Source organism: Peromyscus eremicus, chromosome 23 (genome assembly GCF_949786415.1).
Source record: "Peromyscus eremicus chromosome 23, PerEre_H2_v1, whole genome shotgun sequence".
In the NCBI taxonomy this organism is placed as follows: Eukaryota; Metazoa; Chordata; class Mammalia; order Rodentia; family Cricetidae; genus Peromyscus; species Peromyscus eremicus.
The window spans coordinates 26,660,704-26,781,464 of record NC_081438.1 but is presented as its reverse complement, the minus strand read 5'-3'; the positions used below and the strand labels follow the sequence as shown (position 1 = coordinate 26,781,464).

Below are 120,761 nucleotides of genomic sequence, written 5' to 3'. Positions count from 1 at the left end.
CAGCCTTGAGTACTTCTTCTGTGAGCAAGCGTGAGGACACCTGAAGTAACCGGAAATCGGGCATCTCCTTCATTATCCCCATTTTCACTGTTGTTAATTACTGAGACAGGTTCTCACATGTCCCAGGCTGGACTCAAACTTTCAGTGTAGGTGAGGATAACTCTAAACGCCCAATCCTCTGGTCTCGACCTCCCCACAGCTCTGTATAAAAGAATTTGTATAAAAATTTGTGTAAAAGGCCAGGCGGTGGTGGCGCACGCCTTTAATCCCAGCACTCGGGAGGCAGAGGCAGGCGGATCTCTGTGAGTTCGAGGCCATTCTGGGCTACAGAGTGAGTTCCAGAAAAAGCGCAAAGCTACACAGAGAAACCCTGTCTCGAAGAAAAGAAAAAAGAAAAAAAAATTTGTGTAAAAGAATTTGGTAGGGCTGGGTATGGTAGTGCATACCTTTCATACCAGCACCTGAGAGGCAGACTCAGGCAGATTTCTGTGAATTCAAGTCCAGCCTGGTCTTCATGATGAATTCCAGGGCTATGTAAAGAGACTCTGTCTCAAAAAAACAAAAACAGGTCGGCAGGTGGTGGTACATTCCTTTAATCCCAGCACTCTGGAGGCAGAGGCAGGTGGATCTCTGTGAGTTTCAAGGCCTGCAGAGTGAATTCCAGGACATCCAGGGCTACACAGAGAAATCCTGTCTCTAAAAACAAACACCAAACACAGAATTTGGTAGAAGTATTGACATTGCTGAAATGAGTCATAAAGCTCAAAGGATTTTCCCCCTTTTTGAAACAGAGTCTTGATATGTAGCCTGGGCAGATCTTGAACTCATGAACTCATGATTCTCTAGTCTATACATCCAACATGCAGCACCATGCCCATTCAAATACTTTTTAAAAACATTTATTTGTTTTAGTATAACGTATGTGTACACACACACACACACACACACACACACACACACGCACACGCACACGCACACGCACACGCCATGGAAAATATGAAGCTCAGAAGTGACTTGCAAGAGTTGGTTCTCAGGGCTGCAAAGATGGCTCCGTGGTTAAGAGCAACTGTTGCTCTTGCAAAGGACCTGGGTTCAAGCCCCAGCACTCACCTGGTAGCTCAAAACCATCCTTAAACTACAGTTTCAGGGATCCTACTCCCTTTTCTGTGTGTGCCTCTGATGCACACACACACACAGGCAGGCAAAACACTCACACACGTAAAAATAAAATAAAAAGACTTGGTTCTCTCCTTCCACCATGTGCGTCCCAAGGACCAAACTCAGGTCGGCATGCTCGGTGGCTAAGCCATCTCAGTGGCTCTTTTTGTTTGTTTGAGACAAGGTCTCTTGTAGCCCTGCCTGCCTGGCCTCAAACGCTTAATTCTCCTGCTTCAACCTCCCAGGTGCTAGAATTATAAGCTATGGGCTACCACACCCAGTAAAAAGTACACATCTAACAGGAAAAAAAAAAAAAGAGTAGGAAGTGGAAGCATCAGTATCCCGCAGACAGCGGGCAACGGTCTCAGTCAGTTAGTAAGAGCTGATGACGGTTCAGTAGGAGGTCAAAGGCCTAGCAGACACAGTGCAGAGTCCTATTCCCAGCACAACCAATAACAAAACACACAAACAAAAACCAGGAAAGCATCTCAGAGAGATCCGTGAGGAACGTTTACAACAAACACTGCTTTTCTAGATAGTCTAATACGTGTGCCACTGGGCATCACGTGGACCTTTACAGGGGCTGGAGAGACAGCTCTGTTGTTACAAACTCTTGTGGCTCTTGGCAAGGACCAGAGGTTGGTTTCCTGCACCCGCATCGGGCCCAGCTCACAATGGCCTGTAACTCTAGCTCCAGGATATCCCATGGCCTCTTCTGGCCTCTTCAGGCAGGTGCACACACATGGGAATGCATACACACGTATAACACAAAAGTAACATTTTAATTAAAAATCATTTGTGGGGCTGGAGAAATGGCAGAGCGGTGAAGAGCACTGGCTGCTCTTCCAGAGGACCCAGGCTCGATTCCCAGCACCCACATGGCAGCTCACACCTTTCTATAACTCCAGTTCCAGGGGATCCAATACCCTTGCATGGAAATACATGTACGTAGAATGCCAATGTACATAAAATAAAAATAAATAAATCATAGTGTGGTATATCGGGTGTGGGTTCACGTGGGTCGGTGGAAAGAAGACCCAGAGGCACTCTAAGGATGGAATTTAGCCTTTCCAGCTGCAGGGGGCTTTTTTATTCTCCAATTTACACCTTTAGCAAGTTAATTTCAGTATCCCACAACCTCTTATCTAAGCTCCCCAAAGGGACAAAGCCAACTGCAAATTCTCAAGTTTGCATAGGCTTTGCACCTTTAGCGAACTCTCAGAGGAGATACACAGAGAAGGTACTGGGGACAAAAGGTAGCAATCCCAAAAGGCCGAGGAAAGCTTGATGCTAGCTCCAGAATCAAACCAGCTGCAGCTCTGCAGGAATTCCCCCAACATCATAGAAAATGAAAAGATGGGAAATCAGCTCACAAAGGGTTCCAGTGCCAGGTGCAGCTGTGGAGCCCTAGGTAGAAACCTCAGCACCCCATAAGCCAGCACCCCATAAGCCAGCCTGAGATACTTGAGACTCTCAAGATCAACAGGAAAGACTGAAGCCAAGAGTGGTGGTTCAAGTCTTTAATGCCAGCACTTGGGAGGCTGAGGCAGGAGGATTGTCAAGAGTTCAAGGCCAGCCTAGCTAAAAAGTGAAACCCTGTCTCAATAAGCAAACAAATAAATTAAATAACAGACTCCCCGCACTTGGGAGGTGGAGGCAGGAAGGATCAAGTTCAAGATCACCCTGTGTATATATCGAGTTCAAGGGCAGTCTGTGCTCCAGGAGACCCCAGGCCAGAGCATGAAATAAACACAGAAGGTAAGAGAGGGCTTGAAGACGGCTCAGTCGATAAAGTGCTCACCACACAAGTGTGAGGACCTGAGTTCAAATCCCCAGAACCCATGTAGAAAGTTAGACGTGCTAGCACACATCTGTAATCACCGCTTCTGGCGCTCTACTGTGAGATGGAGACAGAAAACACCCTGGAAGCCTGTGGACCAGTGATCCTGGTGTGTGCCGCGGTGAACGATAAGAGAGACCCTGTCTCCACCAAGGTAGACGGTGAGGACAAATACACAGAGTTGCCCTCTTACCTCCACGTGAGCACTCCACGTGAGTGCCCACACATCATCATTCATGCACACAAACACGCATGTACATGTGAACACACACACACACACACACACTAAAATAAAATAAAATAAAAATAAAAAAAGGCCTGGTGGCGGTGGCACAAGCCTTTAATCCCAGCACTTGGGAGGCAGAGGCAGGCAGATCTCTGTGAGTTCAAGGCCAGCCTGGTCTACAGAGTGAGTTCTAGGAAAGGTGCAAAGCTACACAGAGAAACCCTGTCTCGAAAAACAAAAAACAAAAAACAAAAAACAAACAAACAAAAAAAAAGAGTCCTGCCCAACTTGAGGATGCCATTCTTTTGCTGAGGCAACGTCTTTGTCTTTTCTTTTCTATTTTTCTTTTTGAGACAGGCACTCAGGTAGCCCAGGTTGGCCTGCAACTCCTATGTATTTGAGGATGAACTCTGGATTCTCTCGCCTCTGCCTCAGTGCTGGGATTCCAGGCGTCACCACCACACTGGCTTATGCAGCGATAGGGAAAGCATCCCACCAACCGAGCCACATTCCCAGCCCTAAGCTAATACTCTCCACTCACTATTAAAAGGGGCTGGTTAGCCTGGCAGTGGCGGTGCACGCCTTTAATCCCAGCACTCGGGAGGCAGAGGCAGGTGGATCTCTGTGAGTTCGAGACTAGCCTGGGCTACAGAGTGAGTTCCAGGACAGCTAAGGCTACACAGAGAAACCCTGTCTCCAAATAAATAAATAAATAAATAAATATAAATAAAATAAAAAGGGGGTGTCGTTCACCCCTTACCACACTGCAGGGAAGCCTGTCCACCTTGCCTTCAGCCTTGCCAAGGAGAGGGAGGGACCTGGACTGCTGTTGGGCTATCAGGGAGTATAGAGAAACGCACCAGTTGGGACCCAGTGGAGAAGAAGGTGGGGTAGAGCTTGCTGGCTGGGGGAGGGGGCCTAGAGTGCAAGAGGAGAGAAGCTGAGGGACTGGGGAGTTTAAGGTGGGGTGGGGTTGGAAAGGTGGAGCGACGGGAGGGTGGAGGAGTTAGTGGGAGGCTCATTGTCCCCGTAGGGGGAAGTCTTTTGTTTCCTCTCTTCCCTTGGCAGCCTGACAGGATATGAGGCCAAGCCCCCAACCTCCCATGCCAATATCTCCGGCCCGACCATTAGACGGCTCTTTCCCTTACCATTGTGTTCCCGATGGGAAAGGGGGCGGGGGCCGGGACAGTGGCCGGGACAGGCAGGAGACTACCTCTAGGAGGGACTATGAAAACTATCAGTGGTGAGGGCCCAGGTTACCAGAGTTCTAGACCGACCCAAAGAACCAGAGCTGGCTAGGTCAGCTTGGCAGGGTAAGATCTGTGCTGGGGAGGAGCAGGAAGCCAGGCCCCGGGTGGGGCCACCACGGAGGGTAGCAGGTCGGGCCAGGGGGAGGTAGGCTGGGTCCCAGAGGAGATGACGCAGGGCTTTAGGCGTCTCCCAGCCCCCACTGTTCTCGCCTGGGAGCCAAACAGCGCACCTGAACCCCAAGATTGCCCGCACCCCCTCCATTCCCTAAGGTTGACATCACCCCACCAAGGCAGCTTGCAAATCCAGGTGTCCCCGGGCCCTGTCAGTCCGGGTCTCCTGATGCTCTCCTTCCTTCCCAGGACCTCGAAGGGTCCCTGGAGGAACCCTGGAATGTCATCTCTCTTGGACTTTTTTTTTTTTTGCTCCATCAGCTGTCCTGCAGGAAGGGCGCCCCGCTCAGCTTCGCCTCCCTTCCCGAGCCCTTTTGTTTGCTGGGTTTTCAGGAAATTGGAGGGGTGGTGGCCAAGGGCTCATCTGCTCTAGGGACCTGGACATGGTCGTGGTGGTGGTGGTGGGGGGGGCGGAGGGACAGAATCATCAGACTCTGGGGAGCCCACGGTGGAAGGGAGGAGGGCTGGGGGTATCGCCCGGAAATTGTTATTTGAGGTCTCGTTCGTTCGCAGTCCCCGGGTTGATTGGACTTCCTGATCGGCAAGGAAAGAACAGATTATGTGTGTGTGTGTGTGTTTGGGAGGGAGAGGCTGGGCTGACACTGAGGTCACTTAAGAAGTTGGCAAGGTGTTGACACAAAGGGTTTGGGGAAAAAAAAGAGTTATCGAATGCCACAAGTTCATCCTCCTGCCTCGGATCCTGGGGCTCTCAAGGAGTGGGGAGACCGCAGGTAGGTCAGATCGTGCTGTCTCTGGGGTTCAGGTGTTTTGTTTTTCTCTCTTTTAAAAACCGGGAGGAGGTCCCGCGCGTAGAACCCAGAATTCCCGCCTTCCCAGCATACAACCGCAGAAACGACGCCGGTGTGGACGCTCTGGTGCGTCAGCGTCCTCTCGTTGACTGCCCTCTCTCTGAAGCCACCCCGGGCGCCGCCATATTCCCTTCCCTGTGGTGGGCGGGGCCTATGCAGTCACGTGAAGTGTAAGACTTTGGCGTCAGAGGGTTTCCACTGCTGCAGTCTGCAGGAATGGCTTTTATTTATTTATTTGAGCCAGGTCTGGCTACGTAGCCCGGGCTGTCCTTGAACTTGAAGTCCACCCGCCTCTGCCTTGTCAGCGCTGAGACGAGCCACCGTGCCCGGTTTGATTGTGAAAAGCTTAATTCTGAAAGGGGAAGAGAGAGACTAAGTAACTGGATTTACCCCGTGTTGCAACCTTTGGACAAAGCATTTCTCTCTTTTCTTTTTTTTTTTAAAGTTCTTTTTCGATTTATTTATTTACTCTATGTGTATGAGTGTTTTGCCTGCATGTATGTATGTGCACCGCGTGCATGCCTGGTGCCCAAAGAGGTCAGGAGAAGGCATCAGGTCCCCTGGAACTGGAGTTACAGATGTTTTTGAGCCACCCTGTGGGTGCTGGGAACCGAACCTGGGTTCTCAACAAAAGCTACAAGTGTCCTTATCTATCTGCTGCGCTCTCTCTCCAGTGCTGGACAAAACATTCCTCAACCCACTTGTCCACATGCGAACTGGGGCAGAACGTGGCCCAAAGGTTGAGGCAGCAGAGGCGACAGAAGCCGGCAGACAAGCACAGCTGCTGTGACCGCTCATCCTCGTTGTCAGCTTAAGAGGAGCTAGGGTCACCACAGAGACACCTCTGGGGAGGTGTGTGAGGGCTTCGGTGGGGAGACACACCCTCAGTGTAGCCCGCATCAGGCTGGGGACCAGCACGCATCGCAACCCGCTTCCCGACCGTGGATGCCACGCCACCCAGCCGCCTCGCCTCTTCGCTCCGGCTGCGAGCCAGAACAAACTCTTCCTTCTTAGGTCGCCCTTGTTACAGGGGTGTGAAAAGAAACTGAATACAGAGGCCAAGACTTCTCATCCCTAAGACCCCACCTTGGGACATCTGATAGCCCGAGAGACGCGTCTCCGTCTGGACCCACAGCAGCCCCTAACGTCCCTGCAAAGCCTCCTCCCACGTAACCCACCAAGTGTTATCTCCAGCAAAGCTACTGGGAGTCTAATCAGATCGCCCGTTGTGGGCTTCCAAGAGAGGCTCTGACTGTTAAGTCAATTTAAGTGAAGCTAAGCCGGATGTGGTGGCGCAGGCCTGCAGAGGCAAGTAGATCTCCACGAGTTCAAGGACAGCCTGGTCTACATAGTGAGTTCCAGGACAGCCAAGGGCTACATAAAAAAAAAAAAAAAAAACAAAAAAACCACTCAAAACAAGAAGCTAGAAGGTGGAGGCTCTTCCATCCTCTCCTCCTCCTCCTTGATGCTTTGCGAGAGGATCTAATATAGACGAGGCTGGCCTCGAACTCACTATGTACACAGGGATGACCTTGAACTCTCACTCCTCCTGTCCCAGCCTTTCAAAGGAAAGGCGGGATAACAGGCATGCACCACCATGCCCACTACAATTTATTTAGTTTTCCCCCCTCTCTTCCAGGGAGAGAGGCTCGTTATGAAAGGATGGGATTCTGCCCTGATAGGCTGTCTGACACTGGAGTTGATGCTGGGTGGCTTACTGAAGACATTTCACTGGGTGAGGTTTTCCCGTTAATGGTTGGACATACAGTCTGAGGTTAAACGTAGAGGTCCAGGCTGAGGATGCACCCTAGTGCTATTATACATGTGGTATTTATTCCTCTGAGATTGAGTGGAGTGCAGGTGGGAGTGTCAGGAGTTCAAGACTGGCCTGGGCTACATGAAACCCAGTCTCAAAAACAAACAAAACCACACTTGAAACATCAACAAGAGTGGCGCACACCTTTAATCCAAGCAATCCTAGCAATCCCAGCAATCCAGCACTCGGGAGGCAGAGGCAGGCAGATCTCTGTGAGTTTGAGGCCAGCCTGGTCTACAGAGTGAGTTCCAGGAAAGGCACCAAAGCTACACTGAGAAACCCTGTCAGGAAAAAAACAAAAAACAAAAACAAAAACAAAAACAAAACAAAACAAAACAAAAAACAAAAACAAAAAAAAGAGCATTTGGGGTGATGTCTTGTGCCCATCGTTCATCCCAGCACTTGGGAGGCAAAGGCAGGCAGAACTCTGGACTCAAGGCCACTCTGGTCTACAAAGTAAGTTCCAGGACAGCCAGGGCAACCTTGTCTTGAAGCAAAACAAAAACAAAAGCCATAATCAAGAAACAACACGGAAGCCATGGTGGTGAAATACCTTTAATTCCAGCACTTGGGACGTGGAGGCAGGAAGGTCAGGAGTTCAAGGTCAGCCTGGGTCACTTGAGAGCCTGTCTCAAACAATCATAAAAATGGTGTGTCTGTGTGTGTGTCTCGAGCACAATTTTTATTGGAGTACATGTGCAAGTGGAGGTAGCCACATCCCAGCTTTTAGAAATTACATAAAATCTTTTTTTGTTTGTTTGTTCTTCGAGACAGGGTTTCTCTGTGTAGCTTTGCGCCTTTCCTGGGACTCACTTGGTAGCCCAGGCTGGCCTCGAACTCACAGAGATCCACCTGGCTCTGCCTCCCGAGTGCTGGGATTAAAGCCGTGCGCCGCCACCACCACCAGGCAAATTACACAAAATCTTACCAAAAATTGTGACTGAAACATGGGTAGCAGAGATGACTCTGGAGATGCCAAATTTGTCCCTGGTCCAGCCACACTGTGTGTGCGAGTTTGTGTCCACGTATGTTCATGTGCATGTGGGATGCCAGAGGTTATTGTTAGGGTCTCCTCAGTCACTTTCCACTTTCTTAAGATAGGTCTCTCACAGAACCTGGGCCTCACCAGAGCAGCTAAGCTGAACCCCAGGAATCCCCCCCACACCTTGTCTGCTTCTTCAGTGCCTGGCTTTTCTACACGGGTTCTGGGGGTCAGAACTCAGGTCCCCATGCTTGCACGAGGTCCTCATGCTTGCACGGCCAGCAATTTCGGCAGGCGTGAGCCCCAGCCTCTCCTATGGGAACATCAGACTCCGTCTTCATTTCTGGAGGTCCGAATAGCAGGGTGACCATAAAGCTGTACATAAAGGTTCAGAATGTGTTGCTAACGGTCTCCAAGGGGCCGCCGGTGAGATGACTCAGTGGGTCCTTGCTGCCAACCCAGTTCCATCCCTGGGGCCCACGGGGTGGAAGGAGATAACTCATTCCTTCAAGTTGTCCTCTGACTTGCACACGTGGTGATCCTTACCCACAAGTGAGTAGGTAAATAAATAAATGTAATTTAAAAGATTTGGGGTGTGTGTGTGTGTCTGTGTGTGTGTGTGTAGGTGGTTCAGTGGCTAAGACCACTTGCTGCTCTTGCAGAGGACTCTGATTCAGTTCCTAGTGCCCTACATTGGTAGTTCACAAACACCGGTAACTCCAGTCCCAGGGGATCCAGTGCCCTCTTCTGACCTCCAGGGGCACCAGGCACACACATAGTGCACATACATACATGCAGACAAAACTCTCACAACATTAAAAAAAAAAATCTGGGCTGGAGAGATGGCTCAGTGGCTGGGAACACTGGCTGCTCTGCCAGAGGACTTGGGGTTCAACTCCCAGCAACCACAGGGCACCTCACAACTGTCTGTAACTCCAGTTCCCGGGGATCTGGCACCCTCACACAGACATGCATGCAGGCAAAACACCAATGCACATAAATAAATAATTTTTTGTTTTTGTTTTTTTGAGACAGGGTTTCTCTATGTAGCTTTGCGCCTTTCCTGGAACTCACTCTGTAGACCAGGCTGGCCTCGAACTCACAGAGATCCGCCTGCCTCTGCCTCCCGAGTGCTGGGATTAAAGGCGTGCACCACCGCCGCCCCGCAAAATAAATAAATTATTTAAAAAAATCTAAAAGAATTTTTTTCTAATCTTCAGTTCCCTAATCTAATAAAACAGCAGTAGCCGCAGCCTCCATTCACAGAACAGTTATGTACATTTAATACAATACTCTGTGGGGGGAAAATAAATCACTGAACACGTACGCATTGGACTGAAGAGTCAGTAGTTATTGTGTGGTTTAGTGGTCTAGCCTGTGCCTGAGGCGGTGTGTTTAATCTGGGGGCGGTGCCCTTTCAGGAAAATAAACTATTAGCATCAGTCTGTGTTAAATCCCAACACAGGGGAGGTGGAGGCAGGATGATCACATGCATAAAGACCTAGTGAGCTATGTAGCGAATTGAGAGGGCTAGCCCGGCCTACATAAGGACCCTCACCCCACTCCCCCGCTCGCCCCACACACAAAGGATCAGCTCGTCTCTCAACTGCTCTTTTAGGAGGGATGTTCAGGCTAAGTCCCGTTTGGTAGATGAGGAGACGCCGTTAGTGAGACACCAGTTTGAGAGTTGGGTTCACAGTTTTCCAGATCTTCTCCGACAGGCACAAAAGCAGGCAGGGTCTCCAGCTTAGCCACCAGGACCTGCGCCTGATGGGGGCTCACGGCTCCCTCCGGTGGCCGGAAAGAAGAGCGCAGCCCGCGGGCTGGAACTGGCGAGGAGAGGGTTTTCTCGGGGCTGAAAGGGACCAGGCTGGAACCCCGAGGACATTCCAGGTCTCTATTGAGACTGGAAGAATCGCACGACTCCGGAAGACGCTGACAGACGTCGCCCGCAGTGCTCGGCCACACACCTGAGACAGGTGCCGCGGTGCCGCCCACTCCAGGCCACTTTTCCGCAGTCGCCACACGCCCCTTTCGGGTACTCCTGGGAGTTCCTCGGAGCTCGAACTGGAGTCGGATCCGCACCTTGGGCTCCTCTTAGCATCGTGGTAACGGGGAGGCCCTGGGGATCGCGTCCCACTGCCTTGCAGATGACACCCGGGACCCAAGTGGAGCCGTGTGGCTGGCACAGGCAGTTTGGGAGAATGTGGGCGGAGCTTGCGTGCGGACCACGCCTTGGGGGCGGGGCTTGACCCGGGACCAATGGGACGCCTTGCTGGGGAGGGCAGGCTCCGGGCCTGACATCCCGGTAGCCCGCTTGCTTTTTCCGGCCCCCTCGCCCCCTCCGCGCGTAGCGGAGCCCCCCAGGCGCGCGGGGATCACCCCGGAGCAGCTGCGTCCCTAGGGTGGTGAGTGAGCAACCTGCCGCACCCAGCTGCGGGGTGCGCTTGGCCGGCCGCAGCCCGATCCCTGGCCCCCAGGCATCCAGTTGCTGGAGCAAGTGGACAAGAACGGGTGGGTGGGGGAGGAGGACCCTGGGGACCCCCGTGATGCCAGGCGGCCTGCATGTGTGTTTGGACAATCGATGGCTCTGTTTGGACTGATAGAGTTTTGGGGGGCGGTGGTTCCTAGTAGAGATTAGAAAAATCTGGTTAGGATTGAGATGGGTTGAGAGACAGAGGTGATGGAGGGTGGAGCTTTGAGAGATTTGAAAGTTTCTTACTGCCCATGTGTGAGATGCTGTATTGGGGGTACTCGAGAGGGGCAGCTCAGGACTCGGGAGGAGGTGCTTTCTACCAGTCGCTAACTTCCCTCTGGGGAGATCTCCTTCCTCTCTGGTTTCCAGTTAAGAAGAGACCCGGTTTGACAGGGGGATCTGTGTTCCTTTTGCAGAGCCGCTGCTGTTACCCCTAGTTTTAGAGGCATAAAGGAAGGCACGGTCCCCAAGAGCTGAAAGGGGCCCCGGTTCCTTATACCCCGGGTCCGAGAGTGTGGGGAAAGTTGCTGGGACAGTTTTGAGTTTCTACACCGTGTGTGTGTGTGTGTGTGTGTGTGTGTGTGTGTCCTTTGCAACTCTCCTTTTGAGTAAGCTCTGAGTGTTTGATGAGGGTTTTGTTTCGGAGGAACAGCTCTGTGAAATTGCTTCTCAGCCCCTAAAAATCCTCTTTTACAGGTCACCTAAGCCCTTCTGTGGCTTCCTCTGCCCACGCTCAGCTATGGCCAGCGAGAGCTCCCCTCTGCTGGCCTACAGGCTTCTGGGGGAAGAGGGGGGTGCCTTCCCTCCCAATGGAGCCGGAGGATCTGGAGTGCCATCAGCCCGAAAGCTCTCCACCTTCCTGGGTGTGGTGGTACCCACCGTCCTGTCCATGTTTAGTATAGTCGTGTTTCTGAGGATTGGTGAGTAGAGCACGGATTTCCTGGGGAGGGGACAGGCCAGGCTGCAGCTAGGGATGGGCCCTAGTAGATGTGGACAGATGGAGGGTAGAAGGAAAAGACCCCCTGTGGCCTCGCGTGTGCCTCTGCTGTGGGACTCTGCTACCCAGTGGGATGGGGGTAGGGGAAGAGGATGTGACGGTCCCTTGTGACCTGCTTTTCTCCCGTTCAGGCTTCGTGGTGGGCCACGCTGGGCTGCTGCAGGCCCTGGCCATGCTCCTGGTTGCCTACATCATTCTGGCACTCACGGTCCTCTCTGTCTGTGCCATTGCCACCAATGGAGCGGTGAGAGGGGGCGGAGCCTATTGTATCCTCCAACCTAGGTGGCCTGGGTCTGGGTTGGTCTGTCTTCCAGGGTTCAGGGCGGGGAAGGGGCCACTATCTCGTATCTGAAAACAGGCCAAAGGTTTATGAATGGTGAGCAGCAGGATGAGATGGTAAAGGTGACCAGCACTCTGTCTTCATGGTAGTACCACTATCTGGTCTCCGAACAATGTTATCAGTTGGCATTTTAAGGGCAGAGGTTGTAGCTCAGTGGTAGGGTGCTTGCCTAGCACGCTTGAGGTCTGGGGTGATCCCCAGTCCTGCTCCTCTCTCACAACAAAAAAGCTTGGTGATAGTCATTTTACAGATGAGGAAAGTGGGTACCAGGTGTGGAAATGCAGGCCTGTCACCCTGGATACCTGGGAGATGGAGGCAGGAGGATGAAAAGTCCATGACCATCCTGGGCTACAGAGCAAATTTAAGTCCAGCCTGGGCAACTAATGGAGACCTTGTCTCAAAATAAAAAGAGTGGGGCACAGTGACACCTGCCTCCAATCCTAGCACTGGGGAGGTGGAGGCAGGAGGATGAGAGTTTGAAGTTATCCTACGCTACAAAGTGAGTTGGAAGCCAACCTGGGCTACTTGAGACCATCTCAAAAAAAAAAAAGAGTGAAAAGAGAGCAGGGTAATAGCTCAGGGTCGAGAGCTTGCCTGGCGGCGGGAGTGGGAAAATGGAGACGATTGTGCATTCTTATGATTCATGCAAAGATACAAGACAAGGGTGCCCTGCTGCTGAGAAGTGAGCTGATACTTACAGGAAACCTGGAAGTGAAGCTGCGGAAAGATGGGCTTACGGCCCCTTCCTCCATCTCAGTTTCTTTTCCCTTAACGCTCAACCCCTGCTTCCACTTTTAGTCATGATCAGCAGGACCCTGGGGCCGGAGGTTGGCGGCAGCATCGGCCTCATGTTCTACCTGGCCAACGTCTGTGGCTGTGCCGTGTCCCTGCTGGGACTGGTGGAGTCCGTGCTGGATGTCTTCGGGGCTGGTCTGTACTCTCCCCGACCTGGTCTTGGGGGTGCTGAGTTTTTCGGGGTCAGGGATTCTGGGGTCGTGTTTCCCAAGTGCACATGGCCTGCCTTCTGCAGAACATGTGGGCAACCCAGTGCTTCTCTCCGTCCCCTGGGAACTTACCATCTCCAGGCATGTCCAACCAGCAGCCCTCTGGCCACATGTGGCTGCGTGTGGCCAAGGATAGTTATAAATGCTCCCAACACCAAATTTTAAGCTCCCTAAAAACATTAGATTCCTGGCCGGGTGGCGCACGCCTTTAATCCCAGCACTCGGGAGGCAGAGCCAGGCGGATCTCTGTGAGTTCCAGGCCAGCCTGGTCTACAGAGCAAGATTCAGGACAGGCTCCAAAGCTACACAGAGAAACCCTGTCTTGAAAAACAACAATAACAACAAAAAAATTCCATTTTAGATATGCATTTTTTTTCTTTTTTTTTTTTTGAGGGGGGAGTGGCGAGTGCGAGGTGTGCATGTGTGATGTGTAAATATGCACGTGTGGATGACCCTACTTGAGCATGCCTATGTGGAGGCCAAAGGTCAATGTTAGTTATCTTCCTCTATGGCTCTTCGCCTTATTTACTTATTTGTAAATATTCACTATTTTTTTTTTTTTTATTATTGTGTGGAGGATAGCGGGACACACACCTGCTATGGCTTGAGTGTGGAGGTTACAGGACAAGTTTGTGAAATCAGTTCTCTCCTTCCGCCTTTATGCTGTTTGAGGGGACCAAACTCAGATCTCCAGGCTTGCTTAGCAATATTGTTTACCCACTGAGCCATCTTGCCAGTCCTCTTTATTTTTGTGTGTGTACAGTGAAGGTGGATTTATTAAGGCAAAGTAAGCAATAACTCCAAAAACCGGGCATAGTGGCGCACACCTTTAATCCCAGCACTCGGGCGGCAGAGAGGCAGGTGGATTTCTGAGTTCGAGGCCAGCCTGGTCTATGGAAAGAGTTCTAGGACAGCCAGGGCTACACAGAGAAACCTTGTCTTGAAAAGCCTAAAAGAAAAATAAGACAGACAGACAGACAGGAAGAAAGAACTCCTGAGAGTGGGAGGAGGCTCCAAGGAAGGAGACCCTTAATCCTTATTTTTTTATTATTTATTTATGTGTATGTGCCAGCATGAGTTTATGTGCACTGTGTGCATGGAGGTAAACTCAAAAGTCAGAAGATGGCCTTAAATCCCCTGGAACTAGAGTTTCCGGTGGCTTTAACAGTGTGTGTTCCGGGCACTGAACAGGTGCTCTGCAAGGGCGGGAAGCATTCTTTTTCTATTATTATTATTATTATCATTATCATTATCATTATTATTATTGACAGCGTCTCTCTACATAGCCCTGGCTGTTCTCAAACTCACTGTGTGGATCAGGTTAGCTTTGAACTCAGAGATCTGTCTGCCTCCGTTTCCCAAGGGCTGGGATCAAAGGCTCGCTCAGCAGAGCAAACTGTTTTCACTGCCAACCCTTCATCTAATGTTTTTTTTTTGAGACAGAGTCATTGCCATTGAACCCGGCTTTTGCGTGGATGTTAGGGATCCAGATTCAGGGTTCCACTCTTGCATGGTGTCTTAGCTAGGGTGACTATTGCCGTGATGAAACCCCATGACCAAAGCAACGTGGGGAGGGAAGGCTTTATTTGGTTTACACTTCCACATTGTGGTCTGTCACTGAAGGAAGTCGGACAGGAACTCAAAGAGGGCAGGAACCTGGGCCGGAGCTGATGCAGAGGCCGTGGAGGACTGCTGCTCCCTGGCTCGCTTTAGAACCACTTCTGGTACCCAAATCTGTGTTCGTCAGGTTCTAGAGTAACAGAACTTATAGAACGAGCCTCTCTCTCTCTTTCCTTCTCTCTGTCTCTCTACACACACACACACACACACACACACACACACACACACACACACACACACACATTATATATACTCTCTCTACATGGGGATTTATTAGATTGACTTACAGATGTGGTTCTGCCAATCCAACAATGGCTGCCTATGAATGGAAGGTCCAAGAATCTGGTAGTTGTTCAGTCTGTGAGGCTGGATGTCTCCGCTGGTCTTCAGTAAACACCAGAATCCTGAAGAAGTAGGCGCTAATGCCAGTGAAGGACTGGACTTGCTAGCGAGGGCGAGAACAAGCAGGCAAAGAGAAAGCTTCCTTCTTTCGGGTCCTTTAGGTGTGGTCCAGATTAAATCTAATCTAATCTCTATGGTTAGAAGGGGATCTTCCTCCTAATAATTTAATTAAAAAAAAATCCCTCACAGGTGTGCCCAGTCATTGGCGTTTTAGTCAATTCCAGGTATAGTCAAGTTGACAACCGAGAACAGCCACACACGGCAAGCAGTTTACCAACTGAGCCCTCTCACTCCCTCTTTTATTTATTTATTTAAAAGAAAAAGTCTCACGAATCCCAGATTGTCCTGGAGATAACCTTGAACTCCAGACTCCCCTGCCCCCACCTCCCCTGTGGTTACAGTACAGGTATGTACCACCATGCCTGGTTTTATGTGGGGCTGGGAATGAAACCCAGGCCTGTGTATGTATGTTAAGCGAGCACTCTGCCAACTGAGTTACAGATCCAGCTCTGTGTGTGTGTGTGTGTGTGTGTGTGTGTGTGTGGTGTGTGTGTGTGTGTGTAACATGGCCTTCCGGCGGAGGTCAGAAGACAACTTGTGGGAATTGTTTTTCTTCTAGCATGTGGGTCCCAGGGATTGAACTCAGTTTGTCTGACTTGGCAGTGGGTATATTTTAACTCCTGAGCCACCTTATTGTGTGTGTGTGTGGGTGGGGGGCAGTTCTTGAGAAGGATTTGTTAGTGACAGTGTCATGTTGCAAAGTCAAAAGATCGGACATGCCTGGTTCTAGTCAGAGAGCCTGGCCTGATGTTCTGGAAATTGCCGTAGCAAGATGGGTACCCACCAGGGAGAGCGAAGACGCTGGGGTTACCCTGAAAAGGGATGTAGGATAAAGGCGGTCTCTAGTAGCAGGTGGGTAGCAGGGGTCATAGTTAGGGCTGGGCGTCTTCTTGGGGGTCAGATCTTTTATGTCAATCCTGCTTCTTTTCAGACGTCACAGGCTCCAGTGGGATCCGGGTTCTACCCCAGGGTTACGGCTGGAATCTGCTCTACGGCTCCCTGCTGCTCGGCCTCGTGGGTGGCGTGTGCACACTGGGAGCTGGACTCTACGCCCGTGCCTCCTTCCTTACATTCCTGCTGGTTTCTGGCTCCCTGGCCTCCGTTCTGGTCAGCTTTGTGGCCGTGGAACCCAGGAACATCCAGTTGGCACCCCGACCAGGCACCAACGGTTCCTCTGTGCCACCCCGCTTTGGCCACTTCACTGGTTTCAACGGCAGCACCCTGAAGGACAACTTGGGTGGTGAGCTGAACACTGTAGTGCCGGGATGGAGATTTGTGTGTGTGTGTGTGGGTGAGGCCTTAGAATCCCCGGAGAGGGGCTGGAGAGATGCTTCCGTGGTTAGGAGTGCCCAGCACCCAGTATCAGGCAGCTCACAGTTCCAGCTTCAAGAGATATGCCACCATGCTCTGGCCTCTTTGGGCACCTGCACATGCATGGCATAAACCCCCTCCCCCATACTTATAGCAAAATATACAAATAAGTCTTAAAAACAAGAATCCCAGGAAAAGCTGTGGATGTAGCTCAGTTGGTAGGACACTTGGCTAGCTCGCACAATCGACCACTCATGGCGGTGCGTGCCTGCAATGCCAGCACTCGGGAAGTAGAGGCAGGAGGATCAGAAATTCAGTGTCATCTGTGGCCGCACAGTGAGGCCAGCCTGTAATGAGATCCCATCATGGAAGGAGGGAGGAACAGACTAAGTAAGGGTGGGTTAAGCAGAGAAGGGGGAACCTCACCTCGATTTGGGGCTGGGGAACCCACGAGCAAGCCCTGCAGGTACTTTGAGCTGGGCGGGTGAATTCAGATGGGAGCTGGGGTAGAAGAGGCCCAGGAGAGAGTACAGAGGGGAATGGGGAGGAGGCGACACACGACCCCCACACGGGTCGGGCTGGAGTCTAAGTCAGGGCTGTGGAGGGGTGGGGTAAGCCCTTGGGGAGCGTGAGAGTGGGGTGGCCGGGCCGGGATGTGTGAGGGGAACACCGATGCACTTTTCTGCATCAGCTGGTTATGCTGAGGACTACACCACAGGGGCCATGATGACCTTCGCTAGTGTCTTTGCGGTCCTCTTCAATGGCTGCACCGGCATCATGGCTGGGGCCAACATGTCAGGTGAGAGTCCGTCCTTGGTGATGCGTGCGGGTGCGTGCGTGTGTGTGTGTGTGTGTGTGTGTGTGTGTGTGTGTGTGTGTGGTGTGTATATGTGTGTATGTGGTGTGTGTGTATGTGTGTGTGTGGTGTGTGTGTGTGTATGTGTGTGTGTGTATGGCGCGTGCGTGCATGTGTGTGTGTGTGTGGTGTGTGTGGTGTGTGTGTGTGTGGCGCGTGCGTGCATGCGTGTGTGTGTGTGTGTGTGTGTGTGTGTGGTGTGTGTGTGCATGTATGTGTGTGTGTGTGTGGTGTGTGTGCATGTATGTGTGTGTGCATGTATGTGTGTGTGTGTGGCGCGTGTGTGCATGTGTGTGTGTGTGTGTGTGTGTGTGTGGTGTGTGGTATGTGTGTGTGTGGCGCGTGCGTGCATGCGTGTGTGTGTGTGGTGTGTGTGTGTGTGTATATGTGTGTATGTGTGTGTGTGTGTGGTGTGTGTGTGTATGTATGTGTGTGTGTGTGTGTGTGTGGTGTGTGTGTGTGTGTGGTGTGTGTGTGTGTGGTGTGTGCATGTATGTGTGTGTGTGTGTGTGTGTGTGTGTGGTGTGTGCATGTATGTGTGTGTGTGTGTGTGTGGTGTGTGTGCATGTATGTGTGTGTGTGTGTGTGTGTGTGTGTGTGGTGTGACTGTCACCATGACAGAGACAGGTATGCTAGAGCGGCTGGCCCCCCCTCTCTGCCCTGTCCCTCCAGGGGAGCTGAAGGACCCCAGCCGGGCGATTCCACTGGGCACCATCATCGCTGTCGCCTACACCTTCTTCATCTACATCCTCCTCTTCTTCCTCTCTAGCTTCACTTGTGACAGGTACGTGGTGGAGGGAGATGGCAGACTCTCCCTGAGGCTGAGTGTTAGAATAAGATGGTATCCTGGACCTGGGCAGGTAGGGCACGCCTTTAATCCCAGCACTCGGGAGGCAGAGGCAGGCGGATCTCTGGGAGTTCGAGGACAGCCAGGGCTACAGAGAGAAACCCTGTCTTGAAAAAACCGCCCCCCCCCCCCGCAAAAAAGGTGGTACCCTGGGTCACCAGAGGTCATCCAACAGGTACCCAGGTTGTTGGGTTGGAGGGACAGCTGGAGGTAGTTTCTCCCATTGGGAGAGAGATGGTGCCACCACGGAGGAGGGCTGGCTCCATGGCTATAGTCATCCTGTCACCAGTAGCTGCTCGTGTGAACTGTAAGCACCTTGAAGTGTGTGTGGGGGGAGGCAGGGCCTTTCTAGTAATGGAGGGTTTTTGTTGTTGTTTGTGTTCTCTTTGTGGGGGGATAGAGTAGGTTATTATGTAGCCCAGGCTGGTCTTGAACTTTCTATGTAGCAAAGGCTGGCCCTGAACATGTAATCTTCCCACCATTCTCCCAGAGTAGTGTGATTATAGGCACCCACAAGCACCTTTCTAGTAATTTACATTTGTACAAATATTTTGTCTCTTGGTCACGCACTGTTGGGAATGACAGAATCCAAGTAGGTCAAAGATAACCAGGGAATGCCATGAACACATCTGGGCACTTTTGATACATAGATCAGGCTTGCCCAGACACCAGGGCTGCAGTCACTGAGGAGGACTTTATTTTGTATTAAATTTTTAAAAAGTGTATGTGTGTGTGTGTGTGTGTGTGTGTGTGTGTGTGTGTGTGATATGTGTACATTCCTCTCCAAGGCCAAAGGGAGGCATCAGGTGTCCTCTAGTACTCTCTCTCTTATTCTTTTTTGAGGCAGGGTCTCTCACTTTGTAGCCCTGGCTGTCCTGGAACTTGCTCTGTAGACCAGGCTGGCCTCAAACTCACAGAGATCACCTGCCTCTGCCTCCCCAGCACTGTAATCGAAGGTGTACGCTGCCTCTTCCTTCTCTTTATTTTGAGGCAGAGTCTCTCACTGAACCCGGAGAACCTGTTGTCTCCTCTGGGGCTACAACCATGCTTGGCTTGTTACATGGGTGCTAGGATGCAAACTCAGGTCTTCCTGGTTACTAGGAAGTTCTCTGAACCACTGAGCCATCTCTCCAGTCCTTTGTTATATATATATATATATATATAATTTATTTATTCATTATGCATACAGTGGTCTGCCTGCATGTATGTCTGCAGCCAGAAGAGGGCACCAGATCTCATTACAGATGGTTGTGAGCCACCACGTGGGTGCTGGGAGTTGAACTCAGGTCCTCTGGGAGAACAGCCAGTGCTCTTTATCTCTGAGCCATCTCTCCAGCCCCCTTTGTTATGTTTTTAAGGCAGGATCTTGCTCCGTACCTCAGGCTGGCCTTGAACCAGAGATTCTCTCGTCCCCCCGGTAGATGTGCACCGTCATGCCTGGCCTAAACTGGTTCTTTCTTTTCTTTTCTGTTTTGACACAGGGTCTTATCCTGTGGCCTTACACTCATGGCAATCCTCCAGCCTCAGCCTCCCAAGTTCTGAGATTACAGGTGTGAGTCATCCAGTCAGGCTCTAGGACCTGGCTCCTTTTGCTTTTGAGACAGGGTCTCACATAGCCCAGGCTGGCCTCAAACTCCCTATATATAGCTGAGGCTGGTCTTGAACTCCAGACCCTCCTGACTCTGCCTCCTGAGTGCTGGCATGACAAGGCCCCCTCTAGGACATAGCTCTGGAAACAGTGTCCGCGTACCTTTTCTCACGAGGCCCTTATGATGGCTCACTGATGGACCCTTCCTCTGCCTTTTCCTCCTGGCTAGGACCCTGCTTCAGGAAGACTACGGGTTCTTCCGTGGCATCAGCTTGTGGCCCCCACTCGTGTTGATCGGCATCTACGCCACGGCACTCTCGGCCTCCATGAGCTCTCTCATCGGTGCTTCCCGAATCCTGCATGCCCTGGCCCAGGATGACCTCTTCGGTGTGGTGCCCTCTGGGTCTGCCGCGCTGCTCTGGGCTTGCCCTCCTGGGTCTGGCTCTGCCCCCTCTAGGCCGGGACTCATTTGTCTAGTGATTCTGTTTTTTTTTTTTACAGGAGTCATCTTGGCGCCGGCCAAGGTAGTCTCTGGAGGGGGTAACCCCTGGGGTGCTGTCCTGTACTCCTGGGGCCTGGTGCAGGTAAGTCTTCATTTCAGCCGCCCTGGCTAGTCTAGCTAGCAGACTGAGAACCTATCTTAGGTCTAGATAAGAGGTGTAAATGAAAATGAGGATATTGGCCAGTGATTGTTTTAAACTTGTAATCTGAATTTGGAAGTGAAGGTAGGGGAATGGATTGAAACTGAAGCCAGCCTGAGCCGCACAAGAAGACCCTGCCTGAAAATAAATAAATAAAGTGGGTAGTTCAAGCATAGAATCCTAACAGTCAGTAGACAGAGGTATAAGGATTGCAACAAGTGTAAGGCCAGGCTAGCCAGTTAGAGCCTAACACACACACACACACACACACACACACACACACACACAAGTGTGAGGCCAGGCTAGCCAGTTAGAGCCTAACACACACAGACACACACATTAGCACTCTTTGGGGTGCATTGGTATTTATTTTTATTTATTTATTTATATTGAGACAGTCTCAATATGTAGCCCTGGCTGCCCTGGAACTTGATATGTGCTCCAGAATGGCCTAGAACTCATAAATATCCGCCTGCCTCTGCCTCCTGAGTGCTGGGATTAAAGATGCGCACCAGCGTGCCTGGCCACACTTAATTTCTTAACTTTATTTTGCACTCCTAGGGATGGTACCTGGTATCTAACACATACTGAGTCATCTGCCACTGACTTCTTCCCCCCACCCCTCATCTATTTGTTTTTCTTCTGAGACAGAGTCTTTCTGTGTAGCCCAGGCTGGCCTAGAACTCTTGCCTCCCCTCCTGAGTTCTGGGGCTACTTTGGCATTCTGAAGTGTGCATTGATCTTTCTTGGGGGACACTGGCATTCTGTGGAACTTTGTGTGGGTAAACTGGCTTTATGTAGGGTTCCTTGGCACCTCCTTGGGCACACAAATATTGCAGAGAGGTGCATTGACATTCTGGTTTTGTCTATTTTTGGATTTGGGGCATTGGCATGGTCTCCCATGGTCTCTCAGACTGACCTGAAGCTTCTGGTCCTCTGTCTCTACCTCCTGAGTGCTGGGTTACAGTTGTGCACTACCATGCCTGATTTATGGGGTGCTGGGGAATAGAACCCAGGGCTTCATGAATGCCAGGCAAGCGATCTGCCGGATGAACAATGTCCCCAGCCTTGCACTGACACTTTTTTTTTTTTTTTTTTTTTTTTTAAACAAGGTCTTGCTATGTAGCCCTTACTGGCCTGGAACTCCTTATGTAGGCTGGCCTGGAACTCACAGAGAACTACATGACTTGGGGACCCCTGAGATTGGTCTAATCCCTTCCATTTCTCTGTGTGTGTACACACAGTTGCCCAAACTTGAGCGTGCATATGTGCATGCATGTGCGTGGAGGTCTGAGGACAGCTGAGGAGAACTGAGTCTCCAGTATGTGAACCGCAGGGATTGAATTCGGGTCATTAGGCTGAGCAGCAAACGTCTTTATCCACTGAGCCATCTGGCCGGTCCTTGGCATTGGCACTTTTGGCTAATGCTTACCTCTTGGCCCTTTCCCAGCTGGTGTTGCTGGCTGGGAAGCTGAACACGCTGGCTGGCGTGGTCACTGTCTTCTACTTGGTGGCCTATGCCGCCGTGGACCTGTCTTGCCTGAGTCTAGAGTGGGCTTCAGCCCCCAACTTCCGGTGAGAAACAAAGCCGCCTTGGAGAACAAACAAGGAGGAATGGGAAGGATGGGGCATTGGGGGGTGTGGGGGGCCTGGGGACTAGAGCAAGTGACTGGCAGGTGTCCAGGGCCAGCCCTGAGTGCGCTCCCTTCCTTCCTTCCGTCTGTCCGTCACAGCCCCACCTTCAATCTGTTCTCCTGGCACACCTGCCTGCTTGGGGTGGCTTCCTGCCTGCTGATGATGTTCCTCATCAGTCCCGGGGCCGCCGGTGGGTCCCTTCTTCTCATGGGCCTGCTTTCCGCTCTTCTCACCGCACGAGGAGGACCCAGCAGTTGGGGCTACGTCAGCCAAGCCTTGCTTTTCCACCAGGTTGGGGACCCAGAAGGAAGGGTGGGAGGTAGTCTTGGGAAGCTCCTTGCTTTCACCCCAGGTTTGTGTTCCCCCCTCCCACCTCCTCCTCCTTCCCAGGTGCGGAAGTACTTGCTCCGCCTGGACGTCCGCAAGGAGCATGTGAAGTTCTGGAGGCCCCAGCTGCTGCTCCTGGTGGGAAACCCTCGGGGTGCCCTGCCTCTGCTACGGCTGGCCAACCAGCTAAAGAAGGGGGGACTCTATGTACTGGGCCATGTCACTCTGGGGGACCTTGGTGAGTGACTTTCTCGCTCTTGTCCTTCCTCTCTTCTGTCTCAGAGGCTCATGTTTCTGTCCAGACTCATGCAGGCTTTGAACTCTAGGAAGGAGTAAATGGTTTAAACAACCCAGGGTGTTGCTGAGCCACACTCCAGCCCCTCACTGGGGGATTCTAGGCAGGTGCTCTACCACTGAGCCACATCCTAGCCCCTCACTGGGGGATTCTAGGCAGGTGCTCTACCACTGAGCCACACCCCAGCCCCTCACTGGGGGATTCTAGGCAGGTGCTCTACCACTGAGCCACACCCCAGCCCCTCACTGGGGGATTCTAGGCAGGTGCTCTACCACTGAGCCACACCCCAGCCCCTCACTGGGGGATTCTAGGCAGGTGCTCTACCACTGAGCCACACCCCAGCCCCTCACTGGGGGATTCTAGGCAGGTGCTCTACCACTGAGCCACACCCCAGCCCCTCACTGGGGGATTCTAGGCAGGGGCTCTACCACCCAGTTCTAGTAAATACAGCCCCAGCTCTAGTAAAGATTAATTGAGCTTGGTCAATAGCTGCTCCTTCCCCCACCCCTGTCTCTCTGTCTCTGTCTCTGTCTCTATCTCTGTGTCTCTCCTGTTTTTGAACTGCTGAGGATTGAACCCAGTCCCTTGCTCAAGCTGGGCAAACACTTCACTACTGAGCTATATTGCCAGCCCTTGTTTTTGTGAGGCAGGTTCTCCCGACATAGTCCAGCAGGCCTTGAATTTGTCATCTTCCTGCCCTAGTCCCCTGAGTATGGGGTCAGGTGTCACTGCCTGACCCCACCTTCTCTCTACTTTCTCTGCAGACTCTCTACCCTCAGACCCTGTACAGCCGCAGTATGGCGCGTGGCTGAGCCTGGTGGACCTTGCCCAAGTGAAGGCCTTTGTGGATCTCACCCTGTCACCCTCTGTGCGCCAGGGTGCCCAGCATCTACTGCGGATTTCTGGCCTCGGTGAGCTGCCCCCCCCCGCCCCCCCGCCAGTCGATGTCTTCAGGCCCCCTCAGTGGCCCCTTTCCATCTCTGCCCCCTTCGTCCAGGGAATCGACTAGACCGTAGTTCGCAAAAGGAACTCACCATACAGAGCAGATAAGACCGTAGCCAAAGATAACAGAACAGAAGCAGTCTGTCTAACAGTGACCACAGTGTCTAATTGGAGACGTGTCATAGACAGGGCATGGTGTCTGTGGTTGGCTTAAAAAAAAGTTACATTTAGCCAAGCAGTGGTGGCGCACACCTTTAGTTCCATCACTCAGGAGGCAGAGGCAGGTGGATCTCTATGAGTTCGGAGCCAGCCTGGTCTACAGAGCAAGTTCCAGGACAGCCAGAGCTACACAGAGAAACCCAGTCTTGAAAAACCAAAACAAAAAACCAAAATTACATTTAATCATTTGTGTGTGTGTGTGTGTGTGTGTGTGTGTGTGTGTGTATGGGTGTGCAAGCATGCCATGGTGCATGTGCGGAGGTCAGAAGACAGCTTTCAGGAGTCAGTTCTCTCCATCTACCATGTGAGTCCCAGGGATTTATCACAGATCATCAGAATTGACCACAAACACCCCAACTCACTGATCCATCTCGCTGGCCCTGATTTTTTTAAAGACAGGGTCCGGTGGAGCTCAGGCTGGCTGGGAACTCACTCTGTAGCTGAGGATGACCTTGACCTACTGATCCACTTGCTCGGGATCACAGGCATGCAGCACCATGTCCACTTTATGAGGTGCTGGGGATGGAACTCAGGGCTTTTTGTACGTGCGAGATAAGACCTCTATAAACTGAGCCACATCCTCGGCTCTTTCTTTTTTCTTAGGCAAACGTTAAAGAGTATTTGGGCTCTGGAGAGTATTTACAAAGAGAGTTGAAAAAATGTTTTGAGTTTTAGATGGCACCATTAAAACAGAGTTTCTTCCATCCAAATACTCACTGGGGTTAATCCTGCTTAGTGTCTGAGATCCAGTGAGGCTGGGGTGGTGTTGCCACAGATAAAGCAGATGGTTGTTAGCCACCAGAATCCAGAGAAAGCGAGACCACCGAAAACTGATGTGGTCAGCAAAGGTTTCGTGGCTAGATGCTACCTGAGCCTGGCCTGGAAAGGCTCTGTAACAGGGAAGCCAGGGTGATGGCTCACGCCTGCAGCCCTAGTGCTTGGGAGTCTGAGGCAAGAGTTCTAGGTCAGACTTCACTTTACAGCAGACCCTACCACCAACAAACGAGCAATCAAGGTGGCAGGAAGGAGCAGAATGGGGTCTCTAGGTCACAAAGGATACTAGAGGGTGATGGGAGTGATGCTTTTAGATAAAATAGAATATTGCTAGCTCTGTGACTCTTTCTGTCCATCACACACACACACACACACACACACACACACACACACACACACACACACACACACTGGTTTGAAGTTAGGGCTTTGCTTAAGTTAGGCAAGTGGTCTACTGATAAACCATGTCTCCAGCCCCTCACTGGGGGATTCTAGGCAGGGGCTCTACCACTGAGTCACACCCCAGCCCCTCACTGGGGAATTCTAGGCAGGGGCTCTACCACTGAGTCACACCCCAGCCCCTCACTGGGGATTCTAGGCAGGTGCTCTACCACTGAGCCACACCCCAGCCCCTCACTGGGGGATTCTAGGCAGGTGCTCTACCACTGAGCCACACCCCAGCCCCTCACTGGGGGATTCTAGGTGGTGCTCTACCACTGAGCCACACCCCAGCCCCTCACTGGGGGATTCTAGGCAGGTGCTCTACCACTGAGCCACACCCCAGCCCCTCACTGGGGGATTCTAGGCAGGTGCTCTACCACTGAACCAGGTCCTCAGCTCCACACTGGGGATTCTAGTGATACTTTACAGCTAAGCTACATCTCAGCCATTTTTATTTTTATTTTTTATTTTTGTGGAGATAGAGTCTCACTAAGTTGCCCAAGAGGACCTTGAATTTGAGATCCTCTTGCCTCAGCCTCCTACGCACCTAGGATTACAGGCCTGCACCCCCAGGCAGCTCCAGCTCTGTGAATCATATTGAGAGGCCTGCAGCCTTGCACTCCGGGCACCTCCATGCTCAGCCTCCTCAATCCCAAGACTAGTTAGTGTCTGTCATCTGAGTAAGCACCTCCTTCTCCACCTGCCGTCAGTCAGGCTAAAGGTCAATAGCACTGAACTTCGCACTGCTTGGTGTAAAGCAGGGTTCTGGTAATAGTCCAGGGTGGTGGGTGACCGGTTTGGCTGGTGGGTCAGCTGCTGTGCCCTCCTGCTAACAGGTTTGGGGTATCACTGAGTAGCATTTACCCCGGAGCACTTTACGAGCGACACTTACCCTGAGGAAAACGACTCCAGCAGAAATGGGCTGGGGAGTTGGCATAGCGGGTATAGCTGTCACAGTGTAAATGAAAGGACCCGAGTTCAGATCCCCAGTACCACGTAAAGGCCAGGCACCTCTGTGCGCATCTAATTCCAGCACTGGGAAGGTGGAGACAGGAAGGCCCATGGGGCCAGCCGGGGTGGCCCAGGCAGTGAGCTCTAGATTTTTTAAGACTCTGTCTCAAAAAATAAGGCTGAGGGTTGGGTGGTGGTGGCATGCAACTTTAATTCTAGCATCCGGGAGGCAGAGGCAGGTGGATTTCTGTGAGTTCTAGGCCAGCCTAGTTTACAGAGTGAGTTCCAGGACTGCCAGAGTTACATAGAGAAACCCTGTCTTGAAAAAACAAAAAACTAAAAAACAAAACCAACTCCAGCAGCTATGGCCAGGAAATTGAGAGGCCCGTGCTTTTTCTACTGCATCATTGGGACGTCTTGGACAAGAGATTTGGGTCGTTGAGGTTGGTCCAAGCTCAGCTAGGTAGGTCAGGGAATGGTCTCTTGTGTGAACAGAGATAGTCACCTCCGTGCCCAGGCCCTTTCAGGCCTGAGGCTTTCTTTAGTCCAGTGACTCCATTGCGTGGGGCCTGAGGGTGGTTCCTTATCTGTGAAAGGGGCGAATAAACAGTACTTATCTCACAGCGTTGGCACAAGGTTCAAATGAGGTGAGTGCTTTCTCCAGGATGTGGCCTCTGATAAACAACCAGATGCTCTCTGCTTCCTCATGGGTACCAGACTGCAGATCACTGTCCTGAGACCTTTGCAGTGGAAGGAAGCTGCAGCCCCATCTGCCTGGGTTGTGGCTTCTCTGGTGACTGAGGTCATGAGCTTGAACGATCAGGCTATCTGATTGTATTTTACTCAAGGCCTGGTGATGCATGCTGTAACCTCAGCTACTCTGGAGGCTGAGGCAAGGAGGGTTGTAAGTTCAAAGCTAGCTGGAGCTACCTAAGAAATCTCATTTCCTCAGTAGAGTTCAGTTTCAGTCTCTGGGTTTTCGTTGATTTGTTTGTTTTCTGGTTTAGAGAGGTTCTCACTCTGTTGCTCTGTAGCCTATGCTGCCTGAAACTGTAGCAATCTCCCTGCCTCAGCCTGGTCGTTGCTGGGATTATAGGCGGGGGGGCCATCCTGCCTGGTTGAAATGGCCTCTCTTAATGTGAAAAAGATGAGCTGTTTAAAGCCTGTGGTGGGTAACAACCAACCCTAACGCTAAAAGAACCCAGAGCCTGGGCTGTAGCTCAGTGGTAGAGCTCTTACCTAGCATGCATGAAGCCCTGAGGTCCATATCACTCCATGGACTTCATGGGATGGCGGTGATGAACACCTACAATCCTAGCATTTGGGAGGAGGATGCGGGAAGATCAGGAGTTTGAGGTCATCTTCTGCCACAGAGAGTTCCAAGCAAGCCTAGGCTGTCCTAGGCTTGTCTCAAAAAAACAAAAACCTTAAGCACATGCCTTTACTCTCAGTACTCAGGAGACAGAGGGAAGTGGATTTCTGAGTCTGTGCCTAGCCTGGTCTATAGACTGAGTTGCAGCCCAGTCAGGGCTGCATAGTGAAACTCTGTCTCAGACGATAAATGCAAGAGAGCAAGCGAGCAAAAACCCAAAACAAAACCTGAAGCAAGCTAAAACGAGGCTGGGAATGTAGCTCAGTGTTGATTGCCTAGCATGGGTAAAACACTAGATTTAATCTCCAGGACCACTCCCCCCAAAAGAAAAAAAAAATTCCTAATGCGAAATTTACATGTTTAAAGTGGAGGAGATTATTCCTAGAGATAGTCAAATAAATGCATGTGAAAGTGTTTGAGAAAGCCAAATCATTGTGCAAACGTGTGTATAATATGCTGCTGCTGTAAGGGCCCCAGCCAAGTAGGATGCCATACCTCATGGCTGACCTAAGTGTGAGTGGGCGCGTTTTATGTGGTGTAAATTCAGCCCTCAGCCTGATTTCTGTTCCTTCCTGCCTCCCTTCTTTTTGCCCCTAGGCGGCATGAAGCCCAACACGTTGGTGCTCGGTTTCTATGATGACGCCCCACCCCAGGACCATTTCCTAACAGACCCTGCCTTCTCTGAGCCTGCAGAGGGCACCCGAGAGGGCGGGTCGCCGGCCCTGAGCACGCTGTTCCCCCCACCTCGGGCTCCTGGGAGCCCCCGGGCTCTCAGCCCCCAGGACTACGTGGCCACGGTGGCAGATGCTCTCAAGATGAACAAGAATGTGGTTCTCGCCCGGGCTTGTGGGGCTCTGCCCCCGGAGCGGCTAAGCCGGGGGTCCGGGAGCAGCGCTCAGCTCCATCACGTGGACGTGTGGCCCTTGAACCTGCTGCGGCCCCGGGGTGGGCCCGGCTACGTGGACGTCTGCGGCCTTTTCCTGCTGCAGATGGCTACCATCTTAAGCATGGTGCCCGCCTGGCACAGCGCCCGGCTCCGGATCTTCCTGTGCTTGGGGCCTAGGGAGGCCCCTGGGGCAGCGGAGGGAAGACTCCGGGCTCTGTTGAGTCAACTCAGGATCCGGGCAGAGGTGCAAGAGGTGGTGTGGGGTGAAGGAGCCGAGACCGGGGAGCCCGAGGAGGAGGAAGGGGACTTTGTGAATGGTGGTCGAGGAGATGAAGAGGCCGAGGCTCTGGCTGGCAGTGCCAACGCCCTGGTGCGTGCCCAGCAGGGGCGAGGCACAGGAGGAGGAGGCCCTGGGGGGCCTGAAGGAAGGGATGGGGAGGAGGGACCCACCACAGCCCTTACCTTCCTCTACCTGCCTCGACCGCCTGCCGACCCTGCCCGCTACCCCAGATACCTGGCGCTGCTGGAAATCCTGAGCCGGGACCTGGGTCCCACCCTTCTTGTTCATGGCGTCACTCCGGTCACCTGTACGGACCTCTGATGCCTGTTCTCACAGCGTTGGATGGAGAGGGCCCAGGCCCATTCTGAACAATGGACCCCCTCCCCCAGGGACCCCGCCCTTCGGATGATGTTTTGAGGGGACCATGGTCTCCTTTGGATGGGGGGGGGGACACAGTACACTAATTCCGGGTGGCTGTCCCCACTGTACAGGGGAGGACATCGCGGCCCTGTCCCTGGCCTGCCTCCGCTTCCTTCACTGGTGCCTTGACCAGAGGGGCTGGTCTCTTCTGTGACTCTAGGCTACCTCAGTGTCCCCATCCTGGCCACAGACGCACCGCCTCCCTCTCCCCGACGTCCTTGGGTGGTGATGTTTGTGTTTTGTTTTATTTTTCTAACTACTGACCATTAATAAAAGACCGAAACACTACGGGCTTGGCTGGTGGAGCACTTCTGGTGGGGGAGGCCGGAGGGAGGCGGGTGGGAAGGGAGAGATCTGGAAGGGGGGTTGGGGACCAGAAGCCTTCAGGGTCGGTCGGTTGGTCCCGGCCGAGAGGCTGCCACGTGCAGAGCTGGGGCAGGGATCACAGAGGAGTTGCTGGGCCGCAGCGGTTTGCAGCGGTTTGCAGCCCACCCTGTGGTTTGGCTCCGGGGGAGGGCGGTCCTTTCTTAACGGGAGGGGGAGGGGGAGAGAGGAGGGTTTGCAGATTAGGGCTTAGGGGACCACGTGACCCTCCCCTAGGAATGCGGTGACGTCAGGGGGCGTGGCCGTCCCCAAAATTGGGGAGGAAGGGGAAAAAAAAAAAAAGGCAAGAAAAAGTTTCTTTGCGGGAGTCCCAAGCGGGGCGTGGGACGGGAAGGGGAAGGAAGGGACTCGAAGCTCCGGGCTCCGGGCTCGTGGGGGCCCTGACCTCTGTCTGGAGTGGAGTAACCATCCCAGACCATGTCTGGGCCCACCTGGCTCCCCCCGAAGCAGCCAGAGCCCTCCAGAGCCCCCCAGGGAAGAGCGCTTCCCCGAGGCGCCCTGGGGCCGCCACCGGCCCACGGAGCAGGTAAGTGTCCCTCTCTCTCACACCCCGGAGTGGCGGAAGAGCCGCGGCCGCTCGCCTTCACCTCTTCCCCCAGCCAGGGGCCCTCACCCTTGCTCCAGCCTTCCCTGACTCCTGTCCGCTCCCAGACGCCCCAGGCACGCGAGGGCCTCGGAGAGGCGCCCCGAGAAGGGCAGCCTTCACGAGGTACCCTTCTCCGTTCCCACCTCTCTCCTCTCCCTTTTTTTAGCACTCCAGCCCCACCCCAGGGTCAACTTTTGCCCCCTCCCACCCGAACAATGTTACCAGCCTCCGGGGGTACCAGACGATCGGGGGCCTGCCTGGGTGGGATCCCACGGAGCACCCCAGCGTCTGCAGGTGAGTGCTGGAGGTGAGGGCAGGATGTGTGGGTCTCCTCCTCAGGGTTGTGCTCTCTATTTCTTCTCCCTGCTCTGGCTCTGTCTCCAGGGGCTCCCGCCAGACAGGGGCGTCATCCGCCCTGGAAGCCTGGATGCTGAGATAGACTCGCTTACCAGCATGTTGGCCGATCTGGACGGGGGTCGCAGTCATCCTCCTCGGCGACCAGACCGACAGGTCTGTGCCCTGTGTCCTGTTTCTGCTTCCCCACTCCCCAGCCAGCCAGTTCCCTTCCGTGGATTCTCAGCCTCAAGCCACCCATTCCACTCCCCGACCTAACCTACCCCTCTTTGCAGCTGATGAACACCTAGCTCGTGCAGGCCTTGCCCGTGGGAACTTGTCAGAGATCATTGCTTCCCTGGGGTTCCCGCCTGGCGCGCATAGATGTCGTCGGATCTGGTCCTACTCACGGTTTCTGCACTGCTTGTCTCCCCAGGCTTTTGAGGCCCCTCCACCCCATGCTTACCGCGCAGGCTCCCTGAAGCCCACTGGAGGTGCTGTTCCAACCCCTATGCTCCCCGCATCCCCTTATGGCGGACCTACCCCAGCCTCCTACGCTACGGCCAGCACGCCCGCTGGTCCTGCCTTCCCTGTACAAGTGAAGGTGGCTCAACCCGTGAGGGGCTGCGGGCTGCCGAGGCGGGGAGCCTCTCAGGCCTCGGGGCCGCCTCCAGGCCCTCACTTCCCTTTGCCGGGCCGTGGTGAAGTCTGGGGGTCTGGCTATAGGAGCCACCGTGAGCCAGGAGCAGGGGTTAAGGAGGATGCCGCCGGGATACATGGCCCAGCAGGAGGAGGAAGAGGAGGCGGGCATGGGCCCCAGGTAAGTCTGGGTTGTGGGGTGGGAGCACCGTGGGTTGTGGTCGTTGTAGGTAACTGGACATTGGGTGGCACGGAGGCTGGGTGGGTGGTACTTACAATACTGGGTTTTAGGGCTGGGGATGTAGTTCAGTTGGAAGACTGCTTGCGTGGTATTGAGGAGTCCCAAGGTTCTGTCCACAGCACCACATAAACCAAGCAGGGTGGGAGGTAGAGACAGGAGGATCAGTGGATTAAGGTCCTCTTTGGCTATATAATGAGTTCCAGGCCAGCCTAGGGTATATGAGACAGTGTCTCAAAAAATAAATAAATGAATACATCAGTCCCGGGTTTTTAAAGTACTCAGAGGTCAAGGGTCAAGATGGCCAAAGAGAGGGGGCTAGGATTCTTCCACCACCCCACCCCACCCCATCGCCTTCTGAGAGATGTTCTCAGATGAGATTCCAGGGTTCCTGACCTTGCGGATTATTTATGGTATCTATCAGTCAGAGACTAGGCAGGACCACAAACCCCGATTCTCACTGCAGGTCCCCTTAAGCCAACCTCCCGAAGAGGAGCTAGAGAGACTGACCAAGAAACTGGTGCATGACATGAGCCACCCGCCCAGCGGGGAGTACTTTGGTGAGCTGGCCTGGTGGGTAGGCTGGGAGGAGGGAGGAGGAGACGGTGGGTCCGTGTTGTGGATCCGTGCAAACTGATTATCTCGTTGCTCTCAATCCTCAGGTCGGTGCGGTGGCTGTGGAGAAGACGTGGTTGGCGATGGGGCTGGGGTGGTGGCCCTGGACCGTGTCTTCCATATTGGTTGTTTTGTGTGTTCTACCTGTCGGGCCCAGCTCCGGGGCCAGCATTTCTATGCTGTGGAGAGGAGGGCGTATTGTGAGAGCTGCTATGTGGTGAGTGGTTGGGCTGGGGGAGAGCAGGGTAAACCGTGCATCAGGGCGGGTTCCCATCCCAGAGAGGGCCAGATACTCAGTCAGATGGGGCAGAAGACAGGGGGCTTGAAGCTGGGCACTCGAGCTGAGTTACAAGAAGGGAAGGAGCCTGGACGGGTTGGTGGCCCTGGCCTATCTGGAGGAGAGATGATCAGGAGTTTGAGGCCAGCCTCAGCTACAAAGCGGGTTTGAAGCCAGCCTGGCGCACATGTTTCCAAAGATCAGTTGGTCCATTAACCAAAAGAAGATTTGGGGTTTTGTTTCTTTGATTGCTTGTTAGTTGTTTGGGGGCAGTATGTATCCCAGGCTGGCCTGCAACTCTTATGTATAGCTAAGGAAGACTTTGCATTTCCTGCCTCTATCCGTGGGGTATGGAGATTCCCAGTGTGTCCCACCAGATCTGTTCTTTGTGGTGTTCGAATGGAACCCAGGGCTTCGTGCATGCTAAGCAAACACCTTACCAACTGAGCTACAGCCCCCAGACCAAGGAGTTAAATGTGGAACTAGCTGAAGGGGGGAGGGGAGGCAGAGAACAGCTGTTCCTTTCAAATGGGAGGCCGGCCTGCCTGCCTTCCTGCCTTCCTTCCTTCCTTCTTTCCTTCCTTCCAGGCCAAGTCTCACTATGTAGCCCAGGCTGGCCCTGAAGTCATGGGCCTCCTGCCTCAGCCTCCCAAGAGCTAGGAAAACAGATGTGTGCCAGTCACCACCATGCCCAGCTAGAAGGCATTTTAGAGTTGAGGTAATTTGTGAAAGTCTGACAACATTCCTCAGAGGCAGGCATTACTGTTGACTCATCTTACCGGAAAAGGAAGTGTGTGGAGGCTAAATTCCTTGTCTAGAAGCTGCAATGCTGACGTGCCGAGACCACCTCCCCCTGACTCCTGTGCGGGGAACTACGCACTCCAGATGTGTGGGAGGCCAGTGTGCCTTCCTGGCTGCTGCGACTTCCCTCACTGACCCTCCTTCCTCTCTCTCCCATGAGGCCACCTTAGAGAAGTGTTCCACGTGCTCTGAACCCATCCTAGACCGAATCCTGAGGGCTATGGGGAAGGCTTACCACCCTGGATGCTTCACCTGTGTGGTGTGTCACCGTGGCCTCGATGGCATCCCTTTCACCGTGGATGCCACCAGCCAGATCCACTGCATCGAGGATTTCCACAGGTCTTGCCTTAACTCAGAATATTGGACCTAGCCTGTGTCTTCACGTCTCTCTAACTTCTGGTCCTCCCTTGCTTTGACATCACTTTCTTCCCCAAGACCCAAAAGCCATCTCTCCAATCCTTCTCATTTCCCTCCCCCTTTCCACCTTCACTGGGCTCCATTGTGAGCCTCCTGTGGGGAGGGAGGGACCTGAGAGCCCCCTTGGTTCCCTTCCGCCTCAGGAAATTTGCCCCACGATGCTCAGTGTGTGGTGGGGCCATCATGCCAGAACCAGGTCAGGAGGAGACAGTGAGAATCGTTGCTCTGGATCGAAGTTTCCACATTGGCTGTTACAAGTGTGAGGTGAGGGGGTCCCTGGCCCAGGAGTGAGGGCTTTGCGGAGCCGGGAGGCTGCGGGAGAGCAGTAAGGGAAAAGACCCGAGCGCGTAGGCTGACGGGAAGGCGTGGTTTCTCTCCACAGGAGTGCGGGCTGCTGCTGTCCTCTGAGGGTGAGTGCCAAGGCTGCTACCCGCTGGATGGGCACATCCTGTGCAAGGCTTGCAGTGCCTGGCGCATCCAAGAGCTCTCGGCCACTGTCACCACTGACTGTTGACTCTTCCTGGAAGTACCTGCTGGGATCTCAGCCCCCATCCATCACCTCCCCACCCCCTGCCCCCGACATCTGCCTTTACTGTTGGTCGACAAACGCCGTTGCTTTTTCATGAAATAATAATCCCTGAAGAGTTTAAAAGCACTTTAAGTCTGCTGTTTCATTGGAATCTTTTTTTTTTAATTTTTTAGATTTATGTATTTATTATGTATACAGCATATGTGACTGCAGGCCAGAAGAGGGCACCAGATTTCATTACAGATGGCTGTGAGCCACCATGTGGTTGCTGGGAATTGAACTCAGGTCCCCTGGAAGAGCAGTCAGTGCTCTTAACCTCTGAGCCATCTCTCCAGCACCTCATTGGAATCTTACAGGGTGACGCCGTGTAAACTTCAAATCCCAGCACTTGGGAGGCAGAGGCCGGCGGATCTCTGAGTTCAAGGCCAGCCTGGACTGCATAGTAAGTTCCAGGCCAGCAAGGGCTACATAGTGAGATCGTGCCTAAAACGAACGATGTCCTGTGCCTAAAACGAAGGATGTCCTATACTTTATTTATGTATTTATTTGGTTTTTCTAGATAGTGTTTCTCTGTGTAACTCTGTCTGTCTTGGAACTCTCTTTGTAGCCCAGGTTGGCCTCGAACTCATGGAGATCTGACTGCCTCTGCCTCCCGAGTGCTGGGATTAAAGGTGTGGGCCACCATGCCCGGCTGCTAACCTATGCTTTTGTTGTTGTTACATCATAAATTAACCCATTTATTGTAGGCTAGGGATTTCTCAAATGATTCCATTTCTATTGGTCTTTCGATTCCTTTAGTCTTCCGATGGCCGACTTGACTGACCTCGACGAGGTGTTGCAGGTCCAGGCCCCACCAGCCACGGTTCTAATGCAGGAACCACAGTGCCAGATGCTAATGGCCTGTTTCTTCATCTTGGTCTTGCCCCAGAAGGAGCCGATGTACTTGACATGCTAGCTGATTTCAGTTTTCTTTGCCACTTTCCAGAGGGCATCATTAGAGTAGGTCCTATGTTTACCAGTGATCCTGACCTTCTTGGTGCATTTAACCATGATGCCATGAGATAGTCTAAAGCCAGATGAGGTACTTTTTAAAACAAAACAAAACTTTTTATTTATTTTACATACCAAGCAGTTTCTCCTCCCTCCTCTCCTCTCGTTCCCTCCCCCACCTCCTTCCTTACCCCCCCCCCCTTCCCCATCTACTTGTCCTCTGTCTCCATTCAGAAAGGTTAAGGCCTCCCATGGGAGTCAACAAAGTGTGACATATCAAGTTGAGGCAGGACCAAGCTCCTCTCCCCTGCATCAAGGCCGAGCGAGGCATCCCACCATAGGGAACAGGTTCCAAAAAGCCAGTTCATGAGCCAGGCACAGGTCCTGGTCCCACTGCTAGGGGTCGCACGAACAGACCAAGTTGCACAACTGTCACCCACATGCAGAGGGTCTAGGTCCGTCCCATGCAGGCTCCCTGGTTGCCGGTCCAGAGTCCGTGAGCTCCCACGAGTGAGGTCAGCTTTCTCTGTGGGTTTCCCCGCCATGATCCTGCCCCTCCTTGCTCATGTTATCCCTCCTCCCTCTCTTCAACTGGACTCCCAGAGCTCAGCCCAGTGCTTGGCTGTGGATCTCTGCAGCTGCTTCTGTCAGTTACGGGATGAAGGTTCTATGATGACAATGAGAGTATTCACAGGGAAAACCAGATCAGGCACTGTTGCTGGGAGTCTTTTTGTTTGTTTTTGAGACAGGGTTTCTCTGTGTAGCCCTGGCTGTCCTGGAACTCACTCTGTAGACCAGGCTGGACTCAAACTCAGAGATTCGCCTGCCTCTGCCTCCCAGAGTGCTGGGATTAAAGGTGTGTGTGCCACCACGGCCCGGCTCCTTAGGACTCTTAGCTGGGGTCAATTGTGGATTCCTGGGAGTTCCACTGGCACCAGGTTTTTCCCTAACCCCATAATGGCTCCCTCTATGAAGATAATCTCTTTCATTGCTCTCCCTCTCCATCTCTCCCCTAACTTAACCATCCTGATTCCTCATGTTCTCATCCCTCATCCCCTCCTCTCTACCCCCCCCCCCCCCAGTTTACCCAGAAGATCTTATCTATTTCCCCTTCCCAGGGTGATCCCTCTGTCCCTCTTAGGGTCTGACAAGTACCTTTATAAAGGATAGATTCTAATGCATCCCAGGCTACCCTTGAATTTGATACATAGCTGAGGCTGGTCTTGAACTCTGGATCCTTTGACCTTCACTTCCCAAGTGCTGGGATTACAGGCGTGTGCCACTGTGTCTGCCTACATTTTTTGTAGGTGGGGGGCAGGAGGATGCTGGGGTGGACCAGGGACACATACATGCTAAACAAATGCCCTACTACTGAACTGTACCCCCCAGCCTCCTTCTCTCCTTGGTTTCTCACATCCTAAACCCAGGTCTTTTCATTTGGTAGGCAAGCATTCTATCTTTGAGCTGTATATACCACTGTTTCTCTTTTCTTTTTCTTTTTTTTGGTTTTTCAAGATAGGGTTTTTCTGTGTAGCTTTGTGCCTTTCCTGGATCTTGCTCTGTAGCCCAGGCTGGCCTCGAACTCACAGAGATCTGCCTGGCTCTGCCTCTGAGTGCTGGGATTAAAGGCGTGTGCCACCACCGCCCAGCTGCTTCCCTTTTCTTAAATTATGTGTGGATGAGCTGGGTGGGGTGGCACATGCCTTTAATCCCAGCACTCGGGAGGCAGAGTTCTTCAGAGGGAGTTCCAGGATAGCCAGGGCTACACACACACACAAAAAAAACTATGTGTGTGTGTGTGTGTGTGTGTGTATGTATGGGTATATGTACATTTGAGCATAGTGCCCTTGTAGTCCAGAAGAGGTCATCAGATCCCCAGGAACTGGAGTTAACAGCCCGAGAGCCACCAGACATAGTGGATGCTGTGAATCAAACTCTGGTTCACTGCAAGAGCAGGAAGTGCTCTTAACCACTGAACCATCTTTCCAGACCTTTTTGGAAAGTGCTTTTGAGACTGGGTTTCACTAAATTGTCCAGGCTGGCTTTGAACTCATTCTCCTGCTTCAACTTCCTGAGTAGCTGGGATCGCAGGGCTGTGCCAACATGACTGTACTAAATTTTTCAATGCCCCTTGTTGTAAAGACACTTTTTTTTTGAGGGCCTGAACTCACAGACAACCACCTGGCTCTGCCTCCGGAGTGCTGGGATTAAAGGCGTGCGCCACCACCGGCCGGCGTAAACGTAAAGACACCATTTTACATGTTGGGATTTTCTTGCTGGGAGCAAGGCTGTTGCGTGCTCCATTCTTTTTTCTTTCTTTTTGGTTTTTCGAGACAGGGTTTCTCTGTGTAGCTTTGCGCCTTTCCTGGGACTCACTTGGTAGTCCAGGCTGGCCTCGAACTCACAGAGATCCGCCTGGCTCTGCCTCCCGAGTGCTGGGATTAAAGGTGTGCGCCACCACCGCCCGGTCGTGCTCCATTCTTTAGCTTGGTATTTTATTCACTGAGAAGGGCTTAGTGTTATCTTGGGGAATTATGCGTTTAAACTGGGAGCTACTGGATCCCGGTGGTTGTTCCCAGACTGCTACGTACTGCTTCCCATTAAAGTATTGGGCATTAAAACTGAGATTTGCACGGTTTGCACTATTAGGCGCCTCTGTCCAAGAAAAGCAGGAAGGATGCGTTTTGCAGGTAGCACGTTCTGTGGATTTCTGCGGAAGAAGAAAATGGTGGGAGGCGATGCCTTTAAAATGGTTGCTTCTATGCATTATTCCCTAGACATCCACAGTCCTCAAACCCATCCACATCGCGAGGAGAGGGCAAATCCACCCCTGAAGAGGTCAAAAAGTGTCCCAACCCAGGGCGCTTGCAACGCAACCTCTGGATGCAAACTAGCTCCGACCCAGGAGACGTTAGGGGGGAGCGAAACTCTCCATCTCCATCCCCCTCGTGTTCAAAAGGAACGAACCACGTTCAGGCGGCCTGGCTTGGTCCCGCTCAGCTTCCGTAGCTCCTGGCGCTTTGAGCGATTTTTGTCGTAAAACCGCGCGAGATTTCCGCGTCTCCACCCTTTTCCCGTCATTCCCTTGTTCTCCTCTCTCTGAGTTTTAGTTTGGTCGGGGGGCTTGTTTTAGTTGGAAGCCGAGCTCCGGGGGTGGCGCACGGCACGCGCGGGACCCCCCCTCCCCTCCGCGGTCTCCCTCTCATCTCTCCTCGGCCTCCGGGCCCGAGAACCCCCGCGTCTCCTTCCAGCCTTCCTTGCGACCCCGTCGTCGCGCGTTCCGGTCCGCCCGGAAAACAAGCCCGCCGGCGCGCGCTTCCAACGGCCCCGACCGCTGCCAGGTGGGGGAGGGGAAGGAAAGGCCCGGGTGGCGGGATCGGCAGGCGAGGACTGTGCCCGGGGGCGTCGGGGGTGGACCAGGGGGAAGCCCTGGGGACAGTGAAACTGTCGGAGCGATCGCCCTGCCCGGGATGGCAGGCCGGCCTCGGCGGGAGGGAGGCGGGCGTGCTGCCCCCGGGGGACTGTCCCTCCTCTGGCCCTTGTTCATCATCACCTTGTCCACCCGCCGCCGGGCCCCAGGCCTCCTCTGACAGCACTATGGGTGACAGTGATGACGAATACGATCGAAGACGCAGGGACAAATTTCGAAGGGAGCGCAGCGACTATGACCGATCCCGGGAAAGAGATGAAAGACGGCGAGGGGACGATTGGAGTGACCGGTGAGACAGTCTTAACGTACCCCGCCCCCCATGCACAGCCTTTCCACTCCGAGGCATTATTCCGGTCCTCCTTGTATTTGCATCTTTTTCCCTTATACAATGTTGTTAGGATGTAATCCACCATTGGACCGTTCTTTTCTGTGATTCAGTCTATTCACCATTGTCTTAGATTTTGAGAGGCCTTTTAGATCAAAGCGACAGCCAGAAGTAGGGGTGGACAGGAGCCCAACCCAGCTGGTTGGATGGACCACTGCATCTTTCATGCAGGCCTAAGGCCACAGACCCCCATCTTAAACCGGAACAATAAGGACGAATAAACAGATGGAAGCGTTAGGAAAAAAAGTTTCAGTGGGAAAATCAGTCTTTGTACGGGCATCAGGAGTTTGCATTTCTTTCCTTTCCCTCCCTTCTTTCCATTGGAAAGATGGAGTTTCCTATAGCCCTGTTGGCCTGGAACTTTTTGGGTAGATGGGGATGACATTAAGCTTCTGTCTGCCTTCCCCAGTGCTGAGATTCCAGGCATGCACCACCACATCCTTGTTTAAGCTGTGCCTGGGATGGGACCCAGGGCTTTGTACTTAGGCATTTTATTACTTGTAAATTGCATCATTTATTTATTTATTTGTTTTGTCGTTTTGTTTTGTTTTTTTCGAGACAGGGTTTCTCTGTGTAGTTTTGGTGTCCTGGAACTGGCTCTGTAGCCCAGGCTGGCCTCGAACTCACAGAGATCCGCCTAGCTCTGCCTTCTGAGTGCTGAGATTAAAGGCGTGCAGCTGCCTCTGCTTTCCCAGTGCTGGGATTAAAAGGCATGTGCCACCACCACCAAAAAGAATTTCTTTTTTAATGTTTGTGTGTTTTATCTTACCTGTATTTATGCTGTGCCTGATGCCTGTAAGAAGCTAGAACAGAGTGGTATACTTGGAACTGGAGTTGACATGGTTGTGCGCTACCATTTGATTCCTAGGCCTCAGCCTCTTGAGTGCTGGAGTTACAAGTGAGTCACTATACCCAGCTCTCCTTCGTGTTTCTTCAAGAAAGAAGAAGCTCAAAGTTGCTTTTCTGAGTCTGACACTAGATGAGGTCCTTCAGAGGTTAGTAGTGTGAGGTCAGAGTGACTTTGGGTACATGCCACAAATAGACATGAGTGGTGGGTCATTGCGGAGGAACCAGGTTCTAAGGAGCAGATAGTGTTCAAGGTGTAAGTGTAGTGTTGGGGAGAGCCATGGGAAGGGGTCACTTAGCTGGATATCTAGGGAATTCCCTTAGCACAGGTGATGTGAACAGCTTGAGGTCAGTAGGCACGACACAGTTCAGACACATGCTTGGTGTAGTGGTTCCCCAACTGTCTGGACACATTGCTGCCTTTGTTAGTGGTGCTGCAGGAATGCTGGTTAAAGCCTCAGGTGCCTTGGCACAAAGCTCAGGACAAGGACACCAGCTTGAAGAGAGCACATCAGTTAGTGTCCCCATAGACGTTGAGTCTTTGTTTCTGGTTTGGTGATGATGAGAAGGATGAGTGAGGGATGGGAAGTGTGCATAACAGAGCACTGTGCTGTGTGTGCTGTGTGTGCTGTGTGTGCTGTGTGGGGCGGCAGTCACTGCCTGCGGCCAGAGCAGTTGTGTGGTTGCCAGGGAGCCTGAAGGTGCTGTTCTACGTAGGTGTCAACACGGGGGCTTCACCCTTACTTAGCGTTAAGCAGACTTGTGAGGGAGAGTAAGTGAAGAGAAGTTGTTACTTAGAAGAAAGCTGTTAATATTTGTTGCTAATGGAACTTGGGGATAGAAACAGAATTTGGAAAACTTGTATCTATCAGTATGAGCTTGACAGAGTCCTAGTGTCAGACTGTTCTGAGATGAGCGGTCTTTTATGAAATATATCTTGTTTGTTTTTTGAGACAGGGTTTCTCTGTAGCCCTGGCTGTCCTGGAACTCACTTTGTAGACCAGGCTGGCCTTGGAACTCAGAGATCCACCTGCCTCTGCCTCTGCCTCCCAAGTGCTGAGATTGAAGGCGTGTGTCCCCCATACCCTGTGAAATGCATCTTATACTATATAGTGAGAACCACCAGGAACTGCCCGAAGAGCTGGTAGCACAATGAACAGAAGGGCATTGAACATTCTAGGCAAGTGTTTTACCACTGAGCTACAGCCCTGGCCTGCTGGTGTGGTTCTGGTAAAACAGTCCAACTAACATTGTTTGAGATAGCGTGTTATGTAGCCCAGTTTGCTCTCATATTTACTAGATAGCTGCCTGCATTTTCCAAGTGTTAGAATTATACCTTGCTTGCCTCAATTCACTCTTAAACTACCTCTTTCAAGGAGAGAGCTCATACCTGTAATCACACTCCTGAGGCAAATGCAGGAGGATTTGTGCAAGTTGGAGACAATCCTGGTCTAAGTAGAGAGTTCTGGCCAGCCGTGACTACAGATTTTGAGATTCTGTCTCAAAAAACAAAAAGAGAACTGGGCAAGGTGCCTCACACCTTTAATTAATCCCAGGAGTCAGGCACTGGAGGATGTCTGAGTTTGAGGCCAGCCTGATCTACATAGTGAGTTCTTGGACAGCCAGGACTACATAGAAAGACCCTGTCTAAAAGATAAATAAATACCCCCCCCCCAAAAAAAAACCTCCCTGGCCCAGCTGCTTGAGAGGTTGAGACAGGAGGATTGCTTGAGTTTAATTGTTTGAAAGCTCTGCCAGCATAGCATGATTCTGTTAACTTTGTGCAGAAGCCAGAAAGCATAACCCACATTATCTGAAACAGCCATTGAAGTAGTTCCTTACATGATAATACATGCGTGTGTGGGGACGGTTGTCTTCCTCCCATCTTATCACTGTAGAAGTTCTTCTAAGCCAGACCTTGATGAGGACAGTGCTCCTCCCCAAGTACCTTTGTGATAGAAGCTTATAATCTCATCTCTTGAAACGGAGGCAGAAGGATCTCCATTTCAGGTGCGGCCTAGTGTACAGTGTGAGTTCACTATGCAATTTAGGGACGCCGCCTCAAGTTATCGGACAGGGCAGCAGGCCTGAGGCCATGGCCCGGCTCCGTGTGGAGCGAACTCAGGAAGCACTAGCTATAGAGAAATAGGTATTAACGGGTCGTTTTGAGGTAGGTGGGTGTGGTGATGTGTGCCTGTGATTGTGCACTCGGGAAATGGAAGCAGGAGATGGGTTCAGAAGGATCAGCTTGCTCACCTAGGGAGGGCCAGGCCAGCTTGTGTGTGAGCCACCACAGCTGACAAGCTACTGGGTTTTTTGTTTGCTCGTGTGCAGTGGTAGGGAAGGGAACCCAGGCCTGTGCTTTCTTTCTTTCTTCCTTTTTTTTTTTTGAGACGGTTTGTCTGTGTAGCCCTGGCTGTCCTGGAATTTCCTTTTGTAGACCAGGCTGGCCTCAAACTCACTGAGATTGGCCTGTCCGTGCCTCCTGATCGCTGGGATCAAGGGCATGCACCACCACTGCGCAGCTAGGCCTGTGTGTTCTAGACAGGCCTTCCACCAGTGCATCCACATCTCCATCTTTTACCGTCTTTACTGTTGTGATTTGTTCTTACTTCCAGAGAGTGGGACCGTGGTCGCGAGCGCCGCAGTCGGGGTGAATATCGAGACTATGACCGGAACCGAAGGGAGCGTTTCTCTCCCCCTCGCCACGAGCTTAGCCCTCCACAGAAGCGCATGCGGAGAGACTGGTGAGGTGGCATCCCTTTTCTCAGCCCTCCTCTCTTGCTGCTGAGAGCTGGTTGCTTCCTTGTCTCAGTCATCCCACGCACCAGCCTTCTTTGTCCCTTTATCCCTTGGGTGAGAGACTCCGTCCTACGTGTGCCCTCTTCTTCCCTGTCCATGTTCTGGAGAGATGGCCTGGTTCTTTCTGTGTCTGACTTTTGTGTCCCCACCCTCAGGGATGAGCACAGCTCTGACCCATACCACAGTGGCTATGACATGCCCTATGCTGGGGGGGGTGGGGGACCAACCTACGGCCCCCCCCAGCCCTGGGGCCACCCAGACGTCCACATCATGCAGCACCACGTCCTGCCTATCCAGGCCAGGTAAAGCTGGGGGTTCTGGGGAGAAGGGAATTTCCAGGTTTCGGGGAGTGTCTGGGACTGCAGAGAGGGCTGGCTAGGTTGTGGGTGCCTGTGAGGTGTAGCACTTACTGCTTGGGGTGGTGGGTGTGTGGGCAAAGGACGGGTGTCTGACTCCCTAGGCTCCACCCCCTCCCCCCCAGGCTGGGCAGCATTGCAGAGATTGACCTGGGTGTGCCGCCACCCATAATGAAGTCCTTCAAAGAGTTCCTCCTGTCCCTCGATGACTCTGTGGACGAGACTGAGGCAGTCAAACGCTACAATGACTACAAGCTCGACTTCAGAAGGCAGCAGATGCAGGACTTCTTCCTGGCTCATAAAGACGAGGAGTGGTGAGTGCCCCTGCTTGTCTGCCCCCCCTCCCCGCCCCGGCCCCTTTCTCTGGTCTGGCCGGAGGAGCTGCAGCCCTGTCCTCCTCCAGCCTCCCCAACATGGCACTTCCTGGGAGTGGGGAGGGGAGGGAGAGAGTGTTGGTGGTGGGACCCCACCACCTCCCTTCTCCGCTGGGACACTTCCAGGCGGCTGACCAGAGCTCCTTAGCCTCTTGGGGCAGCGCAAAGACTGCGGCCCTCGTGTTGGTGTGGGTCATTGTCGTCCCCAGTCACCAGGACCCAGTGTGGCGACCAGTGAAGCCAGACAAGAAGAGCCGAGATCTCAGGGTCGTTTGACAGAAAAAAGAATTTGAGTTTTTTTCCTTATGTGGATGTTTTAATTTTAATCAACCATCTTTTCCCCTCTCCTGCTCCTCCTCCTCATCCTCTTTCTGCTCCTCCTCCTTGAAAAGAGCCAGAACTGGGAACTACACCCGCTCATCGACGGAGCTCGGAGCAAACCCACCTCCACCCCCACCATACCCAGCCCATACATGAGCCCCTGGGCAGAGCGGCGGGGCCCGGCCAGGCAGACAGGCAGGGCACCGCTGTGCACAATGCAGTGGTCTAGCTGAACGTATTGCTTAGGCAGCTAGTCAGTCAGGGCCCCCACCGCGGAGGCCCGCGGGGGCGGGGCATCTAGGCCGGTCACCCCAGCCAGGAGCCAGCGGGCAGCCCGCCAGCCAGCATGGGCCCTGGGCGCCACTAGTTAAATCTTGAGCTCTGTTTGACCAAGCAGCCAAGGTAAAGATCCTGGAGGTGACGCCCGCGGCTTTCCTCTCTGCTCAGCCTGTCCTGTCCTGTCCTTGTGTGCCCCTCTGACTGCCCTGTGTGTCTTTGGACCACTCATGAGCCTCTCATCTTTCTCTGTCCATGTCCTTGCTCTCTGCTGAGCACTTCCTGTTTTGTCTTCTTAACTCGTCATCTGTCTGTTTTAGATTTCTGGGCCCTCCTTACATCCCCCCATTTCTCTCTTTCTCATACCCCAATTGCTTCTGCTTTGGTTTCCTTTTCACACTCCACCCAGACCCTAACCCTCCAGCCCTCTCTCTCTCTCTCCCACGGGCCTATCCCAGGCTGTGCGGGCACTTGGCCTCACTCACCCTTTGCTCTTTCCTGTCCCTTCACTGCCTTATCATCCCACCAGGGAAGAAAGGTGTCCTGCCTTTTGGCCTTTTCTATCTGGTCCACTTCAGGTCTCCTTCTGGCTCCACCTGGGGTGGAGGGAGTTGGCGGGAACCTCGTCTGGGCTTGGCCAGGAGAGGGAGGTTCTCGGGGCTCCTGCTCACGTAGCTTTCCTCTGAAGCATTGGGAGTGGAGACGCTCGCACACTAGTGCTTCCCACAGCGGTCGAGCTGCCCTCCTGACCCTGGCCTGACCAGAGCCGCGGTCCTCCTAACAGCTCCCAGTTCCTGGTTCTCCCCAGATCTTTCCAGAGCATGACCTCTGGCTCCTCTGGCTGTCGGGTGGTTGTAGTGCACCCCTTTGTGGATGTTGTTACCTTCTGTGGGGTGAGAGGCTCGGCCCCGCCTTCCTTGGGCCCCTCCCCACAGCCTGGCCTGGGCCTGTGGTAACTGCTGTTTCTCCCACCCTGCTGCTTCTTCCTCAGGTTCAGATCCAAGTACCACCCTGATGAGGTGGGAAAGCGTCGGCAGGAGGCCCGGGGGGCCCTGCAGAACCGACTGAAGGTGTTTCTGTCCCTCATGGAGAGCGGCTGGTTTGATAACCTTCTCCTGGACATAGACAAAGCTGATGCCATTGTGAAGATGTTAGATGCAGGTGTGGGCTTAGCGGCCGGGAGGCTTGGCTGGGAGTGGAAGCCCGAGTTTGTGGGGTATGACCTCTGCTCCTGTCGTTGTAGCTGTCATTAAGATGGAAGGCGGCACGGAGAATGATCTCCGAATCCTGGAGCAGGAGGAAGAGGAGGAACAGGCCGCCAAGACTGGGGAGGCCAACAAGAAAGAGGAAGGCCGTGCTGGAGCAGGTCCGGGGGACGGAGAGCGCAAGGTCAACGATAAGGAGGAGAAGAAAGAAGAGGGCAAACAGGTCACGAACCGAATGAATGAGGCGGGCTGAGGGAGCTGGAGCCTCCACCTGGGGATGGGGGGTCTGGGGGTCCTGGTGCAGCAGCAGCAGCAGCAGCAGGAGAGATCGGCTTTCTCAGACCGTCTCCTCCTGCAGGCTGAAAATGACAATTCTAATGACGACAAGACGAAGAAGTCTGAGGCCGACGGGGACAAGGAGGAGAAGAAGGAAGAAGCTGAGAAGGAACCCAAAAAGGTGAGGTGTGTGCGGGAGGCCCGGGTGTGGGAGGATCCCGGGGTCTTGACTGACCTGCTCCCGCTCCCACAGAGCAAGAAGCGGAACCGGAAGCACAGCGGTGATGACAGCTTCGATGAGGGCAGCGTGTCGGAGTCGGAGTCCGAGTCAGAGAGTGGGCAAGCCGAGGAGGAGAAGGAGGAGGCTGGTGCGCTCCTTTGTTTTACTGCGGGGGGCGGTGAGCGAGAGCGTGCTGCAGAGACAGTCTGGTGGGAAGGGGTTCTGTGGGGTGATGTCTGCTGTGACTGCTGCTCCACCCAAGTAAAGAATCCCGAACCAATTCCTCTCTCCTTCCTGCGCAGAAGAAGCGCTTAAGGAGAAGGAGAAGCCCAAGGAGGAGGAGAGGGAGAAACCTAAGGATGCTGCTGCGGGGCTGGAGTGTAAGCCCCGGCCCCTGCACAAGACGTGCTCGCTCTTCATGCGCAACATCGCCCCCAACATCTCCAGGGCAGAGATCATCTCTGTGAGTGGGGACATCGGTCTTGGGGGCAGGGTTGGGGTGAGGCTGCCTTTGCCATAGGGAGGCCTAGTTTGGTGTGCATTGTGGTTCTTGGGTGTTGGGGGTGAAGGCTACTTGTTCAGGTTCTAAAGAGTGGAGATGAGGGAGGGAGTCGAGTCACTGGCTTGTCTTTTCTTGGTTCCTGCAGCTTTGTAAAAGATACCCAGGCTTTATGCGAGTGGCACTGTCAGAGCCCCAGCCCGAGAGGAGGTGAGGAGCTGGACACCTTGGGATGGTGCGAGGAGACGAGGCAGTGGGTCCTTGGCTCCGTCCAGGACTGCGCTGACAAGCTTTCTTCTGTAGGTTTTTTCGCCGTGGCTGGGTGACTTTTGACCGCAGTGTCAACATTAAAGAGATATGTTGGAACCTGCAGAACATCCGAGTAAGTGCTGGGCCCGGGCTGCAGGGAGCATCGCCAGGCCCTGCCTGTCCACCCCTCCGTGACCACTTGTAGCCATGAAGGTTCACCTTGCTTCACTCTGTCTGAGAAGCTGTGGGGCTCTGACCCCTCGGGTCCCCGTCCCTGGGGAGTTTGGGTTTAACCACCAAGGTTATAGATAGGGCCCAGTCCTCAGGGGTAGTGGTTGGCCAGCTGTTGATTGTGTCCCTACAGCTCCGCGAGTGTGAACTGAGTCCTGGTGTGAACAGAGACCTGACCCGGCGTGTCCGCAACATCAACGGCATCACACAGCACAAACAGATAGTGCGCAACGACATCAAGCTGGCCGCCAAGCTGGTCCACACCCTGGATGACAGGACCCAGCTCTGGGCCTCGGAGCCCGGGACACCTCCCGTGCCCACAGTCAGTGACTCCCAGGGCTTGTTTCCAGTGCACCCAAGGGCTCCTTGTGCCTCCTCCCTCTCCCTCCCTCCCACCCTCCCTCCCTCCCTCCCTCCCCCCCCTAGTTCAGTAGTGGGAATTGGGTAAAGTATAGAGCAGGAGTACCCCTGTGAGCTGCCATCTGACCTCATTTTCTTATTTTCATGACCCCTGGGGCCCACCCACAACCTCCCTTATTTGCCCCTCTGGGTGGTATCTCCCTCAGCTCCCAACAGCAGCGCAGTCATTCTGGGCTAGGAAGGAAGAGCCTAGGGTTGTGGCGAGTGGTAGGAAGCGCACCCACACACACACATACCCACCCACCCCACCCCCATCCCCCACCCCGGTCTCAGTTTCTGGGTTGATTTCTCCGCCTCATTGGCCGTCTCATCCCTGTTAGAGTCTGCCCTCGCAAAACCCCATCCTGAAGAACATCACTGACTACCTGATTGAGGAAGTGAGTGCCGAGGAGGAGGAGCTTCTGGGGAGCAGTGGAGGGCCCCCTCCTGAGGAACCTCCCAAGGAAGGCAATCCAGCAGAGATCAATGTGGAGAGGGATGAGAAGCTGATCAAGGTGCCGGTTCTGACCACCTGGGGTAGTATGGCCAGAGGTGCAGGGCTGAGTCCTGACCTTGTGTGTCCCCTCCCTCAGGTCTTAGATAAACTCCTTCTCTATCTGCGCATTGTGCATTCTCTGGATTATTACAACACTTGTGAGTACCCCAATGAGGACGAGATGCCTAACCGCTGCGGCATAATCCACGTCCGGGGGCCCATGCCTCCCAACCGGATCAGTCACGGAGAAGGTACACTCCAGCTCCCCCAAGTCTGTCTTCTGTCCCTCCTCACCCCTGCTTCCAGCTCCCTCTCATCCTGCCCTGTCCTCCACACAGTGCTGGAGTGGCAGAAGACATTTGAGGAGAAACTGACTCCACTGCTGAGTGTGCGCGAATCCCTTTCTGAAGAAGAGGCCCAGAAGATGGGTCGCAAAGACCCTGAGCAGGAAGTAGAGAAGTTTGTCACCTCCAACACGCAGGAACTGGGCAAGGATAAGTGGCTATGTCCTCTCAGTGGCAAGAAATTCAAGGTCTGGGATGTGAAGAGAATTGGTGGGTGGACTGGGAGGTGGCCTGGGGGCAGCAGGACCCCCAAAGGACTGGAGGAGGCCTGTGACCTTCCAGGTGGGGAACTGGAGGGAAGGGACTGCAGTGTGCTCTGTCCTCATCCCCTCCTCTCTCACCCAGGGCCCTGAGTTTGTGCGCAAACACATCTTCAATAAACACGCAGAGAAGATCGAAGAGGTGAAGAAGGAGGTGGCATTTTTTAACAACTTCCTCACAGATGCCAAGCGCCCAGCTTTGCCCGAGATCAAGCCGGCTCAGCCCCCTGGCCCTGCCCAGAGTAAGATACGATCCATGGGGGCTGCCACATCTCTTCTTTGAGTCCTTAGTCCTTGAGAAGTCTACCCACTAATCCCCAGGCTCTATTCCTAGAATTCCTGTCACCCCCTTCCCTCCCCCGCAGTAATTCATGTTCCTGTCCATGTTGTACTCCCCCCAGGCCTGACCCCAGGACTTCCCTATCCACACCAGACACCACAGGGCTTGATGCCGTATGGTCAGCCCCGGCCTCCCATCTTGGGCTATGGAGGTGAGTCTGGAAAGGCGATGCAGGGCCTTGGTGTTTGAGGAGGGTTACACAGCTTAGCTAGGCTGAGGTTGAGGTCAGTTTTTAGTTCAACCCGGGTCTTTCTCATAGCTGGTGCTGTCCGCCCTGCAGTCCCAACAGGAGGGCCTCCATACCCCCATGCTCCATATGGTGCCGGCCGCGGGAACTATGATGCGTTTCGAGGCCAAGGATATCCTGGGAAACCTCGGAACAGGTGAGCGTGAAAGGAGAGGGACCCAGGCTTCTTCCCCTCCTCTGACCAGGGACTTGTGTCTCATCACACTCCTTTATTTCCCAGGATGGTTCGAGGAGACCCGAGGGCCATCGTGGAGTACCGGGACCTGGATGCCCCAGATGACGTTGATTTCTTTTGAGCCGTCCTCTTGCCCTCTTTACATCGTTACCATCTCTACCCGACTACTTCACCCCATCAGCTGAGAATTGTTTTGTACGTTATTTTTCCTGCTAGTAAAAGCACTTCGGTAGTGTCTCTTAACTGTGTGCTGTATGCCTTTTCCCAGACACAGGCTGGACCATAGTAAGCTGAATTATACCAGTTTATTATTATTTTGAGAACCGTATCTTTCTCTGTAACCCTGCCTAGCCTAGAATTTCAGGCTGGCTTTGAACTCAGATCCACCTGCCTGTCATTGCCCTGTCCCAGATTTTTGGTGCTGGAAAAGACTTGTCTGCTGGGCACCTGTGAGAAGTAACAGGTGCCTATCTCACAGTGCAGGCTGGGTGCGTTGATCAGGTGCGTCTGGTCAAGCACAGGTTGTAGAAGGAATTGGAATCAAAGACGCTGCTTACCCTTCGCCAGCCCACCCACCCAGCAGCTTGCAGTTGACTACGGCTCTTCGGAGTGCCCCAGTAGTGTGGGTCCAGTGTCAGGACATAGGTGTCCCTACCTGGCCCCTCGCAGACTCCCAGCAAGGCTTTGGACTGAGCGTCTGCGTCCCCTCCCACCATTACTGGGCCGCCGCCCTCCAGGAAGTGGGAATAGAGCCGCTCCAGTTCTCCCACAATTCCGGCTCCACGGGGCACGTGGCATAGGCGTCCCTGAGGTCCTCCGAAGTGTTCCAGGCAGAGGCTGGCCTCTACACAGCCGATCCAATCCCGAGAGTCCCGGAACCCTGGGGGCTTGTCGCCCATGTCCTCCAGGGCAGCCTGTATGGCTGCCAGCCCAGGCACGCCCGAGGACTGGCCCTCGGGCCAAGAGCACAGTGTCTGCAGGGTGCGGTAGCCGCATCCCCAGCCGCGGTCATCCAGGCCGTCGCAGCCGTAGTGATAGTAAAGGTAGTGGCCGGAGAGGAGCGCCAGGCGGGCGGGACCCTGGCCGGGCAGAGCCAGGCCCAGGTGCACGTCTTTGAGCAGCAGCTCCAGGGCGCTCAGTGGGGCAGCCGTCACCGAGGCGGGGCGAATTCCGGGTTCCCGGTCTTTTCTGGGGCTAGCTGCGGGCAGGGTGAGCGCGCGGACCCGGGGAACCCTCACCGAGCCGAAGCACGAAGCAGGAGGGACGCCACAAGTAGACACCGACTTGCAAACCTTCCGACAGGCGCCGGCAAGCCCGGCTCGCTCCGCAGTCGCAAGCTCCGCCCAAGGGGGGCGGGTCCAGGACTTGCTTCCGCCGGATGCTGCCGGCAAGGTGCAGCAGTGTGCGCCAATCCCGGGGCTTCTGCTCCCCGCGTCCCAGAGACTCGGTCCCCGCCCCAACTTCCCGCCAGTCGCAGACTCTAGTGGCTGTAACAGTTTATTGGCGGCCCAGAGGGGCGAAGGCACCGCGGGGAGGGGAGCTCGGCCCCAGACATGCAGAAGATGGGGAGCCCCTGGTGGGGGGAGTCGGGACGGGGTGACAGGGCCTGGGGCTCGGTTGTGTTATATCCCAGCCCTTAAATAAATAGTGTATGTACAGCTAGGGGCTCGGGCCGGGCGGCGGGACCTGAGGCCCCCCCGGGTCACAGGTCTGAGCAGCGCTCCTGCTTGCTGTAGTGGTCGAACTGGTTCTTCCAGTGCACCATGTAGGAGCTCCAGCGGTGGAACTCGGCCTTCCACTGGCGCTCCGCCTCGTCCAGCGTGTCTGCAGCCGGGGCGCCCCGCAAGAGCGGGAGGAGGAGACCGAGCAGGTCGGACCGTGAGAGCGGCCGTCCAGGGCGCCGCCACGCACGCCACGCCGGAGGCCGAATGGTGTGGTGGAGAGAGAACAGTGGATGGTGATCCGGAGAATGAGAGCAGAGGTGGAGAAGGGCGGCAGGAGGGAGAGAGGAGGAGAGCAATGACCGGAAGATGGAGGGGACGGACAGGATCGGAATGGCAGGAGGGTCCACGGGTTGGTGGGGGGAAAGAGAAGATACAGAGATGGTTGGCGGTTATAAGCCCCGTTAGCTGGCTCTGTCTAGCCCCGGGTCCGTCCCCCCTCAACATCAGGCTCAATTTGCAAGTGATAATTTTACATTAAAAAAGAAAACTGGTTTTTGAATTTTCGCTTTAAACAATGGTGTGTAGATCCCTGAGTCTATCTAGCTCGTCTCCGCTTGAGAAGGGAGTGGGGCGCTGTATCCCTGAGAGGGGCCTCTTTTTTTTCCTCCCAGCCACATACTAAAGTGTCCTCTGAGGGCAGAGGGGGAAGAGACTGTAGTCACAGCCAGGGAAGCCGGGCGTGGAGGAGGAAAAGGAAGAGAAGGAGGAGGCACAGGGATAAGTCTGGCCTGGGCCTCGGGGCAGCCTCCCCATGGGCGGGGCTTGGGCAGGTGCAGGGAGCCTCCGTGGCTAGGGGAGGTGGAGAAGAGAGGGATTACACCCTGTCTTTGCACCCCTTTCCTCTCCCCTCCTTCCAACCCTTGCCGCCTCGTCCGTCCCCTGCCCCCCGACACCGCCCCTACCGGTGGCGCTGAGCAATTTGGGGAGAAAGCGATTCCAGAAGGCGCAGGTCTGGGCGCGCAGCCCCCGCCGCACCTCCAACGGCTTCAGGTTTAGGCTCACATATTGCTGCGCTCCAGTGGTGTACGGTGGCCACTGTGGGGACTTGGAGTCTCGAGGGTCATTGGGGTCCCTGTGGAAGGAAAGGGAAATCTCAGCCTGCCCAGAGGGATAAGGAGTGAAGTCGTTGGTCCTCTTCCTGACTCCAGACCCTCTTCAACTCCGTGGAGAAACCCTCCCCTCCCCTCTCTTCTCCCTACCCCATCCAGTCAGCCGTCTCTCTAGCTCCATCTGCGTGTGTGCGCGTGTCACTGTGTAACTCAATCCCACAATGCTTCTGCCTCAGTTTCCCAGAGCGCAGGAATTACAGACATGGGATGCCAAGGGGGTTTCCCCCCTTCCCCCCCTTGGGACTTCTCTGTCTCTTTCTCCACTTCTCTTTGTTTTCTTGTTCCATTTTTATTTTCTCCTTTCCATTTAAATATATATATATATGTATATATATATATGAAATATGTATATATATGTATATATGTATATGTATATATGTATATGTGTATATATGTATATATATGTATATGTATATATATGTATATATGTATATATATGTATATATATATGAAATAGTTTCTAGCTGGGCGTGGTACCACAAACTTTTAATCCCAGCACCCAGGGGGCCTCAAGAGGCAGGTGAATTTCTGTGAGTTTGAGGCCAGCCTGACCCACATGGAGAATTCCAAGTCAGCCCGGGATACATAGTGAGACCGTATTTCAAAATAAAATACGAATTCTAGGATTGTGCATTTAGCTGTGTGGGTAGGTGCAGTCCTGTTTCTACAAACATCATCTTTACTTTTGGTGATGCAAAATCTGGTGCACTCAAGAGTTTGTGCCTGCTAGGCAAGTAAGTACTTTGCCAACTTGGGTACACCCCCAATCCTCTATTGCCTTTCTCTGTCTTCTTAATATTTTTTAAAATGATGATGATGATGATGATGATGATGATGTGTGTGTGTGTGTGTGTGTGTGAGAGAGAGAGAGAGAGAGAGAGAGAGAGAGAGAGAGAGAGAGAGAGAGAGAAGTCAGGGTAAATTTATGGAGTCATTTCTCGCCTTCCACCTTTATGTGGGTTCCAGGAATCCAGCTCAGGTAATGAGGCTTGCACAACAATCCCTTTTACCTGTTTTGAACCATCCTGCCAATCACCTTGCTATCTTTTGCAGTGAGTGCTGGGGATGGCCTCATATATAGCCTTAGCCTTTTACCCCTAAGCCCTCCCGCAACAGGACCTCACTATGTAGTTCCAGGTAGCCTGGAACTCGATATATAGAGTGGACTGTCCTCTGTCTTCTGAGTGCTGGGATTAAAGCTGTCCAGCTCTGTTTCCATCTCATAAGGACTCCCCATCCTGCCTGCCTGTTCTCCGCATGACCGTTGGCTTTCTCTCCATCCCCTTTCCTTTGTGGATGTTTCTCTTCTCTTTCCACTATCAGCCACGGGCACCCCTCTCCCCTGGAGCCCCGGAGGCCGTCCCCACTCCAATACCACTGACCCTGTGCGGGCAAAATTGGTCCAGTATTTCATAAGTCGCTGAGCAAAGATTCTCTCCTCCATGGTGTAGTTCAGCGAAGGGTCCAGGGGGAGCCCAAAGATGAACTCGATTTCATAGCCATGGGGCACCCCCATCCAGAGGGGCCAAGTCATTGTGGAGGCACGGTGTTCAAAGACGTAGGCATAGACCCGGGCCCCTTGGGCAGCCAGTCGACCAGCCAGCTGGGCCACGGGGCATACAACGTTGTGGTCGCCTACCACTGCACTCATGGAATCCCTCAGGTGGACAGGGTCCTCGGGGTGCAGCCAGTCTGTATAATGTAGGACCACAGCCTCGGCCGCCAGGTCACTTGCTTGGGGTACACCGATCCGCACCCCAGCCAGGAACTGGGCCCGGTTGATGAGAGATTCATTGTCTTTGCTGAAGCCTGGGACCCCGTAAACCAGAAAGTAGGAGCCCTCGTCCTTCACCACACCCACCAGCACCTGAGGATAGTTGGGGATGGGGGAAAGGATGGAGAGATGGTAGACAGGCAGAAACAGATGAACAAACAGACAGCCAGAGAGACGAACCATTACAGAGCCAGAATTACGTGGAGCAGAGAGCAGGGGAGGGAGAGAAAGAAAAAAAATATACCCATAGTTTCTTTTCTTGCCCAGCAACCACTATGGGATCTGAACCCTCCACAGGGAGGGACTGACCTTGGGACCCACAAACTTGGACTTCTAAAAATGGATCTGCAGTAAGCCCTCATGCTTGGGTCTCTGGGGGAAGGGGAGGAATGGATGAAACCCAGAAGCGTCTAGTCAACCATTAGTCACCTGCAGGTCTTGAAAATCTCCAGCATTGATGAGGGCCTCTGGCGTGTCACTGAGGAAGTCCCCGTCCACCACAGGCACAAAGGGGAATCGGAAGACACTCTCTTGAGGCAGCACGTGCCACTCGTGGTCCACCAGGTCCTGAGCTGGCCGCGTCCGCAGGCAGGCTATCAGCTCTGTGTCGTTGCCGCCAGCGCCGCCTGGAGGACAGCCCACGAGGTGGGCCAGCAGTGTGGCCCTGCGCCTGGCCTCTCCTGCACCCATGGTGGCCCAGGGCCCATTGGGTGTACCGCTCTGCAGGACAGCCCTGTGGAAGAGGCTCCGGCTGGGCAGGGACAGAATGTGCATGCCCACGGAGGCTGCACCCGCACTCTCCCCAAACAGAGTCACCGACATCGGGTTTCCCCCAAAGGCTGCAATATTTTCTTGCACCCACTGCAAGGCAAGCCGTTGATCCAGCAGGCCTACATTGCCAGGGGCTTCTCTGCTGCCCGGCAGGGCCAAGAAGCCAAAGGTTCCTACTCGGTAGTTCATAGATACCAATACGATCCCCTCAACCTGGGCCAGGAAACGGCCATCATACACGTCCAAGGAGGTTGCTCCGCTGTAGAAGCCACCCCCATAGATCCAGATGAGGACAGGTGTGGGAGAAGTAGGCCTGGGATATGGTGTCCACACATTAAGATACAGGCAGTCTTCGCTCATTGCTCGGTTGGGGTTCCACATCTCAATACCCTCAAACCCAGGGTACAGGGTATCCACGTATTGGTAGCAGACATTTTGGAAGGCGGTAGCATCCAACACTCCTGACCAGGGCCTCTTGGGCTCTGGTGGCATAAACCTACGTGAGCCCACAGGGGGCTCTGCAAAGGGGATGCCCAGAAAAGCTGAGACGGGGCCCCCAGGGGCCTTTAGGCGGATGCCCCTCAGCTGGCCCCCTCGAACCCTCACCAGCAGCTGTGGGTCTTCCCGGCCCTCAGCCCCTGCCCCTCCGCCCAGGAGGGAGAGGAGGAGGAAGAGGAGTGGAGAAGCCAGGGAGGGTGTGTGCGGGGGATACCGGGAAGGCCTCATGACTGCCAAGACAGGCGATGTCTGCTGGGAGAGAAAAAGGTAAAGGGTGAAGACTGGAGGCGGCAGCGGCGCAGAGAGATTAAGTAACAGTTTTGCCCCAGGGTTATCGAGGAGTTGCAGAGGAGGTGGGGCAGATTGGCAACGGGAGGGAGAAACGGAGTCAAACTAGGAGACAAGACACCGACAGACAAACCAGAGGGAACACAAGATCAGACAGACAGACAGACAGACACACCCATACCACAAGCGCAGCCGACTGAGATAAGACCGGCTAACGCACACTCTCCCCTACCCAGCAAGTCCCAAGGCCTCCCATACCTCCTTCCCCTGCTTCTGTGACTTGAGTTAAGACCCCTTGCATAGAGCGCAGGGTCGGAAAGGCCTCAGTCTATATGTACAGGCCTTAGGACAGGGGCGGGGCCCTCAAAGACGGGTGGGGCCCTTCAGGAGCTTGCAGGTTAGGGTAAGAAAGCACAGCTCTGAGTCTCTCCTGGGTTGGCCAAAGCCTTCGGGGAGTGGGTTGGGCATTCAAGGTATTGGGAGTCCCACGTCCTGTAGGCATCCCAAATCCTGTCCGGTCCACGCCTTGCCCCACCCTGCTCCGCCTCATCTCCTTCCTGGTACAGCCGGTTGGTACCCGTTCGCTTCTCATCAGCCGCACCCCTCTCGTCTGACTCCAGCCAATCGCCTCACCAGCCCCTTGAGGGGCTCCCCAGGACTCAAGCCCCTGTGCATCCCCATATTGCAGTGCCCGCCGCTGCCAACCGGGAGCAGTAGAGACCAAGAAGAGGCCAGCGCTCCCCGCCCGTGCCTTGATGTGTGTGTGTGGGGGATCTGAAAGGATCGTGAGCATCGCAGAGAGGACTGAAGGGCGAGCCAGGACTCCTGTGTTCCCGGAGCTCCGGAGCTCCCCGCTGCAAAGGCAGGGGTGCTATTTTTGGGGGCAACAGCTGCTGTAGTTCCGGCATCTCCAGCCAAGAGATCAAAATTCCCCGGGTCGGAACTACCCCTCCGGGCGTTCACCCATCACCCAGCCAGCCTTGGTCGCCTGGATCTGGGGATAGTGGCGTTGTGGAGATTAATCAGGAAACCCGAGTGGGGCTAATTATAACTCGGGGCTTCCGCTGAGCCTCCCTTTAGAAAAAAAAAGAAAGAAAATAGAGACGGAATCTCCGCAGGAGGGGGTCCTGGAGCTGGCAAGGGGCTCAGCTGGGTAGGGACGTTGGGGTCGCGGCCCTGGGGATGGGGGTGGTGCAGTCGGGATGTCAGTAACCTGCGCAGTTTGGGCTCCGCCCCAAACAGGGGGCGTCTTCCAATGTCCCCAGACTTGGAGGAGAGTGGGGAAGGGGCCTTCAGGGGGTCCCTGCAGGAAGAGAACGCAGAGGCAGCGGGCGGCCCGGAGAGCATCATCAGTAAGTATGCAGCGGCCAGCGGGAGTTTCAGAGGAGTGCAGTGTAGGGGGGGCGGGAGGCCCACCGGGCAGGCCCCGGGAGGCAGACGGTGCAGTGCAATCTCTGTTGGGGGGGTTCCGATCATCCCAGGGTCGCCGGTCCCCCCGGGATGCGGATTGGTCCCCAGCCGGTGGAGGGTCCCGGGTGGGTTGGGAGACTCACCTGAGGCGGCCGAGCCAGGCCGGGTCGGGCCGCGCCGGGAGCTGGAGGCGGCCAATGTTCCCCGGCGCAGGCTGAGCCGACAGTGACAGCCGCCTCCGGCCCCCCGCACACACCCCTCCGGGCCGCACGGCGCCCCCGCCCGCCCACTGTCTCCGCCCCCGCCCCTCCCCGCTCCCCCGGGCTGCCACCTCCCCTCCTGCTCCCTCCCTTCAAACCCCGAGACCCCGGGGAGCGGGGGCCCAGACACACTCCAGTGCAGACTCAGACAGACCGACAGACCCGCAGACCCGCGGCGACGGGGCAGACGCCCACGTGACAGATAGACGGACCGCAGCCCGCCGAGACACCAGACACCGCTCGCTCGCTCACGCGGGCGACAGTCTCCTGCGGTGACGAGTCACAGACAGACCGACTTTCATGGACGGAAGGACATACTGACGGCTCTAATCCAGAGAGATCAGAGGCCTAATACTTGAGCATCCGTAACCACGGCAGAGCAGGGGGTGGCACAGGAGAGGCTACAGGTGAAATCCTGGCTGAGGACCCCCTGGTGGAAAAAAATGACGTGGGGCGTCTCAGTGGAGATGAAGGGACACCTGTGGGAACAGAGGAGACCCCCGCGGGCAGGGAGAGGTGACGCGGGGACAGCTGAGAAGGCAGGCCGCATATGGCACGCAGAGAAGGCTGTGGGGAGAAACTGCACTCGGCTGCAGCAGTGGAAACTTCCGGAACCCCCAAGGGTGGGCTGGAGCTGAGTCCCCATGACCGGTGACCTCCGGCTGTCATCACAAGGGTCCGGCCGGGCCATGACATCACCAGGACAAGCTTTCATTGGTCGCTGTGGCTAGCAGGTGGGAGCGGCCTGGCCTTGGAGCCCCCAGCCTGCTCGGGAGCCCCGCAGACCACGCGCCCCGCCTTCTAGGGAGTCTCCCACCCATCCGCACCCCGAGTGACGGTGGGAATGGTGCAGCTTTGTGCCCACGCGAGATCACTACACGAGAGGGACAACTGGCTGACGGGGCTGGGTGGGGGCAGCTGTCTCTGGAGCCTGCCGGTCGCGGCTTGCGTGGGTGACTGGCTTGCACGCGCGGGGGGGGGACGTGCGTGCGCGCGCGCGTGCGGTGCGGGGCGCTGCGTGGAGCGATGGGGGGGGAGAGGCACGCGCACGCATGCTCGCTGTGGCCGCCACGCGCTTTCCTTCGAGCCCCAGACACTCATCGGTCACCTCCTGGGAGCAAGGGCCCACTGCCTTGCAGGAGGTTTGGCCCAGGCGACACCAGCGCAGAGTCGAACCCCGCCCAGATGTGCGATTTCCATCTCTCCAAACTGCGACATCACCCCCACCAACCCCCAACCCTCCTGTCCCTGGAGAACCTGGCAACTGCATGCTGGGAAACGCATCTGCAGGCCAGCTCACCCGCGATGGGTCAGTGCTTGACTCGATGACACTATCGCCAGGTGGCGCCAGAGGCTGCCACTCTGGCTTCGGAGACGGGTGGGATCAATCCTTCATTATCTGTTTCCTGGTCTCTCTGGACAGAGGGGCGAGGGTGTGTTACTGTTGCTGTGGGAGAGCAAGAGTCGAAGCAGCTTCTGAGCGTGGTAATGCTAAATTGTTAAAACCATGGAAGGAAATGGGGAATGAATGAGCCAGCCTTGTCCAGTCTTGAAGCGCAGGGACTTTTGGCCCATAAAGTGGGCCCTGTTAGTGATGGTATCTTGTTCCCTTGTCGAATTGTTCCAAAACAAGTGATGCTGGGCAATTTATCTCTTGACCTTTGTAATTATGAGTTTGTTTCACCCGAAGGAAAGATCTGGGACAGGATCTTTGGACATTAGGGCTATTATAAACCCATCATAACTCAGACAGTTTAGTAAATAAAAAACAGGAAGAGGTGGGTGATGACCCAGTCACTCAAGGCGCTTGCCACAAAACATTATAACCTAAGTTTCACCCCTGGGACCCATATAGTGAAAGGAGAGAACTAACTCCCTGAAAGGTGTCCTCTGGCCTCTACATGTGCACCATGGCATGTACCCTACCCCCCATAAATAAGGAAGAAGACGAAGACGAGGAGGAGGAGGAGGAGGAGCAGGAGGAGGAGGAGGAGGAGGAGGAGGAGGAGGAGGAGGAGGAGGAAGAAGAAGAAGAAGAAGAAGAAGAAGAAGAAGAAGAAGAAGCAGCAGCTCAGAAGACAGCCATGTAAGGCTGGCACATTGCACTTGATTAACATCAGGGACCTTTTACCTTTTACCTTTTACCTTTTGGTGTGCCTTTCACCGAGTCTGGCTTTACCATCTTCAGCAAGTGACCCCCACCGTGTGGTGTAATAAGGCTGCTGAAATATCAGCCGTCACATCTGCAGCCTCCAAAACAGGATGGGAGGGACACTGAACAGCATTCCTGCGCCTTTGAAGGCCATTTTCTGGAAATTGACACACAATACTTGAGTTTCCATACTACTGGGCAAAGTAATTCTAAGATCGTAAGTGCTACGAAAGAGGACCAGATATGTTGACTTTGTTTGGAGTCTGGACTGATCTAAAATTTGACGGTATTTAAAACATTTTAATCGCATTTTATGTATTTATTTTGTGTGTATGTGTGTAGACGTCAGAAGATAACTTGTGGGAGTCAGCTCTCTTCTTCCACCACATGGGTCCTGAGGATGGAATGCAGGTCTTGGTGGCAAGCCCCTTTACCCACTGAGCCATCTTGTCAGCCCTTGGCTGTCTTAATAGAAAGAAGGGAGAACAGATACTTGGGGACAGTTCCTATCTGCTAAATGCCACGACACTTGTCTTTGTCTCTATCACCTCACGTCTGAAACACATCCAACCAAAATACTCGGATTTGGAAGATGCCCTCATTGCTTTCACAGAATCTGCACCCCAAGTTTGTAACTTGTGTGTGGGTCCTCATGCCATGCCTGGGCCCTCCACTGGAGGGCACTGTTTGAGATCTGTGGTCCTCCTGGAGGAGGAACATTTGCATTGTCCACTGGAGGGCACTGTTTGGGACTTTGGAGGCTGGCCAAGAAGGAGCATCCAGAATAGAGGTCCTTGAGGGCATTGTGGAGCTGGAGAGGTGGATAGGACAAGCTGTCCTAAACGAAAGTTCTGTTCTGGGGACACTAGGTGCTGACTTAATCCTTCCAGGGCGGGATGAGAGGGACAGACTCCAGCAAAGGCCATCCTAGGTTATTCTGCTCAAGGCTGGGGGTGTCCGAAGCAGCCATTGCATGACTCCCAAGAATTGAGGTTCTGGCTCTCCAGAGGGGGCAATCTGAGCTAGGCAAGGGATATTCCTTTCTCTGTCCATTGTTTCCTACGTCCTTACTTCAGGTTGTCCTAAATTCGAGGCTAGGGGCTTGTCTCAGTGGTTGATCATCTGCCTAGAATCCCCCAGTGAGGGGCTGGGGTGTGGCTCAGTGGTAGAGCCCCTGCCTAGAATCCCCCAGTGAGGGGCTGGGGTGTGGCTCAGTGGTTGGCGCTGCTGGCCTAGGATGTATAAAATCCTGGGTTCTATCCCTGCTCGGCATAGGGGAAGTTGAGGAAGATAATGTTCCATTACTTTAGGAGAAGCTTTATCCTCGGATTACACTTTTGAAACCCAGGTGACTAAGGAGGACAATCTTTTATATAATGGTGGCACTGTCACTTTGGAATATTTTTGTTTTATTTAAAATATTTTATTTTGACATTTATTTACTTCTCTCTCTCTCTTTCTCTCTCTCTGTTTCTCTCTCTCTCTCTCTCTGTGTGTGTGTGTGTGTGTGTGTACACGGGCATGCATGCTTGTGTTCACAAGTGTGTCATGTCGCATGTGTGGTGGTCAGGGTGGGTCCTCTCTTTCTATGTGTGGGTCCAGATGATGGAACGCAAGTCATCCATTAGGCTTGATTCGGGTTGGGCAAGTGCTTTACCTTTGAGCTATAACTCCAGTGACTGGATATTTGTCATTGTTTCTGGAGGGGTGAAACAAAGTACCATAAAGAAGGACTCAGAGGACCCTCAGAGACTCTGAGCAAATCTATCACCCACTGTAGCTCCCACTTGCCCATGGCCCAGACCTTCCCTGTAGCTTTTTTTTTTTCCTTTAAGATTTATTTATCATGTGTACAGTGTTCCGCCTGCAGGTGTTCTTGAAAGCCAGAAGAGGGCACCAGATCTCATTTCTGGTGACCGTGAGCCATCATGTGCCAGGAATTGAGCTCAGGTCCTCTGGAAGAGCAGTCAGTGCTCTTAACCACTGAGCCATCTCTCTAGCCCCACTTCCCACTAGCTTTATTCTTCTCTGGTTCTGCTGATACCTTAGGAAGTAGTATAAAATGCTTGCTGGTGCCTGCCTGCCCCAGGATTCCCCACTCACCATTGTTTCTGAGCTCCTGGGGCCTCCAAGGGAGTTGGGAAGGAAGGGGGAGTGTGTTGTTGTTTGTTTTAACTCTTTGGCTCTTGCTCTTTTGGGGCCTGCCACCCAGCTCCCAAATAAATCACACATGGAGGCTTTTTCTTAATTATAAATGCCTGGTCTTATTCCTTGTTCCAGGCCTTATAAATGCTTGGCTTGTTCCTTGCCAGCTTTTCTTAACTTATCCCAGCTACCTTTTGCCTCTGGGCTTTTCCCGTTCTCTTACTTTTGTAAATCTTACTCTTACTCTGTGACTGGCTGTGTAGCTGGGTGGCTGGTGCCTGGGTCCTCCTCCTTCTCTGGCTCCTTCTTCTTTCCTCCCAGATTTCTCCTTCTATTTATCCTCTCTGCCTGCCAGCCCCGTCTATTTTTTCTCCTGCCTTGTTACTGGCCATTCAGTTCTTTATTAGACCATCAGGTGTTTTAGACAGACACAGTAACACAGCTTCACAGAGTTCAACAAATGCAACATAAACAAAAGTAACACACCTTAAAATAATACTCTGTATCAGGAGTGGACAAAGTGGGTGGTGGAGAGCGGGGCTACAAGTACTTATTATGGTTAAGACCTCAACTTCTCTTTCCTTCCTCTCTGACCAGGGTCCCTGTGACTCTCTGCCTCCTCCAGAGGAGGGTCCTTTGTTTTGGAATCTAGATCTTTGAAAGCTGCTCTAGTGTCATGTCTGTGGCCATGATAAAACACCCTGAGGAAAATCAGGTTGATAGAGAAAGGGTTCATGTTAGCTTTGCAATTCCAGGTTGCCACCCATCATTGTGGGTATGTCACAGTAGCAGGAGCTTGAGACACTGGTCACCTCACCTTGATGGTCAAGAGCAGGGAGAAATGGGTGCATGCATGCTCGCTTGCTCAGCTCCATCTCTCCACTTTTATACAGCCCAGGATCCCCTGCCTAGGGAATGGTGCTGCCCACAGTGGGCTAAGTCTTTCCACATCAATTAAGATAATCCCCCAAGACACTGGCCAACCCAATATAGGTAATCCTTCACTGAGACTCTTTTCCCAGGTGACCCTGGGTTGTGTCGTGTGGACAGTTAAAGCTAGCCATCATAGAAGTCACAGGGCCCGAGGACATGAGGAAGAATCCTTGGGAAATGCAAAGTTATCCTCCAGTTCTCCTTCCAGAACTGAATATCCTGTACTTGCACTCTTCCCTAAGATGCCGAAGTCACATGTCACCCACAAGTTCAACATTGTGAGCCCCGCACTGAGCCTCAAGAGACGCAGAGACGTACAGGTAGAGTCAAAATGAGAGAAGGAAGCTGTCACGGTTTTGTCAGCTTGACACAGACCTAGATGCACCTGGGAAGCAAGAAACTCAGTAGAGGAACTGCCCCCAATAGACTGACCCGTGGCGTGTCTGTGGAGGTATTTTCTTAATTACCAATTGATGGAGGAGGGTCCAGCCCATTGTGGGTGGGGCCACCCTAGTGTAGATGGGCCTGGGGTGAATATATGAAAGCAGGCTGAGCAAGCCAATAAGCAGTGTTCCTCCACGGTCTGCACTTCAGTTTCTGCCTCTAGGTTCCTGCCTTGGTTTCCCCAGATGATGAACTCTAACCTGTAAGCCAAGGAAACCCTTTCTCCACCCCAGCTGCTTTTGGTCCCTGTTTTGTCACATTTTGTGTGTGTTTGGGCATAAGTGAGTGGGTAGGGTGTATGGATGTCAGGAATCATCCCTAATTGTTTTTCTACCCTATTCATTGAGGCAAGGTCACTCAAGCAAACCCAGAGCTCACTGAGATGGCTCCTCTTCCTAGTCAGCTTGTTCTGGGGAGCCCCTGGCTCTGCCTCCTGGGGCTTGAATTCTAGGCAGTCTACCACACCCACTTAGCAGTTATATGGGATCTGAGGATATGAAATATGGCTCTCATACTTCTACGACAAGCACTTTAATCAACACAGGCATCCCTCCAGCCCTGGGAGGTCCTTTTCTGAAGTCACAGAAAGGGGTGGGTGGCTCATTAAACACCCTGGCTTCAAGGTTAGCGTTCTCATATAAAGCCCAGAGCCTCCCACTTACCACCCTATGAACCTAGGAAGTAAGCAGTCTTAATCTGTGGGTGTCTCTGCCTTCTTTGGCTTCCTGCCTATCCCGTGGTCACGGTTACAAGGGCTGTCTTCTGCAATGGTGAGTTTTAAATGAGATGGTGTTTAGTGGAGTGTCTGTGGAGGAGTTGGTTGACAAAGGAGACCCCCCCCATCACCCATCCTAATATGGGTCTGGGCTACTCATCACCCCACCTTGGTATCCCCAACATCACAGACCTGCTAAGCTGGGGGCTCCAGCCGGCCCTAGGATACCTAGCCACACGACCAACTTTGCTCCCTCCCCAGGTCATGGCAGGGAAATCTCAGGTAGGTCTTCCCCTTCCTGTACCACTCTGTGCACACTAGGTGTCCGTGTCCCTAGAGCTACAGCTAAAGTCATTTAAGCCATCTAGGCTTCCGATGTGGCTCCCAGCTGGCCTGCTGATACCTGCAGAGCAGGGCCACGCGTGGCTGCTCGTCTGTCAACCATGGAGAGCACCTCATGTGACTTCATTTAGCTGTTCCCAAGCAGACATCCAAGATGTACAGCTAACCTGTAAACAGACACCTTGTCAGGACACCCAGGGCCTGTGGGAGCCTGGGTGTGAGCAAGCAGCCAGCTAGGGATGTAAGGAGACCTGAGTCTTGCTCTTCCATCCAGTTTTGAGGAGAATTTTGATTTCTTTGTTCTGGAGACATGGTTTCCTGTAGCTCAGGCTGTCCTCAAACTTGCTGTGTAGCCAAGGATGACCCCGAGTTCCTGATCATCCTGTCTCCACTTTGAAAGTTCTAGGATTACAGTGTGTACCCCTCAAATGACTAAGGAAACTCCATCTTGTTCTAACTCTATTTTGTCCTTGTTTAGACAGTTCTCAATTCTCTACCCTTTCCTCCCCATAATCACATCTACCTTGGCAACACATTTGAGATCTCCACGGACTTGACCATGGTCCAGATGTAGTAACCAAAGTAGTTGGCAAATTGTGTCTAAAACAACCACGATACTCTGCCAGGAATAAACATTTCTGTCACTCTGTCCCTCATCTAACTTTGATGCAAATTATAGTCTTTATGGGATTTTGCCTTTCAAAACTCTGAATCCCTGACCTTGGGCCCCGAGACAGTCTTCAGAGTCACAAGCCTGCTCTTGGTCTGGCCATCAGTAAAAAGGACTTCAAACTTTTTTTTTTAACTTTTATTCTCTCATACATTATTTCCCTACCATGGTTTCCCTTCCCTCCACTCCTCCAAGTCCCTTCCCCACCTCTCCTCTCCCCCAGATCAACTCCTCCTCTGTTTCCCTTCCAAAAAAAAAAAAAAAAGGGTTCTCAACTTTTAATTGGCTTAATCAGTGTGATTGTCAATAATTACCTCCCATGGATCATTATGCCACCACACCCAGTTGATGTGGCACTTGGGATGGAACACAGGGTTTCATACATGCCAGCAAGTGCTCTACCCACTAAGCTACCTGCCTAGTCTTCAGAATTTTGTGACAGGGCCACCAAGGCTGCCTGGAATTCACGGCCCTGCCCCTCCCCCTCTCAGCCTCCCGAGTTCTGGCTTTAAAGGTGTGTGCCACCACACCCAGGAAATTTCTCAGTTTTGATAACTTGTCCATATTATTTCGCCTCGAGAGACTTCGGTGTCTGTGATGCTCCAGTGTTCCTTTGGTGGAAACGTCAGATTTATTTGGGACGCTGAAAGGGACAGTGGGCTAGTCAGTGACAGGAATTCTACCAGCGATTATACTGCTCCTGTAAATACAGTTATTTATTGTATGTGTATACGTGTGTGTGTGTGTGTGTGTGTGTGTGTATACACACACAAGTGCCGTAGTGCATGAGGGCGTGAACGGAGGTCAGAAGACAGCTTTTGGGAGTCAGCTGTCTCCCTCCACCATGTGGGTCCCAGGGATCAAATTCCGGTTATTAGGCCTGGAGCAAGTGCTCTTATGCACTGAACCATCTTGCCAGCCCATACATAATTCTATTTTTTTTTGTTTTTTTTCTTCTTTCTATTTTTTTCACCATATCTATTGCTTGCTTGCTTCTTCTCCTTCTTCTGTTTTTCTTTCTTTTCTTTTTTTTTTTTTTTTTTGGTTTTTCAAGACAGGGTTTCTCTGTGTAACAGTCCTGGCTGTCCTGGAACTCACTCTGTAGTCCAGGCTGTCCTCGAACTCAGATCCGCCTGCTTCTGTCTCCCAAGAAGATTAAAGGCGTGTGCCACCACTGCCTGCCATCTACTGCTCTCTTAATGTGAAGCAATATTGTCAGTGAACTCCTGCTGTTCCCCCTTATCATTTGATTTTATTATCTCTCTCAGTATTTACCTTTGTACTGTTGAATCTCTAATACATTTATTACTTGACTAATCAGCTTTAACTGAGCTCTGTGACTCTCTGGGTGAAAATTCCAGCATGCTTAATCACCACTCTAGCTGCTCAAAATAGCCCAAGTATTATTTTTATGCTGTCAGGTTTTAATGACAAACTTTCACATGTACTTATTTATTTAGCATGGGGGGGGGCACATGTGTGCCACCGCTGTGTGCATGGACGCCTTCTGGGAGTCGGTTCTCTTCTCCTACCGGGTGGGTTCTAGGTGTCTGGCTCAGGTTGCCAGGCTTGGTGGCCAGTGACTTTACCGACTGAGCCGTCATCTCCCTGACTGTTGTCAAGATTTGTAATGTATACATTCTATATGTGCATGTATATATTACTCCCTCCCTCGGTGCTGGGAACGATCTCAAGGGTTTGTGCACATTACATAAGTGCTCTGTCACCGTTGAGGTAGACCCAGTCCTTCCTTCCTTCCTTCCTTCCTTCCTTCCTTCCTTCCTTCCTTCCTTCCTCCCTCCCTCCCTCCCTCCCTCCCTCCCTCCCTCTTTCTTTTTGAGAGAAGGTCTTGTATAGACCTGATTGGCCTTGAACACACTGTGAAGATCAAGCTGGCTTTGCTCACAGCGTTTAAGCCATCTAGGCTTCTGATGTGGCTCCCAGCTGGCCTGCTGATACCTGCAGAGCAGGCCACACGTGGCTGCTTGGCTGTCAACCATGGAGAGCACCTCATGTGACTTCATTTAGCTGTTCCCAAGCAGATCTTCCTCTCTCTCTCTCTCTCTCTCTCTCTCTCTCTCTCTCTCTCTCTCTCTCTCTCGGCTGCAAGTTACTCTGTGTCAAAGACAGCAAATAAACAATTAAAAAAAAAACAGACCCAAATTTTCATTTTTGTGTGACTATTTCTTGTGTTCCTTTCTCTTTTCCTATCCTATCTCCTTTCTTTCCTCTCTCTCTTTCCCCTCTCTTTTGAGATAGTCTCTCTCTGAGACAGTCTCTCCCTCTCTGTCTTTGAGACAGCACCCCCTTGCCGACCCCCGGAGCCTCACTACACAGAGCAGGCTGTAGTAGAACCCTTAGGCTGCCATTTGTTTTGTGGCAGGATTTCCCTACATAGCTCGGGATGGCTTTAAACTCCTGATCCTCCTGCCTCATCTTCCAAAGTGCTTGGGTAGTCACTGTGTGCCATACATGGTGGCTTCAGCCCTGTGTGTTGGCTGGTGTTTATGTCCCCCTGACCCAGGCTAGAGCCACTTGGGAAGAAGGAGATTCAACTGAGAGAATGCCTCCCCCAGATCAGCCTGTGGTGCCTTTTCTTGAGTGATTATTGATGTGGGAGGGCATAGAGCACCAGGGGGTGGTGCCAACCCCCCCCAAGTGGGTGGTCCTGGATGGAATAAGAAAGCAGGCTGAGCAAAACCAGGGACAGACAAGAAACCAGTAAGCGCTGGGCGGTGGTGGCGCACGCCTTTAATCCCAGCACTCGGGAGGCAGAGCCAGGCGGATCTCTGTGAGTTCGAGGCCAGCCTGGTCTCCAAAGCGAGTTCCAGGAAAGGCGCAAAGCTACACAGAGAAACCCTGTCTCGAAAAACCACAAAAAAAAAAAAAAAAAGAAAAGAAAAAGAAACCAGTAAGCAGTGGTCCTCCCATAGTTTCTATTTTAGGTCTTGCCTCCAGGTTCCTGGGCTGACTTCCCTGGATGATGGACTACAAGCTACAAGCTGAAATAAACCTTTCTGGCCCAAGCTGCTTTTGGCCATGGTGTTTTATCGCAGTAATAGAAACCTAACTAAGACATCCTGTTTGGGTGATCATTAACTGAGTTCCTCTGTTGGCACCAGCAGGAGCCACCCAGCGCACCCCCACAACTTGGTATCTCCAGGACGGGTGACAGTTGCTCCTGTCGCAATGTGCAGGGTGGGTGGCCTTCAGATAACTTCTGGGTGCTCACACTCTGGGAAGAAGAAACTCAGAGAGGAGAAATTAGCATCGGAGAAAGCTGAGGAGACCCAATCTCTGCTCAACCTTGAGAAAACTCCGGCTGCCCGGGGCTGCCTTTCCTCTGCCTTCTGCGAAAACAATTAACCACCTGAGATGTGCTTGTGCAAGCCTTCTTTGCAACTCATAAATCCATAAATGACGTCATTTCATGGCTTTCACTCACTAAGAGCGTCCTTCCAAGGGGATAAGCTCTGCACTTAACTTTATGAGGTTATTAATCCTTACCAGAATCAGGAAGAATAGATGATGCCTGATGTTGTATGGCCAATGGGAGCTGGCCTTGGGGTCAAGCACTTGATTTTATACTTAGTGTCAGGACACATGCATAAAACACTACTGGTTGGTTTTTAAAATTTAAAAAAAATTGTATTAAATTTTAGGTGAGATATTTTTATCTCTCATATATATGTGTATATATTTCACATATTATCCTGTGTGTATATATATGTGTGTATATCCTATGTATATAATATGTTTTATAAAAAAAAATAAAAAAAAATAAAAAAAATATGTTTTATATATATATATATATATATATGAGAAAGATAGAAATCTCTCTCCCTCTCTCTCTCACACACAGGATGTTCATCCATCAAAGTCCTTCCTATTCTCTGCTAGAGTTCTTTCTCACAGTTTCTTAATAAATATATATTTGCTCTGCTGCGCGTGCACACACACACACACACACACACACACACACACAGAACAAGTAGAAAACAAATAAAAAAATCAAATCACATAAATGATACATATAGTCATCTGCAAATGTATCTTTATTCTCAATATAGCTTTTTTTCTTCTGAGATCAGGTCTCACTATGTAACCCTGGCTGGCCTGGAACTTTCTATGTAGACCAAGCTGGCCTCCAACTCACAGATCCATCTGCCTCTGTTCAAAGGTTGGGAGTGTGTACGACCATACCTGGCCTCTCAACATTGCTTTAACGCTTCATTTTAAAATGTTGAGAAAACCATTCATGATTGCGCACACCTTTAATCCCAGGGAGACAGAGGCAGGGGGATCTCTGTGAGTTCAAGGCCAGCTTGGTCTACAAAGTGAGTTCCAGGACAGCCAGAGCTGTTACACAGAAAAAAACCCTGTCTCAAAAAAGTACCAAAGCACGCCCCCAATAAATAAATAAATAAACAAACAAACAAATAAATAAACAAATAAACAAATAAATAAATAAATGTAATTTTCTTTTTTTTTTAAGATTTATTTATTTATTATGTATACAGTGTTCTGTCTGCATGTATGCCTGCAGGCCAGAAGAGGGCACCAGATCTCATTACAGATGGTTGTGAGACACCATGTGGTTGGTGGGAATTGAACTCAGGACCTTTGGAAGAGCAGCCAGTGCTCTTAACTGCTGAGCCATCTCTCCAGCCCCATAAATATAATTTTCAACAAGAGGTGTTGAAAGCTGGGCACAGTGGTGTGTAGCTGTCATCCTAACACTTGGGACATAGGAGCATCAGTAGTTCAGGGCCAGTCTTGTCTGCATAACATGTTTGAGCCCATCCTAGGCTGCATGAAACCCTGTCTCAGAGCTACAACAAGAGCCAACAAGATGGCTGGGTGGGCAAAGGTGCTTGCCGCCAAGTCTAATGACCTGTGCTTGATTCCTGGGACCCACAGGATTGAAAGAGAGAGTCACCTTTCACAAATTGTCCTCTCACCTCCACACACAAGCTGTGCTATGCAGTCCCCAGGAGATATAATAAAAATTAAACAGTAAAAGAAAACAAAATATTTTGATGATTTTATTCTATCATCTTTAAATTTTCTTTATTTTCATTATTCTCTCATCTTGCATCCAACCCAAATAGTTTCTACTATGGTCACAAAGTGACCAGAAAGAGACCTAAGTTGTAACCATCTGTGTTTCTCATATGAGCTCCACATTGAGAGGCTCTTGTGTTAAAACCACTTCCTTCCCACTGACAGAGGCCTCTTGGGATACTCCCACGAGCACTCTGATCGCTTAAATTGCCAACTTCACACAACCTAGAATCACTTGGGAGAAGAGTCCCAGTAGGGGACAGTCTACATTGGGTTGGCCTGTGGCCACGTCTATGGGAAGCGGTCTTAAGTTCATTGATATGGGAAGACCCAGTCCACTGTGGGTCTTAGGCGGGGGTTCCTGAGCGAGGAACAGGAGAAGTCAAGTGAGCTGAGCACAAACAAGCAGACGATTTTATACTTGCATTCAATTCTCTCTGCTCTTGACTGTGGGTGTGATGTCGTCAGCTACCTCAAGATCCTGCCTCGACTTCTCCTCGGTGATGGGCTGTGACATAAACTACTTTCTCTCTTTGCGCCAGGCCATTTTATCACAGAAACAGAAATGAAACTACAGTAAGCAGCTGTGGTGCTTGCTAATATAACTGCATTAAGTAGTGTATATGCGTGTGTTGTGTGTGTGCATGTGTGTGTGTGTGTGTGTGTGTGTGTGTGTGTGTGTGTCTGTGGAGGCCACAGAACAACCTCAACTGTTCTCCCTCAGGGGCTGCCCACTGTTTTGTTTCTATCCCCCATTGTGTGTGTGTGTGTGTGTGTGTGTGTGTGTGTTCATGTATGTGTACGTGTATGCAAGTGTGTGAGCGCAAGTGGGAGGGTGCCTATGCACTTGTGTGCCCATGCATGTGGAGACTCAAGGCTGATGTCTGGTCTCATCCACAATTGCTCTTCTGCCTTATTCCATGAGGCAGGGTCTCTCAATCAAACCCAGAGTTCACTGATATGACTATCTTGCTTGCTGGCTTGCTTTGGGAATTCCTTGTCTCCACCTCCCAGGGCTGGAATTCGAGGTGCCCCTTCTTGCCTGAAAGGTACATAGGTTTCTAGGGATCCAAATTCCAGTCCTCAAGCTTGCAGGGCAAGCACTTTAACCACTGAGCCATACTTCTGGCTCCACCTTGTTTTTTTGAGGCAAGGTCTCTCATTGAACCCGGAGCTTGCCAAGTAGGCTAGGCTGGCCAGTGGACCCCAGGGATCCTCCCATCTCTACCTCCCCAGGCCTGCGGTTACAAGTGTGCACCGTAGTGCCTGGGTTTGTTCAGTGTGTTCTGAGGGTTGACCTCTGGTCCTTGTGATTGCACTTCATCCACTGAGAAATCTCCCCACTGTCAGAATATTGATCAGCAGAAACCATAACCACTCCAGGAATCTTATCTGTGGTATATTGTGTTACTTATGGGAAATATTTGCTTATATATACTATTTGTTTATATGTCCCTGCCCCTGTTGATATCAGGGCTGGCATCTGACTTTCACTGCCTCTCCCTAACGTCTTTAACATCCTTGTCCCGTTGATTCCAGGAAGAGCACGCCACTTGCTGTAGCCAGCAGAACATGGCGATGAACACACAGCATCTCTGTAACCAACCTTTAAAAGCGAGATGTTAACCACTGTGATGGTCAGCTCTTGCGGTCCACTTGATGCAGTCTAGAATCACCTGGGAGGAGAGCCTTAATGAGAGATCACCTGCTTTGTGTCGGCCTGTGGGTGTGTCTGTGGGACACTGCCTTATATCAGCTGATGTAGAAAGAGTCAGTCCACAGTGGGCAGCGCTATTCCCTTGGCAGGGGATCCTCAGCTGCACAAGAGCAGAGAACTCCATCTGAGCAGGCAAGTGCACATGCATGCTTCGCTCTCTCTCTCTTCAAGTGCCTGCCTTGACTTCTCCACCATGTGGATTGTAACACGGGGCTGTGAGCCAAATAAACTACTGTAAATAGAGGCAGAGCTTTCTGTTCTGTATGCCTAATTATACCTGGCAGTCCCTTCCCAAATTACCACTCAGAGGCTTATATTAATTATAAATGTTCGGCCGATGCCTCAGGCTTATTACTGGTTAGCTCTCACATTTAAATTAACCCATATTTCTTACCTCTGCTTTGCCATGTGGTTCACGAATTGTTACCTCATTTTCTACACACACACATATCTTGCTTCCTCGGCAGCTGGCTGGCGTCTTCCTGTCTTCAGTTTGATTGTACTGCCTGATCTTATTCTGCCTTGCCATTGGCCAAACAGATTTATTATCAACCAATGAGAACAATACATATTCACAGCATACAGAAGGACATCCCACAGAATTTCCCCCTTTCTGTCTAATCAAAAAGGAAGGTTTCAACTTTAACACAGTAAAATTATATACAACAAAAACAGGTATCAAGTAAGAATCAGTTACAATATGCAGTCTATTTGTATTTGGCAAAATTAAAGAAAATATTCAATTATCTATCTTATCTTGGACTATTTTCTGCCCTAAATTACTTTTTTAAAAAAAATTTGAGACAGATTTCTCTGTATAGCTTTGGAGCCTGTCCTGGAACTCTCTCTGTAGACCAAGGTGGCCTCAAACTCACAGAGATCCTCCTGCCTCTGCCTCCTATGTGCAGGGATTAAAGGCATATGCCACCAGCACCTGGCCCTTAGTTAATTTTTGTCAAATTATTTTATCATAGCCATGAAAATAAAATTAAGGCAGTGGTTTTGCCATCTGCTGTGAGATCGACAGTGTCTTTCAGACAGGGGTTTCTCCATCATCCTAGATCCCAGAGTAAAGGTAGTCTGGAGGAGGGGACAGACATTGGGTGAGTAAGCAGCATGAGTAACAAACTTTTGTAGTTGTAAAACACTGAGCCTAGATGGGCTGTTTGTTACTGCAACATAACCTGGCATTTCCTGACTGATACACCAACTCTCCCAGCAAAGCAATCACTTTACCAATTGAACTGTCTATCCAGCCTTTAAAAATGTTTATATAAGGGACTGAAGAGATGGCTCAGTGTTTAAGAGTGGGTACTGCTCTAAGAGAGGACCTAAATTTATGCCTCAGCACCCACAGCTGGACATCTGTCGTTGAACACCTCACAACCACCTCTAACTCCATATCCGGGGGAGTCAATGTCCCCTTCTTGATTCTGGGACACTCACACTCACGTGTAAATAGATCCCCTCAAATATATACATAATTAACAAAAATAAATCATTAAATTTTTATTACTTTTTATTAGACTGATCACTAAGGAGGCAGGTAGATTAATTTTTAAAAAATTGCGTGTGTTAAGAAGGGCGCATGTGTATGATGGCGCTCACATGGAGGTCAGAGGGTAGCTTCCAGGATTTGCCTAGTCTTCCGTTATGTGGGCTCCAAGGACTTAACTCAGACCATCAGTCCTGTTGGCAAGCACCCACCCACTGAGCCATCTTACAAGCTTTGATTTTGTTTTTTTGTTTGTTGTTTTTTTTTGACACAGCCTCTCAGTCTATGGGCTAGACTGGCCTAGAACTTGTTATGTAGACCAGGCTGGCCTCAAACTTGTAGCAATCATCTATCATCCCAGCACTTGGAAGGCTGAAGTAGGAGAATTATGAGTGTGAGACCAGCTTGAGCTACAGAGAGACCCTGTCTCAGAAAAAAACAAAACAAAATCCAAGACAACAAGTTTTCTATGGCAATGGGGGCTGTACCTCTCCACACAAGCATGAGGACTGGAGTTTGGATCCCCAGAACACATGCAGATGCAACCTGTAACTCCAGTCTTGGAAGGCAGAGATAGGAGATCCCCAGAGCAAGACTAGCCATATCAGTGAGTTCTGGGTTTGATTGAGTGCCCTACCTCAATGAGTAAAGTAGAAAAGAAACTGAGGTTGATTCCTGACATCGTTTGTCCCTCCACATACACGTACGTACACACATGCATGACTATCCCCATACATATGTTTCTACACACATGCAAAACATGTCCCCACCCACTTGTGCACCACACACAGACACATAAAAATGAAAAAAAAAGTATCTATTTTCTTATGTTTCTGGAGATTGAGCCCAGTGTGTGTGCATGGTAGGTTAGAAGTCTGCCACTAAGTTGTGCCTTCAACAGTAAATATATATGTATTTTTATTTACCTTCAAACACACACACACACACACACACACACACACACAAATACATTTTCTAATTACTTCCAAATTGTCAAAAGTAAACAAGACAGATGTACAGTACAGTGGTCAGGACAGATTTCAAAGATTTATTTATTTAAAAACCTTTTCTATTTTTTTTTTTTTTTGTGTGTGTGTGTGTGTGTGTGTGTGTGTGTGTGTGTGTGCAGTATCTACAGAGGCCAGAAGGGGGCACTGGATTCCCTAAAGCTGGGGCTACAGGTGGTTCTGAGCCACCCTATGTGTGTGCTGGGAACTGAACCCGGGTCCTCTGCAAAAACAGCCAGTGCTCTGAACCACAGACCCATCTCTCCAGCCCCAGGATAGATTTTATTCACCAGTACCTGTTGAAATAGGGAAGAAGAGTCCAGCGTGTCTGTGCCTGGGTTCTCTAATGGCACTCACTTGCCAAAGCTAGGCTCCTCCTCCTCCACAGGGATGGAAAACAGGCACTTAGCCTCACATGATGCCTGGAACGAGCGGCAGAATCTTACATTAGCCTTGACCACTTCTAGGAAAGTGGCTTTGACCTGTTGGTTAAACAGACTCCAGAGGTATGTTAGGGGCAGGGGAGCTGGTGCTGTGGGTAAAAACGGCACTTGCCGCCAAACCTGACAACCTGAGTTCGATCCTTGGGATCACGTGGTGGAAGGTGAGAGCTGGCTTCCGAAGGTTGCCCTCTGCCCTCCTCACACATGCGGGTGCATTGTCTCCCAAGTTTCTGGATCAGTGGTGAGGTGGGGCATCTCGGAGGGGAAAGGTAGAGGAAGCTGCTGCTTACTTCATGGCTAGGTGGGGAAGAGGAAGAGGTTGGGGTTGCCCTTGTGGGCGTGCCCCCGTACCTCAAAGACCTCCCACTAACACTCAACTTGTGCATTAGTTACCTCTGCAATTAATTACCGTGACAAAAATAGCTGATGTAAGCCTTCACCTCCCAAAATGACATCTGTGTCACACAGCTGGTGTCACCCCCAAGATGACATGTGTGTCACACACCTGGTGTCACCCCCCAAGATGACATGTGTGTCACACACCTGGTGTCACCCCAAGATGACATGTGTGTCACACACCTGGTGTCACCCCCCAAGATGACATTTGTGTCACACACCTGGTGTCACCCCCAAGATGACATTTGTGTCACACACCTGGTGTCACCCCCCAAGATGACATGTGTGTCACACACCTGGTGTCACCCCCAAGATGACATGTGTCACACATCTGGTGTCACCCCCAAGATGACATCTGTGTCACACACCTGGTGTCACCCCCAAGATGACATCTGTGTCACACACTTGGTGTCACCCCCAAGATGACATCTGTGTCACACACCTAGTGTCACCCCCCAAGATGACATGTGTGTCACACACCTGGTGTCACCCCCAAGATGACATGTGTCACACATCTGGTGTCACCCCCCAAGATGACATCTGTGTCACACACCTGGTGTCACCTCCCAAGATGACATCTGTGTCACACACTTGGTGTTCGTACCTTTTCTTTCTGATTTGAGCATGGTAGTCCATAGTGTGACTATTCTATGGTTTCCTGGTGACACTCTCCCTCCCTCCCTCCCTCTTGAAGGGCAAGAACGCCACACAATCACTGAGCCACACACCCAGAAGCACTCACTGTCTTTCTGGGTGGCGATAACCAGCTTGGGTTGCTACCAGTTTTCACTGAAGGGCAACAGCCGTCTGTGGGAATGCTTGCCTGAACAGAGAAGAGGGTGGGTGGGTGGAGGTTGTGGGGTAGGGAATTGGTGTGTGTGTGTGTGTGTGTGTGTGTGTGTGTGTGTGTGCGCGTGCGTGTGTGTATCTGAGTATATGTATGTATGTGCACCGCATTCATGCAGGAGCCCTCAGAAGTCAGAGGAGGGTGATGTACCCACTGGAACTGAAGTCTCAGATGGCTGTGAGCCAGTGGTGGAGGTGCTGGGAACCGAACTGGGGCCCTCAAGAGCAGTACAGGCTCTCAATTGCTCAGCCATTTCCCAGCCTCTCATCCAAAAATGGTGATCGATGGACTGGGGCTATGGCTCAGTGGTAAAGTACTTGCAAGAGTTCAGGAAGCCCCACATTTGATCCTCAATGCCACCCAAATTAAAAAAAAGGACACCATCAAAATACCTTCTGCTTTTACTTTTTGGAATGTATTCTTTCACAGTTTCACATGTGTGTAATATGATCTATGTAATGTACTTTGATCATATTTCAGCCATTGTCCTCCCACCCAACTCTTCTCCCCCCAAAGCCCTCCTACTTTCCTATGTGTCTTTTAAAAAAGATTGTATTTGTGTGTATGTGTGTGTGCAGGTGTGCGCGTGTGACACAGTGGGGTGGAGGTCAAAGGTCAACTCTTAGGAGTCACTTCTCTCCTACCATTTGGGTCCTGGAGACTGAACTCAGGTCACCAGGCTTGGTGGCAAGCACCTCTATCGGAGGGGTCATCTAGCCAGCCCCACTCCTCTGCATGGAATTAGGGTTGCCTGCATGGGCAGAGGTGTGGGTTATCTGCTTGGACAAGGACAATTACCAGTGTAGTGGGAGCTGGCCTTGAACTTCTGATCTCCCCCCTCCCCCTTGTCTTAGGCTTCTGTTGCTAAGATAAAAAAATAACGTGACCAAAAGCAACTTGGGGAGGAAAGGGTTTGTTTCAGCTTGTAATTCCTGTGTCACACTTTGTCACTGAGGGAAGTCAGGACCGGAACTCAAGGCAGGAACCTGGAGGCAGGAGCTGAGCGCTGTCTGTCCTGGAGCTCACTCTGTAGACCAGGCTGGCATCTGACTCAGAGATCCACCTGCCTCTGCCTCCCGAGTGCCGGGATTAAAGGTGTGCGCCATCACTGCCTGGCTTTTTTTTTTGCTTTCTTACAACACTCAGGACCACCAGCCCAGGGATGGTACCACCCATAGTGGGCTACCCCCCCTCCCCCCCATCAATCATCAATGAAGAAAATGCCCACAGGCTTGCCTACTGGTCAAGCAAACGTTTTGTTGTTTGTTTGTTTTCTTTTTTTTCCCCTCAGTTGAGAGTCCGTGTTCCCTGAAATGTCTAGTTGTGTCAAGTTCACCAAAACCAACCAGCACGCAGTTCTGAGTTCTGGGATGACAGGTGGGCACCGTTACACCTGGCTCCTAATCATCGTCATTATTTCTTCTGCTTCTGCTGTTTTCCTCCTCTTCCCAGCCCCCTCCTCCTTTATGTCTGTCTGTCGGTCTGTCTGGGTGTGAGTGTAGAGAGCATAGCATCTGGGGCGCGCTTTGCTCACTCTCCGCCTTATTTTTCCATCAGGCGGCTCACTGTGGAGCTCTCACCCTGGGTAGACTAGCCCGGCCAGTGCGCCCTTAGAATCTGCCCGCCTCTGCCTCCCCAGTCCTGGGGTTACAGACACTAGCACTGTCACGCCTAGGGGCGCTGAGGATTTGAACTCTGGTCTTCACCACTGCCCAACAAGCGCTTTGCTGGTGGAGCCATCTCCGAAGCCCCACAAACAAGCTTCTTCAAGTGACAACTCTGTCTTCGCCTTCAACACTAAACCTGCACCTTGGTTTGTTTCCATGGCTGTTTGTCTTTCCTTTCCTGGGACCCTGTCCAGCTCTTCCGACAGAGAAAAGACTTGAGGTTGAATTCCACGACATTCCCCAGTGGAGTCACAGCCCCGGTGTCTGTGAGGGTGGAGAGAGGGCAGAGGGGGACTTGAAGTGAAGCGGAAGGGCTGACTCCACGCGGAGGCTTTGTTCTTGTGTATACTCCACGGGAGGCAGGGGAGGCAGGCAGCGTCCTGGGAAAGGATGGAGCCAGGGGGACAGGCCAGGGGTGGGGCTCTCCCACCTGGCCCCTAATAGGCATATCCTGGCTTCCTGTCCCCTCCCTTTCTACAGTACTGAGGTCCCGGTAGCGGGAGGCTGCGGAGCTCAAAGGTGAAACTGCTCCGTTTTCAGCCAGGCAGGGCAGAAAAGCAGTCCACTGTGCGGGGGCCCCGGGAGCCATGGCTCACAGCTCACACCCGGGGCTCTGTCCTCACGGCCCTCGTCCGCTCTGGACCCGGTTCTGCTCCCGGCCCGCTGCGCCCATGCTGCTGCTCAGCCTCTGGCTCCTCAGGGCCTCCCCCGGGGAAGCAGGTGAGGGGGAGCTGCAGGGAGAGAGGGGCTGTGAGACCCTCGGGGCTCCCGCGCAGCGAGGATGCGGAGGTTGGCTGGGAGGGAGGCGCACAGCGCAGGCCGCGAGGGGTCCCTCTGGTCCCTCTGGTTGGAGAGGCCAGGCGGCGAGGACAGGAGCCGCGGGGTTCTGGCGCTCAGGTCTGCATCCCGACGGCGGCAGCTGGGCTGGGACTGCAGCTTGAATTCTGCTTGCTGTCTCTTGGGCAGCGGCCACCACTCCTCGGTGTCCCCCAACCTTTGTGCCTCTTTGGGGGGGGGGATTCTTCTTCCTTGTCGGTTCATCATCATCATCATCACCGCCACCTTCTCCATCATCTTCCTCTCCTCTTCCCTCCTTCCCCTCTCTTCTTGCTCCTGCTTCTCTCTCCTCCCGCCTCTCCTCTCTTCTCCTCCCTTTCCTCTTCTCTCTCTCCTCCTTTCTCCCCTCCCCACTCTCCCTTTGCCGCCCACCTCGTCGGGGGAACCTCGAAGATGCTTGGCTGTATGTACTCCAGGCTTTCCCAGGCTGGGAGACACAGTGGCTATCAGGGCACAGTGCTTAGCCAGTGTGCAGGAGGCTCCCAGGCTGGGTCTCCAGCACCCCTCCCCCCAGACAAACAAACACAAAGGGAGTGGCCCCAACACTCCCCGGTGTGGGCACCCCCTCAGGACCCACACTCGCCGCCTCCTCTCTTCTTTCTGCCCAACTGCAGAGCGCCCCAACTTAGACCCCCTCACTTCCCTGCAGGCCAAAGACTTGGCCGAGAAGGACCCAGCCTGCAGTCCTCATTCCCCGCCCCCATCCTCCCTGGACCCCCCAACAGCTAGGCTGGGAAGTGACATCAGTCCTCAGGAAGAGCATGTGGGGGGGGGGAGGGCGGGTCCTTTGTGCAGAGGTACTAAAGGCCGGCTGCCGGAGGTGGGGGTGCTTCATGCTCGCCCCACTATGGGGCTGATCTGATGTCTAGTGCCGCCATATGTAAAATGTGCGGTGAGTGGAAGGGACCAGGCTAGGAGGGGTGGGACATACCTGTCAGTCATCTAGCACTTGTGAGGGGGGACACACCCATTATCCTAGCACTTGTGAGGTGGTACATACCCGTCCTCCTAGCACTTGTGAGGGGGGACACACCCATCCTCCTAGCACTTGTGAGGTGGGACACACCAGTCCTCCTAGCACTTGTGAGGTGGTACATACCTGTCCTCCTAGCGCTTGTGAGGGGGGACACACCAGTCCTCCTAGCACTTGTGAGGTGGTACATACCTGTCCTCCTAGCGCTTGTGAGGGGGGACACACCAGTCCTCCTAGCACTTGTGAGGGGGGACACATCAGTCCTCCTAGCACTTGTGAGGGGGGACACACCAGTCCTCCTAGCACTTGTGAGGGGGGACACATCAGTCCTCCTAGCACTTGTGAGGGGGGACACGCCCGTCCTCCTAGCACTTGTGAGGTGGGACACACCCATCCTCCTAGCACTCATGAGGCTGCGGCCCCAAGGCCGGGATGCCTGAGCTGTGCTGGCTGGCCTCATCAGGGAGAGAGTAAACATGTGGAGAGAGGGAGAGGAAGCTACGGGTCAGTGAGATGGCTCAGCATGTAAGGATGCTGGCTGCCAGACCTGGCAATCTGAACTCCGTTCCCAAGAGGAGAGACCAGACACCCAAAGTTGTCCTCTGACTTCCACACTTGTGCTATGGTTCACGCGCCCCTCCCTATAAATTAAAGAAGAAAGAAGAGTTTGTTTTGATGCACTAACTAATCCAGTAGCCAGGACAGAGCCACTACATAAAATGTGTATCCCTCCCACCCCGTGTGTGTGTGTGTGTGTGTGTGTGTGTGTGTGTGTGTGTGTCACAGACACAGGCATATGCATGTGGGTGCCCAGAGAAGCCAGAGGAGGACACTTGAGCTGCCCTTTGTGGATGCCGGGACCCAGACTCACGACATCCGAAAGAGCGGCGAGCACTCCTACACTCTGGGCTCTCTCTGGCCCCTGAGATGGGTGTTTCTATGGTCAACGCTGATCCCCAAGCCCTAAGGTCGCCACAACCCATGCTTATCTGCTCGGACACCTTGTTCTGGACGCTTCCTCCTCTTCCAGGTCCCTTCCCGTCTCCACATGGTCCTCTCTGTCCATCCCTCAGTCTCAGCAGACTGTGACTTCCAGTCTCCTCCTCTCCTTCGGCGTTCCATCTCCAGCTCTCCCCTCTTGAGCTCTGGTTCCTGTTTCTATGGTGTGGGTCATCTCCCAGACCAGCTCTGGAGGTCTATAGGGAAAGGGCAGGGGTTGGTTAAAAGATGGACCCCAAGCCGGGCGGTGGTGGCGCACGCCTTTAATCCCAGCACTCGGGAGGCAGAGCCAGGTGGATCTCTGTGAGTTCGAGGCCAGCCTGGGCTACCAAGTGAGTTCCAGGAAAAGGCACAAAGCTACACAGAGAAACCCTGTCTTGAAAAACCAAAAAAAAAAAAAAAAAAAAAAAAAGATGGACCCCAAATCCAAGAGGGCTGGAAGACAACAGGTGGAGAGGAAGGGCTGAGGGAAGGGAAGGTGGGATGTGGGTGAGGAGGGAGGGGAGACCCGCTGTGGAATGTGGCTTATTTGGTAGAGTGCTCACCTAGCATGCAAGAACCCCTCAGAACTACATAAAACCTGGTATGACTGATCACATCTGAGGTGGAGGTAGGAGGATTAGTATTTTAGTGAGCTGGGGGCCAATCTGGGCTTCAGGAGACTCTCTACATTTTATTTTGTTTGTTTTTGTTTTTTTGAGACAAGGTATATCTGTGTAGCCTTGACTGTCCTAAAACTAGCTCTGTAGACCAGGCAGGCCTCGAACTCACAGAGATCCACCTGCCTCTGCCTCCCAAGGGCTGGTGTGCCACAATTGCCCAGCAAGACTCTGTTTCAAAAAAGCAAGGGGCTGGAGAGATGGCTCAGTAGGGAAGGGCACTCACTTTTCAGGCCTGAGGACCCGAGTTTGGAAACTCAGCACTCATGTAGAAGGCTGGGAGCAGCTGTGTGTGCCTGTAACCCAGCAGTGGGGCAGAGGCAGGCGGCTCCTGAGGATTTGTGGGTAACAAGCCAGTGCGGCTAAAACAGTGAGCGTCCAGTTCAGTGAGAGACCCTGCTCAAGACAGTAAGGTAGGAGGCAGCAGAGGAAAATGCCCCGTGTCCTGCTCTGGTCTTTGCATGCACACACCTGCACACTCACATGCACACACCTGCACACTCACATGCACACACAACACACACACACACATACACCATATGCACATAACACACACAAAACATACAAACATCATATACACATAACACACAAAAACCACACACACACAAACCACACACACGTTACACACAAAAATTCACACGACACACATAAATCACATACACATAATATACACACACAAACCATATACACATAACACATGTATAACACACACAAACTGTATATGCATAGCATACACACAACATGCAAATCACATACACATCACACACACAACACATACACACAAACCACACACACATAGCACATACAAAACCACATACCCATAACACACACATACACAAACCATATTACAAAACACAGTCATGAACCACGTACACATAACACACACAGACCACACACACATGCAGACAGACTTCATACACACAACATCCTCTTCCACCAGAAAAAGACAGGAAGGAATGAAGGAAGGAAGGAGGAAGGAAGGAAGGAAGGAAGGAAGGAGGAAGGAGGAAGGAAAGAAGAAGGAAGGAAGAAGGAAGGAAGGAAGAAGGAAGGAAGGAAGAAGGAGGAAGGAAGGAAGAAGGAAGGAAGGAAGAAGGAGGAAGGAAGGAAGAAGGAAGGAAGGAAGGAAGGAGGAAGGAAGGAAGGAAGGAAGGAGGAAGGAGGAAGGAAGGAGGAAGGAAGGAAGAAGGAAGGAAGAAGGAAGGAAGGAAGAAGGAAGGAAGGAGGAAAGAAAGGACTTGGACACTCAGTAACCAGTAAGGAATAGAGGGCTTCTCACCCTGCTGCCCCCTAAACAGACTCCTGTAGGAGAGGCACATCCTGTTCTTTGTGACATGGGTGTGGGAGGTGAGGGAGTGGATCCCCCATGGCGTGTGACGGTGACAGAATGACCTAAGAGTTCACCATGGGTTCCTCTGTTCTGCCGACACAGGGACTCCATCCACGGCCACAGCCACCTCTAGCTCACACCCGCCTGGTGTGGAGGCAGCCCACACTGCTCTCGACAGTCCTCTGCATGCTGGAGGTGTACCTCAGGGGCTTCTCAGTCCCCACCAGCCCCCTTATGCAGCTCCTGACAGTGGGGAACACACACCCAGGACTGCCCACATACCCAGTAGCTCTAAGTCCATTTACGAGTCACTGCTCAGATCCCCAATCAGTCCTGAAACCGTGACAGCCCCGAGGTCCAAGCTTGTCATCAAGGTGGAGACCGGTCCTCCCACCCTCCTGGTCTACATGCCCACCACCGAGTGCATCCCCCGCTCTGGCTTCATCATCACCACCCCCCACCCCACCACCACTACCTGTGCAGCCATGACCCATGTGCCCCTCACCAACTCCTATACCACCGCTCCCAAGATTGACAAGCCGGTGACAACCGTCACCTCTGGTAGGAAAGTGACCTCATCCACGGCCTCTGCTTCCATTGTTGCCAATGTGGGGGGCACAACCACAGAAATGTCCCCACCTTCTTCCTCTGTCTCAACCATACACACAACCCAAGATACCCTGACCTCTTCTATCACAGAAACCACAGACATGATCACCACGGCCCCGACAGGTGTGCGTGCAACACTGTCCCTCACTCCGGGAGTGACTTATCTGTCTGCTACGGGTCCTTCTCCAATTCCTACAAAAACCTCCTTAACAACAGTCACTGATAACATTGCCCCACCCGGCACCAGTGCCTTGACCACCACAGGCATTACTGCCAAACCATTTCCTACTGCAAGTAATTCTCTCAAAACAGAAACTTCCTCCACCCATTCCCCGGGCTCCACCAATACATCAACACCTTTTGCTTCTGTTGCTAAGGAAACAACCACTCATGCGGGTGAGCCACCCCTGGGGATGACAATCACGAACTCTGGGGAAATCACACCTATGAGTGACACTCCCAGAGAAACTGTCAGCACAGCATCTTCCCACCCAACCATGTCACCCACCGTCAGGGGGACGGTTTCGACGTCTGACATGATGGCTTCCTCAATGACCTCCAGAATTCTAACGTCACTACCAAGTACGGTTCTGCCTTCTAAACCTTCTGATATTGACTCCACCTCTAGAACGCCCACACCTGGGATGATCTCAATGTCCACTCCCCTAGGTCTTGGGATGACTTCCCAAAGCACACACACACCATCCGCACATGGTCCAGACATCTCTACCACAATGTCAGCAGCCCCCAGCCACATGCCTGCAGGCACAACTGGTTTCCTGCCCATGACGATGACGAGTCTCAGGCCAGCAAAAACAGCTTCTTCTAGTCTGTCAGCACCAAGTGTGACACTCATGTCTGAAACCCTGTCACCTAGCAAAGGCATCCACACCTTTAGGAGCACAAGTCTTACCCCATCATCTATGGGTGACACCGTCCCATGGGGCACCATGACAGACGCCACCTCAACCCATAAAGCTTCTGGTACGTCAGCAACACACACCAATTTCATCGCATCGTACCCCACCACGAAGAACAGTGGTGCACTTACTAATGAATCTCATTCCACAACTTCCAGTATGGTGACTACCCTTCCAAATACTGAAGGTACTGGAAATCCCGCAGGTGCCCTAGAGACAAGTATTCCAGTCACATCTTCACTCTCCTCCTCCATATTCACCAGCAGTGCTGGGTCCTCACAGACGGACAGTGTGCCATCGGCTCCAACCATCACCCATACGCTCCACACGACAGCAGAGTCCACCCCAGCACCCACCACCACCACACTCACAGCCCCCACATCTACAGAGCCACCTCTTCCTCCCTCAGCAGTGACGGCAGCAGGCCAGCCCCCCTCCCCCATCTCTGCTGCCACATTTACTGGCGACACCACACTGAATCCCACCACAGACCTTCCTATGGATTCTCTCCTGGCGGAAATCACCACAACTCCTCTGATCCCTTCTTTGGGTGCCCCCACAGATGCGTGGCTTTCTGGGATATCCAGCATCTTCCCTCCCATGAGCACCACTGTGTTGACATCACCCACAAGCAGGATTCTTTCCTCTACATCTGCCCCAAGCACGCAGTCTGTCACCCCTGGCGTGATACACACCACCCCTTTATCTACCTTAACGACAGCACTTCCGGCCACCGATGCCACATCTACATCAGTGTCTCAGGCCAACTCTCCCAGCTTTCCAGGTACCGCTGTTGGAGACTTCACATCAGATATCACCTCTCCCACAGCCACCACACATGCACTGATGCCTGACCCCTCCGTCACTCCCACCTGGACCTCTTGGCCCACCTCAGAAACAGCCGGATCTGCTACCACACACTTGGTCACCACAGCTCCCCCGGCGTCTTCTCCCAGCAGCCCTAGCCTCACAACAGCCTCAGACACTTACTCCACTCGCAGAGCACCCACAGCCGCTACCTCCTCACATCCCGACAGCCCTGGTGCTATGGAGACACTCCTGTCTACAACGCTGTCTTCTTCTGGTGCAGGCACCTCCACAGTTACAGCCACAGCTCTCCATTTCTCATCTACAGGCAACAGTGGTTCCTCCGCTATGGCAATCACCACCTCCACCCCTGCAGATTCCAGTATGTCCACCACCCACACCACTAGGACCCCATCTTCCCTTTTCGTCAATAACACAGAAGTAACAATGCCAATGAGTACACCCCATACCACCACCCCACGTGTAGCAGCTGCTTCTACAAACACTGGAAACACCCGAACACGGTCTCTTGCTGTCACCGTTCCTGACACAACTACACCCCCCACCTCGGTGGCTGATGTCAGTTCTGGGAACACTGAAAGCACACCTTCAGCTCCGAGCATCCCTCAGACACTCCACATGACAGCTGAGTCCACCCCAACGCCCACCAGCACCACATTTACAGAAACACCGTTAACTACCGCCACCCTGATTCCTACCACAGACCTTCCCACAGAATCTCTCAGCGCAGAAATCAGAGCCACTTCCCAGATCACGTCGACAGTCACACCCTCAGATCCACTGACTTTTGGGACAGCAAGCATCTATCCACCGGTGAGCACCCAAGTGTTGGCTTCACCCACCACTGCTGCTTTCTCCTCTGTGTCTATCTCCAGCTCGCAGCTGGTCACCACTGACGTCACACACACGCCCCCCTTAGCCACCTTGGAGACCGCATTCCCAACTACCAAAGCCTTGTCTACAGGTACCTCTCAGGCTGCCCTCTTCAGTTCTTTCACCAATGCCGTGACATTGTTGACACCAGGGAGCTCCTGTCCTTCCTCCATCACAGACACACTGGCCCCTGCTGCGTCCGTCATTTCCACCTGGCCTTCATTACCCACCTCAGAAGCAGTCAGGACTTCTACCACACCCTTCATCACCCTGGCTGCCCAGACCCCGTCTCTCATCACTCACAGCTCCACGGCCTCCAGCCTCTACTCCACAGATAGGCTCTCTACAATGCCTACCACTTCTGGTGTGACGGACACAGTTACACCCACAGCCCTGGCTTCACCCACTATGGACGTCTCTACCACACCAGTTACAGCTCTCGACACCTCTCCTACGAGCAACACTGTCCCGCTGGTCACAACAGACATCACCGCAGCCCACGAAGGTGGTTCCGTTATGTCACCAACCCACTCCACTCTCATCCCATCTTTCTCTAGCCCCCAGGACTCAGAAACAATGGCATCTGTCCCTACGAGTCGTGCCACACCCAGTAGGACAGCTACCCTCTCAATCACTGGCAATGACTCAAGTCCCTTTGCCACAAGCTTTCCAGTCACACCTGCTTCTTCCTCGTCCACCTCTGCCAGCAGGACTGGGACCATCCAGACAGCTGGTGAACCCTCAGCTCCAACCTTCCCCCACTCTCCCCACACAGCAGTTGAATCCGCCCCAGCACCCACGACCACCAACCCATTCACAACAACCACGTCCACAGAGCCACCCTCGGCTACCGCATCAGGGACTAGGACCTTCTTCAGCACCATTGTGACGTCCACTGGAGAAGCCACGACGACAACTTCCACCACAGACCTTTCCACACCACCCCCGATGTCAGAAATGGCAACCACGGCCTCCACCAGCTCTTCATTTGCCCCCTTAGATACCTTGACTTCTGGGAGGCTCACTACCTCTCCTTCACGGACCACCCATGCGTTACCTTCACACACAAGTGGGGTCCCGCCCTCAACATTTGTCCCAAGCACACAGCCTGTCACCCCTGGCAGCGCAGACACCCCCCATCATCTGCTCTGGCATCAACACCCCCAACTCCCGATGCTGCAAATCTAACCTCATCTCTAGTCTCGTTCCCCAGCTCTCCAACCAGGCCAGTTACAGAGTCCGTGCTCCATTTCACATCTCCTGCCTCCAGCACAGACACATCTTCCGCTGACATCTCCTCGACCACCAGGCCCTCTCAGCTCACTTCTCAAACAGACAAGACAGCTGCCGCACACACGGTCACCTTGGCTACTCTGACCCCCTCCCTCAGACCTCCCATCATCCCAGCCTCAGAGAGCTACTTGACCGACAGTACGTCTGCCTCCTCCTTATGTCCCGAGCTCACACCCACAGTCTCCTCCTCACCTAGCACACACCGCCACACCATCGCAGCCACGGCTCTCACCCCCTCACCCCCGGGAAACACTGAGCACACTGTGGCGGGAGGCACCTCTACCCACACCATCTCCAGCTCTCTGCCAACCCACACCGCTTCCAGCCCTCTTTCCTCCGCCATCCAGAACACAGAAACGCCACGTGTCAGCACACGCCACGCCATTGCCACCATCAGGACCGCTAACCCCTCAAGTGCAGGAAACCCTGTCAGTCCATTTGCCACGAGGATTCCAGCTACATCTGCATCCATCTCTGCCAGCAGTGTGGGCACCACGCAGCTGGGCAGTGTGCCGTCAGCTCCAGTCACCAACCCCCCACTCCACACAACGGCTGAGTCCACCCCAACACTCACTACCACCGCCACACTCACAGCCCCCACATCTACAGGGCCACCCCCTCCTACTTCCGCCGTGACTGGAGCAGGTCAGCCCCCCTCCCCCACCCCTGCTGCTGCCACATCCATGGGAGAAAGCACAGTGAATCCTGCCACAGGCCTTCTGACAGAATCGCTCATGACAGGCATGACCGTGACTTCCCCAACCACGTCTTCGGTCACTACCATGGGCCCACTCACATTTGGGATATCCATGAGCTCTTCTCATGTGACCTCCAGTGTGTTGACCTCACAAATGAGTAGGGCCCTATCCCCTATGTCTGTCTCAGGTTCACAACCAGATACCCTTGTACAGTCTACCTTGGTGACTTCACTCCCAAGCACTAATGCAGCATCTACAGCTACACCCCAGGTCACCTCCCCGAGTCCTCCCACCACATACTCTATGTCAGACAGCACCGCTTTTGTCCCTGTCACCAACACATCGACCTCCACCACCTTCCTGTCATCAACCCGGCCATCTTCACTCATCTCAGGCACAGCTATGATTGCCACCACAGACGTGATCACCACAGTCACCCCGACTCCCTCTAGAACCCCTACGACTTCTTCCAAGTCAAACATGCACTCCACTGACAGTATATCTACAGCTACCATCTCCTCACATCCTACAACTCCTGGTAACCTGGGGACACTGACATCTACGACCTCACCTTTTCCTAGTGAAGGAATCCCTACCATTGCCGTTACAAGTCTCCCCTCCTCATCTACACGCAACAGTGGTACGTCTGCCGTGGCAGCTACCACCTCAACCTATACAAGTTCTAGTGTATTACCAACCCACACCAATACTATCCCGTCCTCCTCCGTCATCCAGGACACAGGGATTTCACTTCTCAGCACAGCCCACTCCATTGCCCCCATCGTGACAACTACCGTCACAGCTTCTGGGAACACCCCATCAGGTTCCCTTGGGATGAGTACGTCAGTTTCACCTGAAATCTCACTGTCAAAGTCAACTTCTAAATTTGCCTCTGACTCGGGAACCAAAACCTCTCCTGTTCCTACCAGTATTTCTCCTGCAAGTACCAATTCCCTGTTCTCTTCTTTTCAAACTCACAGTCTATCACCAAACTCCGGTCCTATCTTGTCAACGTCCCATGTGCCCATGACAAGCACTGGCTGGTCCACTCTTAAGACTCTCATGTCCACCTCCACTTTGTTAACTACACTTACCTCCTCAGGTAAGCCCAGAACAGAATCTCTCCCCAGGGGAAGTACTTCTCCAAATGCAGTGGTCACTGCTTTTGGTACCTTGATCTCTTTGACACCCACAGTAATGATGTCGACGCCTCTGTCTTTCCCTGCTACTACTAGTCCAATGCAAAGTACGACTACTAAATCTCCTACGTTCTCCCCTAGTTCCAGTACAGAAGGTAGAGTCCCCTCTGTAGCAACATCCTTTCCTCCTTCTTTGACTACCAGAACTTCTCCAACCACCTCACCACCGACCACAGCTCACACTGAATCAACCCCCTTCTCTTATGTCTCTCTTCCTTCCACTACACCCTGTCCAGAAACCATCACCATCACAATAGTCCCTACCTCTCCGCTGACGCCATGTGTTGACATCAATCCCAGTACTGATGTGACATCTGCTCCCACTACCCCACTCTCGGTCACTCCCTCTACCACTGAAATGGTCACTTTTTCCAGTTCTACCAGCCAAAGGTCATTTCTCCCTACCTATACGGACCCTTCTTCCGTGACTCCAGAAACGGAGCCCTCAAACATCATCACTGATGGTCCGAGGTCAACGGTCACGAGGACCACAGGCACAGGTTTGACCAGCACCTCAGTGTCCACTACTGACCATTGGTTGAGCGCCACCTCAACCATCACCCCGAATATGCCCGGCTCCATCAGTGTTCCTCCAACCCCACAACCAAGCCACAGCCCTTCCAACCACCACAGCTTCAAGCAAGGTGATCTACCCCATTCCATCTGCCGCAAAGACCCCAGAGACCTCAGTGACCACCATGAAGTCTCCTACCGTCCTTACATTACCATCATCAAGACCAACGCCAACCACTACTCAGATGACTACAGCAGCAAGCTTGACCACCACCCCAGGTTAGACCTCTCACCTCCTGTTTTGTTTTTTTTTCTATACCTTCCTTTTTTACTCAATTCTGTGTCACCAAGGTCTGGTTCTAGTTAGAGTTCTCATCTTACCCATGCTTCCTAGGCATTTGTGAAAATGGCGGCACCTGGGACCAGGACTGGTGCGTTTGCGTTCCTGGTTTCTCTGGAGACCGCTGTCAAGTTCTGGATAACAGATGCCAGAACGGGGGCTCATGGGATGGCGTCAAGTGTCTCTGCCCCAGTACCTTCTATGGGTCTCTCTGAGAGTCTCCAGTGGAGCAGTTAGAAATAGGTGAGTTTCTGGGGCCGTGGGCTCCGTCCTTTCTCCTTCCAGAAGGCGCTTATGCACTCTGCTCCCCCTCTTCTTCCATTGCTGACCTCTCTCCCACGCACTCTGCCGTCCCGTGCTCCTCTTCACCCTTAACCGCCAGTTGACTCCAGCCTTCTTTTTGTCCTCTTCTCCAGACCTTACTAGTTTCTTTCTTTCTTTCTTTCTTTCTTTCTTTCTTTCTTTCTTTCTTTCTTTCTTTCTTTCTTTCTTTCTTTCTTTCTCTCTCTCTCTCTCTCTCTCTCTCTTTCTTTTATGGGGGGGGTGGTCTGAGACAGGGTTTCTTTGTGTAGTTTTGGTGTCTGTCCTGGATCTCGCTCTGTTGACCAGGCTGGCCTCGAACTCACAGAGATCTGCCTGGCTCTGCCCCCCGAGTGCTGGGATCAAAGGCGTGCGCCACCGCCCGGCCACCTTACTAGTTTCTGACGGCCGCTGTCGTGAATGGCCGTAGAGCTAGTGGCTGTAACACAATTCTGTGGATTACAAGTCTCTATTGGCTGTGTCTTTCACTGTTGTGCTCAAATCCCTGACAAAAGCAACTGTTTTTGGAGATAGGGTCTTGTTTTGTAGCCCTGGCTAGTGTGGAACTCACTCTGTAGACCGGGCTGTCCTAAAACTCACAGAGATTCCCCCTGCCTCTGTCTCCGAGTGCTGGGATTACAGGCGTGCACCATCATGACTGGGATAAAAGCATCTGAAGGGAGAAAGGGTTGGTGGTGGCTCCTGGTTTGAAGGGACACAGTCCACCACGTCAGGGAAGGCATGGCGGCAGGAGCGTGAGGCAGCTGCTCACATCCACAGTCAGGGAGCAGAGAGAGATGGATGCTCGCTTCTTTTTATTCAGGCCAAGATCGCAGACCTCGGGATAGCCCCACCCACATTTAAGGTGGGTCTTCTCACCTCACTCATCCAACCCAGGAACTCCCTCACAGATGTGCCCAGAGGTTTGTCTTCATGGTGACCCTGGAGCCTGTCAAGCTGACCACAGTGATAGACCATTACAAAATCAGATGTGGGCAGAGCATGCTGGTACACGTGTCGAATCCCAGCACCCGGGAGGCAGAGACAGGTGGACCTCTGTGAGTTTGAAACTTGTCTGGTCTACGTGGCAAGTTCCAGGCCATCCAGAGCTACAGAGACCCTGACTCAAAAGAAAAACAAAGCAAAAACAAAAATTAGAAACAAAACAAATTAGTAAAGGTTTAATCTTTATTATTTTTAATTATGTGTATGCCTGTGTGTAGCTGGAGATTTTCTCTCTGGGTCCCGCCAAGCCCGGCAGTCCCACAGCCCACTTATAAAATAAACACACAGACGCTTATATTATTTAAACTGTTCGGCCTAATGGTTCAAGCTTCTTGTTATCTAGTTTTTCTATCTTAAATTAACTCATTTCTATTAATCTATATCTTGCCATGTGGCTCGTGGCTTACCAGTACTTTACATCCTGCTCCTGATCGTGACTGGCAGCGTCTCTCAGCCTCAGCCTTCCACTTCCCAAAAATTCTCCTCCCTCTTTGTCCTGCCTACACTTCCAGCCTGGCTACTGGCCAATCAGCGTTTTATTTATCAATCAATCATCCACAGCACCTGTGAAAATGAGTACAGATGACACAGAGGTCAGAGATATTAGATGCCCCCTGGCCTGGAGTTACAGGGAGTTGTGTCTGACATGGGTGCTGGGAACTGAACTGGAGTCACTTCTGTATCAGATGATATATTCATGTGTTCTTTCTTAGGATTAAGGTGGAAACATCTTTTTTGTTTATTTGTTTTGGTTTTTAGAGACAGGGTTTCTCTGTGTTGCTTTGCACCTTTCCTGGATTTTGCTCTGTAGCCCAGGCTGGCCTTGAACTCACAGAGATCCGCCTGGCTCTGCCTCCCGAGTACTGGGATTAAAGGTGTGTGCCACCACTGTCCAGCTAGGTGGGAACACCTTAAGGAACTATTATTCTGCCTGCTCTGTGGGGAAAACGGAGGAGTTATAGGCCAATCCATGTGAAGTTGGCCTTCTTCCTTTCACCTCTGATAAAAACATACCAGAATTAATTGATTTATTCTCTTTCTATTGGTAACTGAGCACAGGACCTCTCCGGGGGGATTATAAGCAGGTGCTCTACCACTGAGCCACACCCCAGCCCCTCACTGGGGGATTCTAGGCAGGGGCTCTACCACTGAGCCACATCCCCATCCCCTCACTGAGGGATTCTAGGCAGGGGCTCTACCACTGAGCCACACCCCAGATATTATTCCAGAATTCCTTCTACTTTCCGGGTACTCCTCCGTTAAGTCTTTGGGAATGATGGAGAAAGACAGAGAAGCCTATAGATTAAAGAGTTGTGGTAGTGATAGCAGTCAAGGGCAGATGATGGAGTAATCAGAGCTAGGTATCCCATGATATAGACACAGTGGAGACCGAAGTGGGCGGGAGGTATCCGTGGACCAGGAATTCTCTCAAGACCTCAAAGACAACACTTTCAAGGCCTACAGAGATTTCAGCAATGCCTTCCAGAGCCAGGTGAGCAGGGAGGAGGGAGCTTAATGATCCTTCCCTGGACTGGGCATGGGCCCCTGGGTATCCTCAGGCCCACAGGTTCAGACATAATCCCAGAAACCATCGATATTTCAGATGCAGAAGATTTACCAGACTGTTCAAGGTTTCCAGGGTGTGCGGATCCTGTCCCTGAGGTAGGAGCCCCTTCTGGGGCTGTGGAGAGATTGTGGGGTAGAGGGAATGGAGATGCCACCCTTCCCTTTTGGAACCGTTAGCCACCACAAAGAGGCAGAGGGAGTCTTCAAGGGAGTTCCATGAGGGGGACTTTCACAATGATTTTGGGGGGTCATTTCTTTGCAGGAGAATGGTACCCTTTTCAAGAACAACTGCATGAGACTTGCAGAGGTGGGGTTGTTGACTTAGTCTCTGCTTGCCTGGTACCAGCTCTGTCTGTGGGAAGTAAGGAGGGAGGAGAGGAAGGAGAAAGAGATAGAACACATGCACACACACACATACACACACACACACACACACACACGGCATACACATACACACACACATGGTTTGGTTTTGTGATATCTTAAAAAAACTTATTTTATGTGTATGAATGTTTGCTGGCATGTAAGTCTGTGAACCACATATGTGCCAGAAGTCACAAGAGGGTGTTAGGGACTGGAGTTACAGATGGTTGTGAGCTACCCTGTGAGTGCTGGGAACAGAATCCAGGTCCTCTGGAAAAGCCAGTGCTCTTAACCACTGAGCCATCTCTCCAGCCCCTAGTTTGGTGATATTTTGATACAACATGAAGAGCATGCTATTCCTCTCCATTCCTTCCCTGCTTCCCAGGCTGAGAGCCCTCGTCTAAAAAGAATGCAATGGGCCTGGGGGAAAATGCTCAGTCAGGAAAGTGAAAGTGTTTGTCTCCAAGGCGTCAAGACCCAAGTTTAGATTCCCAGAAATCACGTAAAAAGCTGGACTTGGGACTGGGGGAATAGTTCACTGGGTAAGAGTGTTTTGCTGTGCAGTCAGGAAGACATAAGTTCAAATCCCAGCACTGGTGCAAAAAGTGGGACATGGGCATGCATGTCTGTAAACCCCGGGATGGAGGATGCAGGGACAGGAGCATTGCTGAGGAGTCGCTGACTACTGTCAGTGAGAACAGATCTTTTCCCATGGGAATAATACAGAGAGTGACCGAGCATGACACCAGGTGCTATCCTTTGGACTCCGAGCATGGGCAGGTACCCACACACATGCACACACACCACAAACACACACAGACAGAAGTTGATGGCGATGATGATGATGATGATGATGATGATGATGATGATTGATGATGATGGTGATGATGATTGATGACGATGAGGATGATTGATGATGATAATTGATGATTGATGATGATGATATTGATGATGATGAATGATGACAAGTCAATCTCTGGAAGCTCACAGGCCCTATATGAACTATATGGTGACATTCTAGGCCAATGAAAGTCTCTATCTCAAAATCAAACAAGCAAACAAACAAAAACCAGTGGAAGGCACCTGAGGACCAATGCCCAAGGTTGTCCCCTGACCTATACACATATAGGATCCTTGCATACCAGTGCATGCATGCACACACACGCACACTCACACACACACACACACACACACTCAAAAATAATTTGACATTTCATGCCACAGCCTGCATCCCCTCTCCTTCTTGGACATTTGTGGTTGGTCCTAAAGGTGCCCCAGAGACCCTTTGTGCCCCGTGTGCCCTCTGATGCTCTTGACCCCTCAGGAGCGGCAGCGTCGTGGTAGACTACCTGGTCCTGCTGAAGCTGTCCTTCAGCTCCCAGCTGCAGAGCGAGTACGAGAAGGTGCAGAAGGAGGAGCTCCAGAGGGTGACGGCTGTCAGGACAACCAGAGTGAGCTGGGGGGAGGGGCAAGGTCACCACTGTCTCCCCGACCTACTCCAGCTCAGTCAGGGAACCTTCGGGGACTTGTGACAGGCTGAGGGAGGAGGCACAGTGGTGCTCCCCGGGGAGGAGGGAGGTGACAGCCACTTTCCCTGTGGCTCCTCCACATTCTGGGGACACTGAGGGAGCCCTCTCTTCCTCTCCCCCCAGCCCTGTGTTTTAAGCCCGACTCCGTCAAGGTGAACAACGGCACCAAGGAAGAAGAGCTGACCCCCAAAGGAGAGGCGGGTGGGCAAAGGGCTGAGTGGCCTCAGGTGGCCGTGAGCTTTTCAACAGAGAATCCCAAATCCTCGAGTTCTCAGGGAAGATCTTTGTGTGTGTGCATGAGTGTGAGTGTGAGTGTGTGTACGTGTGTGTGTGCATGGCATATGTGTGGAGGTCAGAGGACAACTTGGAGGAGTCAGTCCTCTCCTTCCACCCTGGGGGTGTGTGTGTGGGGTTGAACTGAGGTTATCAGGCTTAGACACACATAAGTGCTCGCACACACACACAACATACACACACACACACACACACACACACACACACACACACAGCCGCACCCCAGCACCCACAAGCAAGGCCAGAGGGCCAGGGTTACTTCCCTGCCACCTTGGAAAAACCTACCCCAGCATCCCTCCCCCGCCCCAGCACCCCTCCCCAGCCCCAGGACCCCTCCCCCGCCCCAGGACCCCTCCCCCGCCCCAGCACCCCTCCCCCGCCCCAGCACCACCCCCCCGCCCCCGCCCCAGCACTCCTCCCCCGCCCCAGCACTCCTCCCCCGCCCCAGCACCACCCCCCGCCCCAGCACCACCCCCCGCCCCCGCCCCAGCACCCCTCCCCCGCCCCAGCACCCCTCCCCCGCTCCAGCACCCCTCCCCCGCCCCAGCACCACCACCCCGCCCCCGCCCCAGCACCCCTCCCCGGCCCCAGCACCCCTCTCCCGCCCCAGCACCCCTCCCCCCGCTTCACTCCCGGTCACTAAAGCCAGGTTACTGAGTGGAAAAAGTGGAACCCCCGTTTCTGTCATCTCCCCCTTGCCTTCCTCCCCAGCCATCTGTCACCGAACTGCCCCCGCGGGCTATGAGGACTTCTACTTTCCCTTGGTGGAGCTGAACAGGCTCCGCTGCGTCACCAATTGCACACCTGGAGTGGACGGCACCATCGACTGCCACCAGGGACAGTGTTTTCTGCAGAAGAACGGTCCAACCTGTCGGTGAGGTCCCGCCCCGTCCAATAGGCCACGCCCCATCCAATAGGCCACGCCCATCCGGTAGGCCACGCCCACTCGCTTAAGGGCGTTCCCAAAGCCGAGCCCACCACCTACAAGCCCCTTCCAGAGAAGTCCCACCAACAGCCCTAGGGTGGAGACACTACCTGCTTACCCACGGACCCTTCCTTCTTGTCTTTTTTTTTTTTTTTTTTTTTTTTGGTTTTTCGAGACAGGGTTTCTCTGTGTAGCTTTGCGCCTTTCCTGGAACTCACTTGGTAGCCCAGGCTGGCCTCGAACTCACAGAGATCCGCCTGGCTCTGCCTCCCGAGTGCTGGGATTAAAGGCGTACGCCACCACCGCCCGGCTCCTTGTCTTTTTTTGTTTTTAAATTTACTTTATGTATTTTCAAAAGTTTTCATTTTAAAGACTACATTTTATTTATTTATTCCGTGTGCATGTGGGGGTGTGACACCATGACCCTGTGGAGGTCAAAAGGTAACTCTGTGGGGTCGGTTCTCGCCCTCCACATTTATGTGGGTCCCGGGGTTTGAACCTAGGTTGCTTCCCCAGGCTTGAGCAGCAAGCCCCCCTGAGCCATCTTGCCTGCCCTTTGTTCTTCCTCCCTCCCGCCCTTCCTTTCTTGCCTACTTCCTGCACTTTAGGTCTTACGTGACCCAGGCTGGCCTCAATCTCCTAAGTAGTGGACTCTGGCCTTGAACTCCTGACTCCCTTGTCCTCATTTCCCAAGTTCTAGAATTAGATATGTGAGCCACCACACCCCACCGTGCCTTCTGGAGACCCTGCCACCCATGGACCAAATTCTCCAAGGCCCTGTGCACGCAGGCACACAGGCACGCAGGCACGCACGCACGCACGCACGTGCCCTAGGATGGTGGACCCCAGCCCGTGGGGCCCCACCTACCAGCATGTGACCTGTCTGAAGCCTGCGACTTCTTTCCAGCTGCTTCTCCACAGACACCTCCTGGTTCTCGGGCTCCCGCTGCGAGGTGGCGGTTCACTGGAGGGTGCTCATTGGGGGGCTGGGGGGCGCTGCTGCTCTGCTGCTGCTGCTGCTGCTGGTGGCCCTAAGTGTCTGGGTGGCACCTTCCCGGGGGAGAGACAAGGAGCACCCGCCCCCAGGCAGGTAAGCTGGAGGGATGAGGGGTGGGTTGCCATCCCCAGACACCGTGTCTTTGGCCCGACCGTGTGACCTCTTGAGCTGTCACCTAGGTCCTGGACCCAGGACAGGAAACGGTTTGCCATCTGGCGTGAAGGCGTCTTGGGGACTTTTTCCTACACCGGCTTCCAGGATTCCCCGACGGGTGAGTCTGGCTGCCTGGAGACGGGGCTTCCCTGCGCTGGACTGCAGTCTGAGGAGGGCATGTGCACTCCTCAGCCAGGACAGACAGGGATCTGGTGCCAAGAGTGGGTGCCCTTGCTCTTGAGGAAGGGACAATTCCTGACAGACCCCCCCCAACCCCACTCCCGTCCCCCTCCCCACCCTCCCTGGGCCATGCGGTCTCTCTTCCCTCTCCTCCACCGTCTTCCTTTCTTCTCTCTGTAGTTAGTAACAAAAACTTCTATGTTGACTTGGAGAAGGTGGACACCAACGCCAGGGTGAGGCGGCGCCGGAGGGAGGGTGTCTGGGCAGGTGGCTGGGCTGGGACCAGGCAGTGACTTCCCTCAGCCAGCTCCCACGTGTGGCTGAGCGTTCTTCACTCAGTGTCCATTCTGTGGCAGGTTCACATCCAAAGACCGGGGGCGGCTTCACCGTCGTCATCCTGAGCCCCGGAGGGCCGCTTCTGTACTTCTGCACTCCTCCACCTGCCCTGGACGGCAGGACCGAGCCCGTTGTGCAAGAACTGGTCCCAGTACCACACACCCCCGGATCCCAGCGTTCTTGGGCAAAAACAAAACAAAACAAAACAAAACAAAACAAAACAAAATCTATTCCTTTGACCTCCCATCCTTCTCGTCGTTGACTGAAACCCACTTGGAGAACATATCTATGCTCTTCACTCCAGCATGGTGGGCAAGTCAGTGTTACCATCTGCCTCAGTTTCCTCATCTGTGAAGTGGGGGTGACACACTCACACCTTTACCCTGAAACTTTGCACAGTTACTGTGAACTTCACGTGTATTTGGTAGACGTTTTTTGGCCCTTCTCCACCCTCCCATTGCTTCTCCCAGGTTCTCTCTCCCATCCGACCTCGTCTCCTCCCCGTCTGTCTCCTGTGTCCCAGACTGGCCTTGCACTTGCTATGACCTTCTGACCCTTCTGCCTCCTCCCGGGTGCCAGGATTACAGTGCTCCACTGCCGCTGGCTTTTGTGGTGCTGGGGATCGAACCCAGGACTTTTGGGGTGGCAGGCGGCAGGCTACCAATTGAGCTTCCTCCCAGTCCATGGGCTCTTGTGTTTGCATTCCATCCATGTCCTAATGTTTATCCTTCACCTTGCACCTGTAGACACCTGAACTCACACCTGTGGACACCTGAACTCACACCTGTGGACACCTGAACTCACACCTGTAGACACCTGAACTCACACCTGTGGACACCTGAACTCTCACCTGTGGACACCTGAACTCACACCTGTAGACACCTGGACTCACACCTGTGGACACCTGAACTCACACCTGTAGACACCTGAACTCACACCTGCAGACACCTGAACTCACACCTGTAGACACCTGAACTCACACCTGTGGACACCAGAACTCACACCTATGGACACCAGAACTCACACCTGTAGACACCTGAACTCACACCTGTGGACACCTGAACTCTCACCTGTGGACACCTGAACTCACACCTGTGGACACCTGAAATCTCACCTGTAGACACCTGAAATCTCACCTGAATACACCTGAACTCACACTTGTGGACACCTGAACTCACACCTGTAGACACCTGAACTCACACCTGTGGACACCTGAACTCTCACCTGTGGACACCTGAAATCTCACCTGAATACACCTGAACTCACACTTGTGGATACCTGAACTCACACCTGTGGACACCTGAAATCTCACCTGTAGACACCTGAACTCACACTTGTGGATACCTGAACTCACACCTGTAAACAGCCTGAACTTGCACCCGTGGGCATCATGAAGCAGGTCACACCCGACTCTCTCCGCATGGCTCCTTGCTGTGACCCTTGTCACTCTCCAAAGCTCTCACCCTGAGTTGATTCATATGTCAATCTCCTGCCTCAGCCCTATGCCTCTCCCAGTTTTCTTTTTAAAGACAGAGTCTTCGAAAGCACAGGCTGGCCTTGAACTCTCTAAATAGTTGAGGATGACCTGGACTTTATATCCTTGAACCTGTGTCCTGGTACCTACAAACCTGCCCCCTCCTCCATCCCAGCGCGTAGCCCCGAGTCCCACATCTACATTCCTAGGTCCTCGTAGGGTCAGGGTGTCATTGGGGCCCCAGTTTATTCTCCTCAAGCCCCTGCTTCTGCATCTCGAGGCTCCACCTTCTCTTTCTACCCTTCACGTTTGCTGAATCCCCATAGACAGGCGTGGGGTATGGCTTTGTCCAAGGATGAGGGCATGAAGCCGGCTCCCCATTCCCCTAGCCCTCCCTTCCCACCCTCCCCATCCTCACTCTCTCTTCCTCTTTCGTGTCTCTCCCTGTCCTTCCCTGATGTCACCATGTCACTGCCGTAACCTCTGAGCCTGGAGCCCTCAACTTCCTTTGCCAGGATGCCAGCGAGTGTCTAGTTCCCATATAAATCAATAAATACATTCACTGTAAACAAAACTGCTCTGCCCGTCCGTCTCTCTCCTGTCCACCCTGACCCCGGTGGTCCGCATCTGGCTGAAAAGCAGACTCCGTGTTGCGATGTAAGAAGGTTGGGCGGCACCCTTTTCTCCCAGGGAGGAAGGAGAGCATCTCTCGGGGCCATGACTGTGCCTAGGTCTTATGAAGGAGGCGAGTTTCACTAACTGCCGGGTGGGGGGCGCGGGAGTCTCCGTCAACAGTGAATGGGAGGAGTCCCTTCAGTTTTGCAATCTTGCCCTCACTTGCCGTGACCGTGGAAGCGTAGAGGTGGAATTAGCTGAATGAGCCGAAAGGAATTAGACCCCGGGTGCTGGGTCAGGGAGGAAAAGAGACTGGTTTATTTATTTATTTATTTATTTTTATTACATTTATTTTGTAGTGTGTGTGTGTGTGTGTGTGTGTGTGTGTGTACGTGTTTGCGTGTGTCACAGCACCTGTGTGGAGGTCGGAAGACAGCTTGCAGGAGTGGATCCTCTCCTGCCAACGGGTGGGTTCTGGGGATTGAACTCAGGGCATCAGGCTTGGCGGCAGGTGCCTTTACCTGCCTACCCCTGCAGCCTTGGTTCCCTACGGTGGTGGGCCACCTTGATCCTGCCTGGGACTGGGACAGTGAGTGGTAATCTGACCCAGTGGCTCTTTGTGTGTGTGTGTGTGTGGGGCGGTTAGGAGAGGTCCCTCGGACTTTGGCTCTGTGAGGGGAAGAGACAATGAACACTGATTTCTCCCATCTCTGACGCTGGCCAGGGGTGGAGGACAGCCCATAAAATCTTAGGCGTAAGTGACAGCACCCCACCCCCACGGGAAAGCAATGGAAAGGGGGGAGCTCCAGGGAGGCAATGGGGAAATAAGACTGAAAAAACAAGGTTGCTGGGCTCCGGGGAAGGTTCTCTATCATCGAGCCTGGCTTCTTAGAGACTGTCCTTCTCTGGGGTCCAGGCATTCTTCCCTCCACAGTTACCACACCCTTGTGTTCCTTGGCATCCACCTCTTGGCTACTTTCTTCCGAGTCTCAACACCTCGACCTCAGGTCTGTCCAGCCTGTCTCGCCCCACCCATCCAGTGATTCTTATTTCCGTTGGCTGTTGCTTGGGACAGTCAACACACCTGGAATTAGAGGGGAGGAAGGCTGATAGGTTACCTTTTAGCCAACTCCCTGTGGTCACCCACCCTAAGCCATAGCCATCCCCACCCCGGGCCAGACACCCGCCTCCCCCCAGGCAAAGGTCTCTAGGGTCCTTTCTTATAAGAGCTCCTTTGGTGCGGGGCCCTCACTTCTTGGACCTCTTGAGGAGGGACGCTCTTACGGCCAGGGCCCTCTCCCTGGGAGATGCTGGTGACCTGGATCCTGTTGCTGGTTCTCCAGCTCTGGACGCCCACCTCTGCCGCCTCCTCAGCAGCTCCAGGTGAGTGACACCCAGCCTGGTGTACCGGGGTTTGGGGCAGGGCTGTAGATGGTTGCCTTCCCTTTCCAGGGGAAGGGTCTGTGAAAGAGCTGGAAATCTGTGTTAGGGCCTCCTTCTGCCTTTGGGGTGCTAAGAGGCCACTGAAGACATCTGCAGGTGTAGAGGAAATGGCCTGCCTGTGGTTTGGCAGCCGATGCCCTGAGGCGTAGCCTGTGGAGGGACGGACGGCTGAAATCCCTCTCTCGCTCTTCAGCCATTCCTGGCAGGAGAAAGGCGAGCTTTGGTGACTTGGTGTGCTCTGCATGTCCCTATCCTTGTGGCTGTGTCTGCTCAGAGGCCAGGCCCTCCCCACCTTCCCAGACGATGTGTGGAAGTCAGTGGACAGCTTTTAGGAGTTTGTTCTATTCAACCATAGGGGTTCTGGGGGCGTGGGGGGGGGGGATGGCATTTCTTCTCTGCTCTTTTACTGTGTTTTTGTTTTGCCTTTTGTGACAAGCTCTCCCCACACAGTCCAAGCCAGTCTCCAACTCAGGCCACTCCTGCTCCCTCAGCTTCCTGAGGGCTGGGGTTGCAGATGCATGCCATCACTCCTAGTTTATCTCCCGCTCTTGACTTGGCTGAGTGGATCTGGAAAAGCCCCCTCTGGTAGAAATAGCTGAGGGGCTGAGTGGGGAGACCTTGGCTTTACGTGTAAGGGGACTATGGGGGGTGCATGGTGCTCCTCTTTGGGGCTAGGGTTCAACTGATTGGAGGCTGATCTCTCTCAGGCAGGGATAGATTTTCTGATTCCTCATGAAGCATAAAAGAGCCGCAGGGGACCAGGGTGCCAGGGTGTGCTTGGGGATTAAGAACGCAGGTGGAAGAGGAAGAAGGCCTTGAGCTGAAGGTTGTGGGTGGAGGGAGAATGTTCATAGCACACCCGTTCTCTGGGTCTGGAAGCATCTAGAACCCTATGGGTCGGTCCTCAGCTAACTCATAGAAGAAGCTCAGGACTCCCGCCCGGAACTCAGCCGCTCAGAGGCTGCCCCAGCCTGAGGAGTTCTCATTGACTTCCTCTTCCACATTTTGCTATAATTTAGGGAGCAGAGAGGGAGGGGCAGCTAGGGGGTGAGCTGCATGGATTTGGGGGCATGATGAGAGGACATTTATATCAGACCCATTGGTTTTAAGGTCTTATGCCAAGAAGAGAGAGGTCTGCACAGGGTCCATGTTAGGAGGGGGTCATCCTGTTCATTGCTCTCAGTGGAGCCTGGGACCCCACTGTCTGAGGGGAGTGATGGTGATGGTGATGATGATGATGGTGGTGATGGTGATGAAGGCAGTCTGCAAGCCGTTGTACCTGTGTGCCCAGACCACAGCTGTCCAATTCACCCTGTCCTTCAAGTACTCAACCTTGCGTGTAAAAGGTGACATGTGGGAGCCCATTGCTATACAAGAGAGCCGGGTAGATGTTCATCTCCTACCAGTGTCAAGCGCAAGCTGGGGAGGGTGCTACAAGCCTGTAATCCCAGGGCCCGGGCATACAGGCTGCAGAGAGGCCTGTGGGGGCCCAACTGGGTACCCAGCCTTCTAGAAATGAAAGCTCAACTTGTTGGTGATCCACAGGGCACCAGCATGGCCAGTCCCAGAGCTCACACTGCCCAGTGATGGCAGGAGCCTGTTTTCGGTGATTCACAATGGTTACCAATTATACCTGTTGAGTTTAGGGTGATCGTGGGTTTCCCGTGTGAAACTGTCCCACGTACCTGGGACTCTGAGAAAGGCCTTCGGGAACAGGGGGCACAGTCAAGAATTCTCTGTTTGCCATGATCTGCTGGGGCACTAAGGCCAGAAAATGCCAGAAAAATGTCAAAAGTCAGCATGATGGTTGGATGTGGGGGGGGGGCACCCTACCTGTAATCCCAGAATTTGAGATGTAGAGGTAGGAGGATTGGGAGTTCAAGGTCATCCTCAGCTACATGTGAAGTTGGAGGCTAGCCTGGGCTACAAAAGACCCTGTCACAGGAAAATAGCATCAACATGAATGTTTTGTGGATGTGAAGTTCACAGTAAGGGGAGAGGTGTTCCTGGATAGCACAGGGGCCAGGAAATAAAGTGTCTGTTCCGGAGGGACTGAGGCAGGAGTCTGAAGGGACCAGAGGTCTTCAGCTCAGACAGGAAGAGGAGAAATGGAGGAATATGTTCCCTTACACGTTTGTGAAGAGCCGATCACAATGTTGCAGGCAGGTAGGGAAAAGCTGAGGATATTGAGGACGGTGGATCAGGATTCTGAGGTCAGAATCCTGTTTTATATGAAAACAATCCAATATAATTCAGTATAATAATTTAAAAAAATTAGCCAGGCGATAGTGGTGCATGCCTGTAATCCCAGCTCTTGGGAGGCAGAGGCAGGTGGATCTCTGTGAGTTCGAGGCCAGCCTGGTCTACAGAGCGAGATCCAGGACAGCCAGGGCTACACAGAGAAACCCTGTCTTGAAAAACCAAAATAAATAGATGATAGATAGGTAGGTAGGTAGGTAGGTAGATAGATAGATAGATAGATAGATAGATAGATAGATAGATAGATAGATAGACAGACAGATAGATAAAATAAAAGGAAGTGGAGAGAATGCCTAGGAAGCATGAAGCCTTGAGTTCTGTCACCAACACTGTGGTTCATGCTTATAATCCTAAAACCTAGGAGGTAGAGACAGGAAGATCAGAAGTTCCAGATCATCCTTGGCTATACAGTGAGTTCAAATCCAGCTTCAAGTACATGAGACTCTGTGTCAAAAACAAACAAAAAACCAGGGGTCCAGCAAGACGGCCCAACCAATGAGGCACCTGCCACACCTGAGGACCTGAGTTCAAGTTCTGGAACCCAAATAAAGGAGGGAGAAGAGAACTGACTCCAGAGTGTCCTTTGACCTCCACACATACTGCGTGGCATGAGCTCCACACTGGTACTGTGTGGCATGAGCTCCACACGTACTGTGTGGCATGAGCTCCACACGTACTGCGTGGCATGAGCTCCACACAGGTACTGCGTGGCATGAGCTCCACACAGGTACTGCGTGGCATGAGCTCCACACAGGTACTGCGTGGCATGAGCTCCACACAGGTACTGCGTGGCATGAGCTCCACATGTACTGCGTGGCATGAATTCACCCCTCATCAAAATGCCCACACAGTACAATGATAATGAATAGTAACGGGCTTTAGAAATAGATAAAAAGAGAAGAGACCAACTGGGGAAAAAAATGAGGAGAGTACGTCGTCTGCGGGTGGGGGGGATAAGAGACTTGTCTACGTCAAGGAGACAACCTTTGAAATGTACAGAAGATGATGGGCAGGGAGTGCTGTGCTCTGCGGTTTGTCATAAACCCCCCACACAGCAAATACTGCCTGGCAAGGACCAAATTCTCCAGGGCAGGTGCTTGGGACCAGGCAGGATGAATAAAAAGTTTATGGGGCATTTAATGAAATGGGAACGGTACAGCAAGAGACACCACCCAATCTGGGACTGAGGTTCCCAGGGTCGGGGGCAGGACTTAGCGGGTGGTGATGCAGAGGGGGCCACGGAGACTGCCGCCACGGAGGCTGCCACTGTCCTGGGGAGAGGTCGTGGTGTGTGGATCCAGTGGCTTCTGAGAAGCAGTGCAGGAAATACAGTTAGCCACGCAAAGGCTTAGAGCAGTAGTTCTCGACCTTCCTAACGCTGCGACCCTTTAATACACTTCCCCATGTTGTGCTGACCCCCGACCACGAAGTTATTCCCGCTGCTGCTTTATCTGTCATTTTGCCACTGTTAGGAATCGTAACGCAAACATCTGCGTTTTCTGATGGTCAACCAACCCCCCAGGGGTCGGGACCCGTAGGTTGAGAAGCACTGGCTTAGACACATACAGAAAGTAGCCAAGCTCACAGAGCTGTGGAGAGAGGTTCTGCTCGCAGATGCCCCGAGACTAGAGAAGCTAACCGGTCCCCAGGAGTGCTGTATCGTAGTTACTGTTTACTGTGACAGAATAAAAGGGAAGAGGCCACTTAAGAAAGGCTTTGCCGTTTGATGGGACACAGCCTGCTATGATGGGAAGGCAGAGCGTGAGGTGGCGGGTCACCTGGCATCTGCAGTCAGGAAGCAGAGAGAGATGGACGCTGGTGCTCAGCCGGGCTCCTCCTTTCTCCCCTTAACTTCGTTACTACGTTTATTTATGTGGTTGTGGGCACAGATGCCATGGGCTTGTGCAGGCCAGTTCTCTCCTGTCCTGTGGGTCCCGGGACTGGACTCAGGTGGATTGTCAGGCTTGGTGGCAAGCACCCTCGGAGCCATCTTGCTGGCCCCCTTTACATCTCTCTTTCATGGTTTTTGGAATTGAACCTAGGACCTCTTGTGTGGGAAGCAAACGCTCTATTCCTAGGCCTCTTTTTACTCTTTATTTTGAGACAGGCTCCTGCTACGTTGCCTAGGTTGGTTTTGAACTTACTCTGTAGCCCAGGCGGGCCTTGAACTCGTGATCCTCATGCTCCAGCCTCCCAGACAGCTAAAATTACAAGCTTACACCACCATGTCCAGCTTCACTTAACTTTCACATTGACCCTAGGAAAAAGTTCTGGTACTTTCTGTTTTCATCCACGGGGATACTGAGACCCAGAGGCCATCTGTGATTTCTCCAAGGTCACCCATCTTTCAAGTGGAGGAGCCAGGATTTGAACCCGAGCCTTTTAGCTCCAGAACCCATATTTTTCACCATTTGCTATAGCAAGAAATCTCTGTGTCATTTTCTTGTGACTGCTGTACAAATGACCCCAAGCTGGTGATTTAAAAACAACAGACATTTATTCTCTTAAGTTGTGGAGGGCAGAAATTTAAAAGGAAGGTACTGGGAGCCTAGTCCCTTAAAAGCTTCTCAGGGACATGCTTCCTTGATTTTTCCAGCTTCTGGGGGTGTCTAATAGGCTTCTGCTCACGACAAAATCGCTCCAATCTCTGCCTCGTCTGCATCCTGTACAGGTCAAGTGTCCTTCTACAGCTCCACCTGGGCAGGTGCCCTGGACAAGTCATATCAAATAAAAAGTTTATAGGGGATTTAATGAGATAGGAATAGAGTCCTCTTACAAGGTTGCTGCTATTTGGATTTCAGACCAACCCTAACGCTGATCCTGAGATCCTTGAACATAATTATACCTGCAAAGATCTTATCGCCACGTAAGCCCATATTCATTGTTCCCCCGGGTCAGGACCTGTCCACACCTCACCGTGTGCTGGATAGTTTTATGTCATCTTGACCCTAGCTGAAGTCATTTGAGGAGGGAACCTCAGTTGAGAAAATGCTCCCATAAAAGCCAGCTGTGAGGCATTTTCTTAATTGGTGATTGGTGGGGGAGGGGCCCAGTCTACTGTGGGGGGTGTCTTCCTTGGCCTGGTGGTCCTGGGTTCTATGAGAAAGCAGGCTGGGCAAGCCATGATGGAGCAGGCCAGTAAGCAGCCCCCCTCCATGGGCTCTGCCTCAGCTCCTGCCCCCAGGTTGCTGCCCTGCTTGAGTTCCTGTCCTGACTTCCTTCAATGATATGGAAGTGTAAGCCAAATTAACCCTTTCCTCCCTAACTTGCTTTTTGGTCACGGTGTTTTGTCGCAATAACAGTAACCCTAACTAAGACTCGTGGGAAGAGGGGGAGCACTGCTCCGTGACCTACACTGTCAGTCTCAGACAGGTGCCTCTGGCTTGAGGAAAGTAGACATGGCCAAGGGTGACACTACCTGCTGACGTGAGAAGATGATGAGGAATTCATCTTCTGCCACAAGTGCATGCAGGGGTAGGAAAAGAGAGTCCTGTCTCATTCTCCATCACAACTATGACAGACATGAAGGACCTTACAGAAAAGGAGTACCAGGCTGGGGATGTGGCTCAGTCGGTAGAGTGCCTGCCTCGCATACAGGAAGCTGTGGGTTCAAACCCCAGCACCACACACACCAGAGGTTAGTGGAGCAAGCCTGCAATCCCGATACTTGGCAGACGGAGGCAGGAAGATCAGGGGCTCAAGGTCGTCCTTGGCTATGAGGACAGCTCAGGGACAGTCCGTGCTACACAAAAGGAAAAGGAGGAGGGAAGGGAAGTGAGGCCCAAACCACGGAGTACGCGCCTGGCAGGATGGAGGATGCACCCATGACAACTGGTCAAAGCTCACCCCAGTGTCCCTTTCCACAATCTCAGAATATACTAGAATATTCCCGGGTGAGCAGCGTGGTTGTAGCTGCCCCCTTCTCCATGTTTTCAGTGTGAAATGGATGTGCAGACAGATTCATGGTATTGCACAAAGTCCCAGCTGTGGCCAGGCTGACCTTGGAGGCTCCCGAGTCCTTCCAGGACGCACACTACCTTGCTTTGCTTTGGGGATCTTTATGCTTCACTACAAGCATAAGCATGCTTTGGAGGTGGTGGGAGAACCCCATGCCTCCACGGCAGTCTTCAGACCTCTCCTCCCAGGGTGCCTCCTAGTGCGAAACATCTGTCCACGGTGGGTGCAGGTTCAGTCACTTATGATGGTCCATGTGGAGGCCAGAGGTTGGCGTCAGACATCTCAGTTGCTTCTCTGCCTTATTTTTTTAGACAGCGTTTCTCTCTTTCTTTCTTTCTTTCTTTCACTATTTTTTATTCATTTATTCATTTATTTTATGTCCCAGCCACAGTCTCCCCTCCCTCCTCGCCTCCTTCTTCCTCCCTCCATCCCCCCCCCCAGCCCCTCAGTCCACCCCTCCTCTGTATTCACTCAGAAAGGAGCAGCCCTCCCAGGGGCTTCAGCAAAGCATGGCATACCATAGCAAGCTGTCCTAAGACCGAGCACCTCCCGCTGTATTCAGGCTGGGCAAGGCAACCCAGCATGAGGAATAGGTTCCCAAGGGACAGCCAAAGCACCAGGGGCAGCTGCTGCTCTCATTGCCAGGAGTCCCACAAACAGACCCAGCTACACAACAGTCACATATATGCAGAGGGCCTAGGTCTGTCCCATGCAGGCCCCCTGGTTGTCGGTTCAAACTCTTGTGAGTTCCCATGAGCCAGGGTAGAAGCCTGATGCAAGGGGGTCTGCAAGGGTGGCCCCAGCTAAGACTCCCGGCGGGGGCAGTGGATGCACAGCCTGAGCTGGCCACCCCCGTGATCGGATTGGTGACCACCCTGGTTGTCATCAGAGAGCCTTCATCCAGGGACTGATGGAAGCAGCTTCAGAGACCCAGAGCCAAACACTGGGCTGAGCTCGGGACGTCTTGCTAAGGAGGGGCAGGAGGGACATCGGAGGGAAGCCCACAGAAATGGCTAGCCTGCCTCACGAGACAGGGTTTCTTCACTGAACCTAGAGATTGCTGTGTTGGCTGGCCTGGCTGGCCGACGAGTCCCGGGAATCTGCCTGTCTCCTCAGCCTGCATGCTGGGGTGATAGGTGCGTACCCCCTCAGCTGGCTCTACATGAATGCTGGGGATTTGAACTGGGGTCCTCACCCTTACACAACAAGCTCCTTACTCACAGAACCATCTCCCCAGTCCTACTTTCCGGCTGTCTTTCTTTTTACACCCTTCCTTCTCCCTTCCACTCTCTCTCCTTTGTTCTTTACTTCTTTTTTCTTACTTCATTTCCTGGAATTCGCCCTGCAGCCCAGGCTGGCCTCATACGTGCAGTCCTCTGGTCTCTGTGGTGGGAATCTAGCAGAGTCTTTGTATCCAGGTAAACATTAGAATGAAGTAGTTGTTTTCCAGAAGCACTGAGACCTTGAAGAAATCATTATAGAAAAACCGTAATTGTCTTCTGTGATTTATGGACTTGTTCTCCAGAAGTAGTTTTACACCCTTGGTATGACTTAGTCACAGATGGTCCCGGCAAACCTGGAACGTCTAGCATTAGCGGGTGTGGCAAACAGTGCACAGTAAGATTTGAGGTCTCAGGGTGTGATGTTCGCCTTCACAAAACAGATTAGATCAGGGGCTTTGGTATGCAGAAATTGTTTTACCCAAAAAATAACTTTTGTGTAACGATCAATAAATACGCCTTTGCGCAGCTGTTCTGGGTTCAGTCCACGGAGGCTAGACATCCCTGCTGCTGAACAAGCCTAAATTCATCTTGGAGAGACCTTCTCCTCCTCCTCCTCCTCCTCCTCCTCCTCCTCCTCCTCCTCCGTTTTTTTTCGAGACAGGGTTTCTCTGTTTAGCTTTGCGCCTTTCCTAGAACTCACTCTGTAGCCCAGGCTGGCCTCGAACTCACAGAGATCCGCCTGGCTCTGCCTCCCAAGTGCTGGATTTAAAGGCGTGCACCACCACCGCCCGGCTGGGACCGTCTTCATTGATCATCCTGTTCAACATAGAACACCAACAGGTCTCAGCTTCCCAAGTACTGGAATTCCAGGTATGAGCTACATCTCAGTCTTAGACTAGTCTTTCGAAGGAAGAATCCGCATACACATACAATGAAGAAGAAACAGAAACTGTAAACTGAGCAAGAAGGTACCCCGTGTGTTTCATGAGATGCCATGTCATAATGTTAAACGGAGTAAGAAAGTCCCTAATAAGCTAGGTCAATATGATGGCATACGTCTGTAATCTGAGCATGTTAGAGGCTCAGGCAGGAGGATTGGAGTTCAAGGCAGATCTGGCCTACATAGCAAGGCCCTTTAAAAAAAAATCACAGCAAAGCAAACATTCCTTGCTTGGTAGCACAGCTGGCTGGCACCAGAGATGGATTGTGTGGTCAGTTTGATTGTTTTGTCCACAAAGGCCTAAGGAATTCCAGCTCGGGGATTTTCCGCAGTGTGTAGTTTCCCCTGGACTCTCAAAGGAGTGCCATTTCACACACCCTTTTTCTTCTTTGAGAGTCGAGACATTCACTGCGGGTTGACAGTTGTGCCATGGGGGGGAACTCGGGGGCAGAGCACTTGTCCAGCCCATGTGAGACCCTGGGTTCCACCCTCAGCTCTGTGGGTGTTCGGGGAGCTGGGGAGGGGGGGCGATGACTAAAAATATAAAGAGATGTGACAGCTCTCATCTGTAACCGCAGCACTAGGGAGGTGGTGCAGGAGGATCACCGGGAGTTTGAGGCTAGCAGGACCACAAAGTGAGACTTCTCTCAAAAAACAAGACAAAGTCAGGTGTCATGGTGCACACCTTTAACTGTTGCACTTGGGAGGCAGAGGCAGGCGGATCTCTGTGAGTTCAAGGCCAGCCTGGTCTACAGAGTGAGTTCCAGGACAGCTAGAGCTACATAGTGAGACCCTGTCTCAAAACATACATACATAACCAAAACAAAACAAAAACGTAAGTGTAAATAGTTACCAGGTGTGATGGTGTGTACCTCTGATTCCAGGGCTCATGACAGGAGGATTAGCCTGGGCTCCATGAGACCCTGTCTTAAAAATAACAACAAAATCCAGCAACAACAAATGAACAAAATAAAACAAAAGCAAACAGACAAAAAAATTAAAACCCGATGTGGTAGAAACACAGCTGTGATTCGCGCTTGGGAGGGTGAAGCTGAAAAATTAGGAGTTCAAGACTAGCCTAGGCTACCTAGTAAGACCCTGTCTTCAAAAGTAATATTGAATATAAGTAAAAATGGTAACATTATATCTTCATTGTGGAGAATTTAGATCAAAAGAAAGGCTATCTCTCTCAAATGCACCAGCCAAACAAACAGTCAATATTTTGCTCTATTTCTGAATGTGTGTTTACATTTATTCCATGGACAGCTGACTTTTGTGTAATTTTTGAAGCAAGGAATTGGACTAAGCTTGGTGCATTTTAGACAAGCACTCTACCCCTGAGCCACACACAATGGCCACACACATGGGCACTTACACACATATTTAACTTTCTAGTTTTACATTTATTTGTTTGTTTGTTTGTTTGTTTGTTTATGTGTCATGACAGGCATGTAGAGGTCAGAGGACAATTTTAGGGAGTCAGTGGGTCCTTCCACCATGTGGGTCCACGGTGTGGAACTCAGGGCCTCAGATTTGGTGCCGGGAACGTTTACCCCCCTGAACCTTCTCACTAGCCCTACACGTGTCTTTGGAGACAGGGGCTTACCCTGTAGCCCAGGTTACCCCTGAACTTGTGATCCTCATGCTGCATTACTTCCTGGGAAGAAATGAACAAGCACCTGTCTACTCTCGATAGGGCACCCAGGACAGAACCAGAGTCTACTGGGCTTACTTATAGGAGTGTGGGTGATTCTTAAAATGGCTGCGTCACCAAAAAAGTCCCTAACCCAGCATGGGCGGATGGCCTCTCCAAAGCTCCGTAGGTAAAGTTTTCTGTATTAGTTACTTTTCTTATTGTTTTGACAAATACCTGACTAAGCAGAAGCTCAAGAAAGGAGGGTGTATTTGATTCACAGATTGAGGTTGCAGTCCATCGTGGTGGGAAGGTGGGATGGCAGAAGCGTGAGGTCACATGAAGGAAGCAGACAGAGATGAACGCTGGTGTTCAGCTCACTTTCTGCTTTCTACGTGGTCTGGGACCCCAGCCGACTCCTTCTGTGAGGGGATGTTAACAGGTTAGATACAGTCATCCGATGTCCCTCCACACTAGGTAGCCCAGGCCGGCCGCAAGCCCATGGCGCCTCTCCTTGGCCCTCTCAAATGCTGGGGTTGTAAGTGTGGTCCGCCACACCCAGTTCTGGCAGTGAATGTTGCTGGCTGTTCTCTACTGCAACCTATGGAGATCCTGTAAAATCGCCCTGTTTGTCCTTTCTCAGCATATGTATTCCAACCTTCCACAACAGTAAATGGTATACATTCCAGAATAAAATTTTTATATGGACATCAGATGACCTTTATGGGCAGTGACTATAAATGACATGATGTAAATGGTATGACTGTCACTATGGCTTCTGGTATATGTTTTCAACCTATTCTTTCTGGTTTTTTGATTGTTTGTTTGGTTTTGGTTTTGGTTTTTTGTTTGTTTGTGTTTTTTTGGACAAGGTTTCTCTGTGTAACCCTGACTGTCCTGGAACTCTCTCTATAGACCAGGCTGGCCTTGAACTCAGAGATCCACCTGCCTCTGCCTCCCGAGTGCTGGGATTAAAGGCGTGTGCCAACACCACCTGGCTTCAAGCTACTCTTTGGATGTGCATTTGAGACCAAAAGAACGGCCACCAACATCATAGGATGCAGAGACAGTCAACCTTGGTTCTGAGCCACCCAATGTGGGTGCTGGGAGCTGACCTCAGGTCCTCTGGAAAGGCAGTATGTGCTCTTCATCTCTAAGCCATCCTCCCAGCTCTCCCACTGCTTTTTGAGATGGGGTCTCTGTTGGCCTGGGTCTCTACAACTTGGCTGGGCCACCTGGCCAGGAAGCCTCAGGCATCAAGCTGTCTCCACTTCCCTAGAGTTTCGGGTACAAGTGTGAGCCACTCACCTGGCTTTTCTGTGTTTAACCCAGGCTCCGGGCCTCAAACTCACGTCCTCATCTGGCAAGCCCTTTGTGGACTGAGCCGTCTCCACACCTCTATTTGTTTGTTTGCTTGTTTTGAGGCTCAGTTTCCTGAAACCCAGGGTTGCCTCCAGCTTGCCATGTAACTGAAGATGACCTTAGACTCCTGCCCCTCCCACCTCCGCCTCCCGAGTTCTTCGGTTACAGGAGTGGACTGCTAAGCCTGGCTGCCAGCGAGGATCGCGAACTTGCTTTGCATCGACCCGCTTTGTTTCCTGGCAAGGTTTATTTACTTTTCTCACTCTTCTAAACTGCTCGGCTGCTTGTGTCTCAGGAGGAGAAATGTGCTTTCGCAGCCAGGCATTGTCCCTGGAATCCCTGTATTAACCCTAGTGTTGTAGACGCAGAGACAAGGGGATCCCTGGAGCTCGCTGGCCAGGCAACCTGGAGCAAGGAGCTCCAGGTTCAGCGAGTGACCCTGTCTCAAGAAGAAACAAGTGGGGAGCAGTGGAGGAAGAGATCTGCAATGACCTCTGACCTCTGGTCTCTACACATACACAAACTAGCACACCCTATACACACAGAAGCATACGCAGGCACCCCTTACACACACACACACACACACACACACACACACACACACACACACAGCCGGGCGGTGGTGGCGCACGCCTTTAATCCCAGCACTCGGGAGGCAGAGCCAGGCGGATCTCTGTGAGTTCGAGGCCAGCCTGGGCTACCAAGTGAGTTCCAGGAAAGGCGCAAAGCTACACAGAGAAACCTTGTCTCGAAAAAAGAAAAAAAATACAACACACACACACACACACACACACACACACACACACGGAGGGTGCTTTGATTATCTTCCTAGTGAAGCATCCCTAACCTTGGAAGTTGACCTTGGGAGGACAGCCTTTTCTGCTCTGCCCCTTGTTTGGATATAACCACCTCTAAGAAGCCAGACTAGGGAGATCTTTTCACACAATGCCCTCATCCCTTGTCCCTTCTCCAAGGGAGTGAGAAACGCCTGGAGAGAGGTGGCAAGAGACAGAGACCAAGTTTCCCCTTAGATAGTGAACAGGGAAGAACAGGATGATTATGGACTGGGGATATAGCTCAGTTGGTGGAATGCTTCCCTAGCATACATGAGGCCCTGGGTTCAATCCCCAGCAGGGCATAAGCCCTGCATGGCAGTTCAAGGCCAATCTTAGCTACATAGTAAGTTTGAGTCCAGCCTAGGCTACAAAAAAATCCTGTGTCAAAAAGAGTAAAACCAACTTCCCTACACCCTAAAAAGAGAAAAACACCAAAACCAACCAACCAGCAAAAGGCAACTAAGGACCACTAAGAATTAAGGATATCTTGGTACTGACAATAACAAGAGATGTTAGAAAAAGGAAGTGTCACTGGTCAGTCAACGTCAGTAACCCAGCCCTGGATACTTCCCTGATTCTAAAAAGAAGGCAGGAAGTAGGCCGTGATGAAGGAAATGGGGTTTATGTACAGTTTGGCCACACTGGAGAGCGAGCGAGCCTAAGTTCTGTCCTGCTTGTCTGTGGCAGTCTTAGTAGACATCCGTGAGACTGAGCTGAGGACGTGACTCTGTTAATAGAGCGGGTTGCATGCCCAGCACTGCATGGCGGTGCATGTCTGCAATCCCAGCACCTGGGAGTCCAAGGCAGGAGGATCTGGAGTTTGAGGCCAGCCCGGGTTGAGCCTGGGTTGCAAAGTGAGACTGTGCCTTTTTTGTTTTTTTCCATTGTTGCTGTTGGTTGTTCGAGACAGGGTCTCTCTGTGTAGCCCCTTGGCTGTTCTGGAACTTGTTCTGTAGACCACTCTGGCCTTGTTATTTTTATTTTCTTTGAGTGTTTTGCCTACATGTAATGCATGTCTGTGTACCCCATGAGCACCTGGTGCCTTGGAAGACCGGAAGAGGATTTAGGTTTCCTGGAGCTGGAGTTACACAGAGTGAGCCACCCTGTGGGTGCTGGGAATTGAACCCAGGTCCTTCAGAAGAACAGCTAGTGCTCTTAATTGCTGAGCCATCTCTCCAACCCTGAGATGTTGTCTTAAAAGAGGATAACAGTTAAAAAAAAAAAAAAAAAAGGAACACGTGCTTTGCCCCCCCAACCCGCATGGACCCCTGCACAACAGCGTTCACAGTCTGGAGGGACAAAGGCATTCTCTAGGCTGGAAGGAAGTCAGTGAGTCTGATTTGTCTCCTGACAGGTAATGCGCTGGGACCCCAGCTGGTCCTCAGTAAAAACCACCTCTCCTTGCCTCTGTTCACTCTTTCTGAGTCAGTTGGGGAAACGGCCATAAACTGCGTTTATATCCTTTTTATTGTTTGACTTGTCACAACAATAATGGTCCCTTGTTCCAACGTAAAAAGTCCAGTAAAATTCGTGACTCTATCTAAGAGACTCCTTTTTAATCTTTTCTATGCTGGAGGGTAACACAATACCTTAAGTATGACCTCCTCCCTAAACCCTTGTCAACAGAGCCAGGGGGATGTGCCCTCTCTCACTGGCTCCTGGGAGTGGCCTTTGCAAAACCTCTTTCTCTCCCTCCCTCCCTCTCCCCGTCCTCTTCTCTCTCATTCTCTCCCTTTCTGAGACAGAGCCTCCTGGAGCCCAGGCTGGCCTGGAATGTACTGTGCAGCAGAGGATGGCCTTGAACTTTCGCTCCTCTTGTCCCCCTACACCTTCTGATAGAATCTGCATACATGCTAGGCAAGCACTCTGCCCATCGACTACATCTGCAGCTCATCCTTTGGGTCTTTGAGCTAAGACCTCACACTGTAGCTCAGGCTGGCCTCATGTCCACCGTCCTCTCGCCTCAGCCTCCCAAGTGCTTGAATTACAGGCCTGTCCCCACCCACCCCTCTGCCTGGTTGAAACGGTGCTGCGGTTGGAACCCATCACTTTGTACATGCTAGGCAAGCAAGCCCTCTATTAACTGTGCTGCATCCTCCAGCTCTTCTTTCAGGTTTTCTTGAAGACAGGACCTCACATGCTCATGTTCCCCCTGCTCCAGCCCTGCAGGTGCCGGGATGACGGGAGTGAGTCACCATGCCTGGCCCCTCTTACTTCATCATTGGGTTGGGGAGGATTCGCGAATGATTTCGTTTCCAGCTAGGCAAACATTCACGCCCATTCCAGGGCCTGGTGTGGATCCTGTGGTTGGTCCCAAGCGACAGAGTGGAGTGGAAACATGGAGGAGTAGACGCAGACCTGAGAAGGGGGTTGCCTGGAGATGTACAAAGGCAGGGTAGCTTTGGGAGGTGGTTGCCGCTGTGAGAGGAGGTGGACGGCGCTTTGCAAATGGTGAGTTCAGGAGGAGACAGGAGGACAGAGAGATCGTTCCTTGATGATCGGGAAAGGAAGGGAGAAAAGGCATTTTGTGGGAAGGCACACACCTCTAAGACACAGCCGCTAGGCGGGAAGTGACTTGTTCACAGTTCTGCGACCCAGACCCTCTCTCTTTGATGGAAAGAGACTGTTCTTGATCTCTCTCTCTCTGCCCTCCTCTGTACACCACTGAGGGAGGCCTGACTCTATCCTGGCAACCTGCCACTCAGCCCCTCTTACAAGCTCCAGGCTGAACGAGACAAGCCTTAGCTCAGGGAGAAAAGAGAGAGCAAAATCAAACATTTACCTTTTTTTTTTTTTTTAAGTAGAGATCGATGGTGTGTCTCAGTGGTGGAATGTTTGCCCAGCAGGAAACGAAACCACACAAAACCCAAACACAAACCAAATATAAAAAAACCAATGAAAACCAAACCGCATCTAGTGGCAAAGGCTTGTCACCTCAGCAGCTTGGGCGGCTGACGCGGGTGGACTCAAAGTCATCTCAAGGCCAGGACGGACAACTTAGTGAGCCCTTGTCCCAAAATAAAAGGGAAAGAGGGTTGGCCTCCAACTCACAGGTACCACTTGCCTCTGTTTCCCCAGCATTGCTTGTTTTTGCTCTTTTTGGGGGCCCACCACCCAGCTCCCAAATAAATCACACATGAGGCTTCTTCAGGCTTATTATTCTTTTCTTTTTCTCTTTTTCTTTCTTTTTCTTTTTTCTTTTTTCTTTTTTTTTCTTTTTTTTTTTTTGTTTTTCGAGACAGGGTTTCTCTGTGTAGCTTTGCACCTTTCCTGGAACTTGCTTTGGAGACCAGGCTGGCCTTGAAATCACAGAGATCCACCTGCCTTTGCCTCCCGAGTGCTGGGGTTAAAGGTGTGCGCCACCACCCCGGTGCTTATTCTTAATTATAAATGTCCAGCTTTAGCTTGGCTTGATACTAGCCAGCTTTATTTAAATTATCCTGTTTAGCTTTTGCCTCCTGGCTTTTATCTTTCTCTGTTTCTGTACACCTTTCATTATTTCGTACTCCATGGCTGGCTGTGTAGCTGGGTGGCTGGCCACTGATGTCCTCCTCCTTCTCTGGCTTTTTTTTCTTCCCTCCCAGATTTCTCCTATCAATTCTCTCTGCCTGTCAGCCCCATCTATCCTTTCTCCTGCCTTACTATTGGCCGTTCAGCTCTTTATTAGACCATCAGGTGTTTTACACAGGCACAGTAACACAGCTTCATAGAGTTAAACAAATGCAACATAAACAAAATTAACACACCTTAAAATAATATTCCCCAACACCCCAGCATGAGGATTAAAGACCCAGCCAGACATACATCTTTGTCACCTCTAAGGCCCTAACAGAGCCCACCAGGACAGAGGCATTCTCTGTCATCACAGGCAGTCCTGTTTTCACAGGGCCATGAGAGAGACAGTCACAGAGAGGTGAGAGCTGTACCAAGACCACAGGCCACAGTCCTGTGTGGACACCATGTCCCAGTCCACGCTTCTGGATCCTGTGCTTTGCACAGTCTGTTAGAAGATGCTGACCAGCCAATGGCCATGCAGCGTGATTCAGGAAGAAGGTGCAAGAATGCCTAAGGTTTTAGGAATTAGAAATCAGGAATTTTAAATTCATGAAAGAGAGAAAGAGATTTGTTTTCTCTCTCTTTTGAAGTTTTGTTTTATTTTGTTTAGAGTACTGGGAATTAAATCTAGGGCTTCATTTATGGTAGACAAGTGCTCTACCACTGAGCCACACCGCAGCCCCTCACTGGGGGATTCTAGGAAGGTGCTCTACCATTGAGCCACACCACAGTCCCTCACTGGGGGATTCTAGGCAGGGGCTCTACCACTGAGCCACACCCCAGACCCTCACTGGGGGATTCTAGGCAGGTGCTCTACCACTGAGTCACATCCCAGCCCCTCACTGGGGGATTCTAGGCAGGTGCTCTACCACTGAGCCACACCCCAGGCCCTCACTGGGGGATTCTATGTAAAGTTCTTACCACTGAGCCACACCCCAGCCCCTCACTGGGGGATTCTTACCATTGAGCCATATTTCTAGCCTATTCTTAGGTAGATGTATGGGGATCAGGTATTATATTCCCAACTGTATTAGATACACTGTGTGTGTGTGTGTGTGTGTGTGTGTATGTGTGTTGTGTGCGTGTGTGCATGCCTATGAAAGGCAGAGGTTGACATAGAGCTCTTCCTCAATTACTTCCCACTTTCTTTTTTGAGACAAGGTCTCTCATTCAACATAGAGCTTGCTGCTTTGGCTAGATTGCACAGTAAGCCCTTAGCATCCTCCTGTCTCCGCCTCCCCAGTGCTGGAATTATAGGCACGTGTGAACTGGCTCTTCATGTAGATATTGAGGATCCAAACTCAAGTCTTCATGCTCACACTGCAAGCATTTTTCTGTCTAAGAAATGTCCACAAGCCCTAGCTACTTTTCTTGTTGCTATGACAAATCGCCCGACAGCAGCAATGTAAGAGAAGAAAAGTTTATTTTATTCAGGCTGAGACCCCAGCCCATATGGATGGTGCCACTCATATTCAAGGTAGGGTTTCCCTCCTGAGCTAAAATTCTCTGGAAACTCTCTCAAAGACAGACCTGAAAGAGTCAAGTCAAGTTGGTGGTAAAGATTAGCCATCACAATATGTGACAAAGAAATTGTGCTGTATGCACAACTGCCTGTCCCACCTGAGAAGGTGCTGTGAGCCTTCCAGCCATGGGATCCCAGCAAACTTGGAACTCTGTTACTTCAGCACAGCCGTAGCCCGGAAGTGGGATGTGGGACTGAGGACGGAGAAGGAGCCTATTATTAGAGGGACACAGAATTGCCCATGGAGTTGAGTGACTCCATCAGCTCTCCAGTGCCTTCTAGGTCTGTGGGAAACACTGGTGCACACGTTCAATGTAAAGAATGGGTGAGGGGAGATGGTTGGGCTAACCATAAGCCAGAGGACATATGGCAGGTGTGACCCATAAGGTAAGAGAAAGTGTAAAGCCAAAGGAATGTGCCTGGCACCTCAGAGAATTAGTGCCAGAGCACCAGACACAATGGTCCCGTGCACCAAGGAAGAAGAATGTGGGAAACACTGGGTTGAGGTGAATACATGTGGTTCTAGCTAACCCACAAGGATTGTCACATGTCCATACTGTACTACAAACCCAAGTCATAAATTATCTTTTGACACAGTCACTGCTAGACAAAATATTATGTTGCTTGGAAGAGAAAAGAGGTGTACGGGACCATTGGCTATTTGGTCCAATTTATAGGTTCATGTGTCAATTTCTACACACTGGGGAGGAAAGTCCAGCCGTGCTTTTGTGGGAGACGCAGCTAGCTCCCGTCCCTTCCTCAGGAATAACAGGAGGAAAAATGATGAGAAATTGATGAATCATCCCTTCTGATTTCTTTCAAACTATAGAGTTAACAACAGGTGGAACACACCAAGGACAAGACCACACAGGGGCATCAACCCCAGGCTACTCGGCTGCAAAATCTGCTGTGTATGGATCTACAACATCGTCAAGCCCCACAAATTCAGCACACACAGCAGTGTCCGCTGGGAGCAACCGAACGATAGAAACAGACATAACCAAATCCGCAAATGGTTCAGCAAAGGCATCCAGGACCATTGAAGACTCTCAGACTACAGCCCTCGGAAAGGGGACCACAACTGAACTAGGAACCACAAGTTCAACACTCACACCAGAGACCACCGGAAACTACCAGAGTACAGACCCGGATGAGGGATCGACACCTAACCAAAGCACCCCAAGATCAACAGCCACATCAAAGAGGACAGAAACCTCTTCAAAAACAGTCCTAACAACCCATACAACTCCAAACGCTGAGATTTCTGAGTCAACAGTGCTCACTACAGAAGCTGAAACCTTCCAAGGAAGCTCAATTTCCACAGACACAGCTGTACCTTCTGAGACCCCCCACACCACAGGCTTGACTCAGGAATCTACGGCATTCCCAAGCGGCCCAAATTCAAAACATTCAACCCAAGTTACTGAGTTCTCCCAAACGGCAGTCTTCACTCAGGAGTCCACAGCCTTCCCCAGCAGCTCAATTTCCAGAGAAACTGCTGTACCTGCTGACACCTCCTATAATCCAGCTCTGACTGAGGAATCTACAACCTCCCCAAGTAGCCTTAGTTCAACACAAGCAACTCATGGAACTGAGAAATCCCCAACAGTCTACACTCAGGAATCTACAATCTTCACACCCCCCTCAACTTCATCAGAAACAGCTGTACCCCCTGAGAGCCCCCACACCACAGTCCTAACTGAGTCATCTTCAGCCTCCCAAAGCAGCCCAGTTTTGACAGAAGCAACTCAATCTCCTGAGTCTTCTCTAACAACAGTCATCACTGAGGAGTCTACAACCTTCCCAACCAGCTCAGTTTCATCGGAAACTGCTGTACCTCCTGATGTCACCCACACTTCTTTCCTGACTGAGGCATTGACAGCCTCCCAAAGCAGCTCAATCATAACACATGGAATAACTGAGACCACCAAAACAATCTTCACTCAGGAATCTACTGCCTTTCAAAGCATCCCAATCTCAACACATGCAACTCAGGCAACAGAAACCTCACAAACAACATTTACACAGAAGTCTACAATCTCAAGCAGCTCAGGATCCACAGAAACTGCTGTCCCTCCTGACACCCTACCCACTACAGGACAGACTGAGGCATACACAACCTCCCAGAGCAGCTTGATTTCAACACAAGCAACTCAAGCAACAGAGACATCCCAAAAAACAGCCTTTACTCAGGAATCTACACCCTTCCCAAGAAGCTCAATTTCCTCCAAAGCTGCTGTCCCTCCTGAGATCACCCACACCACATCCCAATCTGAGGCATCTACAACTTCCCCAGGCAGCCTGATTACCACACAAGATACTCAAGGTACTGAGACATCCCCAGTAGTCTTCACTCAGGAGTCTATAACCATTGCATCAAGCTCAGTTTCCCCAGAAACATCTTTACCTTTGGATATCTCGCACACCTCAGCCCTGACTGAGGCATCTACAACATCATCAAGCAGCCTGCTTTCAACACAAGCAACTCAACCAACTGAAACCTCCAAAATTGTCTTCACCCAGGAATCTGCAACCTTCCCAAGCAGCTCGGTGTCCCCAGAAACAGTTGTTCCTCTTGACACCTCACTCTCCACAGCCCTGACTGAGGCATCTACAACCTCCCCAAGGAACCCAGTTTTGAAACCTGTAACTCAAGCAACTGAGACCTCCCAAACAACGTTCTTCACTGAGGAATCTCCAGTCTTCCCGAGCAGCTCGGTTTCCACAGGAATAGCTGTACCTCCTGAGATCACCCACACCTCAGCCCTGACTGAGTCTTTTACAACATCCTTAAGAAGCCCAATTTCCACAGATTCATCTCAACCACCTGATAACTTGCAAACAACCGTCTTCACTCAGGAATCTACAACCTCTCCAAGCAGCTCAGTTTCCACAGAAACAGCCCTACCTCCTGAGACATCCTTCACCTCAGCCCTGACTGAAGCGTCTACAACCTCCCCAAGCCACCCAATTTCAACAGATGGAGCTCAGACCACTGAGACCTCCCCAATGACAACCTTCACTCAGGGGTCTACAACCTTCCCAGGCAGCTCAATGTCCACAGAAACTGTTGCATCTCTTGTGACCTCCTCTATCTCTTCCTTGACTGAGACACCAACAACTTCCCAAAGCAACACAGTTTCAACACATGCAACTCAACCCACCAAGACATCAGTAATAACAGCACTCATCCAGGAATCCACGACCTCCCCAAGCAGCTCAGTTTCAACCCATGCAACCGAAGCAACAAAAACTTTGAAAACATTGTTTACTCAGCAGTCTACAACCTTTCCAAGCAGCTCAAGTTCCACAGAAACTTCTGTACCTCCTGAGAACACCCACACTACAGTCCCAAATGAAGAATCTACAGCCTCCATAAGCAGCCCCATTTCCACACATGCAACTCGACCAACTGATACCTCCCAAACAACAGTCTTGTCTGAGGAATCTACAACCTTGCCAAGCAGATCAATTTCAACAGAATCTGCTCTACCTCCTGGTGCCACCCACACCTCTGCCCCGACTGAGGCATCTACAACTTCCCCAAGCAGCCCGATTTTGACAAATGCAACTCAACCCACTGAGACATCACAAATAACAATCTTCACCCAGGAATCGACAACTTCCACAACCAGTTCAATTTCCGTAGAAACATCTCTAACTCCTGAGACCTCAGCTCTGATTGAAGATTCTACACCTTTCCCAAGTAGCCCAATTTCTACACAAACAACTCAAGCAACTGAGACAATCCAAACAACAGTAATCACTCAGGATTCTACAATCTTCACAGCCCCCTCAATTTCAACAGAAAGTGTTATACCCCCTGAGAGTTCCCCAACCACAGTCCAACCTGAGGCATCTACAACCTCCCCAAGC

The 120,761-nt window shown here is 52.2% G+C and overlaps 5 protein-coding genes, 2 long non-coding RNA genes and 1 pseudogene across 12 annotated transcripts; 3 read left to right on the top strand and 5 right to left on the bottom strand.

Moving 5' to 3' along the window:
* Nucleotides 1-10,528: 10,528 nt before the first annotated feature.
* Nucleotides 10,529-29,224, top strand: Slc12a9 (solute carrier family 12 member 9). The gene is made up of 14 exons (XM_059249351.1): nucleotides 10,529-10,660; nucleotides 11,425-11,648; nucleotides 11,857-11,991; nucleotides 12,864-12,995; nucleotides 16,083-16,391; nucleotides 17,154-17,261; nucleotides 17,991-18,102; nucleotides 19,983-20,140; nucleotides 20,255-20,337; nucleotides 21,845-21,969; nucleotides 22,128-22,320; nucleotides 22,420-22,594; nucleotides 23,416-23,562; nucleotides 27,948-29,224. The coding sequence occupies exons 2-14, from the start codon at nucleotides 11,468-11,470 to the stop codon at nucleotides 28,835-28,837; spliced, it is 2,748 nt and encodes a 915-aa protein (XP_059105334.1). The 5' UTR covers nucleotides 10,529-10,660; nucleotides 11,425-11,467; the 3' UTR covers nucleotides 28,838-29,224.
* LOC131898236 (uncharacterized) lies at nucleotides 19,400-22,357 on the bottom strand. The gene is made up of 3 exons (XR_009375881.1): nucleotides 22,158-22,357; nucleotides 21,827-21,986; nucleotides 19,400-20,532 (listed from the first exon to the last, which is right to left on the bottom strand). It is a non-coding gene; the product is annotated as an uncharacterized LOC131898236 (long non-coding RNA).
* Nucleotides 29,225-29,474: 250 nt separating the features above from the next.
* Nucleotides 29,475-33,881, top strand: Trip6 (thyroid hormone receptor interactor 6). Its single transcript, XM_059249021.1, has 9 exons — nucleotides 29,475-29,846; nucleotides 30,073-30,200; nucleotides 30,291-30,416; nucleotides 30,676-31,059; nucleotides 31,583-31,676; nucleotides 31,779-31,948; nucleotides 32,970-33,148; nucleotides 33,370-33,490; nucleotides 33,609-33,881. The coding sequence occupies exons 1-9, from the start codon at nucleotides 29,738-29,740 to the stop codon at nucleotides 33,738-33,740; spliced, it is 1,443 nt and encodes a 480-aa protein (XP_059105004.1). The 5' UTR covers nucleotides 29,475-29,737; the 3' UTR covers nucleotides 33,741-33,881.
* Nucleotides 33,882-34,447: 566 nt separating this feature from the next.
* On the bottom strand, nucleotides 34,448-34,831 carry LOC131898517 (large ribosomal subunit protein eL43-like; annotated as a pseudogene).
* Nucleotides 34,832-37,219: 2,388 nt separating this feature from the next.
* LOC131897885 (uncharacterized) lies at nucleotides 37,220-38,024 on the bottom strand. Its single transcript, XR_009375820.1, has 2 exons — nucleotides 37,713-38,024; nucleotides 37,220-37,455 (listed from the first exon to the last, which is right to left on the bottom strand). It is a non-coding gene; the product is annotated as an uncharacterized LOC131897885 (long non-coding RNA).
* Nucleotides 37,812-48,719, top strand: Srrt (serrate, RNA effector molecule). Of its 5 annotated transcripts, XM_059248894.1 has the most exons (20): nucleotides 37,812-38,086; nucleotides 38,325-38,464; nucleotides 42,025-42,153; nucleotides 42,364-42,510; nucleotides 42,690-42,878; nucleotides 44,527-44,696; nucleotides 44,779-44,963; nucleotides 45,099-45,197; nucleotides 45,270-45,384; nucleotides 45,539-45,699; nucleotides 45,884-45,945; nucleotides 46,039-46,117; nucleotides 46,349-46,537; nucleotides 46,956-47,129; nucleotides 47,208-47,361; nucleotides 47,449-47,642; nucleotides 47,800-47,956; nucleotides 48,104-48,205; nucleotides 48,314-48,437; nucleotides 48,522-48,719. In XM_059248894.1, the coding sequence occupies exons 2-20, from the start codon at nucleotides 38,343-38,345 to the stop codon at nucleotides 48,595-48,597; spliced, it is 2,628 nt and encodes an 875-aa protein (XP_059104877.1). In that variant the 5' UTR covers nucleotides 37,812-38,086; nucleotides 38,325-38,342; the 3' UTR covers nucleotides 48,598-48,719. The 5 variants fall into 5 exon arrangements, with proteins under 5 accessions (XP_059104877.1, XP_059104880.1, XP_059104878.1 ...); XM_059248897.1 differs by lacking the exon at nucleotides 37,812-38,086 and having other exon boundaries at nucleotides 38,093-38,464; nucleotides 48,116-48,205; nucleotides 48,335-48,437; XM_059248895.1 differs by lacking the exon at nucleotides 37,812-38,086 and having other exon boundaries at nucleotides 38,093-38,464; nucleotides 48,116-48,205.
* Ufsp1 (UFM1 specific peptidase 1 (inactive)) lies at nucleotides 46,910-50,031 on the bottom strand. The gene is made up of 2 exons (XM_059249791.1): nucleotides 49,971-50,031; nucleotides 46,910-49,857 (listed from the first exon to the last, which is right to left on the bottom strand). Exons 1-2 carry the CDS (start codon nucleotides 50,029-50,031, stop codon nucleotides 48,974-48,976), a joined length of 945 nt encoding a protein of 314 aa, XP_059105774.1. The 3' UTR covers nucleotides 46,910-48,973.
* A 63-nt stretch (nucleotides 50,032-50,094) lies between these two features.
* Nucleotides 50,095-54,580, bottom strand: Ache (acetylcholinesterase (Cartwright blood group)). 2 transcript variants are annotated; one of them, XM_059249666.1, is made up of 4 exons: nucleotides 53,513-54,580; nucleotides 52,692-53,176; nucleotides 51,103-51,272; nucleotides 50,095-50,300 (listed from the first exon to the last, which is right to left on the bottom strand). In XM_059249666.1, the coding sequence occupies exons 1-4, from the start codon at nucleotides 54,578-54,580 to the stop codon at nucleotides 50,179-50,181; spliced, it is 1,845 nt and encodes a 614-aa protein (XP_059105649.1). In that variant the 3' UTR covers nucleotides 50,095-50,178. The 2 variants fall into 2 exon arrangements, with proteins under 2 accessions (XP_059105649.1, XP_059105650.1); XM_059249667.1 differs by having other exon boundaries at nucleotides 52,692-52,912.
* Nucleotides 54,581-120,761: the final 66,181 nt, after the last annotated feature.

What these genes read in the sequence shown, in the direction of transcription:
- Slc12a9 (XM_059249351.1), top strand. Translation starts at nt 11,468, where the DNA reads ATGGCCAGCGAGAGCTCCCCTCTGCTGGCCTACAGGCTTCTGGGGGAA. An exon ending in GCTTCAGCCCCCAACTTCCG is followed by an intron (nt 21,970 to 22,127) that starts GTGAGAAACAAA and finishes TGTCCGTCACAG; the next exon opens with CCCCACCTTCAATCTGTTCT. An exon ending in ACTGCGGATTTCTGGCCTCG is followed by an intron (nt 23,563 to 27,947) that starts GTGAGCTGCCCC and finishes TTTTGCCCCTAG; the next exon opens with GCGGCATGAAGCCCAACACG.
- Trip6 (XM_059249021.1), top strand. Translation starts at nt 29,738, where the DNA reads ATGTCTGGGCCCACCTGGCTCCCCCCGAAGCAGCCAGAGCCCTCCAGA. An exon ending in GAGCACCCCAGCGTCTGCAG is followed by an intron (nt 30,201 to 30,290) that starts GTGAGTGCTGGA and finishes CTCTGTCTCCAG; the next exon opens with GGGCTCCCGCCAGACAGGGG. An exon ending in CTCGGCGACCAGACCGACAG is followed by an intron (nt 30,417 to 30,675) that starts GTCTGTGCCCTG and finishes TTGTCTCCCCAG; the next exon opens with GCTTTTGAGGCCCCTCCACC.
- Srrt (XM_059248894.1), top strand. Translation starts at nt 38,343, where the DNA reads ATGGGTGACAGTGATGACGAATACGATCGAAGACGCAGGGACAAATTT. An exon ending in GCTCATAAAGACGAGGAGTG is followed by an intron (nt 42,879 to 44,526) that starts GTGAGTGCCCCT and finishes CTTCTTCCTCAG; the next exon opens with GTTCAGATCCAAGTACCACC. An exon ending in CTGAGAAGGAACCCAAAAAG is followed by an intron (nt 45,198 to 45,269) that starts GTGAGGTGTGTG and finishes CCGCTCCCACAG; the next exon opens with AGCAAGAAGCGGAACCGGAA.
- Ufsp1 (XM_059249791.1), bottom strand. Translation starts at nt 50,031, where the DNA reads ATGTCTGGGGCCGAGCTCCCCTCCCCGCGGTGCCTTCGCCCCTCTGGG. An exon ending in CTCTGGGCCGCCAATAAACT is followed by an intron (nt 49,858 to 49,970) that starts GTTACAGCCACT and finishes CCTTGCCGGCAG; the next exon opens with CATCCGGCGGAAGCAAGTCC.
- Ache (XM_059249666.1), bottom strand. Translation starts at nt 54,580, where the DNA reads ATGAGGCCTTCCCGGTATCCCCCGCACACACCCTCCCTGGCTTCTCCA. An exon ending in GAGATTTTCAAGACCTGCAG is followed by an intron (nt 53,177 to 53,512) that starts GTGACTAATGGT and finishes AACTATCCTCAG; the next exon opens with GTGCTGGTGGGTGTGGTGAA. An exon ending in CAAATTGCTCAGCGCCACCG is followed by an intron (nt 50,301 to 51,102) that starts GTAGGGGCGGTG and finishes CCCCGGCTGCAG; the next exon opens with ACACGCTGGACGAGGCGGAG.